The following is a 144,179-nucleotide window of genomic DNA, read 5'->3' as shown; positions in this document are numbered from 1 at the left end:
ACAAAAGTTTGTGCTGCATGTATGCCAAAATGTACTTGACCTACAGTCATAAAACATTAGATTTGTTTGTTTTAGCCAGTGCTGTAGCAACTGGCTATAGCTCTAAATCAACTACCAAGTTTCGTTTGAATTTTCCTTCTATTTCTGCATCACACAAATATTCTGGACGTGTATTCCCATATTTATTTTTACGAAAGTTGTTCAAATCATGACCCCTGGATGAAAATTGGCTCCACCCTGGGGCAAACTTAGTTTTACTTAGAGTTGTATAAGGAAAACCTTTAAAAATCTTCTTGTCTTGTTGAACCATAATGCACAGAGGTTAGATATTTGGCATGTAGCATTGTCTGGTAGACCTCTACCAACATTGTTCAAATCATGACCGGTCTATGCACAATGAAATGTTGATTTTGCAGGTGTGTCGGTTGAAATATCACTCAATAAGCACTGGCTATCAGTCCTTTCAGGGGAGTTGGGATTTTTCTAAGCTAGGTCACAGCTATGGTTATTTACTAAGTGAAAAATACACATAAAATTCTTAACAGTTTGTGTTGCAAACGTCTTAAAAATGTTTATCCTGTCTAAATGCGGTTGTATGTAAGCTTTGTAAAACAAAATTCTATTTGTATCTAGAAATCTCTTGATTCTCGATAGCAACCAAATATACGACGACAACGTTTTGTAGATAGGTTTTATATGTGAATCCCATATTAAATCATGTTGAATATAAACACCTAGTTTTACATTATTATATGAAAATGCAATATCATTAGTTTCCAAAAAGCGGCGTTTTTGTTGTGTTGTTATAAAAATTACTTTAGTTTTATCAGTATTTAACTGCATACCTTTTTGTAGGCACCATTTGTTCAAAACAGATAAGGCTTTGTTTAAATTTGTTTTCAAGACAAATTTATCTTTTTGAACATCATAATATATCTAAAGAGGATAACCTATTTGGCTATAGCCAGTCTAACATATGGTCTTCTAGTATATTCTTTAAAAATGTTAAGATGACTCCATAGTATTATTTTCACGTTAAATCTAGAAATTATAAAATTTTCACCACTTTTCAATATTTAAATGTTTTTATTTCAACAGTTTAAAATGTGTATGTAAATGCAGGAGGACACTAGACCCCGACGTATTCCGCGTTGGCATGGCTAGGACTCCGTTAATGTATCAGTCTGGATCTGAAAAAAAACTTTATAGCAGAGATGCGTCAGATAGCTAACAAATATAAGTCCCAAAGGGAAAGGTGGGAAGGAATTTTTCTATCAATGTTGTTCGGAAGATTTCAGCTATCAAACAGGTGCGAGGGCGTGGCAAATATATGCGCGGACTTCTCTTGATTTTTGCGCCATTCATGTAGATTTATAAAATTACGACAGCGAACAAGTCGTCACGAAGACATTTATGATCAACAAAAAATAGTATAACTCATTTATACAAGAGAACATAAATGCATTTATTTATTATTTAATGCAAATTCGACTGTAAAGAAAGTTTGGAGTCTTTATGATTCACATTCTTTACATTTTCCGTAGAAAGTGTTTAATCTTTTAGATCATTCATGCTAGATAAACAGTCTCTTAGTTCAGCGATTGTCAGACAATGCCTATTAAATTTACAGAATGAGCAGACGACAAACTAACTAACGATATGGACATCACGCCAGTATAAAGAAAGAAGTAAGATGTCATCGGTATGTCATCGGTATGTTCAGTTTTCATTGACAGCTTTGTAATTAATACGTTATATACAACTTTATTAAAAGACAATTGTAATGTCTGTTGCGTATTCTACTATTTTGAAATCATTTGCGTAATGCTAAAAAAGATGATGCAACTGTCCCAATGAAAAAATGCATGAAGTACATGAACAGAAAAGCACTACTTCCTATATGTACTGCACAAAAACGCACTAGTATAAAGTTAAAACGAAAGAGTGAGGTAATCATGAACAATGGATTCAATGATTTTTCCAACTATTTTAGCTATCTCTCTATGTATTATTTCTGACACGGCTGGTAACTTGGGTAGAACCATCAGTATAACGGCACGGGTGGCAACCCGTGTCCTGTAGCTCGTGGAAGAATTTTCAACATCCTTTGCGGGAATTCGAACCCTGAGCGGTGGAGATAAGTAACTTGATGACAATTACATGAACATGATTTTGGCAATTTCTTACACCATTGCACATGTATCTTCCAAACATTTTAGGAGTAACCCGTACCAAGCCTAGTTATGAATATCATCAGCATATTCCAGTTCTGTGATATTCAGCGGAATTATGGTCCTGGAATTTTCGTATTTCAAAATATTCAAAGTACTAGCTTTATACCACTGCACTGAATTTCTCCAAAAAGTCACGAGTGATCAAGTTATATTGTTTGAATGTTATGAGTCAATGATTTTCGCTGGAGTTATGGTCCTTTATTTATAGCATTTTAAAATGTTTGTGCATGAAGTTGTGGGAAGCATACTTTTTTCGTGGAAAACAATGTCTAGTTTCTGAGCTGACTTTAATTTTGAATAGTTCACTTTTTGCAGAAAGGCGACGCTATAACTACGGGCCACGAGCATTATCTGAGACATTTATTGCTGCTTGGCCAAGCTGCACCTGTCGCTTTGAAAGCATTATGTAGGAGACAAGAATTAAAATCAGGGACAACTCTGGGTTCTCTTATTCTTGAAAAGAAAGAAACTTTCAAGGAGTCGTACAGTGAACATTTTGTTCAGTTGTTCCTTGATGATTCAGTTAATACGAATATAGAGTCCTGGGACACACGTCTGTTATGTGTAGTTTTATCTGTATTATTTGAACAAAGTTTATCAAGTCCCGAACACAATGGAATAGATTGCATTCGGGACCAAAGGAATGATTCAGAGAATTTCGCGTCATCCGCTTCTCTCAGCTACAACACTTTTAAAAGCAAGTGGGACCCACTACATAAAGCATTACTGGAGCTAAGTAAATATATTGATGATCATGCCAAACATGAATGTAAGGTGATGATTCTTTCATTCTACTTGGAGCCAATCACTGTGAACCGGGAATTGATTGAAAAGTTAAAAAAGGCCAGAGATGTTGATATGCACGTTAAGCTTGCCATAGAAGACAAAATTGTTCCAAAAATACATGGCGAGAAAGAATTGAACGGAGGAAATGGAGATACAACATTATCAGTGGAGAAGGGTATGTAAATATATATTCGTTTGTCAATATTATCATCCGCATTTTAAAACTGATCGTCGTCAGAAGTGAACATACCATATTTCGTAATTAGTTTATAAATATATAGAGAGATATGTATTTTGTATATGAAAACAGTATATAAGTATTAGGAGACAACATAAGGGAAGGGCGAAATGTGTCTCTTAGTACAAATTATATCATATTACAACATATTTGTTTTCCTAACAACATAAAAAGGAACTAAAAAGTGTTCTCTAAATGCAATTTGTGTCTTAATAGACGTGGTCTTTGGAACAATTTTGTTGTTGGATGTTGGACTGCTTTATAATCGCATGCCGACACAGAATTACCTAACTTGTAACCTGAAAGTTACAGATCTCACAGCTATATAAGAAAGTTGGTAATAGATGAACTGGAACGTCTTTATAATATGATATACATGAATTGGGCGTTTGGTAATTACTATCAATTAAATAAAACGTATTAAGAACACAAATATATTAATTGAATTACTAACATTTAAGGTACTTTTGCATATTCTGCATATTCTGTTCTTAATTTCATCATGTTTTTCGACTTTTCAAAACACGTACATGTACTAAGAAATCATTGCAAATGATAAAGATAGTGTCGTGAGCTTGATTGCTATATAGGTATGTTTGTAAATATTTTACTTCACAATTTAATTGATATTTTCCCGAGCAGACAAATGCTACAAGGACTTTTTTTACATTTGTTAAGAAACATATTGACAATTTCACGGCGAAATAAAATTCATGTCCACGAAATAGATTTTGAAATATTTGCCCAGGTTCCAAATATCTCAATACATTACTTGGAATTGTTTCGCATGTTAACATTTTTATTATCATATCATTTTTAGAAAAGAGTAATGGTGCCGTTTTTAGGTTGAAACCGCGAAGCGGTGAGACCTATAATTACCGTATTCCAAAGCTTGCAAAAATATCAGACTAACAGTTTTCACTGAAAGACAGATTAATCCGCCGTAAGGTTTTTGCCCGTTTTTTTTTCAGGCTAATCGACAGATATTCTTATTGATATAAACTGTTTTCTGGACATTGTTCTACAATCCGTTGATATTTTCATACATACGTAAATACAATAAGGTTAAAGAATGCGTCATTTCGCATTAAAATTATGTTTTTAGGTCTGTTGATCCACCGAGCTAGCTAAGTTGAAAAGTGAAGGTGTATTCCTTTAAAACACTTCAGAAAAACCCCAAAGTGCTGTATGTGCGTGTCTGAGATTAAATATTTGTCTCAATATTTAATGTAAAATAGATCTATTTTACTTCTTACAAGATAATTATTTAATCCTGAATATGTCTAGATATAAGCGGTACTTGACTATGACTTTTAACAGCATTACATCCGTTCTGGATTTGTATTTTAATTGTTGTTGAATTGGAAAATTTACACGAAGTTGTCATTTTGATAAAGGCCATAAGGCCGAAACTTTAATAAAACAGAGTAAAATCTACAGAGTCTTTAAAATAGATTGTTAAGCAAAATAGAATCAAAGCAGTACATAATGAAAATGTATAGTCGGTTAAAAAGCTCATCAGAGCTTATGTTACTTGTAATTGTCTTTCCGACTCAAAGTTTTTTATCTTATCTTAGAAAATCAAATGTGGGTGTTTGCATGATGTGAAGTTTCTCGACGTTGGCCTACATATGTGTCCCCGATTAATGAAACTGTTTGATTTTATTTAAACAAAATTGAATCAAAGCAACGCAAGGGGGCATTTGCGTCTTCTCCCGACGATTTTCATGTGTATAGTTCTTTCTCTTATCTCAAAACTTCACGGAAGTCGAAACAGCTGGATCTTGGGGTAGATAGATCTAGTTTCTAGCTTAGTGGACCCCACTGACTTCTACTGTTGTTTTAGCAGGGTCGGTCGTTTGTAGAAACTTTTTTAACAAGGTAGCGGAGTTTAAAGACAACAGCCCATGAATTAAATAAGTGGGGTTGCAACATTTTTAATGTTTTGGTGTCACGATTGAGTCGTGACATCAATACATTTTACTTCTCGGGTCGGCTAAACAAGAAGTTGATTTCGCAGAAATGTGTAGAATTATACAACCCGTGCTCCAAGAATTGTGAAAGTTGGTGTTTTATGTGATATCGTGTTAAATTTTGAAAAATAATAAGATTGCTCTATTCTGCTCGATACTTTGAACCTAGCTACATAGAAATACTTTTAAAAGTATATCTTCTAGTTTAAAGACTAAGTTAGGAATAAGACAATGGACCCATGATCTTTATTTGTCAAAACATTATTCTTTATATCTGAAAATTGTGTTTTTGATTTGTGGAAGTCGACACAATGGCTCTACTTAATAAGTAGCCTTATTTTTTAATACATAACGATTTGTCAAAAAACATTCACTCAAACATTATATGTACAATAGACTGGTGAACATAGAAAGTAGTATTGATTAGGTCAAGAATGTATATTATTTGTTGTTGCCCGCTGCCAACTGTAGATTTGTTCGAAACGCTATAACATACTGTAATCGAAAGACCGACACGCAGAGGTACATCCAAGATGGTATACATATGTAGCTTTTGAATTCTGAACCTTTCTAGAACAGTTCTCACTTATATGCCAATCCTGCTAGAACAAATCATAATTCTCGTTTAATTTATCTATTAAGCCTCACAATTTAGCAATTGTACAAAAAACTTGAAACCTAGCAAATAATGATAGTCATGGGAGGTGAGTAAATTTAAAATCTTGGTGATCTGATTACTTGGAGAATGATCTTGGAGTTTAACTTTTGAGGTGTTGAATTTTTAGAGTTGAACTTTTCTGGGTGTTGTGCCTGCAGTAAGAGCATTCTGGTACTGTAGGATGTGCACTGCCTGTAGTCGTCTGACTTAACGATATTACTTTCATATCATTCTAATTTACGCTTGATAATTCTTTTTATTTACTAATTTATCACCACAATTTAACAATTCTTGGAAATATGCTTCAACTTACAACTATAGAAAAAAAACTAAACTTGACACATAGCAAACATAAATAACATTGGAGTTGAACTATTGGAGATCTGATTACTTGGAGAATAGCCTTTGATACCCTGGTGATCAGTAGGACCACAATGACACTTTGTTTTATCTTTCTTGAATGATAAGCGCAGTTTGGAAACAAGGGGAGTGCATTTATGTACACAATGAGTTTGTAGTTATTGTTGAATAAACATGGTTTGGAAACGCTAATATGGTATAGGTAGACATCAGGAAATACAGACTTTATTTTCACTTTACCAAACAGTTTCGACTAGCTTTTTGAAGCATATAACGTAGCTCAAAACATCAGCAGACATTCTTCCTTACAGTCAAGCATAAATAAAGCTGATATTTGACATGAAAATAGCCTTTACTAGTCGGGAAAAAACTATTAAATTAAATATGGACTAAATTCGAGTAGACCAAGGTGGCATATCCGGCGAATAACTACCTTCATGCCTTAAATACCAGCTCCTGTGAAAGTGAAGGTTACATACACACTTCTTACTAGTTCTATAAATAAATGTCGGATTTCAATATTTTACGATTTTGACATTTCATATAGTCCGACGTTTTATTTAAGTTATAAATTTCCCGGTAGAGCCTTCCGCAAAATATCTTGCAGAAGGTTTTACAAGTTCACGGTGGAAGTGACTAAAAAGTGATAGGTAAATACCAACAACGGACAAAGAAACCTGTTTTAAACGTCCATTGAACACACTGTCTTACTGAAATTAGCGAAGACCTGTCCTCAATTTGAAAGAGAAATTCACACCCATTTACTTTTGCAACACAACACGAAACTGTCAAATTTTCTTTATTATAAAGAATGATTTTAGACGAAAAATATTCTCATGGTCGGATTTTGATAAAAAAATGCGGCCCTTTACTAAGGTATTGTCTTTGTAGTGTGCATATGATTATAATCGATGGGTGTAACAAGCATTTATCGGTTGTGTTAAGTTAAAATTTATTTCATTTAGTTATAAATTCATATAAAAGCAGTTTAAAAGGCTAGTCTTCATGCATTCGGTGGTACAAGTGCGTTAAATAATGACCGCAGATTATTTTACTAGTGCCGTAGGTAAAACGTATTTGTTTACGTCTAAGCATGTATAATTGATTCTAAATGTTTTTTCAGTGTTGTATGTTCATGATATTTAATTAAATTACGCTAGAATAGTCTGTGTAATGTGCCGGGGAAGTAATTTGTGGTGCAGGTTAAATTACCGTAAACCAATATATCACGTGTTTGAGAGTTTTCCTACATTACACTTCAATAAAATAACGTTGAATTTTTGCTATGTAAATGGCTGTCATTCGATTAAACTTGACACAGGGACATGTTGAATGTCCAAATATTAAAAGGCGCCCTGTACAAGTTTAATGTTATTGAACTAAGTTCTTATCAGAACAACATGTTTTTCTTCCGATTATAAATCGAAGGGTTTCAACCTTTCTGTGCTTTCAGCGCTTTGATTATAAATTTACTCACTAATTGTATTGATTCGTGAAATAGATTTTGTTTTCATACGCGGTTTTATAAATTTACTCACTGGTTGTATTGATTCGTGAAATAGATTTTGTTTTCAAACGCCGGTTCAGCTTTTCAACCTGATCTGTATACGTTACGCCATTATGTCGTTTAATTATTATTATTATTATATTATAATTTACCAGATTTATATAGCGCCCTTTTCATGATAAACACGTTCAAAGGCGCTTTACAGTTAGCAAACGCAGCCAAACAGGGCGCGAAATTCATCCTCTACTAGTACAGACTGACCAGAGGGACAGAGTGAGATAAAGTCCCCAAAATAGACAGAGAGAACAGATTTAGATACAGGCCTGTCCGGCTAACTTAGCCTAGCTCTTTGCGAATAGGCAGTCTGGTTCTTTAACGTGCCCGGTGTATAGCACCGATACACGCGAAGCCGTCTTTCCTGGGAAGAACCAGTACAGGCCTCTTAGTTAGGTGGGAGACACTCAAGAGCATCTCAGAACATTCCAGTGCCTGGACCGGGATTCGAACCCCGGACTTCTGGATTGACAGTCAAGCATGTTACCACCAGACCACCAGACAACCGGCGCACCGGCCCACCTTTAGTAAACGTAAACTTGTAGAACTACGCTTGGTGTTCATGTGCAACATTTAAAGGGCCGTGTTATATGAACTTTTAAATACAAATGAATTAAATATTCTATTGATTAGGCGAAAATAAAGAACGTGAAGAAGAGACAGACGATGTCGATAGTACAGATTCTCCGCAGGATGGTAACTACCTCTAGATCATTTTCTGATCTGAAATGACATTTAGTTTATTCATAAAGGGATAAAAACCTTTATAAGAAGATCATTTGGAAGCCTAGAACACAACCAAGTAAATAGCAGACTCGGTCCGATTGTTAACGAGAGGTAAGGAAATGTGCAACAACCCTCACTCCCCTTAAACCATGTTTTTTCTTGTTAATTGTGATTCACTGGGAACCGCAATAGCTCAGTGGTAGAGTGTTCACTTTGAGTGTCGAAGGTGGGGAGGTCGCTCCCTGGACATGCCACCCCAAAGACTGGTAACTTCATTTTGAATTTGCACCTTGAGTATACACTTAATAGAAGTATAAAGGACGGTCACAAATGTCCAGTAAAGGTAAATATGTAGAAAAGGGGACCGGCCAAATTATTTTCATTCTCTCTAATTATATGATAATAGTGATAGTTATTTCCATATTCATTACTTCAAATTTAAATATCCAATTACAACATTAACCATGACAAGAAATAAATTAACAGTCATCCTAATTATATTGATGATTTCCTTACAGTATACGTGAAATACTAAGATTGATTCACGTTCCTGTCTGTTCCCAGTAGTAACACTTTATATACCGATTAATGTATCAGTCTTTTTTTCTGCAGTAATACAATATATACTTACTAGTTATACAATATATACTTAGAGTAATTCATGTCTCTGTCTGTTCCCAATAGTAATACTACATATACTTGGACTGATTAACGTTTCTGTATGTTTCCAGTAGTAATAATTTATATAGTTATATTGACAAACGATTCAGCCTATTTCAAGTAGTTATACTGTATAATATTTTATACTAAGAAATGTTAATGTTTCAGTCTCTTTCCACTTGTAATACTATATATACAATACTCAATATACTTAGGCTGCTTCACATTTCAGTCTATTTCCAGTAGTAAAACTGTATATGCATAAACTGATTCATACTTTATGAAGTTAGACTGATTCATGTTTCAGTCTGTTTCAAGTAGTTATATTATGCACTTAGACTTATTCGCGTTTCTTTTTGTTTCCAGTAGTGATACTATATATACTAAGATTGAGCTACGTGTCCGTTTGCTTCCAATAGTAACACTATATATGCGTAGACTGATTCCTTTTTCAGTCTGTAGCTTATAGTGATTCACGTTTCAGTCTGTTTCCTGTAGTGATTCACTTTTCAGTCTGTTTCCAATATTAAAACTATATAAACTTAGACTGTTTCACTTTTCAATTTGTTTCCGGTAGTAATACAATATATACGTTTATAGGCATTTACCTAGAGCATATTATTTTCAAGGGAAATAATTGTGGTCTGACTGTATTATTTTGAAAATCACATTTGAGATTTTTTTATGTGCGCACCGGTACAGTTTTTGTGGGGAAGCGAAAGTTGCTGGAATTTTGTCTTCTTCTAAAAACAAGGTAAGTTGACAGTTTTTGTTGAAATATATATCTGATGGCTGACACATAGGAGAATGTTTTGGTTTATATTCATCGTACAGATTTTTTTGGAAATGAAGAGAAACAGGGGGAATTCTGTAAATTTCTTCTTATATGCAAATGAGCTGAAAATGTATTGAAATGACTATATCAAGAGTGTATGCCTTTCCAGTAAGTTTTTCCCTACCTTTGACGATAGGTATTAAAAAGTTTAGATATCAACCTCTTTGCTGAAATCAGTACCTAAAATCTTCAGCCTGTGAATAGCTGTGGAAATTTAGGACTTCCTTTTTTTGAAGATATAAATAGATCTAAGCTATATTTAGACTAAAGTTTGTTTCAGTATAGCAGCATCTACGGAACCCTTACATACAGTCAAATATTCTTGAAACTGCATGGAAATATAATGCATTTTCAAGTGTTTGCTGTTTCTTATGTTGTGCATACTTAATATAGGTCATTGTCAATGTCAACTATCATTATCTGACATTTGACGTTTTTTTTTCTAAATTACCTCCCTTATATATACACACATTTTTCTTCATTCATTTTATTAATAATTACTTCCCTTTACTTTTTGGCAATAATTTCTCAGATTGCATTTAATTAACTCCCTTTATCTAACATGAAAAAATCTCTTGTATAATGATTATTTGTATATTTTACTTTCAGCGTCTAATACATGTAGTTGCAGCCTGTCTTTGGAAGCTGTTGAAATAACAAGAAAGAGGCTACATTGGCATAGTGGTATATTTTGTTATATATGAAGTTTATGATGGCATTCATGATATCATTAATGTATACAATACCTTGATTTTCTGTCAGTCATGTGTTATTACATTTGAACCGGGACTGTTTTATAATCAGGTTCATGATACTATTTTTAATATATATAACAGTTGCAGGTTTTTTTTGTTTTTGTTTCTTCAATATTAATTGGAACTTTATAAATTAAAACATTTCAGGTTCATGTTTATTAAAGATTATAATTTTAAACATAAAATAGGTTATGATATATTTTTTTATTCTATTATATTTAGATTAATAAATGTAAAAAGTCTATATTAAATTTACTGGTCATCTTTTGTACAAAATTAAAGGAAACAAAAATTGTTTGTATGATTTTCATTTTCAGTTTTGGTAGAGAGAAGTTTGAATATGTACAGTTGTTTGACCTGTCTTACCCTGTGGCAGTCCCAGAAGATGTTACCATTATGAATAAATGCAGGGGGTATCATCCTTTTGTATGTTAAACAAAGGTCCCAAATCATTTATAATTATGCTGTATGACTACATACTTGCTTCTGAAATAATTGTACAAGTCAGCTATAAGACATTCCTGACAAGATGTGAACCTTTTGGACTTTATGTCAGCCTGGCATAAACATTTCTTTTCTGTAGCTTTGTGTATCCCTCAATTTACTAAGTACATATCTCCATTAAAGATAATGCTGATAGATATGTTTTAGTAATAAATGTGTGATAGCTTTGTAATGTAAACACTATAAAAATAGAATGAAAATGTACTTTGATAACAAACATTGAAATACAAATTTATCAGTATAAGAATACGGCTCAGTTGAAAGAGATGGAGTTTTAAGCAATTTTTGACGCTCACTCTGAAGCAAAAACCTCTCTATAACAACATCATGAGAATTTCCCTAAGCTGAAATATAACTATCAAATTTACCTCTCCAGAAAAACAACCTCAACATAACTAAAATTTGTATATCCCACAGGGTGTTGCTTTACAGAGGTTGCACTGTACTTATAATTTCTAATGTTTTCAAATGCTTTAAGAAAAACAACACAACTATTTCTCATAAGGTGAAATTTTGGCAGTTCTCAAGTTCATTGCTTTTGCATGTTATATAAAAACACTTTAGGTAGTTTATCATTATTACATCATATACTAATAAGAGGATGTAGGTTGTTGTTGGAGCTTTTAGGTGATATTATAGGTAAACATCATCAGATTTATCTGTTTATTGTTTTCACTATTTTACTGAATATGTACATTGAATGTTATAAAATATGCAGACAATCCTATTATATAACTTGTCATTTAGTGAATCTAAGTATTTGTAAAATTTAAATAAAGCAACAAGCTAAGTAGCAACACAATCTTGCTGCTTTAGACAAGTGATTCCTTAGACAAGTTGAAATTAGACAAAATGTCAATTTGTAGAGTAACCTGACTTGCTGCTTGATAATATATTTCTAAAAATATCTGCAAATGTCAAAATGATGTTATGATTGTTTTACAAACTGCTATGTTTTATTCTCTTTAAGTAATAAAGTTTTACTTTTGTATTTCCAGAAGTGCTAACAGTGTGTTGTCATGTGAAATGGACTTTACCCCAACTGTGCTGCATGATGTATATTCAAGTGTGAGACAGCCATGCACCAGCTGTAAACTGAGATGGACCCACACATGAAATATGTTGACTTTTCTATGTATTATCATCTGTACAGAATGTGTTTATGACAAGACTGTATACATGTATTGTTTAATCATTTTTCATTTCCATTATGGCATGCATGTAAGAAGCAAGTATTAATTTAACAATTGCATTCAAAGAAATGTTAAAACGTGACCAATCTAATTTAAAGAATAACCTTCAGTTGGTCTTTTGAAGTTTTATATTATTTGTGGTGGAGATTGACCCAGTCATTTAGCAACTTATACTGTCTGTGAGTCATTTCTTGTATGTAATAGTTTTCTTAATAATGCATAAAATATCAAAATTATGGTTGAATGAACTCATTCATCACTTGTAGATTAATGTTAATGCAGTTCAACATTTAACCATAACTTAATTAATATTCTATTTAACCAGATTTGTCACATATTTTCATATGAACGTTTATATGTTACAGTCTAATCTAATCTAGAACCCTTACCAAAATGAAAAGTTTGCGGCAAATTTGCCGCAAACATTTTAGTTCACCAGAACAGAGTAATAAATGTTTGCAGGAGTTCGCCGGTAGCGGCGACCTTTCGGCAAACGTTTCGGTGACTTTACTGCAAACTCACCACAGACTTTACTGAATTAAGAGTTTGCCATAACATCGCCAGAAACTTTATCACATGATCTTGTTCACCAAAACGTCACCAGAATCTTTTATCTATATTTTCTTCTCCAAAACATTCGCCTTATGATCTTTTAATTATCTGACCAGATGTGAAAGTTCGCCAGAGGATTGCCAGAACAATATCACATGACTTCTTCTTTGTTTTTATTGGCTGCATAGAGTTTGGCTCCATTTTCAAACTGCCAAACAGTAGTTGAACATCGATACATTAACATGAATTATTTATGATTCTTTACTAAACAAAAACTTCCACAAAAAGATGGATAAATCACCGAAGTATACTGTGTTTAATTCCGTGGATAAATGTTGCGATGTAAGGTTAGTTTTCACACTATTACGCATGCAAAACCAGAATGATTTTTATACGGTTAGCCTTTGTTTATTTCAGACATGTGTCACCTAAATACCATTAGATACAATAGATTGTAATAAATAAATTAGTGAATCTGCAAATTTATTAAGACATTTGCACACAGAGGAAATTTTTGCAAATTAGTCATCAGCTTTCACAACGGTTCCTTTAAAAGTTTCAAACCCATGTAAGCATAAAATATATTTACTAACGATATACTTTATCATAATGATCTCGTGCATTTGTATTTTTTCTTTATAATTATTTAGAAAAGATAAATCGTTATTATCAGATGATATATTGCTAATTTAATAATCCTTTCTTACTTTTCTTGAAAATGTATCCTTTGTTCTTCACAAACCAAAGGTGTGTTACTTTAGCGCCAAAAGTTTGCAGCAAATTTGCGGCAAAACAAATTTGCATAATTGTTTGTTGCAAAGTCGCCGCAAACTTATTTGCATAAATAGTTTGCCAAGAGCTCGCCAGAACATTGCCAGAAGTTCGCCAGAAAGGTTTTGGCGAATTTGCGGCAAACTTATACCATGTAAATTAGGTTTGCCGCAAATTTGCTGCAAACTTCATTTGCATATTCATTTGCATAAATTGTTTGCGGCAAATTTGCCCCAAACTAATTTGCATGGTAAAAGTTTGCCAAAAGAAAGTTTGCGGCAAATTCACCAAAACGTTTGCGGCAAATTTGCTGCAACGTTCGCCGGAAACCTGATATTTTGGTAAGGGAAATGATGTTCCACAATTTTTCAGTAATATTTTATGTTGTTTTGATGTCTCAACATATAATTACTAACATCAACAAAACTAAAGTATTTTACAATTTGGTTGGTATAATTGGTTGTTTTGTTTATATGTTTTATTTATTTCCATCCAGGGGAATAAAGAAATATATATTTTAAGATACCTCATCATTCCAGATAAGTACACTACATAATCAAGATAAAAGAAATAAGAAAAATTATGTTGGTGGAATTTTATTTTTAAAAAAATGATATTCAGTCTTTGAAGTATTTACTTCTTCAGATATGTTGGATTGAAATGGGAATAACAACATACTTTAAATTTTTGTAGTCATAAGTTAACATGGGAATTATTAACTTGAAATAGATTTATCTCCCTATTATGCCATCTGGGCTTTAATATTTTTCAACATTGTCATTGGCAACAAGGCTCAACATTATTTTTTGTGTATATCTTGCATTCATGTGTGATAAATGTTTTTATGGTATTCTTTAATATAATATATGCTTTTCATTTTACCATGGATTTAAAAAATATATATTGATATGTCTGAAAATCAAGGTAAAAATACTGACTGATTAAATTGCAATATAAGAAAGCTTATATGAGATAAAGGGGGGTAATTCCATAAAAATATGTAGAATGTAGATTATAAATATAATGAAGGGAGGTAATGAAATATTGTCGAGTTAATAGTCTTCATTTCTTTGATGAGCTAATTAATTGTTTTACATGTTGTTTTATTAACTACAAGTATGACCTTACATGTGTACCTGTCCTGAAGGAAAATAAAAAAGGTTCTTTGTTGTCCTTATACTTTTAAGTAGTTCCTGGATTTGTTTACATTCCATGTCTGAATGAAGTAAAGAAACAGACTTTAATGAGGGTATCCCGGGAAAATACCTAAGTTTCTTTTTATATCAGCAAATTTGATGAGATAGTCATTCAGGAGTTGTTTATCCTATTTCCAAAAATGTAATGGGGACTAAATTTTTTGGAGTAAATATCTCTTTTAAAAATAACACACAACATTTTAATATTGTGTTTATATTATCTGATGCACTTAGCAATATATATTTGGGGTGTAAATGTTGAAAAACCCGGTTTTAATGTTTTAGTTACAGTGTCTAACTTATATATACTTAGATTGATTCACGTTTCAGTTTGTTTCCATTAGTAATACTGTATTCTTACACTGAGTTTCGTTACTGTTTCGACTCTGTCTGTTTCCAGTAGTAATACACTATATACAATGACTGATTCAGCTCTTAGTATGTTTTGCGGCTTATATTGGAAACGAAATATTTTTAACATTGTTGATTCTCGAATAAAATTTTATCAAACTAATGAACACCTACTTCCACCAAAATCCAAGTTTACTTTAAGACATTTGAAAAAGGAAATCCAAAAAGTATGTCTTAGTTCCAGCAGACAAGGCGGCCAACAATATATTCATCATTTGACGCCTATATTATATTAATGTTTTACAAAACGAACTAAATAGCACTAAAAATTATACATTGAGTCCTTCTGTTGAAAATAATTTGGTCACTGATCACATCACTGTAGTTTCTAATTTAAAAGTTCGTATAGACGATCAACAAATTAAACTACCAACCATGTACTGGATTCCTAAATTGCATAAACAACCGTATAAAGCTCGCTTCATCGCTAATTCAAGCTCTTGTACAATTACAAATATTTCAAAGCTATTAACATCATGTCTAACTGCTGTGAAAGCCCACGTGGAAAGATACTGCGATAAAGTATATGAAAACTCTGGTAAACACATATTTTGGTCGATTAAAAATTCTGGCGAAATCCTGGATAAGTTTAAAATTAATAATTACAAGGTATCTACAGTCAGTACATACGATGTTTCTACTTTGTATACCACTTTACCACATAACTTAATAAATGACAAACTAACTAACTAACTGCCCTAATTCAAAAGACTTTTGCCAGAGAGAATGCTACATTTCTCGCTTGCAAATTTGTTAAAGCTTTTTTTACTAGCAATATTATTAAACATTATACAATGTGGACCTGTGACGAAGTTTGTAAAGCCCTTTCCTTTTTATTGAACAACATTTACATCAGGTTTGGGATTGCAGTTTTTAGACAAGTAGTTGGTATTCCCGTGGGAACAAATTGTGCACCCCTTGTCGCAGATTTGTTTTTATATTGTTATGAAAGAGACTTTATGTTGAGCCTTCCTCCAGATACGCAGGCAGATATTGTAACTGCATTTAATAATACATCACGTTATCTGGATGATATTCTTAATATGGATAATCCGTTTTTTGGTCAGTTGTTGGGTACTATTTATCCTAGGGAGTTTTAGTTAATTAAAACTAACAATTCGGACACTGATGCTTCATTTTTAGATTTACATCTCTCTATTTATGACAATATTATACATACCAAAATTTATGACAAGAGGGATGATTTTAATTTTAGTATTGTAAATTTTCCCCATTTGGATGGGGATGTACCTTAGGCTACATCTTATGGAGTAATATTTCTCAATTAATTCGGTTTGCCAGAGCGTGTAGTCATGTCAAGCATTTCAATGAACGTAATCAATATATTACAAGTAAACTTCTTCAGCAAGGCTACCGTTATTACAAATTGCGTAAATATTTTGCTAAATTTTACTATCGTAATTCTAATTTAGTTTTAAAATTCAATAGTAATTTAAAGACACTTCTGCGAGAAGGTATTTCTAAACCCGTTTTTTATGGGGATGTGGTTTGCAAACTTCGTAAGATCTTGGGTCATGGTAATTTTCCAAATGTATTTGGTAAAATTATAAAACGTTTTATCAAAAGAGGTTACGACCCAATTGTTTTGAGACATACCGCATGTTTAGTGTTCAACCCGTTTACAGTTGGACACTACTCTTCCCTCTTTGATTGTGTCTGACGGAAGAGGGGGAGGACTCTATGATAAGCAGTTTTTAAATCCTACCAGGACTGAACTGTTTTGATATCTGTCTTCTGGCCTGTTTCGTCGGGCCCTTAAGGGTGTTTCTCTTGTTGCTCTGTCTTCTGAAAAGGCATAGAGTACATACGTTTTTGGTTCTAAAGGTTTGCTTTTTATATATTTATACACGAGCATTTTTGTGTTTTACATGCCATTTTTGTTTCCATTACGTGTGTTAGAGATTCACCTGGAGGGGATTACTTTTATTTACACTGTCTTTGGAACATGGTGGGGGTAAGAGTGAGGTTGGGTGCGCACCATAAACCAGTTTAAGCTCCCCAGTGGTGTTTTTGCCATTGACCGTTCCAAGGCGGTGCCCCACTGTGTTCCTTTGTTTGTTCGTTTTGTCCTAATGTGTTGGCTTTGTGTGTGTGCGCGTGTATGTGTGTGTGTGTTTGTGGTGTGCGCGTCTGCGTGCTGTGGGTTTCGTTTTAGGGAGGCTGCGTTTTTGGTACGTGGCATTCCCTGTTTGATATCTGTCTTTGTTTTTTATGATTATATACTTGGACTGATTCGTGTTTCTGTCTGTTTAAAGGAGTAGTACTATATATACTTAGTATAATTCACGTTTCTATCTGTCCAGGTAGTAATACTTTATATACGTAGGACTGATTCACTTTTTCTGTCTGCTTTTAGAAATGATACTATATATATTTAAGGTCCATAATGCTTTAATTTTTATACGCCCGAAGGGACGTATTATGTTATACCCCCGTCCGTCCGTTAGCAATTTCGTGTCCGCTCTGTAACTCTTTATAACCCCTTGAAAAATTGCAAAGAAACTTGACACAAATGTTCAACACACCGAGACGACGTGCAGAGCCTATGTTTTGGATTTCTTGCTTCAAGGTCAAGGTCACACTTAGGGGTCAAATGTCATATGAGTGTGTTTCATGTCCGCTTTGTAACGCTTGAACCGCTTTAAGGATTTCAAAGAAACTTAGCAAAAATTTTAACCACACTGAGACGACGTGCAGAGCGCTTGTTTTGGATGAATAGCTTCAAGGTCAAGGTCACACGTAGGAGTGAAAGGTCATATATGACTTTGCTGTGTCCGCTCTGTAACTCTGGAACTGCTTGTATGATTTCAGAGAAATTTGGCACAAATGTTCATCACACTGAGGCGACGTGCAGAGTGCATGTTTTAGATGACTCGCTTCAAGGCCAATGTCACACTTAGTGGTCAAAGGTCATATATGTCTTTGCTTTGTGTATATTGCTCTGCATTGCAGTGCTCTTCTTTTTATTTGGCAGATCCCTTTTTTAATCTCTTACAATAAATTTTTAGTAAATTACTTCCCTTTTTTGTTACTATAAATAGCCTATTTTGAAACTTTTTTATTTTTGGCCATAGGGAAAAACCGAGACCACTTTTCTGTGGTACAACATGGATGGTACATCCAAATTTAAGATATATTTTGACATAATTTTACCTGGTAAGAATTGTTTTGTGGACTTTTTTTTTGAATTCCTTCTTTTTGTTGTTCCTGTTCTTTGGGCTTCAACAGTCAAGTTCTTTAAATTTTGCTCTCATCCTCTAATGTAACCCTTCGGGCGTATATTGCCCCGCTTGGCGCCGCTCTTGTTTTTTCTTTAAAACAGATGAAACAGCGTTCCTAGTTATGTGACTTACATGGTTAGAAAAACACTAGTTTTAATATTGCACATGACCTGTTATAGATAGAGCCGTATAAAGGGAGATAATAAAACAATATATTCAGTAAAACATTCTAGTATATTCAGCAATATTGAAACCTTTGACAAATGTTAAAGACATTAATTATAAGAAATAGGATTTAACAAACAATTTTTTTTATGTTCGTAACGGAAAATGTGGCAGCCACATTTTAAACTAAGGCATTATGAGCTTTAAATGAATTCACATTTCGTGTGTTCCAGGCAGCTACACTTCATATGCAGATTGGTTAATGTTTCTGTATTTTCCCTGAAATTATACTATGCATACTTAGATTTATTTACGTTTTTGTATGTTTCCAGTAGTAATATTACAAATATATATTTACGTAGTAAACTTATATATGCGAAGACTTAATCATGTGTCAGTCAGTTTCCTGTAGTGCTGCACATTTCAGTCTGTTTCCAGCAGTAATAAACTTATCAACATTTTATCAATTATCACAATATTTAGCAGTCTTAAAGTGCCGTCTGGTGGCTATAAAAGGTCTCCCATACATTACTCAGTGTTGTTGCTGTTAGTTTGGGATCATGGAGTGCATTCATTTTACTATAATAGAACTCCACTTAAGCAGGTGTGAGGGTATTGCACATTTCATAACCTCTCATGAAAAGACTCAGTCAAACCGAGTATGCTATTGTGTTGCTTGTTTTCGTTTAATGCTTCCAAAGGATTATTAGCTACCATAACAGCAATCTTTAAGTACCGTGTTGCGACATAGACTCAATGTTGTTATATTTTGCAGTCCTTTATTAGTATCATGGAATACGAGTAATTCAATTTTGTCCTTTATAGAATTCCTCTTTAATCGATGCTAGATGATGTGAGGGTGTTTCACATTTCATTACCAATCAGGAACAGACTCAGTCAAACCGAATCTGTTATTATTTTGCTTGGTTTCATTTTATGCTTCCAAATGATCTTTTCACAGATTTGTTTCTTAGATTGATTGATGTTTCAGTCTGTTTCCAGTAGTAATGCTACACATACCAATTATCTTAACTCAAAATACACCCATTACTGGGAGATTTGTTATAAATATTTCTATGTGTTACCATATATGTTTTTTCTTTATACAGATCAAACATGAAAAATGTTAATCTAGTTTGTGGGAAATATTGAAAAGCAATATGCCTATCTATGTCAGATATAATTCAAACTATTAGAATGGTGGATTCGAATTTTTGAACAGCGTTTATTTTCATATTTCAGAGGAAGTTGCAGTTTACACCGAAAAACTTCAGGACACGTTCGTCTATGAGGGTGACTCAGCTATTCTCACATGCAAACTCAATGTTGCTGAAAAAAGTGTGACGTGGCGGAAGGATTTCCACATAGTTGAGGAAACAGACACGTTGAAGTTTCTTGATTTCAGATGTTCGCACTGGCTTGCTGTTTTGAACACAACACAGAAAGACACAGGGCATTATTCTTGTGTTTGTGGTTCTGTTTCAACTACAGCCGTGCTTAAAGTAACAGGTGAGAATTGAAATGTAGAATATTGATTGCCGAAAAACATAGCAAGTACATAAAAGTGATACCCTTTCAAAATAATACTACAGATGTAACCTGTTCAATTTTTGTTTATTTTTTCTCGTTATACCAATGTGTGGGTTTCTAGTAATAATATTAGGAAGAAGACCCGTATTCCCCCTTTTGATATTATTAAGGTTAACTGGCCGGTTAAATTTTACTGACCGTCCGTTAGTCAGCTTTATTATTCATCCTAATAAAGACTCGTGCCCTTAAAATGCTGAAAACTTTTGAAGGTTTCTTCGCTAAATATATTTGTGATAAAATTTGGTGTAGAGATTTATTGCAATTTCTAGACTGTATTACATTGTCAGAAGTTTCTATAGCTGACCGCAGTTGCTGCTTCTTCTTCACAACTTGAAACAGAGTTTCAGAGGAATCATCAATTTCATCCTTATTATTTTTATTTTTATTTATGAGTTTTTATTTTGACGATACATAGTAAATGTATATCGCTTTAGCCCTCTAAATAAGAGAAAAAGCCCACAATGTTTAGCTTTCGACATAAGGCTAATATTTAATATACTACCACTGTTAATTAACAGAGAAACCTTTGAAGATTGTTTATAAATTACAAGTAGAGTTAGACGGAACAGACGGAAAGGAGTGCAGAGAGAATATGGATATCGTTCTTGTTTGTAAGGTCAACTTTCTTACCAAGAAACCGATCTGGCGTCATAACAACAATCCAGTTAACAGTAACAGGATCTCTGCCTCTACTACAGAACTGGAACACAAGTTGACAATTCTGAAAGCAAGATTCGAAGACGAGGGCGAATACACAGTTGATTTTGGTGACATCACATCGAGCACTTTCCTAGTCATTAAAGGTTAGTTTTTCCCAGTTTATTAGGCAAGTTTTCATAATGCTAATGTTAGAGCCTTTCTCAGCGGAGTTTTTATTTACATTGTGTTGTCTAACTTGTTAAAAAGAGGTAAGTGCGAGGTTGGCATGCCCTAAACGCGTTTAAACCCCCAATTACCTATATATAGGTTTCTGACCGTTCCAAGCCGGTGCCCCTTTTTATCCCCCGACGAAAGTCGGAGGGATATAGTTTTGGCGTTGTCCGTCCGTCCGTCTGTCCGTGCCCGCGAAATGATGGTTAAGTGACTGCATAACGGTACTTTCTCTTTGATGTCATTCATTCCGTTCTGTTTATGTGACCTTTTTCTTTTTATGTGACTGTTAGAACAATAGAGAGAACAATGGGGGTGTCACATAAATACCGTTTCGTTAGAACGTACGTCCGTCCTTCCGTCCGTCTTTCCGTCCATCCGTCCGTCCGTCCGGAGCCATATCTAGGAAATGGTTGGGAATATTTATTTAAAACTTCATATACATGTTCACCACTATGAGTTCTTGCGGCCCGTCAAGTTTCAGTCAGATTGCCCAAGTAACACCATGAGTTATGGCCCTTAGAAGTTCTAGTGTTAACTATATAGGGTACTATAAATATGACAATTTCTGCATCATAACTTTTGATATATTTAACCTAGAACTGTGAAACTTAAACAGAATTTAGATCACCATAATGTGGTTGTGTACACACAATTTTTTTCGGATTTATTTGTAAATTAAGAGTTATTGCCCTTTAATTGTATAAAAATCCACATATTTGTACATAACAAACTTACCATTTGGTAGAATTTCATTAAATTTCTTTCATTCTTTTCCATGAACATTTATTGTAAACATGTGAAGTTGTGTACCCACACCTGGTCACCCCTTTACCTTGATCACACCCCTCCCCCTCCCGACACCCCCCTCAAAAAAAAAATCCTTATTTTAGATTTTTTTCAAACAAACTTCATATACATGTTCACCACTATGAGGTTATGGGGCCCATCAAGTTTCAGACAGATTGCCCAAGTAACACCAGAGTTATGGCCCTTAGAAGTTTCTAGTGTTAACTATATAGGGTGCTGTAGATATGGCAATTTCTGCATCATAACTTTTGATATATTTGACCTTGAACTATGAAACTTTAACAGAATTTAGAGCTCTATAATTTGGCAGAATTTCATTAAATTTCTTTCATTCTTTTCTGTGAACATTTATTATAAACATGTGAAGTTGTGCACCCACACCTGGTCACCCACTTGCCTTGGTCACACACTCCCCCCTCCTCCCTCCCCTCCCCCCAAACAAAAATTTTTTTTTTTTTCATTTCTTATTTTAGATTTTTTTCAAACCTTCCATGATTATTTATTAACATGCAAGTTGTACCATTCCCCCACCTCACTCCTCCACCCAGTCATGCCCACCACTGATCATGCATCCTCTGCACCCCCCTCCCCTCCCCCATGTTCAAGATATCTTACCTGTGTTCTCTTAAGGACATCTATTCTTTTAAGTTCAAATGTACATGTTAAACAGCAACACCTGGTGCAAAACCACTCAAAGACAATATTTCGTTCCAGTTAAACTTCAAGCTCACATTTCAGTTAACTGCATTTAATTTTAAAAGCTAATACATTTATTATGTACTCTTTAATTAAACATTTGTTTTCTGTTTAAATTGATTTTGACTAATGAAATTATTTGCTTCTTATTAACATCCTTAACTTTTTGCCGGATATATTTTTTTGCCATTCCTCACCACAAACCCTTTCGGCGGGGGATACCAATTCATCGAATTTGCTTGTTTCAACTTGTTTTCTCTCCGTCTCGTATTTTGTGTTGCTTATGTTGTCTTGTTTGATGTTGGTATTTATTAACTGTTCGTCTTGTATTTTGTGTTACGTATGTAGTATTGTTTATTGTTGGCATTTTACTAACATTGTTGGGCCTCCGTGGCCGAGTGGTTAAGGTCGCTGACTTCAAATCACTTACCCCTCATCGATGTGGGTTCGAGTCTCACTCGGGGCGTTGTATTTTTCATGTGAGGAAGCCATCCAGCTGGCTTACGGAAAGTCGGTGGTTCTACCCAGGTGCCCGCTCATGATGAAATAATGCACGGAGGGGCACCTGGGGTCTTCCTCCACCATTAAAGCTGGAAAGTCGCAATATGACCTATCATGTGTCGGTGCGACGTTAAATCAAAAAAAAAAAATACTGCCTTGTCTTGTCTAACTTGCTGAAAGTAGGGTAAGTGCGAGGTTGCCATGCCTTAAACGCGTTTAAACCCAGTTTCCTTTATATAGGTTACCGACCGTTCCAAGGCGGTGCCCCTATTTTCAACTGGTTTTCTGTCTGTCTTGTATTTTGTGTTGCGTATGTTGTCTTGTTTGTTGTTAGCGGTTTTCCTCCTTCTCCTCACTCCCCATATCGCCCCCTCCCTTTTCCCCTTAAAATTGCGCTCCCTTGTCCTTTGGCATCCCCTCCCCCTTTACTATATATTAGTTTTCGTACCCCCCTTTACTTTGGCTGTAGGAATCCTAAGGCGGTATTGTTTTTTTCATGCTTATATGTGTGAGTGTGTGTGCTTGTGTGTCTAAAGCGGTACCCTACAGTGTTGTTGTATCTTACTTGTCTGTTTATCTATGTTAGTTAGTTGGGTGTGGTTGTGAATGTTGATCTTTGGTACTTAAACGTCTGCGCTGTTGTTGTTTACGTTGTAGTGTAACTGTAATTAAGGAACGTAGTATTCCCTTTGTATATTCATCCTTGTTCTACTTTCTCATTCAAACTCCTCCCGTATCCCCCTTTCTACCCCTCCCCCCTCTATCTATACTTTGCATAAAATTTAAATGTACTCATTGGAGTTTTGAAGCAACCCGTCTGTAATATTTTTCCGTAACAGCTTCCTTTTGTTGTTGGCCTACTTTGCAAATGCGTGGCTCTGAGGCTGTGTTTTTAGTGCTCTGTGCTTCCGAGAAATATGCTCTTACCTATTATCTTTCATATATTCAGCTATATACTTTAAATATCATAGAATAGTCCATGAAAGGAAAATGAGATTCAGATGGAGTCGATTACGAATTGAAAAATATCTGACCAAGTATTTTTGACAGTGGAAATTGAAAGTACTTGAACCCAATTAAAATATGATTTTGCTCAGAAATTCCATACTGTTTGTCTTGCGTTATATTAGTCTAAATAAAACTGTCTAAAGGTTTCATTTCAAAATAAAACATTTTCAATTTAACCTTTGAATTAAGACTACCAGGGTCAGCATTAGTCAATGTCTGAAGTCTGAAATTAAGCTACAAATAAGCTCTATATGCAAATGGAAAAAGTCCAATATTGCTACCTAAATCCAAACTGATCACTATAAAATTATTTTTAAAATAAAATTTAGGCATTAGCAAAGAAATTTGTTTAAGCAAGCAATTAAACTCAGGTGAGCGATATAGGACCATCATGGCCCTCTTGTCTTACATCTTGAGAATTCTGTGAAGAACCTTTACATTATGGTTGGAGTACCTATGCTGACTACTCAATGTAAGGTTCAAAACTGCAGCCCAGTCCAATAATACTAAATTAATCTTGGTTGCTTCAGTTGATGTTGCACTTGCAGTCAGATTCTCAAGTGTTGACAGTAGATCCGACTTTGTTTATTACTGCAAATTATCTAACGTGGAGAGAACTGGAAATTAATTTTGATTGGGAGAATCACGAACTTCACTGGTGAAAATTCACGAAATATGTCAGGATTCTATTCTGAAAGGCTGCCGGGTAACCTTATTGAATAATTGAGTATAGCACAAAAGAAACATGTAAAGAATCATAATATCTACTGATTCAGCGCCAGACCGTATAATGTGATTTATCCCTCTCTAACTGATTTAACAAATATCAAAATTGTCCAATATCAGTTCAAATTCTAAGATATGTTCCAACATTGTATTTGTGAACAATCAATTGTTTCGATTTTGGTTAGAACTTGAAATATTACACAATTTACTCATATGAAGATGACATGAGAGATACTACGTATTCCATGTATGCTCTCCGTTGTACATTATACTAACAACTTACAGGAGTCTCATGGACAAGCATTGTTAAGGACATACAACTAGAGGTTTTCTTGGGGAAACTGCCTTTCCTATCGAAGCAATATTTGAGTAGACCAAAGCAGCTCTCTATCAACTATTGTCTAGTAGGTCTCAAATAGGCTTCCATACGGACAACTTTACATGCATATATGCAATTCACTCAGTGTGAACAAAACCCCAGTCTCGTTATATGTCATTGGCCACTTCCATATCATCATTTGTTTAGCAATTGCATATAGAAGCTGTTGTCGCAAGCCGCTACTGGAGTGTAGTAAGGATAAAGATTCACACTGTAGTGGATGTTTGGTAATTTCTGTAAAGCTTAACTTATCTGATGGTGAGCTTACATCTGACATGTTGATTTGTTTGTTGAAGTTAAAGAAAAATATATTGATGTTATTTTTTCCATAGTAAATGTTATATTGCAAGATCATATTTCATAATAAAGCAAACACATTTGTTACTGCTGAATATAAAATATATGCAGGTCAATGACAAAGTAATTTCAGTACTGTAACAATGCAAAACAGCAGATCGGTATTGTGTTTACAAATTAATAGGTATATGTAAATAGCACAAATTAATAACTTATTATACATAGAACTAGAAATGGTCACAAAATTAGATACGTAAAAGTTTATTCAAATTTGTACTTTAACAAGCTGTATGTTTAATGTATTAATTATGTGGTTTTGTGTATTGAAATGTGTATTTAATTAGCTGATATATAGTTCGACTGCGTGTTTTGAGCCGTGACGGAATGATACACTTTTTCAATGGGGTTATATCGATATTCGGCCCATACCTGGCTAAAAATTCTCTATAGAGTAACTTGATATGTATATTTTATTTACCATGAACTTGATTATATAGCAGGCGCAATTGTAAGAGCGTTATGATTACAAACCGTGAATTGCGAGTTGAAGCCTAGGTCACGGCCGTATTTTTCCTCTAGTATACATTATTTTTATTTTTAATCACGAATGTTTGAAGACTCTTTTTAAAGACTATTTTATATATTCTTATAATAATGTATTACTTATTTTTTCATTGTTTCTATATTTTACATATATGTATTTTCTACTTTAATTTCAAACTAATTCATGTCACATAATTTTAACTTCAAATTGAAGCCATTAAACTGTAACCAGTAACTTCGACTAACAGGCAAGTATTTTTGACTAGCTAACACATCATTAAATTATCGATTCAATGAGCTGCACATTTTTCTCGTGCAATGTTTATTGAAACAAGCGATTAAAAAATTTGAACTTACCAAGGTTCGAACCTCAGAAAGCAAGTTTGATAAGCCAACGCAAAATCCTTTGGGCCATGCAGTCGTTTACGTTTATTGATAACTTATACCGTTTTACTATGTATTACATATAATGTTCCTACCCTTTTTTGGCTAATCAACTGTCCTGCATAAATTAGTCACGGCTCAAAAAGCGTGGTCGACCTATACCTTTGATACACGCATTTGGAATGGATATTTTATTTTACTGTATACTATTTTTGTCAGTAATTAATCTTCAATATATATCTGCGTCTGTGTTGCAAAATTATTATACAGTTTTTATCTTTATGCAATGTACACTAACATATGTATTATTGACCTGCCAAGTCCCTGCTATATACCTATTTGAGGCAATTTGAGACTTTTTTGCAATCAAAGGTATTACAATTATCTCTAAAATTATTTATCATTTATTAATTTTAACAAAATTTTCACATAAAATAAGTTTGAAAGATTTAAAAATCAATGTCTGAGCTTTATGTTTTGCTTTAATCTTCAATGGCATTTTAGATATTGTTTTCAAATTAAAGGGGAACATCTTTCATTCACAATCTTTGTATGTAAACAAAGGTAAACAACTTTTATACATAAAAGAAGATAAGATAACGTGTATTTTCAGTCGAGACAATATAAACAATATAGTTTGTATACTTCACAAACAAAAACAATCGAGTGTCAGTAGTGAATCCTTAAATTGATTCATGGTGCTGACCATCTTGGAAAATGGTGACCATAATGGATTCTGTGGAGACATTTTAAAAAAATATGGCTTGTATACGTTAGAAAAAAAAAACAATCAAGTGTCAGTAGCGAATCCTTAAATCAATTCATGGTGCTGGTCATCTTGGAAAATGATTACCATAATGGATTTGTCTGAATATGGTTGTCTGCATTATGTAAGAATACATATTATATATATTACTGTTTCAGTTTACGTCCCTTTTCCGTTATGTTAACAATTATTTCGCCATTTTCAAATAATAGATGATTTTTGGCGGCCATCGCGGGTTTTTGAAGCCATATCGACTTTTTTTCTAATTCGAGACGTAGCTTAATATTACACTACAATTCCAATATTAAAAACATTTTAGTATGATATGCACACTTGTTTTACCATTTTCTTATATAACTGTGAATTATGGCGGCCATCTTGGATTTTGGCGGCCATCTTATATTTCCACAAACCGTTTCCTATGCTTAAATGAAGAGTATTATATTCATCTACTACCGTGCCAGGTTTGATGCTTTTCACAGATGATGCACAATCTTCATTTTATGCACGTATGTCTGGCAATTTACCTAACAACTTATGCAGTTTGTTTGATTTTTAAGGCAACATCGATTTAATACACAAGAAACAGCTTACTGAAGAGCTTTACAAGAACTGGATACGAGGTGCACTCGGCTTAAAGTTCTTGAAGCTTGGGTTAGAAAATGTTTCCGATAGGCTTGTTAAGAATCAACATAGTGATTTCATGAATATGCTGGTAAATAAGTATGGCATAATGTGTACAATGTGTACACAATGTTCTGTCGAGAGTCTTCTTCCCTCGCACAATGAAGAGAAGAAGAAAAAGAATTGTAGAAACAAGAAATGTTTATGTGCACACCATTTGCAGAACCGCGTGTTTTGCCCCAGCGGAGGGTTTTGTAGCCAGTTTTATGATCTTGTGGTTCAGGGCCACCGGTTTGTCGATCCACTGCTGGCAAATACGGACATTCAGAATTGGAGCAGTGAACCTTGGAGCGTAGCAACCTGCTATATTAGTACTACAGGCTACAAGGGCAAGACATCAGCGAAGGAAATAGATTGTACTGGATTATTATCTTTGTTCATAAATGATCTTTTCTTCCATAGAAGTCTCGGAGATGTGTATATAGACGGAGAAAAAGATCTTTTTAAACAGGTATTGTGGTAAATTAATTTATTAAGGTATTATGTTAATAGTTGTCTTGAAATGTTAAGAAAACTATTAAATGCTGGCTTTATTATCTCAGACCAATTACTTAATTTTTTGTTTTAATCAAATTCATAAACAGATTCTACCTACTTGCGACATCCTTGATTATTAGCTTCATTATTGTCAATTACCATTGCTTTTCAGCAACACTAAGTTTATTCAGCTTTTCATGTATGTTTAACTGAATTACTGAAGAATTACTATTACAGGCGAGGGATGCACGTAATGACATACTCCACAACCCCAATTATGAGATTTCCGAGGGTCAACTTGATGAATACATAGACTTATTCAAGAACATTTTGGGGATTAAAGACACGAAAGGCATAGCGCCACTGCTTAATGAGTCTGGTGTCAAAACAGCCATTCACGGTCTAAACGAGGTGGTCTTATTTTATCCATATTAAAAGACTTTAATAAGGGATAAAATGAAAATTCTGTAATGTCTGTCAGTTTGTCTATCCAGGTACTATGTTTTAAAGAATAGTAAAAATGTAACGTTTCTAATTCAGACTCAATGAGAATCACATACTTAGGGCTATGCGTGTGTTACATGAATCGTTCGGCCTTTAATTTGCCTTCAGTGGCAGCGCAAATGACTGTGTTTTAAATATATTTTATGCCCGCCATATTAATGTGGGGGCATATAGTGTTGCTGCTGTCCATACTTCCGTACGTCCATAAGTCGTCCGTACGTCCCGAAATCTTGTGTATCCAACTCTTCCCACATTATCAGCCTGATGGCTTCAAACTTTAACCGATGGACAACTGAAGCTTGATGTGCAGATGACCATGGAGGGGATTATTTCTGTGACTATTTTTACCGAAGTTATTGGACTTTTGATAGTTTTGCTATATAGAATATAAGAAAAATCTTGTGTCCAACACCTTAAACGCTAACAAAAGGATATGCTTGAAAGTTTCACAGATGAAGGACCTTGATGTGAAGATGACCATAAATAATGGATTGTTTTCTGTGGCTATTTCTTTTAGAATTTTGGCCCATTCTTAATTTCACAAAATAGGCCATAGTGAAGACATCTGATGTGTTCTTTTTCTCATACACATTTTGAAGAAATGGATTTAATGTTGCTCGGATGAACAACCTAATCTGAATACAATTTTCTTCAAACTTTTAGTCGAACATCCTTCATGTGAAGATGGTCTGTACAAACAATTTGGCGCCGTATGTGGGTGGGAGCATCTGTGTCCTACGGACACAATCCTAGTTACCAAATATTTCCACTCCATTGCTCAATGAAGCGATCTAACATTGCAAAATGATAAAAGACTAGACTTTATAAAAAAAAGCTTGAAATATTGATAGGCATCGAGATAGAATTACAATGTAAATATTACATTAAATATATATAAGTTTAGAAAATGATCTTTGCGGTTTGTATGATCTCCGCTTTATCAAATTATTAAAAAAGATATTCATCTTTCGATACATTTCTTTGAGAGTCCAGATTCAGAGGTGCTTTATTTAGAAGAAGACCAATAAGAGATCAACAACATACAGGTTTTCAAAATCACGTTTTTAAGATCAAATGTTTTGGTTTCTAGTTGAAGAATAAAAAGATAGATATACACATTTACGAAGATCTTCAGCAACACATTAAGAACCTGCGAGAACATGCTATGAATAAAGTGGCAGAAGAGTTTGAACAAGCCGAGAAGGAGGTATGTATCAATTAATATAATCTACTTCAAAGAACAGTTCTTCTTTATGCTACTTTTATCAGAACTGAAGTGCAGAAATTAAAGAGCATGGCAGAATAAAGAGGAAAGTAATTAATCTAATACGAAATTGCGCTTGAAAATGTCATTGTCCGTGCGAAAGTCAAACTAACAAAGACTTGCAGTTTACAAATGTAAATTTGAGATGTGCTGATGCCTATCTCGTTTAAAAATCCTATCCCGTTTAAGTATCCTATCCCGTTTAACTGTCCTATCCCGTTGAAAATAGGGCTTATGATGGTCCAGCAAAAGGTCCAGAGATCGTTTTCCACAGTAGACATTGTACCCAGTTACACAATACGTATGAATCCAGGAATTCTAGTTGAGTTAAACATATGAAATATTTAAAAAGTTTATACATCTCTACTTTCAAACTTGAAACTCAGTTTAGATAGACGCAGTAAGGCCGTTTTCAAAGACACGGATTCTGGTATGCAATGTATGTGGCCTATTGGGATGATACAGTTTGGGTATTGGCGGTAAGGGCCAATATACAAGACTGTACCACTGATATACTGTATAGCTACTGTGCATTACATAGATTGCATGTGATATTTCTCACCTTTATAGCAAATCAGTTCTCACCTTTGTAACGAGTTTAGAAAGCCTGATTAAATTAAGGCTAAACAAACAAAGTGATAAGACACAGCAGTATTTTTATTTTTTAAATAAATCAAGTTTTATTACACTAATATCTCATTATTGCTGGATATTTATTAAAAATAAAAGAAAATGCATTCAGGCACCTTTTATAAATAATAAATTATGTTTAGTTTGAACAATGATATTAGTCCCCGGGCTACTATAGACACCCCTGCACCCCCTAGGGAATTTTGTTCATTATTATAATATCACACACAGGGAAGTACATGTATATATTTCCAAATCACAGTTCTTATAATATAATCAGAATTTTCTGCAATTAATTATATTTCTGTTTTATTTATTAAAAATGCAACTGAACGCTTCTTTAATTTCTAATAAATCCAGCAATGATCAATTCTTCTGGTTTTATTTTGTCACTTAGATAAAAAGATCATAATAATTGAAAAGAAAAAAACTTGTCATTTCTCTTATTCAATTTTAGATAATTATTATATTTTTAATTGTGTAATAAAGGTGAGAGTTTCTAAAAGGGTGAGAATTGCTTTGCTGTAAGAGTTATAACTTAATTGGTCAGGACATTACTCAACATGACAATTAGTATATTATCAAGTAAAATAAATTTGTGTATATTCTGAAAAAAAGCTGCATTTCAATCAATAAAATGCAAAACACAGGAAATAACCAATTACCTGTAGATATCAATAAAATTTATGATCCTCTGATATGTCAAGTCTACAGGGGTTTTACGGACCCTTATCAATCTTGGCCAGACAGGATCCTGTTTACTGGGGATTAAGATGTCTGGCATTTAGGGGGTGGGGGTGGGTGGGGCCACTTATATAGGAGATTTTCTTTGCCTTTAACTTCAGTTATATATGTGTACTAAAATGAACATTTATTTCTAATTTCAGAAAGACATTAAAATACAACACCTGGAAAAAAAACTTCAACGTAACTATATTTTAATTTTCATAACATTTTAAGATTTCCATACCTTAGCCATGTTAATTTCATAGATGACGTGGCATATTTGGACCCAAGCAATATTTTAGATCAATTCATAAAAGCTTCATACTGATGTCCGTAATCAGAAGGAACAATGTACTAATGGACGAAGAATTTCTATCATAGATATATTATTTTACACTGATGATACATGCAGTTCCAGATGTTTGGTTTACAACTGTGATTTCTTTGAAACTATTTCAACTGATTATTTGAAAAAGCACTCGATACAAGTTAGGTACAAAAGAAGATATATTTATGTCCCACTAGAGAGGAAGAGATAATTTTATTGTTTTGCCTATTGTTTGGTCTTTCTGTCTGTCATTTGGCCAGTAGATCATTTGGTGCCGGGCAAATACCTAGAAAATGACTGGTTTTATAATAGTCAAACTTCATCGTGTGAGTGTCTGTGGTCAGTACATTATCTCTTCTGTCTTGGGGGTCTGTAGGTCAAAGGTCAAGATCACAATTACAGTGAGACTAAAAACGGTTTCTGCTCAATAACTAAAGAACTTTTGGTCAACTAACGTCACACTTCATACATGATTATGTATGCTTAGCAGATATCCTGTATTGCGGCAAGCACGATAAAGGTGAAGGTCACGTTCAATATGTAAAGCACGTTTTGACAAACATTCCTTAAAATACAAAAGATGTTTGCCTGATGTAAGGAGATAGCACTTATTGTTTTCAGCGAGTAGGTCAAAGGTCATGGTCACAATTATTTCGACATAGCGAACGGTTTTACTCAATGAATAAAGAACGCTTTGACTATTGCGCGTTCATTTTTGTGCTTTCAGACTTCGACTTCCAAAACACTTTTTCTTATTTTGAGAGGATGACAACTATAGATTTGGGGTCAGTACCTCGAAGGTAAAATAAGTGAGATTAGTCAGTCTTCATATGTCTGTGACCCTGTTTTGTTTTTGAGGTCATTTGACCAATGTCCAAGTTCACATCATCACACCAAGCTAAAGGAAAATAACTGCAGATTGGTTAAAATGGCTAAAATCATGTTGAAATCCAACAAAACACATAGCTCCTTGAAACATATTTTACCATTAATGCGGGTGAACATAAAATGTATAACTATATTGACTAAAGCTGCCTCGCGGTATATCGTCATTTCAGAGACTGAAAAGCAACTACGCTTAATGAATGACATGCAGTCAGTCCTTGAAACAAGAAAGCAGTCGGAAGAGCAAGAAGATGGTATTATATTTTGTCAGTTACATGTATACGAGGGTTGTTTGATAATTACGTAGACTGGCTCTACAACTTTGTCACCTTTATGCGCTATTCAGTATAACTGGTACAGTTTCAACTAGTAATAATGTCTGTTTGCTGTAATTATTAAGTAGAAAGACTGATATCACACAGCTCAAAACTAGAGGTAATTTAATAACTATAGCAACATGTTACCGGCTCTAGTGACTTTTAACGTTTTACATTTAAATACTTCATTATTAATGCAAATGAAATTACATAACTTTTTACAAAAGAAAAGTACGTCAGCGTCATGAATATATTTTAGGATATTTAAGGGACGTTTCCATAAAATTTAAAGTCAGTCGTTTATTCAAAATTAAAATAAACAACATTTTGTAAAGTTACAAAAACATTCATAAATCCTTGAAATGTTTGAACTTGTAGAAATCTGGAAATGTAATTTACATATCTGAATAGATAGCCAAATCATCAAAGCGCATTTATCACAGGTGTTTAGTATATTTTCAATAAATATAAAAACATAATTAAATAAAATACGAAATATTATGTAAACAGAGTCGACGATATGAAGACGCCGCTATCGTGGGCCGCACAGCATACCGCTTACTGAAACAAATGATCTTTGCACAAAAATTCTGCACGGTAACAATGTAAAATTTAGTACATGGGTAGCAGAGGCAATATGTTTTAGAATGATACAAACTTGAGACATCTTTGACGGCTAGTTTTGAAGTTATGATATCAGTCTACGTATTGATTGAACAACCCTCGTATATGATGCAATTCATACCTTTATCTAATTACATTTGTTTCGATTTTTAAATGCATTAAAATCTAAACAAAATTGTGTCATAGCTCACAGTAAAAAACAGTTACCGACTGTTTTTCGTTCAACCCTCGATATGTATACTGTGGATATTTGTATCAAAATGACCCACTCAAAGTAAATAATCAAATATAACACATCTAACACAACATGTGTTTACAGACCATTCATTAATTTCAACTTATTGTAAGCGCAGGTGTTTAAAACATACTATTTTAATGTTCAATATGGGCTATATACTACATAAAAACTAAAGGCAATCAATAACAGCTGCGGATGTCCATATATTTGTGTAGAAAAACGCTTGTAATTAAGGTTTTGTCGAGCCCACTTGCGATAGGCTCGACTTAGTCGCCACTTTTGGCGGTTTGGCGCATGTGCGTGCGTCCGTGCGTCCGTGCGTCCGTCCGATTTTGTCCGGGCCGTAACTTTAACACGCGTCGACCAGTCTTGTTTATATTTAACCCCAATGAGAAGGAGTGTCATGCGCAAATCCCATGTTCCAATTTAAATTTCAAGGTCACTGTCAGAGGTCAAAGGTCAAATTGAAGTTTGTTCGAAGCATTTCTTCTTAATACATGGTGGGATTTTGATGTAACTTGGAATTAATATTCACCATTATAAGACTGAGTGTCGTGCGCAAGAACCAGGTCCCTATGTCTAAGGTCAAGGTCACACTTAGAGGTCAAAAGGTCAGATATAAGAATGACTTTGTCCGGATAATTTCTTTTTCATGCAAAGAGGGATTTTATTGTAACTTATCACAATTGTTCACCATCATGAGACGGAGTGTCATGCGCAAGAACCTAGAATTACTTCCCTTTGTTGTTACTATAAATAGCTTATATTGTAACCTTTTTATTACTGGTCGTAGGGAAAATCAAGACCGCTTTTCTGTAGTACAACATGTATGTTACATCCAATTTTGATGTGTATTATGATCTATCTCTACTGGTAAGGATTTTCGTGTGGACTTAGAGTGTCGTGTGCAACTCATAGTCCTTCCTTATGACAGCTGGCGGGCTCGATATGTTGCCTGTGGGCATCTTGTTTATGATATGTGTTTGTCTGGTTGGATTCTTCAGAAATAGTTTGGGGCAAAGTAAATATGGAACGAAAAAGCCAGTGCAATATGTGTTTATTTAAGTAGAAAATACTCGTTGTGAACAATTTTCATAGGCAGAACACTGGACGTCGCTTTTGATATGTAGAAAGTGTTTGGATTATATTTTTGTCGATAGATCTCTGCTCTGCGAGAATGATTTTGATGATACTTTGATTGTAAATGAATTTGTTTCTTCAAAAAAAAAAAACAAAAAAAAACTACAATCAATGAAGTACTCTGATCTAACACCTTACAATGCTAAAAATATTTCCCTGTAGAGAAAGGAGGTTACTAGGTCAAAATATTTATCAATATTACACAGATTTGAATTTTGAAAGGAGAATTAACATATTCTTAAATAATGCTGATGGAATTGTCTGCATGCTTTCAAAATTAATGTTAACTGAACACGAGATATTTTACTTTTACCTATCTTATAGTTCCTTTCGAGCTTGAATTACACATACGAGTACTTCGCACAATGAGAGAATCATCAGTTCAAGGAAACAGTCTTGTATATCGCCTGTTGACAGCGGATGTAAACAGCGTTAGCAACAGGAAGATTGTACCTCCTGATTTTTCAACTCCGCACACGTACCAGAAAACTATCGAGTCGGTAAAGAGACTTCTTGGTCACATATATGCCATCGAGCAGACTCAGGTTGGCAGTGTTTTGCAAAGCCAGACATCTGTTGAGCTTAAAATACAGTGTTTTACATGTAAAGCAGTCAGTCAACTTCTTGCATACTTCAACGGAACGACATTTCAGGAAGAACGGATTGAGTTGAGAAAAAGTCTAGGGATAGAAGTGAACGGGGAAAATACTTAATATGTCTTGGCAAGTTGCTCATCCCAAAGCATAGATAACACAAGGAGGCAACTTCGTAAGTTATAACTTTCTAATCAGCCACGTCTTTTTTCAGATTTCAGATTGTTACTTTTAACGAATGTTTCCATCATAATAGCTAAACTAAAAAGTTTTTAACTGAATCATTCTTTTCATATTAAAGGTCGTTAAATTTCTTGAAATATTATGAAGCGTAAAAACATTTGGGTCTTTGGAATGTATTATGATACCGATGTAATTTTCAAATGTTTTTAACGTTATAGGAAATAGACGATAACTCCTTTTACGGAATTGATGACTCAAGTTAGGTCCAAAGGCTATTCATTTTCTAAATATTTGAAGTACTTGATTCGCAATAAATCTTCTTCAGGTGAAAGAGGTGTACTCAATGAGATTACCAGTAGCTTTACTTGTAGAAAGCATCAAAACCGGAAGATAGTATGGTATTGCTCTGATCACGAACACCTATGTTGCATTATTTGTAGGGAAACAGATCATAGGTAACGAGATATTTCAAAATACACGACATGAAAATACCGTTACTGCTCCGGTCGTTTAGAAAGTCAGTTTTTCAGACAGCATGATTAACATTAGCTAAAACTTAAAGTAAAAGTATAATTTTGGTCTAAAATATATTTCAAAAATTCATAGAATAAGTATTCAGTCTTGCAGAGCTTAAACCACAAGGTTTGAGATTAAAACCAAACTTAAGACCGTATAAGACAGATTTCATTGTAAATACGAAATTCAAAAAAATATATATATTATCGTCTGTCATTGAACAGCAGCTCTCTTAAATTATAATTTATCTGAAGCAGTCAGCATGTTTCCAATGATAACATCAATTAGAACTATAAACATGTATGCACATTTCATGTAAAAACACTTGAAATCACACAATTTTGCCTATGTTTGAGGTATGACAAATACAAATAGATTATTTAATGAGTGTCTTTTCATAACTGAATCTATTTGACAAGTTGAATTAAGTGATAAACGAGCATTTCATATATTTTATTCAACATGTTTAATGAATTCAAGGTAGAGAAACAGAAATGTAATATTTTCCTCTTATCACATGTAAGTTCCTTTACCTATTATAGATCAATTCGAACATCGTTTCTTATACTTAAAACAACGTCAACGTCAAAGTTTTATTACACTAATGTAATACCGAATTTATATCATAGGTTTATTTTACTCGCACGACGTGAAACATGTAATAAACATATATATGATACAAGATTTATATATCTATGCTAACCTACCTTAGACCTGCTGGTAATCTTAACTTTTGGGGTTGAATTAATTCCAACATAAACCTTTAGCTGTAACCTTAGTAGTATAATAGGAAAACAAACATAGGAGATGTCCTCAAAAATGTGAAAGCACATTTTTGAGATATTGCATCTGGAATTCTGAAATAACGTCTACATCTAATACTTATTGTGGCTGTTACTGTGTACCATATGCTAAATTGTTCTTCTACAGCATAATGTGTAATTTGAATACCAGTAAAAACATATTTTAATGTATCTAGCTCTTACTGGTACCCTAACTTTATTATTTTTATTTTAAAGCATTTAGATTACAAAATTCAGAACACAAGTGTCAAAATTTAGAATAGAATTTCTAACACAGTTAAAGCATACATATGTCTAAAACAGACTTGTCGGCATTGGACTTAAAAGGTTTAAACGCCAAATACATGTATCTCAAAGTCAGAAACAAGAAAAAAATCATAGGGGATTTTCATGAAACGAAAATGTATCGCAATGTAACTGCAGATGGGTGGGGTACTTGATAATATCAGTATTTGCCCGAAATTTATTAACAATAAATTATACTTCTTGAACTGCTTTATTATTTAAAGATCACCTTATTTTAAGAGTTTGGTTTGGATTTCTTCTGAGGACTTTTTTCCTGTATTGTATAGATTATAAATCAGCATTAAAACGTCTTGTTGGAATTAGTTTGAGGTTCTAACATTTTGTCTTGTAATATAACCGGCCTAATTACAATTTTGAATGTACTATATAGAATATTGTAGTTTAGGGATCTAACCAATTATACTTATTTATCATCTGTGAATCATGTGAAATGTAAGCTGTGAGTTCGTTGTTTTGCTATTGCCTGGTAACTGTCTGTAATAGTTACTTTTCATGTATTTTTGAGTCGGCTAAAGGCTGAAAGCCTTTTGACGAGTCCTTGCTATCCAACAATTCTCTAAATGGACCAAATAACACAGTGAAGGGATGTAGTTCCATTAGATTTCTCAAACTTCAAACAGTTCACTGCATGAATGAAGTTAAGTTGTGTCAATTCCCTTTGCTATGACCAATATACGATGTAATCTGTCATATTTATGACTTGTAATTGTGCAATTCTCGAATGTAACTCATTAAGCATAAATGTGCATTTTAAGAATTGCGCAGGCTTACAATGCTTGGGTAACATCCAGCGAAAGACAAAAAATAGTTCCAGCAGGGCTCCAGATAAGATGCGTATTAGCGTAAATTACGTATAGAAATAATGCAAATACGCATGTCTAATAATTTCTAAGCGTATAAAAACGTATATAAAATTACAGAAACGCACACAATGCTTTTTTAAAAACAAAATCTGAATCGTCTGGAGGCGTTAGGTAACGTAGCCGATCAGCCTTAATTCTCCCACATTGAACGTAAACACGCATCGTATGATTTCTATAAACTTTGCGTGGGTTGAATTTTGCAGTCAGTAAACGGATAAATTATCGGAAGAAGAAGCTCTTACTGGTTTGTTTAGTTACTACTGATATTAAAAATGATTTTAATTCTTATTTTTCGAGAAATAAACAAATCGGCGAAACATTAAATTGTATTTTCTTGTAGTTTTTGAAATCGAAAGTAGATCGTCTATGTTTGGCGGAACGAAACAACTTTTTTATGAAAAGATTTAAATAAGAGGTAATTTAACCGTAAACTTCAATGTCAGATACTGCCAATTGCTGCTAAATGTCTTCGTATCATCACAATTTGTAAAATATATTGTTCAAACTGGAGAAAAGTGTAATCGTATCCGGATATAATATTTTGGGTAAATATCGAGCTGTGTTATGAAATTTTAAGAAAAAAAACTAAAAACAAACTGAAACTGGTAGACTATACTGTCAGTACATCAATCATTAGCCGACTCAGGCCATTCAGGCCTTTGATTTTTTAAGTGACGATAACTGAATGAAATGAACCATTTCTAATGTTTAGAAGTTATATAATTTATCTGTTTATCTGTTTAAGCTACATGAGATGCTATTTAAAAAAAAGCTAAAACAGCTATCCAAGTGCAGTGTTAAATATAATTTCACGAAAGGAAATACACAAATTTCTGTGCTGCACATAAATAATACAATTAGAGTAATAAAGAGAGGTAATCAATACTAATGGATCCATTAATAGTTCCTCAATAGATTCATCCATATGAATTAATATTCAAACCTTTTCAAGGCTTTTTGAAGTCTTGTTATAATGTATGTAACAATTTCTTATATTTTGGAGCAAACAGTTTGCATTGTAGGGTGCCAATTTCGAAAGATGTAGACAGACTGGACAAAAGTACCAGATTTTATGCAACGATAGCTTGGGACTATATAAGACTTGGCTGTAAGACCAAGGTCAAAGCTATTTTGAATTCTATTTGAGAGCGTTCAAAATGACCACAATTCAAAGAATAGCTATTATAGCAAAATTTATTTCATTTTTGTTTCATTTTTGATACATGCTTATTTGTAAATTGATAACCATTTAAATAGACTAAGAGAAATGTAAATGCTTTTAGAAAAAATGCATAAGTATATAATTAATATAATTAATAAAAACACCTTCACAGACTGCATTTGATCATTTATGGCAAATAAAAATTCTGATAACAAAATTTAAGCACGTTGTCATTAACTCTGTTTTTAGATCATGTGTTTGGCCTAACCAAGCCATATCAGCTAAAAGAGACGAGAAGGAGATACAAAAGGTCCTATCCGTTAAATCTAAGAAGGTGTATCCTGTGGAATTTAAGCCAGAAAATCATAACTGCTATATACTCAAATTTTGTTTACTACCCAATGGTAAAATTCTACTTGCCGATCGCAACAATCGCAGACTAAAGAAACTTGACAAATCCTACAAGTTAATCAGTCTATGTGATCTTCCCGCGGCAACCTTAGACGTGTGTTATGTGGGTAATCAGACAGCTGCTGCGTGTCTTGGAGATGCTGGTATACAGTTAGTTGATATATCAGGTGAAATGAAGTTGAAGGAATTAGTGAAACTGGACCATCCCTGTTTAGGTATTGATTTCCATAGGAATAACCTCTATGTCACAAGCAGGGACACGGTGTTCAGTTATACGAAGGACGTTTCTCAGCAGCGTGTTCTTTACCATAAACAAGAAGTATTACCAGATGAAGCGCTAGGTCATATTACTGCTAGTAAGGACGGGAAATTGCTCTATTTGTCTGATGTTAATGGTGGTCTTGTTACCATAGACAGTAATGGCAGTCATCTGAATACTTTGAAAAATGATGTGCTACAGGGTGCCTCTAGTGTATGTTTAGCCAGTGAGGATACGATACTTGTCACTGATGAAAACACAAATAGTGTGCATCAGGTTGACTATAAAGGTGAAAAGGTCTTGGGGACAGTTTTGACAAGGGAGCCGGACGAACAAAAACCATGGTCGGTCTATTATGAAAGACATCTGGCTAGAATGCTTGTCGGACATTTAAATCAGAACTATATTACAGTTTATGAAGTACAATAGACAATTTGCATGGCAGTTTTGCACTGTAATACAAGCAGCTCCCGTTGAGGCTTTGACACACTACACTGCGTGAAATTTTGGATTTAATACAAAATTAAATATAAATATAATTTAAGTAACATGTAAATTTTGAATGCAATTGCATTAAAACGAATTTACTGTAAATTAAATTTCAAATTTTACTTTGAATTTACTTTGCGTTTTTATTAAATTTTATCATGAAATTCCTAAATGACCCTTGCATTTAAGTTACTCTTCAATATTATGAAATTTATAGGGAACTAAATCTGATGATTAATTTGAATTTAAATTTGTACAAAATTTCATACAATCCTTAATTTAATGAAATCTTAAAACAATAAATCTGACGACTTATATGATTTGAGTGGAATTTCATGCAAATAAATTTTGAATGTCAATTACCAAAGTTAACAAAATTTCTGTATAAAAGAAATTTAATTGACCAAAATTTCATAATTTAATTCCAAAATTTAATGAAATGATTGGGAAATAAATCTGATGATTTGTATGAATTTAGAGAATCTTCATACAAATAAACGTATCGTAAAATTAAAATGCCATTAAGTTAAGGCAGCGGGGGTGGGATGCGGCTTGTTCAGAATGCTCCACAAGGGCTCATGCCCAGTTTGAGATTACGCCATGGGTTAATCTCATCAAAGTCTCTTATGTGTGTTTTAAGGATAAATATTATAATATATATATTATATTTATGTAAACCTCTCACACGAGGTAGGTTCTCGTAAATTTTGCATAGTGAACAAAAGTAACAGGAAAACTGGCTTCTGTACTGTGTTATAAAAGATACTACTAATAAAAGTATTTTTATCAAAGTAATGGTTTATTTTTTTTAGAAATAAATAACCAGTCAATCCGGATAGTGCATAGTCTAAATGAATGTATAAAACTGGGTGTGATATCTTCAGGCTTGGAAATAATATAACAGTACCCAATGGTAAATTAGCACTAGGTCATATGATAATTAGACATGGTGAGAAAATTTCAAGATCATTAGTTCAATATGCAGACTAATTTATCCAATCAACCAAAACCCTTGTCTAGCAGACACAGAGGTGACCGCAGTTAATTGATAAATTCTGTATTTTAACGGAATGGTTTTAATATTTAACTGCATTTTTTAAATTATCGTTAAAAGTAATCGATAATCTTTAACAACTTAAGCTTTTTTATTTAACTTTAAAAAAGATAGTACTTTGCTTAATGTATATGAAAATTACATTCAGTTTTTCCCTACTTTATTCAATTGATAATTATAAATATTTATTTACATTTTATTAATTATGAGTTATTCATTTCTCATATTTCCTAGTCAACAAGAATGCATACATTATTTTTACAATCAATCTATCGATCGCTCGAACAATCAATCAATCAATCTCTCTCTCTTTTTAATCTCCTTAATAAGATTTAGTATGGAATTATTAGTTTAAAGTATTACTTATTTTCAGTTGATCAATCAATCAATTAGCCAGTCTTACATTCAATCGGTTCATCACATATTCAGTCAAAAGATTCAGAGTATTCAGAATAATTCGGACAGTCTTATATATTTTGATTTCTTATCATTTACTGATTTCAGTCAGTCAGTTAATCAGCCATTATTATATTCATTTAATTAATTTCCGAAATTTTCAGATAATGAGTCAATTATTCAGTCAATTCATCATGTAATTAACTAAATTGACAATCCATCTTTTATTTCATCATGTCACATTTTAAGGGTTATGACGTTCTATGTGTGTGTTTTTCGCAAGACTTGAGTTTCACTTGAAATGTGTGGTATTTCTATCTAAAACAGTACATGATGGCACCATTTGCCGGGAGGTTGAACCACTATATGCAGCCCGTCTGGGCGTACCAGATGTTTAAAGCACTGGTATTGGCAATAGGGGTAAAACGACCTCAGGGGTGGGGGTGCGGTCATGGCTGTTTGTTACAATAAGGCTGTAAATATTATCATTGTTCATTTATGATATTGTTGTTATTTTTTATTATTATGTACAACGCCATTGAAAATATCATTTATAAAAAAGGCGTTTAATCAAATTGTTCAGTTTCAGTTTTGTGATTGCATATGTCATGTTTTGTTGTTTTCCTACATATCTGCGATGTGTCACATGTTTAATTGTAAATCGCCTTTGGACGTATATTACATATGAAAAGGGCGCTCAACAAATCTGGTATAATAATAATAATTTAAACAATCAGCCATTTATTTTATATGTCATATAATATTTATCTGGGTCAAAATTTGAAGAAATCATAGTCATCACGCCTGACATGTCCGATACACGGTTGGAGTTTTGTTCTTTCGTGTTTTTTTGTTTTTTTTTAACAAATTTAGTTTCAAGTAAATGCACATGTGAAATATATAGTTTACTGGAATTTACGTTGAATGAAATTTACATTCATTAAAAATATACTTAAAACAAGTTTACTTCAAATTTACTTGCAGTAAATTCGAATAATATTTTACACACGAAGAAAATTTAGTTTAGAAGTAAATTCCACTTTTCATGCAGTAAATTATCCGAGACATTACACGTGCTATGGTTTCAAGTTACGCCATACCTACTCAGCATTCATTTCTCTAATAAACGATAAACAGTGTTACCGTTTTGTAGACCTGCTGTTCCAATATCAGAAAACCTTTGTGAAATAATGTTTATATTCCAATGAAACAGCAAAGTCGATGGCTGTGATTAAGAGATTTAATTTATCATTTTTGTTTCTAAACGACACTTGTTGTATTATTTTTCTGTAATGAACATCCTAACTGAGTTTATTTTAAATAATTCTGAAGGGGTATTGAACGAGAATAAGAATGAGAATAAAATATTTCATTTATGAAACAAACACGTTTTTGCAACTAAAACCGATCAATTCAGTTATTACCAGTTTACTGTATTGCCAGAGCCAATTATTCTCCTTATATATGTCAAGTTTGTGGAGTGCAAGAAATAACCTGCATGGTTTGTTTTTATGTAATTACTTATGATTACTTATGGCACTTCTTTCACTTTTTGATCAAACACAAACAAGATTTTTTGCATATAAACTACACATGGAGAATTGTTTAAATGTAGTATGCTTTATTCTAGTCTTATTATTTGGAACTGTTTACATGTACATCTCAACTAGATGGAAATTACACTAATATTTCCTTTTTATTTTCTGATATGTATCTGTTTTAATTTTATATTTACTTGCCTTTGCATTTTCAATGTACACATGTTTATTATGCACTTTGCTCTGTATATACATGTGGGCCTCATGAAAGATTAGCATCAGCTAAATGAGCTACCCTCTATAAAGAATTTGCTTGCTTGCTTACTTACTTTCTTACTTACTATAAATGTAATATAACTATAATTTTAGTTGTGTACGCTATTATTTGTTTAGAGCTATATGAACTCGTTTAATTTACTTTCTATTGGTTTTTCTTTCATTAATTTATCCGAAAGCTTTAAGCATTTTAGAATATAAACAATATTCCATTCAACCAGCATCTTGGAAGAAAATTATCGAATCTCAATTATTTACCACTGATTAGAATATGGCTTTTATTTCCCAAGTTAACACGAGCAGACAGATATCAAATCCCGTCATGATGATATCCTATCCCGTATTATAGCTATAGCCTAAAATAGAAAGAAAACTTTTACACGACTTCTTCTCATTACCCATAAGGAAGGTCTTCAGCAAAGTTAGTCTGTAGCATAATTATAAGTTTCTCTCCCATGTTTGTACAAATGGGGGCATTTGACCCTTTTAGGGGCTACTAGAACTAAAAATAGAAATGCCTTTGAAAGACTTCGTCTCGTGCACCGCTTGAAGGATTTTCATCAAACTTGATATGAAGCATCATTACAAGATTTAGCTTACCAAAAGGTTCCTTCTAGCGCATTAGTTATTCTTTTTTAAGGGATCTTTAATAAAACAATTATGAAAAATGTGTTTTGTTAGTTTACTTGCTTTCTTATCTATTTAGGAATATTTAAAGTAATTTCACATAAACATTTATTTAACTTATAATAATAATCAAACACCTTAAAGATGAGCGATTCTGCCTAAATATTACCAGCGGACAATAAATTATAAAGACTATCATTCTGTCAAAATTTCGGAACCAGTGTCGATAGCTTTTCTAGTGGCACAGATCAGAATTTGGTCGTATGTTTGCCTCTTTCTAAATTTAAAGTTTCACATAGCAATACAATGACGGAAAAGTGCTGCTAACGTATGATACGTTTAGATCCAGAACGACTGAGCCAGAAGGAAAAGGGCTCAGGCTATAAATAAGTCGGCATCAACAAACTAATGGGTTCGAAAAAAAATGCGTACAAAATGTTCACAATTTGAATTTCACAAAACAATTAATCAAAAGGCAAGAAATTACAAAGTTCGAAATATTTTATAGCTCACTAAAGTGAAAAAATGCATTATACAGTTCTGGATAAAAACAAGGGAAGGTATTAGAATGTTGTAATCCGGCGACGGTGCGTATCATGGAAACAGCATTAACAGGCATGCGAAAAATCTCGAATTACTTATTTAGTACAGTATGTTTTGATGGTAATACTTAAAATGTCAAAATAATAAAGTTTGTATGAAATAAAATCTGTAAAAAGAACCTTTTGAATCAAAGAATGCAACCGAGGAGAAAAATAGCAAACGATATTTTTGGGCGGGAGTTTATTATTAGATGATGAATATTCATTTATTTAATCTTGATTCTACATTATGACATGTTAGATTTAGGAATTAGATAGTTTAAACTATACTATTGCTTTTTGTAGGTCTGTTATTACGTAGTTGTATTTCACTAAAGATTGACTGAAAGATACGTAAAAACACATTGGCAAAGAGGCTACCGGTATTTGTAATGAATATGCATGAGTACAAAATGGCGGCGCCCTACTGGAATTCGGATGCCTTTGATGATGCCCTTGTATCAATTACCTGCTCAGTAAAGAGTGACATGTAGACAATAAGTGTTCCTTCACTTGAGAAGGAACAATAAGAGTATCTCCAAATTTTGTTCAGAAAGTGGCCTTTGGCCTTTGGCCACTTTTAGGGGCCGCTATAGCCAAAATTAAAAATACTTTTAAAGGACTTATCATAAACCGTAAGAAGGTTCTTCATCAAAGTTAGTATGTAGCATCATTATAAGGTCATCTCCCAAGTTTGTTCAAATGGGGGCACTTGACCATTTTATGGGCTATCATAACTAAAAATAAAAATGCCTTTAGAATACTTCTCCTAATATAATATTTGAAGGATCTTCATCAAATTTAGTCTGTAACACCAGTACCATGTTCTCTTCCAAGTCAGTTCAAAAGGCGCACTCGAACCCTTTTAGGGGCTGCTAGAGCCAAAATTAGAAATATCTATACTTCTTCTATTCCGTAGGAAATATCTTCATCAAAGTTGGTCTGTAGCATCATTATAAGGTTCTCTTCCTGTTATTTTTTTTTTAATGTGGGCACTTGGTCCCTTTTAGGAGCCTAAAGAACTAAAAAAAAAAAAAATTCCCGAAAAAGATTTCTTTTCGCGAACAACTTACGGATCTTCATCAATTTGGTCTACGGTCCTCTTCCAAATTTGTTCAAATAGCAACACTTTGCCCCTTTTATTGGCCAGTAGAACTGAAAATAGAAATACCTTTAATACTTCTCATGATGGATCTTCATCAAACTTGATTTCTATCATTATCATAAGGTCTCCTCCCTATTTTGTTTAAATGTTGGCCTTTGGGGCCTAAAGAACCAGAGATATAAGTCCCTTTAAAAGACTTATTCTCATTCTTACGAAACACTTAATGGAGCTGCATCAAATTTGATGTAAAGCATCATTATATGGTCCTTTCCAAAATTTATTGGCTCCTTTAAGGCTTTGCTAGAGCCAAAAGTAAAAATTCCTTTTAATGACTACACATCATGAACCACTCAATGAATCTTCATAAAACATTGTCTGTAGCATCAATTTAACGTCATCTCGTCAATTTGTTCAGTCTGGGTTGTTTGGCCTATTTAAAGGTCAGATGGTTAGGGTCATCTTCAGGTGAGCGACTAGGGCAAATTTTGACTGAAAATTAAGCTTCTCACTTAACTAATGAAACAAGCTTTAGAATATAACCGGTATTAAGCTGATTTTCACGCTAGCCGAAATCAGTTGTAAATTGCAAATCTAATTCAGATTTATATACCGATCTTTAGATCGATTTGTTTTACCTAACTAAGAATAGAGATCAAGTCAATGAGCACATTTATAAGGTTCGCTAGTTGCTAAGATTGAATAGCTCAAGTGTATTGAATTTGAATCCTTAATATGTACATATTAAATTCGACTACTAAATATGTTCTTATTGCAATTATATCCTAAATATATACTTGTTGAACTTGTATCCTAACTGTGTATCGTAAATAGATACATTGAATTTGTATCCTAGATAAGTATAATGAATTTGTATCGTAAATTAAATAAACTGAATTTGTATCGTAAAGAAGTACTTTGAATTTGTATCCAAAATAAGTTCAGATGAGCGTAATGGTTTACTGCAGTTGTTCTTTCAGAACAAAATGAAAAGACCTAAGAGAGTATAGAACGACAGGCCAGAAATGATGATGATAAAAATGTATTTCATGATTCTAGCTTAATTTCAAATTTACTGTGTGACTTACGTTACGCAGTTTTAACTAATTTTGAAGACTACAAAAGAGTGTTTTATACCTAAATATAATCTATCTTCTGCTCAAATCAGAGGTCACATAATTGGTGAAATTTTAGATCCGGTACATAATTTGAAAAAAAGCAACTTCATGGATAGTAGTGAGAACTTAATTATTTCGTTAGTTTAAAATCTATCATAAAAATCTATTTTGATTTGGCAGACAGGTACTGTTAAATACTGGGCTTATTAGTGACTTTCCACAGAAATGGGGGATGGAGGGGTGGAAGGGTGGAGGAAGGCGTTAGCAGATACCCCATATTTATGATAGAAGGTCAATGACCTAACAAACCCAATAATTGATATGTGTTATCGCTCATTCATTCATAGCCTAAATCGACATATATATGGACAGACTATGGACCCTCCACGGAGATATAGAGGGTCACCGCATACGCATTTTAACATATGAAAATAGAGATAAAACAATGACCCAGTTTTGAAAATACACTGCTGCGAGTGTTTAAAAAAATTTAGCAGCAATATCTACAAGTCATATCTTATATACATGTATATATGAACATATGTATTTGTTTCCTAAGAAAGGTAAAATTTCAAGATTATGTTTTCAAAATTTCAGTGAGTCAGTATTTTACACTTCAAGTTTCAGTGAAAGAGACATTAATAGGAAACGTCACAATTTGTTATGTACAGATTCATGTATAGTATATATTTAGTTTTTGAAATGTAATTGTTGAAGAAAATTTCAAAGTATACCCCTGTGAAAGAAATGGTTCGACAAACAGAAGATGAAACAAACGAGACACCGGTATCACCTATCTTCAATTAAAATCTTCAGCATAGCAGATTTCCGGGTTGGAAAAGTGCAGTCGTCACTCTCATATTGAATAAAGGTCCAAACTCCAAGGTCATCAACTAAAGCGCTATATATTTTCCAATAGTGTGACATTTTACGATAACTAGGTTTAATCATAGCTGCGAACGAAACTTGTTATACTCACAAAAAAGATCTTTGACAAGCTTAAAAGTTGTACTCAAACAGATGTAACTGTTACAGCCTTGAGCTAAGAATTTGACATATTTGGATTTTGGTCACAATCATCTTATAAGCAACGTTGAACAGCTGTTAGTTCACATTTCTTCAATCACGGTTAAATTAATCATTATTAAGTAATTGCAACAGAGTTCCCCAAAAGATCCATTCTCGATCCTTATCACTTACTCTCCTTCTGTTTCCATAAAATGCAAGGGGCCTCCGCGGCCGAGTGGTTAAGGTCGCTGATTTCAAATTACCTACTCCTCATCGATGTGAGTTCGAGCGACACTGGGGTGTTGATTTCTTTATGTGAGGAAGCTATCCAACTCGTGATGAAATAATGCACGGAGGGGCACCACCATCAAAGCTGGAAAATCACCATATGACCTGCAATTTGTCGGTGAGATATTTAACCCAACAAAATAAAAAGCAAAGCCTGACTGATGGTAGATGCTGCTATCATATATCTGACAATGAAATCTTCACAAGAGTCCAAAACTTTACAAAATGTTCTGTGTGCACATCTGGGTCAGGTCTGTTTTTGCGATCAACTGGGGAAAAGAACCTTATACTTTTCCATTCATTCTATATTGCACTGAAATAAGAAGCACTGACGCCACTAAACATTTTGAGTTACATTTTGTAAAGATCAAAATAGATCTGTCCATATTAACAATATTATTTCTAAAGCAAAAACATATCCACCTTTCATCGGGGGAAATGTTTCATCGGGATAAATGTCGAGACAAACAATAGGCGAAGTAAAAAGTATGAATTTTGTCTGTCCCAAACAAGCGTATTGTTCAGTTGTTTAGCACCCCTCGCTAAAGTATCTGCCTGGAAGATTGAAATGATGTCTGTTACAACTTTGACTTCTTCCCCAGCGGGGAGTGATTTTATTTACATTTTGTTGTCTTACTTGTTGATAAAATGGTAAGTTCGAGGTCAGCATGTCCTCGGCGCATTTAAACACCAAGTTTTCTTTACATAGGTTACTGATCGTTCCAAGGCGGTGCCCCTGTTTTGAATTTGTTTCCTGTCCGTGTCGAATTTTTGTTGCGTATGTTGTTGTTCTTTTTTTTGTTGGCGTTTCTTTTCTCTTTCTCCTCGCTATCCCCATCGCCCTCTCCTTTAAATATGAACAGGTTGTCGTGTCAACTATACTTTTGGTTGCCGTAGATCCTTTGGCGTTGCCATTTCTTTTGTTTTTCCTGCTTGTGTTTGTGCGTGAGTGTACGCGTCTGTCTGTGCGCGCGCGTGCGTGCATAAGTTTTATCATCTTACTTTGTTTATCAGTTTATGTTAGTTATGTGAGTGTGTGCGTGTGCATGTGCATGCGTGTGAGTGCATGTGCGTGTGTATGTGCGTGTGGTTTGTTTATATCGTACTTGTCTGTTTGTTTATCTGTTTATGTTAGTTATATTTTTCCGTTACAGCTTCTTTCTGTTTGGGCCTAATTTGCGAAACATGGTTCTATGACTTTGTTTTTGAACTCTGTGATAAGTATAATGACCTAAAATGCATAACAGAATGCAACCATCCCGTATTGTTGATCTAATTCCGTATAAATGGTCCGGAGAACATCTGTGCTACATCTCACAGACAAAATACTTTATGTATAATCAGAACAGCATAAAAGAGATAAAAGAGATTAGCATGCATAAGAATTTCTCAATAAGAATAACAATATTTACAATAATAATGATTAGATATAGAATATGAATGACACGACATTGAAAAACAATATCAAAATGTCTAGAGTAACAAATAAGAATATCGGACGTACAATAAGAATAACGACATATACAATAACAATAGCAAATTTCAGAATATGAATGGCACGACCTGAATAACAATTACAAATATACAATAATAATGAACATACATTTATAATCCAGCAACATTTGACATGCCATAAAATTAAATAATTTAAAGGGAAATCTGATTAAAAAAGCATGTGAATGTTCATAGAATTATCCATGTTTGTTTCAGAAAAATCGGCCAAAAACCTAACGCAACGCAGTTTCGAGATACCATACTTGTCGGGCCTTATCTCTCGTATAAAATGTCGTCCACGATCTACGTTAACATCATATTTACCATTAATGCACACTTCATTTCCTGTAAATGTACATATAGTTTTTCTTTCTAAAATCAAGCTTTCCGACCAACTAGCATTAAGTATGGTATTATCTGGAACATTGGCATGTGCCCAAAAAGCTTGTGCTATAAATGACAGAACGGGTTTTCATTTTTCCTTAGTATGATTCTTCTCCTTGATGTCATATCATAAGACTATTTCACTGATCGTAAGATCCTGCTCGTGGGTACCTGGTTAGATGGTATTGATGTTCTGCAGAGTTAACGCAAAACAATTACTGAGTGTCGAATGTTGCAATCAGGACCTACAACCAGTGATTATTTTTTTGTATTCCCTATTCTTCAGATAACCTAAAGGAAAACATTAAATGAACGTGTTTCTTTTAGGTAATACTTTACTAAAGTAGCATATTTTCTTTCATGAGTCATCTTACATGTCGGCTATTAGACGAGTTTTTCCAGCATTTGCAAAACGCTGGAAGATTCTGTACAGATTTTATTTAAGCAATTCAGAAAATGAAACATATTTAGTCAGTTATCTATTACATCAGATATACCAGGTAAAAAGTGAGCTTTTACCTACTTGTAAATCATCAAAACAAAGATGTTAGTCCACTGTCTTTCCCGAAAGTAATTATCTTTACCCCTGGGCACCCCGTAGATTGTCCGATCATTCCTTATTGAGCTGAACTATCAATGAAAATCAAACGTACTCTATGGGCATCTGCAAAAACGATTTAGGTATTTTGCACTTTAACGTGTGTAACTTTTACATTTGCATTTTTTGTTGTTTAACTTAGGGAATTATTAATTAAACAATGACATACCATTTTAAGATAAATGTAATAATTGTTGAATTATATGTGCAGTATATATTTTACTGAAGATAATAATAAAATGGGCTGTTTGATTAATAGAATAGAGCAAGTCTTTACCGACTAAATAATGGTCAGCATTAGATCTCCCGCATTCAGTATACGCACGCATTGAATGTTCACAATTAAACCTATGTTAAACCTAGTCCGTTTGTTTTCATTTTTGAATGGCAAACATACAAGCTTTTATCGACGTTTTTTTTTCATGGACTTTTCTTTTTCAACATTCTTGTTTCTCTTCTCTGTGATTCATCTATCTGAAAATAGATAAAAGCTACATTAGGCATATGGATGAATACATATACAGACAACTGATCAATACTTTTTACAATGGATCAGATCTGATTTATTTAGTACGAACAGCTTAAATGCACAATATATCAGTAATGAAATAGAAATGCGTTGTTTTAAGGGAGTAAAAATGAACGATATGCAACTACACTGTTCTAAAGAGTTAACTCACTTGTGATTGTTTTAGAAGGCTATGTGGTGGAGTTGTATCCGTTAACTGATTCTTTTTTACTTACTAATATTAAGTTGATGATATTTTCCGATACTCATTTTTGCTTAAAGCTGGTTGTTCTGACAAAGTCTGCAAAAATATTTGTTTAATATTGAGAGAGAGGGAGAGAGAGTAATATTAAAAAGTGTAATATATCTGACGGGATCAGTATATTGATAGACACATTTTCTGAGAAACGGGGACATTTGCGCTCCAAGTGCAACCTTCGTTTTTATTCAGTTTGTTAAACAAACAACGGGTAGAAGTTTCTTTAAATCACACTTACAAAGCCGGAAATTTATACAATTGGGCCAAATTTCACCATCTGTTCTGCGTAAAAACAACGTTGGAACCACTTTATCTGATAAAGTTATGGCCACTGTGATTATGTCGCTAAAGTTCACTTTAAACCCAGTGTTAAATGGCTACTTTTCCCGTCGCTTATTTATTAATTTCTAGAATTCATTATTGTCTTATTGTGCAGCAGTATTTCCTGTTCCTGTTCCTGGGTCTGCAGATAGTGGATTACGGTCAAACTGTGAAACGTTTAAAGGATCATTTATCTGTTTTATAGATACTAAAAGAGAACGTCTCTTTCGACATCATATCTGCCTCTTTTCCTTTATATCATTATGGAGTAAGTGTATTATTGCAATACGATTAATATAATGCTTAAAGCGTATTTGATTATAAATAAGTCTGATACTAGATTAATGATAAGAACAATAGCTGAGTAAAGGCCGTCTGTTTCTTGAGTATCACTTATGTCTACTGTCTAAGAATGGTCTATAAGCATCTAAATTTCCCTGCTTAACATTTTGCCAATTTATCACATTATGGATATCCATGTGCCCGTTTTCTACATATATAATAAGAACAAACAATTGGTCTATGCGTAAAACATTAAGCACATCTTTATTGAAAATTTGATAATCAACTACATTTTGTAAAAATCTCTCTTCAGAATCTATCTACAAAAATATTATCTATGTACATGTAATAGAAAGAGTAGGGCTTCACGAGAATGATTAGGAATTTCGAGAAGTCGTAGCCTTCGAGAAATAATCTCATTATTCGAGTGATCCCTACGCTTTCTGTTTCGTATTATGGTCTGCCAATATGCTACTAATTTTGATTGACAAGGTAATTTAAAGCGTTAGTACTATCACGTGACGTCTTGTTCTAACTCCGTTGCTGAATTTGATTGACAAGTTGACCTCTGCACTCTAACTAAAATAGGGAACGGTTTCAGAAAATTTAATCATTTCTCTACCGTATTCTATGTGTAGGCGGGACCTAAGACATGTTCTCTAACTTAGAAAGAACACAGTCTCTTCCTCAGTTGAAGAATATTACAGATAGAAGTTAACAGTTAAAATGACACTGCAGGTAAATCGTAATACAAATGAACTTTGACCCGGGGCACGAATCTAATGTGTTTAATGATTTGAATTCAAATGCTGCCACAAGATTTGATAGTTTTTTGCTTCTAGAATTTATATAGATCGTGACCGGAATTCGATTTGATTCGAGTTCAGCATTGTAATTACCCATGATAAATTCAATATGTACATATGATATTTTCTTACTCTTCAAATTGTTGCTTTAACAAGGCGTATGGAGTGGTTTTTACAAGAAAAGTGTACTTGAATTACATAACAGCCTTGTGATGTCATTATTTGAATGCCGATGAAAGTGTAAGTTTACTTCTAGAGTGGTTACTGCTGAATTTAAGGTTTAGCAGTATATCACAAAACAACAGATTTTTTTAGCGAATGAACAGCATCTTGACACACAACTTATCTGTCCAATACATGTTTTACTGTTCTGTCCCACGGAGTTGGATACTTAAAATATTCTAAATGAGTTGTCCCCCTTTAAATTAGAATGCCATATGTAAAGAAATAAATGTAAACAATTGTCAAAACGATGTTTTACCTAGTTATGTAAAGTTTAACACTCGCACGATGTTGCAAATGCATCAAAACGAAGACATGTAACAGTTTTTTAAAAATGGTGAGTTTTTAAAGGCGCTGGACTGTCCAGATGTGTGGCCCCTTCAAGTAGTCCCTTTCCGGAATTCAATACATATATGAATAAATTGACAATGGTTTTATACAATAATATAAATGTTTTATATGCTGTTATATTTTCATGTAAAACAATGCTTTCTTTCTATGATTTGATGACGTTTGAACTTTTTTTCTCCGAAGCATGGACCTATACCTTAAGTGTCTGTGCCAAGGAAGAGCAAGTCCTCATTTGCCTACTTTTCTGGAGGATTGGACATCAAAGTCAGAGTCAGATATTGTATATTCAGAGTATGTACCATCTGCAGATTTTGTCTAAACAACGTTAGCTAAGCAGCTTGCGCTTGGCATGATGCCAGTTTCGTTCCATGTTGCTATTTTGGGACTACTTTCATTTTGATAAATGGCCTTTGGTTGATGCTCAGATTCTATTCTATGTCATCTCCAACAACGCTATATAGGGATTGTAATCAGCAGGATCATACCGATCATCTCCGTAACGATTATAATGCCACGCATCAGACGGCTAGCAGGACATTTCATTGTTGGCCTTTCGTTCTCTTTGGTCAAGAAGTATATCACAATTACGGTTCTAATAGCTGTAATGTGATAACCAAGGTCTACGCTGAATGCCTGATCCTCTATGTGAAATTGTGAAGACTACAAGATAAATGGTATATGTATTGTTAGTAAAATGATATGCGATTTATGTGCCAAAGTTCATCCACTTAGTAAGTTAACGAGGTGTCAATAAAACGCTATATATTTGGGGTTGGGAAGTTACTGTTGACTCTGCAATTAGATCTCTGATGATGGTGGACTAAAAAGAAGAAGAAGAAGAAGAAGAAGAACGACGATCATTTTTCAAGCAACGTTTTAATTAAACCTAATTTCGAAAATTGTTTAACAAAATCTTTAGTGTTAAAATTGTAGATATTTAGATTTTTAAATATGAAATAATTAATTAACTTAAGGTGTTTATGGTGGTCGTATTTTAAACTAACTAGGTCATTTATACAGTTGCAAACAAAGTTATATCGTGTGTGTGCATTATAATGCATAAGCCAGTGTGTAACCTACTTATCATATTTCTCGAGAAATAACGGAAATAGAGTGTTATCAGTAACAAACTATTCTGCACAGCATATACGCCAAGTCGTTTATGTTTAAAGGATGTAATATTGTGTATATGCACGCGTTCATTCAAGTTTTTGTATTTAGAGGACTATTAGGCGTGGAAAGGACCAGTGAACATGTGATGTACATTCTGTGGGAGCCTGCACACTGCGATAATATACAGGCCGAATATTATGATGATTATTTTAGGTGATACATGTATTTAATAGATCTATTATTTATTGTTGTAGCTTAGATGTACAGTAAATACAAAATGCTTATGCTTCACGCGTTGCTATTTCTTGTTAAAATCTATTTATGCTATAAGTTTAGTTCAGTGCATGAGCATTGTGGCTTAACGCCATACCGACACAATTAGTCATATGGCGTCTTTCCAACTTTGTATAGTGGAGGAAGACTCCATGTGTCCCTCCGTGCGTTATATTATCACAAGCGGGTACATAGGTAGAACAATCGACCTTCCGCAAGCCAGCTGGATGACTTCCTTATATGAAGTATTCAACGCCCCGAGTGAGTCTCAAACCTACATCGGTGAGGGGCAAGTGATCTGAAGCCAGAGGCCCTATTGTCCGTTATGGCTTCAAGTTTATGTCCCCTGCCTCCATCAACACCACCCACTAGTAGCTAAATAGTAAGCATTCTAGTACAGAAAGCGTTGGACTACATTTAAAAAGCAAACATATTGTTACATGAAATTAAATAAATGTAATAGCAGAAATAGACTAAAAAAACATAACAACACATCAAATAAAAACGTGAAGATGATTCTATAATATTATTTTCACGTTAAATCTATTACAAAGTTAAGTAGGAATATTTAAAAGTTCACCTCGCTAATTTCATTTAACCAATATTTATTGCAACATGTAAATGGTGGTGGACGCTGTCTAGAAATGACCAGCCCTTGAGGAATTCCGCATGGCTAGGACCAAATGTATCAGTCTGGATCAGAAAAACAAACATGACAGCAGAAATGCGTCAAATTGCTAAGATATCTAAGTCCTAAAGGGAAAGGCGGGAGGGATTTTTTCTATCGATGTTGTTCGGACGATTCAGTTAGTAAAGTGATTAAAGGGCATGGCAAATATATACATTTACTTCTTGTAATTTTGCCGCCAAGCGTGTAGATTTATAAAACTACAAATTAAACCAGCGGATGAATCATCTCAACAAAACAATAACATAATTCATTTCTACAAGAGACAAAAAATGCATTTTTTTTTTATTTCTTAATGCAAATTCGACTGCAAAGAAAGCGTTTGGGCCGACATGACACATACTTAGAAAATATGTTTAATCCTTTCTACCACATATGACTGATAATTCAGTTCTCTTATTTCAGCATTTCTATGACCATGCCAATTGAATTTACTGACGACAAACTAACAACTGGTATGGACATCACGCCATTTTAAAGAGAGAAAAAAGTAAGATGGCATCGGTATGTTCAGTTTTCATTGACAGCTTTGTAAACAATACTTTATATACAACTTTATTAAAAGACTTAACTATAATCTATTGCGTATTCTACTATTTCAAATAATTTGTGTAATGCTAAAACAGATCATGCTTCTGTCCCAATGAAAACATGCATTAAGTAAATGAACAGAAAAGCACTACTTTCAATGCAGCTTGCATATGTACTTGTACTGTGTAACAGTAAAAGCGAAAGAGTGAGGTGATCAAGAACAGTAGATTCAATAATATTTCAAATTATGTTAACATATGGCAAAATTTTGTGTCAATATAGGCATCCAGTATCAGCTTTCTAGCTTAAGTTTAAATAGTGAAAGTAGATCAAAGCTGCCTCTCTATGCATTATCTCAGAAACGGCTGGCAGCTTGGATAGAACCACCAACCTTAAGGCACGAGTGGCAACTAGGGTAGAACATCGACCTTTCGTTAGCTGGTGTAAGAATTTTTTACATCCTGTGCGGGGTTTCGAACTCTTAGCCATGAGAGTAAGTGATTTGATGACAGTGACATTAACCACGCGACCTCAGGCATACTCGTCTAATTATGTCTCCCGCATGTAGTCTCAGTCTGTGTGTATGTCACAAGGTTTGTCCACGCAACTCCTCCGACACCGCCAGACATATTTATACTAAACTTCACAAAAGAGATTATTGCCAAGCCTAGTTGTGCATATAGTCGGTATGTTCCAGTTCGGTGATTTTCAATGGAGTTATGGCCTTTGATTCGTCAAATCTTAATATGATGCTTTTGACGCTTTGTATTATTTAGCAAATATCAACAACACCAATGACAAGCCTAGTTGTGCATTTTGTCAGCTTGTTCCAGTTCAGTGACTGTCAGTGTAGTTATGGCTCTGGATTCGTCGTAGTTACTTTGTCTGCGCAGCTGCTCTGACATCACCAGGAAGAATTTCATGTAACTCCATAATAGTGATCATTACCAAGCATAGTTGTGCACGTCCTCGGCATATTCCGGTTCGTCAATTTTCAGTCTAGTGATGGGCATTGATTTGTCAAATGTTATGGTGCTTTGGCCACTTCTCTTATGATATATTATTTGGCAGATTTTCACCAAACTTTACAGGAGTGATCAGTGCCAAGCTTTATTGTGCATATTATCGGTATGTTCCGGTTCAGTGATTTTCAGCGGCGGAGTTATGGCCGTGGAAGTTTCTTATTTTAAAATGCTTACAATACTATCTTATGATCTTTGATTTGTAGTACTTTACTTTGTCCGTGCAGCTGTTCAAGCACCACCAGGAAGAATTACATTTAACGCCTTGCAAAGATTACTTGTGTATATCACGGGCACATGTCGATTGTTATGATATTTTGGCAACTTCTCTTAGACCATTGGGCAGGTTTCCATCAAACCTTTAGGGAGTTACCAGTGCCAAGTCTAGTTATGCATATCTTTAACATGCCCAGGTTCACTTATTTGCAGCAGAGTTATAGCCCTGGATGTGGCGTATTTTAAGACGTTTACACTACTTGCTTTCTATATATATATCACCAAACCTCACGAGTGATTACTTATATTGTTGAAATATTATAGGTCAGTGATTTTCACTGGAGTTACGGCTCTTTATTTGTTGCATTTTACAATGTCTGTGTGTTAAGTGGTGGGGGCATACTTTTATCGTGGAAAACAATCTCTAGTTTCTGAGTTGACTTTAATATTGAATGTTTCATGTTTTTCAGAATGAAGATATCATTACAAGAGGCCACGAGCATTATCTGAGGTATTTATTGCTGCTTGGCCAAGCTGCACCTGTCGCTTTGAAAGCATTATGTAGGAGACAAGAATTAAATTCAGGGACAACTCTGAATTCTCTTATTCTTGAAAAGAAGGAAACGTTCAAGCAGTCGCAAAGTGAACATTTTGTTCAGTTGTTTCATGATGATTCAGTTAATACGAATATAGAGTCATGGGACACACATCTATTATGTGTAGTTTTATCTGTATTATTTGAACAACGTTTATCAAGTCCCGAACACGAGGGAATAGATTGCATTAGGGACCAAAGGAAAGACTTGGATAATTTCGCGTCATCGGCTTCTCTGAGCTTCAACACTTTCAAAAGCAAATGGGACCCACTACATAAAGCATTACTGGAACTAAGTAAAGATATTGATGACCAAGCCAAACTCGAATGTAAATTGATGATTCATTCATTCTATTCGGAACCAATCACTGTAAACTGGAAATTGATAAATAAGTTCATGAAGATCAGAGATGTTGATATGCACGTTAAGCTTGCCATAGAAGACAAAGTTGTTCCAAAAATACATGGCGAGAAAGAGGAGTTGAACGGTGGAAATGGAGAAACAACAGTATCAGTGGACAATGGTATGTTGATTTACTCGTAAATAGTCTACGGAGGTACGTTCATTGTACCTAAATACAGTATAAGTATTATTAGACCACCTAAGAAAAAGGCAAAATGTTTCAACACAAATTGTCTCTTAATACAACATGTTTGTGTTCTTTAACTAAGGAAGAAACGGAACGAAAAAGTAGTCTGTTAATGCAAGTGGTCTCTAGTGCAATTTTGACTGCATTGTAATGGCATGCCGAAACAGTCTAGCTTGTAGCGAAACAGGTAAATGAAAAGTTTGGCACAATAGTTTTACAGATGTCACAGGTATATAAATAAGCTAGAAAAAAATGACTGAAGCGTTTTTTTATAATAATATACTTGAATTGAGCGTTCGGTAACTGCTGTCAGTAAAATGTATTTAGAAAATAAATGTATTACTAATTTATTAACATTTAAGGTACTTCTCCATATTCTGCATGTTATGTTAATTTTTTTCTGCAATGTAGGATTTAGGATATACTAAGATATTATTGCAAATGAAAACGACAGGGTCGTGTGTTTGATGTTTTGCTAGGCCTGTTTGTAAAATGTTGACCTCACGTCAAATAAGTTTTCGTGATAGGAGTCTGTGAGGAAAATCACAATTTTATTGGTATTTTCAGGTGTAGAAAAATACTATAATGACTTTTTACATTTGTTAAGAGACATATTGTCTATTTTATGGCGAAATAAAATTTATAGGTCCGTGTACTTGTTTTTGAGATTGTTTAATGATTTGTCCACGTTCCACCAATCTCAAGGCATTGCTTGGAATCATTTCGCATTTCAACATTTTATCATCATTTTAATAGATTTAGTCACTAGTTGTTATGAATTCGTGAAATGATTGCTGTTTCCGTACAGCGGGTTCAGCTTTTCAACGTTATCTAGATACGTTACATTAATTTCAAAAATTCTGAATTTGTCAACTGAATCCAGAAATTCATGTTAGATATTAAATGTTTCTATTGATTAGGCGAAAATGAAGAACATGAAGAAGAGACAGACGATGTTGACAGTACAGATTTACGGCAAGATGGTAACAACCTCTGGATCATTTTCTAAAACAAATAGCATTTCGTTTAGTTCGAACATTGATAATAAAATGTATACGCAGATCCTTTTGAAGCATAGAACGCAACTAAGTAAAATAATAGCAGACTTGTTGTGACTGAAGCTGTTTAATGGGAGGCAATTAAACACCCCTCAGGCCCACTAAACCGTTCTTATTCCTGATAATTGTGATTCATTTAGAGCCTCAATGCTCATAGGTAGCATGTCCGCTTAATGGGTCGGAGCTTTGGAGTTCGCTCCCTGGCTGTGTCTATCCGAATACGTAAAAATGGTACTGGTTGCTCCCTGGCTTAGCACTCAATATTTCAGGGCGTAACTGGAGGTAAAATAGACCCAGTTAAGTATCTCTTCCCAAATACCTTGTTGGTCGCACAATAATTGTGTATTTCTTGTTGTCGAGGTTAAATAAAATTTACCTTTGCCTTAAGTTTGCCTAATGGCAACCAAAACTTAGTTAGTAAAGTTGTTAATCAACAAAATATGTTTTACATTATGTATAAAAACTTCGGTCAATACTTATTTTATTATTATTTATTTGCGCCTTGGGTATACACTGTAAAAACTATTTCTCGCATTGTCTCAAAATTCGCCTAAATTGACAGTATTTTAAACGGTAATCACACATTTCCAGTAAAGTTAGATATGTAGAAAAGAGGACCGACCAGATGTTTTTCTTGAATTATTTTTATTTATTTATTTTTTATTTTTTATTTTTGGTTTAACGCCGTTTTTCAACAGTATTTCAGATTTTTGAATTATATAATATTATGGTTTGTCATATTAATATTCATTAGTTCAAATCAAAATATCAGTCGTTCTAATTATATTGATATACGTTATACTAACATTGATTGACGCTCCTGTCTGTTCCCAGTAGTAACACTTTTCATTACATGACTACATTCTATTGTTTCTCTGATTGGATGAAAACGGTTTGAAAAGTAATGAGTACATATCATATCAAATTATCTTGGGTTATAAATAGTACGAAAATAAAAATAGATCAAAGAAGGTGCTTGGAAAACCAATATCAACCTGATTTGGTCTAAATTTATTCCTTATTTCTTTATTAAAGGTACAATTGTAATAATAAGACTGACTATACATTTATTCATGTAATAAAACAATTATTGACTTTTTCATAGGTTGATATCAGGATTTATCAACCCGAAAAGAGTTATATTCACCTCGCTACGGCGAGGTGAATATAACTCTTTTCGGGTTGTCAAATCCTGATATCAACCTATGAAAAAGTCGATAATTGTATAATATGCCTAGATTTATTTACGTTTCAGTATGTTAAATACTATCTATACTTAGACTGATTCACGCTCCTAACTGTTCCAAATAGTTATGAACTGATTAATGTTCCTGTCAGTTTACAGTAGTTATAGAAGATACACTTAATTCACGTTTCTGTATGTTTCTTATAGTAATACTGCATATACTTAAACTGATTAACGTTTCTGTCAGTTTTCAGTAGTAATACAATTTAGACTTATTAACGTTTCTGTCAGTTTCCAGTAGTAATACAATTTAGACTTATTAACGTTTCTGTCAGTTTCCAGTAGTAATACAATTTAGACTTATTAACGTTTCTGTCAGTTTCCAGTAGTAATATAATTTAGACTTATTAACGTTTCTGTCAGTTTCCAGTAGTAATACAATTTAGGCTGACTTACGTTTCTGTCAGTTTCCAGTAGTAATACAGTATATACTTAGATTAATTCACGTTTCAGTCTGTTTCCTATAGTGATATTAAAATGGTGGATTTAGAATTTTTTAGCAGTTTTTATTTCTTATTTCAGAGGAAGTTGCATTTTTCATCGAAAACCTTCAGGACACGTTTGTCTATGTTGGTGATCCAGCTATTCTCACTTGCAAACTCAATGTGGCTGAGAAAATAGTGACGTGGCGGAAGGATTTCAACATAGTTGAGGAAACAGAAGCGTTGAAATTTCTAAATGATAGATCTTCTCACTGGCTTGCTATTTCGAGTACAATGCAGAAAGACACAGGAAACTTTTCTTGTGTTTGTGGTTCTGCTTCAACTGCAGCTATGCTGAAAGTAACAGGCGGGTATCGAAATGCAGAAGTCCTATTGATTATCGAAACACAGTCAGTGCATAAAAGTCATACCCTTTCGAAAAAAAACAATATACATGTATATACTTGGTTTCTTGTGTTTTAGTTGTCTCGCTATACTTACGGTCAATTTAGTTTTATTTTAAGGAAGAAGAGCCAAGTGTCCCTTTAGTTATTATGAAGGTTAAGTTGCTGGATAAAGTAACCAACTATTCGCAAGCCAGCTGGGCGATTCATCCTAATAGCGACCTATGTCCTTAAAATGCTGGGCCAGCAGTTTTGAGGGTATCCTAGCTAAATGTTTGATGCAGCTGCATATGGTTGTTCTAGACTGTATTATATTGTAAAAGGTGTCTTTTGTTGGCTGCAGTTGTTTCTTGTTCTTCACAACTTGAAACAGATTTTCAGAAGGCTTGATCTAAACTATATTTTGTCAATATGCGTTAAACTGTTTGTTTGTTAGAAAATACTCCACAGTGTTTCGCTTTCGACATAGGGCTGATGTTTATTATACTTTCACTGTCAATTAACAGAGAAACCTTTGAAGATTATCAAAGAGATACAAGTAGAGTTAGACGGAATGGAGTGCAGAGAGAATATGGATATCGATCTTGTTTGTAAGGTCAACTTACCCACGAAGAAACCTATCTGGCGTCATAACAACATTCCCATTAACAGTAACAGAATCTCTGCATCAGCTACCGAACTAGAACACAAATTGACAATTCTGAATGTAAGGTTTGAAGACGAAGGCGAATACACTGTTGATTTTGGTGACGTCACATCGAGTACTATCCTAGTAATTAAAGGTAACTATTTTTCACAGTTTATGATACAAGTGTTTTAATATATTCAGATGTATACTTTGTAGTAAGACAGTCTCTAAATGAACAATGGTAAATGGAGTCAACATTAGGATTGAAAAATATGTGACCGAGCCTTATTTGACAATGGAAAATACAGTACTCAATCAAAATGGGATTTTGCTCAAAAATTTCACATTGTTCGTCTTGCCTTATATTACTTTAATTAAAATCTTCTGTATGTTCGCTATCATCTGTAAACTAACATATTCTGCCTCTAAAGGTAAACATTTTCACATTTACCTGTGCCCAGGAGTGTCCGTATTCATCAACGTTTGAGGTTTGAAAGTTAGACTTAAAAAAAAAACAAATATTCAAGTTGCCATAATTTTGTTTTCAGCAAATTTACTGGGAAGAAATTTTTCAGAGCTGTCGGTAACTTTAAAATGCACATTTCCATATTCGTGAAAACATTTATTACGATCTGTGATAATTCAACATTGACAGAGCAAGCAGAAAATTAATCCTTTTAATGTTTTAAGCTTCTTTTAAGTTTTAGAGGAGTGGGGTTGCTTCATGGCCGAGTGGTTAAGGTCGCTGACTTTAAATCACTTGCCTCAGAGAGTTCTGGGTTCGAGCCTCACTCAGGACATTGAATTCTTCATCTGAGCTGGCTTACGGAAGGCGGATGATTGCCTGTACCACGGAGGGACACCAGGGGTATTTCGCCACCATCAAAGCTGGAAAGTCGCCATATAACCTAATATTGTGTCGGTGCGACCTTAATCCCAACAGAAAAAGGTTTAAGGTTTAACCAGTTGATGAATACGGGCCTATCTGGTTTTGTCTTTTACGAGTATAACCTTTGTTGACAAGTTTGATATTTTTATTTTCTTATAAAATTACGCGTTATCTAATTGGTAACAGCTTTAACAAACTTTTGTTTCAAAATATGTGAATAACTTTATGCATTATCTTTTTAAGGTAACGTCGATTTGATACACAAGAAACAGCTTACTGAAGAACTTTACAAGAACTGGATACGATGTGCCCTAGGCTTAAAGTACTTAAAGTTTGCTTTAGAGGGTGTTTCCGATAGGCTTGTTAGGAACCAACATAGTGAATTCATGAAAAGTCTGGAAAATTATGGCACAGAGTGTACACAATGTTCTGTCGAGAGTCTTCTTCCCTCGCACAATGAAGAGAAGAAGAAAAAGAATTGTAGAAACAAGAAATGTTTATGTGCACAACATTTGCAGAACCGCGTGTTTTGCCCCAGCGGAGGGTTTTGTAGCCAGTTTTATGATCTTGTGGTTCAGGGCCACCGGTTTGTCGATCCACTGCTAGCAAATACGGACATTCAGAATTGGAGCAGTGAACCTTGGAGCGTAGCAACCTGCTATATAAGTACTACAGGCTATAAGGGCAAGACATCAGCGAAGGAAATAGATTGTGCTGGATTATTATCTTTGTTCATGAATGATCTTTTCGTCCATACAAGTCTCGGGGATGTGTATATAGACGGAGAAAAAGACCTGTTTAAACAGGTAATGTGATAAAGTATTTTTTAAAGCGTAGTCTTAATAGTTTGTCCTGAAAAGTTTGGAGAATTATCAGATGCTGCCTTCAATGTCTCATACCAATCATTTAATTCTTTGTCAAGTTTTAATCAAATTCATAAATAGATTCTCACAGTTATATACCTACTGGCTGCATCGTTAATTATTTCCTTCATTTTATTCAATTATCATTGCTTTTCAGCAACATGCGGTCTAATCACCATAGCTTTTCATGTACATTTAACTTAATTACTGAAGAATTACTTATTACAGGCGAGAGATGCTCGTAATGACATACTTCACAACCCCAATTATGAGATTTCCGAGGGTCAGCTTGATGAGTACATAGACTTGTTCAAGAACGTTTTGGAGATTAAAGACATGAAAGGCGTGACGCCATTGCTTAGCGAGTCTGGTGTCAAAGCAGCCATTCACGGTCTAAATGAGGTGGTCTTATTTTATTCGTATTAAAAGATCTTTATAAGGGATTAACTGAAAATTCAGTCGTGTCTGCCAATTTGTCCATCCAGATAAGTACAAGTGTTGCATTTCTAATTCAAACTCAATATGTATTACATTCTTAGGGCTATGCGTATGTTTAATGAACATCACCTCATAAATCGTTCGATCATTTAATTTGCTTTCAGTGCAAGCGCCCATGACTGTGCTTTATATAACTTTTTATGCCCCCACATTTATGTAGGGGCATATATTGTTGCTGCTGTCCGTACTTCTGTACTTCCGTAAGCCATCCGTACGTCGCGAAAGCTTGTTTGTCCAACTCCTCCCACATTTAGCCTGATTTGCTTCAGAATTTCACAGATGAACAAGCTTGATGTTTAGATGACCATAAAGAAAGGAACTTTGCTGTGACAATTTTACTTGGACTTTTGATAGTTTTGCTATATAGAGTATAGAGAAAAATCTAATGTGTCCAACTCCTCAACCACTTATCAAAGGATATGCTTGAAAGTTTCATAGGTGAAGGACATTGATGTGAATATATCCGTAAATAAAGGACTGTTTTCTGTGGCTATTTTTTCTAGAATTATGGCCCTTTCTTAATTTCACACAATAGGCCATAGTGAAGAAATGGTGTGTTCAACTCCTCATACATTTTTGAATGAATGGATTCAAAGTTGCTCAGATGCACAACCTTATCTGAATATAATTTCCTTCAAACGTTTAGTCAAACATCCTTCGTGTGAAGATGGTGTGTACTAGACAGTGCGCTATTTAGCGGATGGTGCTGTACGTGTGTGGGCGGGGTGTGGGGGGCATCCTTGTCCTATGGACACAATTCTAGTTACCAAATATTTCCACTCCATCGCTGATTGGAGTGCCAGATCGGACACTGCAAAATAATACAAGACTATGCTTGATAAAACATAGCTCGAAACCTTGGCATGCATCGGGATAGAAATACACTATAAATCTAACATTAAATAAATATAATATAATGTTTCAAAGTTAAGAAATTGATTTTTCAGTTTATTAGATCTCTGTTTTATTAAAAATATTCATATTTCGACACATTTCTTTGATAGTCCAGTTTCAGAGGTGCTTTATTTAAGGTCAAATGTTTTGTTTTCTAGTTGAAGAATAAACAGATAGATATACATATTTTCGAAGATCTTCAACAACACATTAAGAACCTGCGAGAACATGCTATGAATGAAGTGGCAGAAAAGTTCGAACAAGCCGAGAAGGAGGTATGTATCAAGTAACATAAACTTCTTCAAAGAAACAGTTCTTATTCAATGCTATTATAATCAGAATTGAAGTGCAGAAATTAAAGAGCATGCAGAATGAAGGGGAAAGTAATTAATCTAAAATGAAATTGCGCCTGAAAATTCCATTGGCCTTAAAAAAGTCAACCTAACACAGACTTGCAGTTTACAAGTGTAAATTTGAGATGTGCTGATACTAATTCAGTTAAACAAATGAAATAGTTTACAGGTTCATCCATCTCTTCTTTCAATTTGGTACCTCAGTACAAGTATTCACAGTAAACACTTTTTCAATTAACTTCATTTATATATTTGTGCTAAAATGAATGTTTATTTCTCATTTCAGAAAGACATTAGAATACAACATCTTGAAGAAAAACTTCAACGTAACTATTTTTTAATGTCATACCATTTTAAGATTCCCATACCTTAACCATGTTAACTTCACATATAAAGTGACATATTTGGACCAAATCAAGGTTTCAGATCAACGCTTAAACGCTTCATACTGACGTCCGTTATCAGAAGGAACAATGTACTAATGGAAGTAGAATTTCTATCATGAAGATATTTTTACTCTTCAAACCAGTATTATAGTATACTGTTGGACAATTAAAGGATACATGCAGTTCCAGATATTTTGAGACTTTTTTAACTGATTAATTTAAAAGCATTCGATACAGGTTAGATACAAAGGGGTATATTTATGCTCCACTTGAGAAGAGGGAATATATTGTTTTGCTTATTGTTGGTCTTTCTGTCTGTCAGTTGGTCGGTAGATCATTTGGTGCCGGGCTAATACCTAGAAAATGACTGGCTCCAGAATGGTCATCTGGTGAGTGTCTGTAGTCAATAAAATATTTCTACTGTTTTAGGGCCTGTAGGTCAAAGGTCAAACATAGTTACCGTGAGACTGAAAACGCTTTCTGCTTAATGACTGAAGAACTTTTTGGCCTACTTACGTCAGACTTAATACACTGAGTATGTATGGTCAACATATATCTTGTATTGTTATGGGGCCAGTGCGTTAATCTAGTCATTCAATATATAAAGAGGGTTTTGGCGGACAACCTTAATTAAAATACATAAGATGGTAGATTACCCCAATTGTACCCGATGTGTAGGTCAAATGTCATGGTCACATTTATTCTTGAGACAGAGAAAGGTTTCTACTCAATGAGTAAAGAACGCGTTAGGCGAAAGTAGTCGAACTTCATGGGATGACTGCCCGTCATTTTTGTGCTTTCAGACTTCAAATTTCAAAAAAAAAAAATATTGCTTGTTGTTAGAGGATGACATCTATAGTTTTGCGGTCAGCACCTCAAATGTTAATTAACTGAGACGGCCTGAAAACAGATTATGACAAATTCCTGAAGAGAGATTAAGCCAATTGGCTGTCAGTCTTCTTAGGATGATAATATGTCTGTGGCGAGTATGTGACCCCCTTTTGCTTTCTGAGGTCATTTGGCCAAGGGTCAAGTTTATATCACACAAAACTATAGGAACATAGATGCAGGTTTAATTTGGTGGTTGGTTCAAATTGCTGAAAGCAGACAATAGTGTGAAATCCAACGAAATACACAGTTTCTTGAAATAAATATTGCCATTAATGAAGATGATTGACTTACAGCAATATTGACTAAAACTGACTCACGATATATCGTAATTTCAGAGACTGAGAAGGAACTACGTTTAATGAATGACCTGCGATCAGTTCTTGAAACAAGAAAGCAGTCGAAAGAGCAGAAAGGTTGTATTTTATTTTGTCAGCTGCATGTATACGATGGTTGTTCAATAGATAAGTAGACTGGCTTTACAACTGTCACCTTTTAGCGCAATTTAGTATAACTGGTACCGTTTTAACCAGTAATGTGTCCGCTTGCAGCTGTAATTATTAAAACAGAATTACATCACACAGTACAAAACTAGAAGTAAGTTAATGTCTATTCTAGCATAAAACTGCTGTTCTTGTCACTTTTCGGGGGTGTTTAAACAGGAGAGGCAACGTGTGTTAACAGAGAGATTCTCGCGCTCGCGTGCTGTTATAACACCTTTTTATATATGCGCGTTCCGTGGCAAAGCGTAAACGTCATTCGGCCCCAAAACGGATAATTCAAAACGAAATGACGTCAACGAAAAAAAAAAAAACAACTCGGGCATTCCCGCGCATTTCGTGGAAATTTAATGACGTTGAGTGACATTGTATTCATTTATCAGTTTTTACGCGTTTTATGCTAGAATAGCGTTAGCGCATGTTTATTTCGTTTTATAACATCTGCAGAATCCCTCGGGACATGTTGGTACCCTCGCCCTAACGGGCTCGGGCACCAACCAATCCCTTGGGATTCTGCTGATGTTATAACACGAAAAATCATGCGTTATCCCTACATAACAACGCGTTAGCGGCCCAGTGGACGTATAAACGTTTTAAATTTAAAAACGTCAATAAATGCAAATAAAATTACATAACTGTTTGCAAATGAAAAGTGCATCAGCATCATGAATATGAAAATGAATGAACGTGTTTATTATGAAAAGGGCGCTATATAAATCTGGTATAATATAACAAATGATATATTTTATGATATTTCAGGGATGTCTCCATAAAATTTGGAGTCAGTCAGTCATTTGGGATTAAAATGAACAGCATTTTGTCTAGGATAGTCATACGTGGCTTTACATAAGAATGACGATACAAAAACATCTTTAAATCTTAGCAAAATATTAAATAGTATACGAACTTGGGGAAACACCCAAAGAAAATTTTTAATTACTGTAGAAATTAAGAGATTAACTGGCATATCTTAAAAGCCAGCTAAATTATCCATCAGCATTTATTTTAATTGGAAATATATTTTTAACATTTACAGTGAAATAAATGACAAGACAAATCCAGTTTATACATTTTTCTATTAAATGTATGTTTTATATTAATTAAGAATGAATCTTGTTAAAAATGAATATTCTTATTCTTCGTATGATTTACTGAGTTTTAATCGCAACATCAAAGTTGTTTACTGTATTTTCAATAGCTTTAAAAAGATATTTAAATCAATCAGCATACCCTTTACTTAAACAAATGCTCGTAGCACAGACATACTGCAGCATAACGGTAAAAGAGTAAATTTTGGTGCATAAGCAACAGAGGCACTATATTGCAGAATGATAAAACTTAAGACATTTTAATTGGCTAGTTTTGAAGTTATGACATCAGTCTATGTATTCGTTGAACAGCCCTCATATATGACGCAATTTATACTTTTATCCAATAACATTTGTTCCGACTTTTTTTTTTGTCTTTTGCATTTAAGAACTACTACTGACAGTTTTCCGTTCAAATCTCGATATGTATACTGAGGAGATTTGTATCAAATTTATCATAGAATATTGACCTAGACAAATGTCATTACAAAGTCTGATATATCTAACACAACAACATGTTTTGTAGATAATTTATTAAATTTAATTATTGCAAGTAAAACTATTCACTTAGAATCAAAGAACAGTATCTTCTGAGCTAACATCTTACTATACTAAACATATTTCTCCGCAGAACAAAAAAAAAAGAATCCTGTTGAAAGGTCAAAATATTTATTAATAATTAAACAATTTGAATTTTGAAAATTGTTAAATATGTTGTACTGTTAGGATGGACTGAATGCTTGCAAACTTGCCAACAAAGCATGGGATATTTTACTTATATACTTATATATCTTATAGTTCCTTTCGAGCTTGAATTACACATACGAGTACTTCGTACAACGAGAGAATCATCAGTTCAAGGAAACAGTCTTGTATATCGCCTGTTGACAGCGGATGTAAACAACCATAGCAACAGGACGATTGTACCTCTTGATTATTCAACTACGCACACGTACCAGAAAACTATCCAGTCGGTAAGGAGCCTACTTGGTCACATATATGCCCTCGAACAGACTCAGGTTGGCAGTGTTTTGCAAAGCCAGACATCTGTTGAGCTTAGAATCCGGTGTTTTACATGTAAAGCAGTCAATCAACTTCTTGCATACTTCAACGGAATGACATTTCAGGAAGAACGGATTGAGTTGAGAAAAAGTCTAGGGATAGAAGTGAACGGGGAAAATACCTATGATGTATTGGCAAGTTGCTCATCCCAAAGCATAGATAACACAAGGAGGCAACTTCGTAAGTTATAACTTTCTAATCAACCACGTCGTTTTTAGCTCACATGTCACAAAGTGACGAGGTGAGCGCAGTGACCGTCGTCCGTCCGTCCGTCCGTGCGTAAACTTTTGCTTGTGACCACTCTAGAGGTCACATTTTTCATGGGATCTTTAAGGAAGCTGGTCAGAATGTTCATCTTGATGATATCTAGGTCAAGTCCGAAACTGAGTCACGTGCGGTCCAAAACTAGATCAGTAGGTCTAAAAAAAGAAAAACCTTGTGACCTCTCTAGAGGCCATATTTTTCAATAGATCTTCAAGAAAATTAGTCAGAATGTTCATCTTGATGATATCTAGATCTAGTTTGAAACTGGGTCACGTGCCTCAAAAACTAAGTCAGTAGGTCAAATAATAATAAAAACCTTGTGACCTCTCTAGAGGCCACATTTTTCATGGGATCTGTATGAAATGTGGTCAGGATATTTATCTTGATGATATCTAATCAAGTTCAAAACTGGGTCAACTACGGTCAAAAACTAGGTCAGTAAGTCTAAAAATAGAAAAACCTTGTGACCTCTCTAGAGGCCATACTTTTGAATGGATCTTCATGAAAATTGGTCAGAATGTTCAACTTGATAATATCTAGGTAAGTTTCGAAACTGGGTCACGTGCAATCAAAAACTAGGTCATTAGGTCAAATAATAAGAAAACCTTGTGACCTCTCTAGAGGCCATATTTTTCATGAGATCTTCATGAAAATTGGTGAGAATGTTCATCTTGATGATATCTTTGACCCAGTTCAAAACTGGGTCACGTGTCATCAAAAACTAGGTCATTAGGTCAAATAATAGAAAAACCTTGTGACCATTTTTCAATGGATCTACATGAAAATTGGTCAGAATTTTTATCTTGATGATATCTAGGTCAAGTTCAAAACTGGGTCACATGAGCTCAAAAACTAGGTCACTATATCAAATAATAGAAAAAACGACGTCATACTCAGTTCAAAACTGGGTCACGTGGGGACAGGTGAGCGATTCAGGACCATCATGGTCCTCTTGTTTTTGTTTTGTTTTTTTTTAGATTTCAGTATTTTTTGATATAATAAACATGTTCATCATAATGGCTAAAATACTAAGTTTTTTACTGAATTATGCTTTTCATGTTGAAAAATCGTTTTTACTGAAATAAAGCGAAGCGTAAACATGTTCCTGCCCCGCCAGATCTACTTGCTTTTTGAATCTTTAAAATGAATTATAATACCAATGTTATCATTTACAATTTAGTGTTTTAACTTATTTGGTAGTTGACGACAACCCATTTACGGGATTGGTGACTCAACGTTAGGTTTAAAGGCTACTCAGACTGACAGTACTTATCATTCATTAAATCTTTTTCAGGTGAAAGTGGTGTAATCAAAGAGATTACCAGTAGTTTTACTTGTAGCAAGCATCAAAACCGGAAGATAGTATGGTATTGCTCTGATCACGAACACCTGTGTTGCATTATTTGCAGAGAAACAGATCATAGGTAACGAGAAATTTAAAAATACACGACATGAAAATATCGGTACTGCTCAGGTTGTTTAGAAAAAATATTAGTTGTGCAGATTACATTGTTAGCTTCAGTTGAAACATGAAGTAAAAGTATAATTCTAGTCTGATTTATATTTCGAAAATTCATTGAATTAGTATTCAGTGGTGTAGAACGCGAGGTATATGTGACAAGGTTTGACACATTAAAAACAAACTTAAGATTTTTTATAAACTCGTATAAAACAGATTTCAGTGAGAATTTAAAATTTCAAAAACTTATTTAATCATCCGATATTGAACAGCAGATATGTCCCTTAAGTTATAATTTATTTGGAGCAGTCGGCATGCTTCAAATGACAATATCATTTAGAACTATAAACATGTATGCACAATTCATGTAAAAAACACTTTTGTTTCCTTAGCCACACAATTTTCCATGTCTGAGGACTGGTTTTGACAAATACAGAATATATTAGATGAGTGTCTTTTCATATTGAATTTATTAATCGATTTAAGTAAAACAATAAAGGCAATGTTTTTCCTCATTGAATTTATCAATTTATTCAACGAGTTTAATAACACACATGGGAACGTTCCTGCTGAAACATCAAAATTTCGCCTTTCTTTATCTATTATAGACCAATTCAATTCGACCAATGTCTCCTATACTTAAAACGACGTCTACGTCAAAGATTTATAACACTAAAGTTAGTGTAAATACCAAATTTATACACGACGTCAAACATGCGATAAAGATATTTATTTTAACCAATCTTAGACCTTCTGAAATCATTATAGTGTCTGTATGTTCACTGAAAGACACAGCTATTATGAATATACCATAGAATAGTGTAGTTATGGCATTGCAGTTAAATGATCTAACCAATGATACATGAGCCGTGCCATGGGAAAACCAACATAGTGGGTGTGCGACCAGCATGGATCCAGACCAGCCTGCGCATCCGCGCAGTCTGGTCAGGATCCATGCTGTTCGCTAACAGTTTCTCCAATTCCAATAGGCTTTAAAAGCGAACAGCATGGAGCCTGACCAGACTGCGCGGATGCGCAGGCTGGTCTGGATCCATGCTGGTCGCACACCCACTATGTTGGTTTTCCCATGGCACGGCTAACATGTTTATCATCTGTGAAACCATATGAAATGCAAGCATTGCAAAGAGAATTTCGTTGTATTGCTATTGCCTGATAAATATCTGTAATTGTTACTTTTATGTATTTTAAGTTGACGAAAATTAAAAGAAATGAGCCGTTTCTAATGTTTTAGTAGATATATAATTCATTTATGTTTGTTGTCTTTTGAGACCCTAATATAGTGTTTGTAACAATTTTCTTTTATTTTTGAGCAACAATTTACAGATATTCTCATCTATATAGATCAAGAGGATGGCAAAGGCTTTGTTTAAAAAAATGCACAAGTACATAATTAATGAAACGTACCTGCTAACACTGTATTTGATTATTTATGGCAAGTAACAATTTTGATAACAAAATGTAGGTACCTTTGGCATTAACTCTTCGGTATGTTTTCAGATCATGTGTTGGACCTAACCGAGCCATATCAGATAAAAGAGATGAGAAGGTGATACAAAAATCCCTATCCGTTAAAACCAAGATGGGGTCATACAATGTGAAACTATATGATCAGAAAGTTGCAAAACCAGATGGACCTTCATGCAGTATACTTAAAATCTGTGTATTACCCAAGGGTAAAATTCTTCTTGCCGATCGTGACAATAGCAGACTTAAGAAACTTGACAAATCTTACAAGTTAATCAGTTACTGTGAACTTCCCGATTACCCCTTTGACGCGTGTTATGTGGGCAATCAGACAGCTGCCGTAAGTGTTGGAGATGCTGGTATACAGTTTGTGAATATATCAGGTAAAATGAAGTTGAGGAAATTAGTGAAACTGGATCATTTCTGTTTAGGTCTTGATTCCCATGAGGATAACCTGTATGTCACGAGCAGGGATACGGTGTTCAGTTACAAGAAGGACGCTTCTGGGCAGCGTGTTCTTTACCATAAACAAGAAGTGAATGATGATGAATCGCTCGGTCACATAGTTGCCAGTGAGGACGGGAAATTGCTCTATTTGTCGGATGTTAACGGTGGTCTTGTTACCATAGACAGCACTGGCACTCATCTGAATACTTTGAAAAATGATGTGCTTCAGGGTGCCTCTGGTTTGTGTTTAGTCAGTGACGGTACTATTCTTGTCACTGATGAAAATACACATAGTGTGCATCAGGTTGACTATAATGGTGAACTAGTCTTAGGAAAGGTTGTTACAAGGGAGCACAGCACACCAAAACCGTGGTCGGTCTGTTATGATAAAAATCTGGCTAGACTGATTGTCGGGTATTTTTATGAAAACCATATTACAGTTTATGAACTACAATAAAGAAATTCACAAGACACTCTAGCACGGTAAAACAAGCCGTGCATGCTGCAGTTCTGACACAATACCAAACACACTCCGACGCGAAAAATGCGCGATAGCATCAGATTCTGCAACTACAATTCCGCAATATTAGGTCAGCATCCAATTCAATAACAATATACAGTGTCATCAATTTGTAAACATGCTATTCCAATATAGTGAAATAATGGTTATATTTCATTGATACTAAAATTCAGCAAGCTCGATGGCTATAGATTAAGAGAGTTTCTCTATTTTAGTTTAAAAAATAATATATTTCATTTATTGATTGGTCGATGAATAAAATCATTGTTTGGAGTTCAGATGCGAAGGAATTATATCAGATCACGAGGGCGCATCTGAACAACAAACAATGATTTTATTCAAGAGCAAATCACAGTTTTATATCTTATTTAGATTCTAACACGATATTGAGAGTTATTATCTACATATTTACCATATATTTGCCAGTTTTTGTGTGGTTCTCATTTCCAGCACGCCCCTGTGATGTTTAATGCTATGACGTAATAATTGTGATATACAGAATGTCTGTGTTGCAAAATAACACACTGTGTCTGTTTCAAGTCTTGTTGTTTAATAAGTAACATTTGTTTCTTTTATACTGTTTCTGTAATAAATGTTGTTAAAACGATGTTGATTAAAGTTTATTTTACAATTCTGAACACATATCGTACCAAACTCTAACACAGTGTTACTTCCCCTTATCGGTACATTTACCAGTAGATGACTGTTGCGCTTATGATTGTATGGAACGGTATATAAATATAATTTATCTCATTTACAGAAAAAAACAGATTCTTTACTTTCTACTTTATCCAGTCAATCTAATTAATGACAATTTACTTCCATGCCAGAGCCGTCTATTTCCTACGATTTGTTGTTATAAGTCATTACTGTAAATGAAATATATATACTATTTGTTTTGGGTTTAACGCCGTTTTTCAACAGTATTTCAGACATGTAACGGCGGGAAGTTAACCTAACCAGTGTTCCTGGATTCTGTACCAGTACAAACCTGTTCTCCGCAAGTAACTGCCAACTTCCCCACATGAATTACCAAAGGTGGAGGACGAATGATGTCAGACACAATGTCTTTTATCAAATCGTCACAGAGAACATACGCACCGCCCGGGGATCGAACTCGCTACCCCGTGATCCGTAGACCAACGCTCTCCCTACTGAGCAAAGCGGGCGGACAAATATGGCTGTCATTTTAGTTATGAATGTCGTACAGTTCTGTTACTTCAATTACGCTAATCCTTAACCTAAGCCTTATGCATTTTAGAAGATAAACATTCATTACCGTTCTAGCGTCTCTGGAGAAAATGATTGAATCTCATTCATATACCATTGCTTGTAATTTAGAGATCAGACAAGGCGAATGCATTTTTCTTTTCCTTTTTAATATGTTTTAAACGACATAGATGACACGTTCATAAACAAGGGTATAAAGGTATTGATATTGGTACTATGAATATATAAGCAGACAGAAAACAAAGTCCGTATTATGCTATGTTAAAATCCAGTCCATCTCGACTTCTTTCGTGAATATTGACCTAGATCTATTAGTAGCTCAAATAAAAAAAGAACTTATAAAAGTGAAAACCGAGCCTTATAGTATCTCAGTCAAACATTTTAACATAAAATTCAAGCGTGTGTTAACAATAATGATTACATGACGTTCCAAAGCCGTACTAATTGAAAGAGTTCAAGTTTGAAATATCGCCCGTAACGTTAAGGCGTGTATTCATTTGTAAAATAGATTTTAGTGCATAAGTTATGTAGTAAAAAAGGAGCCTTTTGATCTGCAATGTGGTACTTAGTTCTCTCAGATTGTTAAAAACTGAATCACACTCAGCACTTATACTTGCCTCTGTATTAGTACTTCAGCTGATCCAGGTCTGCAAAATTCGCTATAGTCGTCTTTTTTAATACAATATCCCAGACCAAGCCCTGTTATATTGTATTGTGTTTCGTTCTGTCCTTAACTGTTATCAACAGGTTGCAAGAAAAACATATCGTCAAATTAAGCCAATCTTGTCAAATTCTTACACATATTAATTGCAAGTTAAGCGCCTACTTATAATAATGAGACTAGTTTTATGTAGCTGATTTTCACGAATAAGTGTTGCGAACGCTATAGCGCTCACTGGCATCAATTGTAGATCAGCCTGCATTTACTGATCTGTAGGTCAAATCATTTCGTTTTGTTGCCTAACTGAAAATAGAAACCAAGTCACTGACTACATTTATTATGGTTCGCCTTGGGTTTTCGTTTATATATATAAAGCTTTGGTTTCATTTGAGGGTGCTAGCTTCTCGGAACTTTGCTATTCGCATTTAAGTATGTATAGAAGGGAATACTAGATACGATGATCTCGTCATTGCTAATATTGTATAGTTACCCTATATAAGTACTGTATCGAATTGTATCCTAAATAAATATATTAAATTTGTATCGTAGATAAGTACATAGAACTTATATCCTAAATAAAATTTTGCAGACAACAAACAAGTGATTTATATATAAATATAAACTTTTGTTCAAATCAGGGATCGAATATTTGATTAAAATATTGGTCGTATACATTATTTTAAGAGAACTCGAGGAATGGTAGTTAAATTATTATCAAAACAATCATTTTAATGGTGCAGCCAGCTCAATTTTTAAAGTTCTCAGTTGGTTGTACTTAAGCATTAAAGCACTAATATTTACAAAATTAAATCTTTGATAAATAATAATAATTACAGGCTCTGTGTCTCTGTAAGAAAGTATAACCACTAGCTCTAGAAGATTTTTTATATGAATTTTCAGTTAGTCGGAATTTCACACATTGGGTTCCAACGAAAGATGAAATTTTGCCGTGACATTTGAATGTCACAATTCAATGCGTATATGTATAATTCATATATAGTTCTTGTGGGAGAAATTTTCGAATTATGTCACTGTTGTAGAAATCGTAATCCTAACAGAATAAGAAAAACGAGATGTCACTAATCCTCAGTAGTTTCTTTAACCTGACAGGCCTAGTTCACTCACACTTGAAAAGTGCAATCTCCTTCACCTGTATTGCTTCCAAACTCATTGAGCACATTTTATTTTCAAATATTGCGACACATTACGATAATATCGACCTGCTAAGCTTTGTAAGTACTAACATAGGTTTCAGCCATAACACAGATGAGAAACTCAACTAATTATCTTTACATAAGAGGTCTTTGACGTTATTGTTACGGACTTTAGTGAAGCATTTGACAAAGTTGGTCAAAATAACCTTAAACTCAAACTTGAACAGCTGGCAGTCCAGTTTCTTGCATCACGGTGAATTAAATAATTCTTAAAGAACTTCGCTCAAAGAGAAAGTTGTAATAGACAACTGCACTTCAGATACACTACCTGTAGTTTCTGGTGTTCTCTAAATATCTGTTCTCGACCCTTGTAATTTTCTCTCCTACATAAATGAATCCATACAAAGCAAATCCTGACTGTTAGCAGGTAAAACTATTTTATATCTGACAGTTAAATCTAGTTAAAATTTCGGGAAAATGTCTCGCATTCCCATGAAATTTAAAGGTATTGCAAATATCTTGGGAAAAGACCCAAACATTTCCCCATAGGCTCTTTATAGCACTGAATTAAAAAAAAAACAACTAAAAAATGCTACTAAATACCTTAGGCCAAAGAAGTATAAAATAAATTATTTTTATAGCTCTTTGCTTAGGCTGACAATTTCTAAAGATCTAAATTTGTCCGCTGAGCAAAACACCTCCCTCCGAGTCTCGAAAGGAGAAATATCTGGACAAACAATATAATGGAATTAAATAAAGGCTTAAAACACCAGTGTCCAGCAATAGTATTGGTTGACTGTTTTGCACCCCTGGCAAAAGTCTCTATCTAAAAATTGAAATAATAAACAGGTCAGCAGCATACTGTTTGTAACAAGTCCTCTGACTACACAATCAGTGTTTCCCACGTGATAAATACCCTAAACTGGCAAACCTGAAAACTACGCCGTCATCAAACTTTTCCAGTCTTATTTTACAAAATCATACATAACCTTGTCAATGCAAACCATCATTATCCCATCCATACCAGGAGACTAAACAGCCTGATTCTACTTTAACACACAACATATTACTCGAATTGCCTCTTTGAAATTCCTCACTTGTAAGCAACTTAAAGTCCAGTCCAGTCCAGTCCCACTCTTGGTCTATTTAGCTGAACAAATAGTTTCTGTACCCATTAATAAAGGTATTTCTTTTGGTTTGAACCATAGCACTGTGCTTCCATTCAGGACTATAAGATAAGATAAGTTTTATTTTAAGTCGGCAAGACATATAACAATATACAACATAAGCTCTGACTGAGCTTTTTAACCGACTACTGAAAACAAGTGCAAACAACTAGCAACAAATATATAAGAGCTGTAAATAAAATAATTTCATTAGTGCATGGTTTAAAACAAATTACAACATAATATCAGCATAAATTCATAAATTCTAAGGTTTTAATACCTGGACTTTAAACAAATAAAAATAAAAAATACTTAGTTAAGATTACATACTATCTTTAACTACATTACTTACATAAACGAAAAGCTAAGAGGCAAGGCAAAATAAAAGATGGTTTTAAAACCTAGTATCATGTGAGAGCATATTAAATATTAACTTCTTATCAACTCTACTACTGGGTATAGATAGCAGTACCGCCACAAGAACTTAGCCAATTTTTTAACAAAAATGCACAATACATATATTTTAATGCAAGGTGGTAACAGTATATATTACTTTTAAGTACATGAATGTGTCTTAAGCCAGATGCTAAATTAGTGATCAAGCAATCATATAAATCATGCCACAGGGCTCTTACTGACATTTGTATGTCTAATCTGTCCAACCAGTGTACTCGTCCAGTTGACAACAGATAGGCTTTCCTATGGTAAATAGAGAAAGCACAAAGGGCACCAGTGACAGAAGGAGATGAGCAATAACGTAAAAGCAACATGAAAAACATTACAGGAAACACAAAAAAACAAATGTAACTAAATGTTGAAGGAAACACGAAAAAGCAAGTGTAACAAAACGTTGAACTGAATCAGACAGGCAGCAACAGGGGGTACAATACATACTGGAAAGGACAAACATATACCAGACATTCAAACGTAATTATGACAGTAGAATTGTTTTTATCATAACAAGAATCTATTATGCTAACATATAAGAAACACAAAATGAAACAAATCACTATATTACATATAAGCACATACAGGCTAGCATTAAAAGCACAGAACATACAGCACATGTATCAGAATAGTAACAACACGGAACAATCATTTTAAGCATGCAGTCTATGACTCTGTAGGTTTGAATTTGTTTATTTGTGACAGGCTGAGCATTTGCAGTCTTTACCATTCCAATTTGACATCATTGATTTAAATTGGCCAAAATTACAGGATTGACGAAAGGATTCAGGGAGAGAGTTCCAGAGAGCAGGGGCTGCATACATGCAAGAGTTCTTACCAGCTTTAGTAGATTTCACTTGAGGGATCTGTAACAAATTAGAATAACGGAAATTATATCGACTGTATTGTTTTTGAATAAGATCATTCAAGACTGCCATGTGGAGATATTCCATGAAAATTTTAATAAATTTCCAGTGCCATTGTTCTCATACGCCTTATATGTAGAGAAGGTAATTTGGCTTTCATGAAGAGTTTTGTATAGGATGATGAATAATCGTCATAAACAAATCTAAGCGCTCTTTCCTGAATTTTCTCAATTTTTTTTTGTATTACCTTTTGAGCAAAAAATGCCATGATAATGGACAAAAATTGAAATTAGATAGAACAAAAAAGTGAAAAATAGTAAGCCTATTTAATTTACCTAAATTTTTTCCAATACGTTTTAAAATGTTCAATTGTTTTGCAGCTTTCTTACATAAGTTACCAATATGATAGTTAAAAGAGAGTTTAAAATCAATGTCAACACCAAGTAACTTAACTACTTCATCATATGTATGATACTTGTATTCCCAAGCTGAAAAACTGGTGATTTATTTCTAGTTTTGGTACCAACAGCAATAGCCTGGAACTTATCAGGATTATATATGATGTTTTCCTAACGGTTAAAAAACTGTAATAGTGCTCGAATGTACGGTACGATACGTATAGTCGGTACAGAATAGTACGGTACCAGAATGCAAGCGTTTGCCGACACGTTTTTTTGATGCAGATCACCACCACGTAAACATTTCTTTAATTTGTCATTCCTGCAAAGTTTAACGAAGCATATTCTTTAGAAATTTAAAAGTCGTTTTATTTGCTGCATGTCAACCATATGCACTGCTGAAAATGTTTTGTATTGTTACTTTAAACTTGAAATATAATACATTTTCGCGATCCCACCACTCTTTCCAAAACAAAATATATCCGAGTACAACCAGTTTCTGGCCGCTTAACACGTTTTCTGTCCAGTATTGTTCACGTGCAAGTAGTCAAACAGAACACTTGCAGTTTAGGGGTTCCCGAAAATAATAGTAATATGCGCGCGTAACACGCCGTTGCTACGGTCATGTGCGCTTTATATAAGGAAGCTTGCTACAGCAAGCCGAACTTTAAAAATACGCAATAAAATGCAAAAATAACCCAAAAACCGTGTATGTCACGCTTTTTTACATTAATATTTGTTAAATATTAGCTAGAATTTAAAGGAAATGCAAAAGTATCCATTAATTTTTCCAAGCGCCGCCATTTTGGATTCGTTAAGTATTTATTTCAGATGACCTGTAGTGTAGAAACCACGTGAATTCATTCAGGCGTGTTGAAAATGTAAACAAACTGCTGTCAAACATAAAATAATGAAAATAAAGCTGAAATTTTTGTATTCAGTTTTGTGTAAGTATTGAAGAAATTAATATCCTGAAGATAGCAGTAAAAATATATATGATCTTTTGCCCTGAGTGGGTTTAAAATGCAATTACTGTTACAGGATACCAATTGTTGATTCCAGATTGCATTTATACACTAAAATAATGGCTGGAATAAGTCACAAAAACATACTTTTTGGTTCTTTTAACTATTCAATATATTGACTCGATATGATATATCCGTGAGTGAATCAAACCTATATTTCAAAACAATTTGCACTTATTGTTGATGCAAATGCTCAACATTTTACAGAATTTGGGAAACTCTTTGCTTTATATTGGGAAATTTCACCTGTTTTTTGAATTGGGAAGAGGCGGCCTCTAGCTGTTATATAAGGTAAAAAAGCCCTGCTGCCAGTAAATTACAAAATATTGATAAACAAAATTAATATGCACAAACAATGAAAATCTAAGACATGTACATAGGTACCCGAATTTTGTGCTTTTTAGTCTCCTACAAGTGGAACACTGCAGGAGACTACAGTAATGCCCTCTGTCCACCAGTCAGTCTGAGCTTACATTTGCATACTTAGGAATGCAATAGAGAGAACAGAAGAGTAGCCTTATAAATATCAGTATGTAGGAACGTCCATCCATCTGTCCGACCGTTCGCAAATCTTGATTCTGCAATTACTCAAAAAGTTTTCAAGCTAGGTTCATAAAGTGTGGTATGTAAATAGAGGGCAATATGCAGATTATGCACGTACATGACTTATGCTTGTAGGCTAAAGGTCAAGGTCTCTATTGAAGGTCAAATAAAAGTTGTTTTCTGCTCCATAACTTTTATATGCATTGATGGATTATTTTCGTGCTACACAGAAATGTTTCCCATGATGTGTCAACACATGACCTATGCTTGGCGGTCAAAGGTCAAGGTCACTATTGAAAGTGTTCCACTGGTAGGAGACTTCTGTATTGCCACTGTAATACTCGGTCACTTGTTAATTAAATTAATGTTTCTGTATATTCTTTTTTCTTTTCTAGAAACAGTATATCCAGTATGAACACTGTTAGGGAGTTGTTGTTTGCCTGTTGTGTTTCGCTGTTGGTGCTTGAGGTTTCAACCACTTTGTCCAAGAGTGATAGAGGAAAGAAAAAGAAAGTAGAGAAAGAAGTAAGATGTAGAAATATTCTAATATCTGTAGAAAAGTTAGATAAATAATTCTCATATTTTTATGTTATCAATACTATCATCATTTCAGAGGCCTCTGTGGCTGAGTGGTTAAGGACTTTGAATCACCTGCCCCATACCAATGTGGGTTTGAAATCTCATTGGTGCATAGAATTCTTAATGTGAGGAAGCCGTCCAGCTGGCTTATGGATGGTGAATGGTTCTGCCAAATTGCCTCCCCTTACATGAATTAATGACTGGAGGGGCACCTTGTGTCTTGATCTACCATCAAAAGCTTGAAAAGTCACCATTATTTCCTAAAATGACCCTAAACCCAACAAAAACAGAACTATTATCATTTCATTTTAGTTACCTTACAGGTAGTGCTTGCATATTTGATATAAATTGGTCATGTCTTAATATATGAGAGTTTTACCTATATGTAAGATTCACAGTTATTTAAAGATTTTAACCCTGAAATTGAGATTCAGAATAAATTTTTACCAAAAAATCAGACTGATTCACACAATAAAAGGGTTTGTAGTGTAGATCTTGCCTACCAGAAAGCTTTTGCGTAAGTTCCTGTGTTTTACAGCAGACAGTCTTTGTAATCTAAAATTTCCAATTCTTCGACTTTGAATGGAAAGAATTAAGGATGACTACCCGTAATAGGCCTCAATTTCACCAAAAGCATACATACAACTTGATAATGTAAGCTTTGAAAATGTCATACGATAGAAATAAGGTGCATATTGACAAGTTATATAGTGACAGAGGTTCTCAAAAAATTCCTTTAGATTATCTCCCCCAATAATTTTGGTTTTTCATGAGTTATCTCCCCTGAAAACTAGAAAAAAATATTTTTCTCCTTTTCCCTATGGGGAATATTAGATTTCTTTTTTATATTTCTATCAGAATCATATAATGCAGCTTTCTACCACAAAATTTTCTCGAAACTCAAGCTCAGATTCTCATTATCAAAGAAATTATATATTTCCCATAGGCATCAATGTTAATTTCAATACCGATTACCTCCCCAAAAATTGACAAAATTCAAAAATTCTCTCGGTGAAATGTTTTTAATTCGGAATGTCCAAATTTCATTTAAATATTACCATCCAGTTACAAGATATGAAATATGGCTATTACACCATGTTATCCTTAAATGTGCTGAAGAAAAGTCATGTTACAATGCTGACAGTCTGAAAATTTTATATTTTTAGCTCACCTGTCACATAGTGACAGGGTGAGCTTTTGTGATCGCCCTTCGTCCGTCGTCCGTCGTCTGTGCGTCCGTGCGTCCGTGCGTCCGTCAACAATTTCTTGTCTGCACGATAGTGGTTTCATTTATGATCTTATTTTAACCAAACTTGCACACAACTTGTATCACCATAAGATCTCGGTTCCTTTCTTGAACTGGCCAGATCCCATTATGGGTTCCAGAGTTATGGCCCCTGAAAGGGCCAAAATTAGCTATTTTGACCTTGTCTGCACAATAGCAGCTTTATTTATGATTTGATTTTTACCAAACTGGCACACAACTTGTATCACCATAAGATCTTGGTTCCTTTCTTGAACTGGCCAGATTCCATTATGCGTTCCAGAGTTATGGCCCCTGAAAGGGCCAAAATTAGCTATTTTGACCTTGTCTGCACAATAGCAGCTTCATTTATGATTTGAATTTAATAAAACTTGCACAGAACTTGTGTCACCATAAGATCTCGGTTCCTTTCTTGAACTGGCCAGATCCTGTAATGGGTTTCAGAGTTATGGCCCCTGAAAGGGCCAGAATTAGCTATTTTGACCTTGTCTGCACAATAGCAACTTCATTTATGATTTGATTTTTACCAAACTTGCACATAACTTGTATTACCACAAGATCTTGGATTCTTTCTTGAACTGGCCAGATTCCCTCATGGGTTCCAGAGTTATGGCCCCTTAAAGGTCCAAAATTGGCTATTTTGGCTTTTGCAGCCATATAGAGACTTCATTTATGGTTTTATTTGATACAAACTTCCAAAATATCTTCAACAACAATAAAGCTTGGATTCCATGACAAATCAGATCCAATCGTAGATTCCAGAGTTATTTTATATCTTGATTACCTCCCCTGATTGTAATCAAAATGGATTTATACCAGTAAGTACTTATAGGACTTATTTGAAATTTCATTATTGTCATTAGTTGGACTGAGCCAATCAGGGTAGATAACTATGGACTGATTTTATGTCAAATTACCTCCCTTTATTTCAAATTAAAATGGGAATATCTCCATAACTAATGAAGATACTGATCTGAAATTTCATTTATGTCAACAGATTTATTTGGCAGATCCTTCTTTTGTTCACTTACAATATTTTTTTTATAATTACTTCCCTTTTACGTTACTATAAATAGCTTATTTTTAGTAACTTTTTTATTATTGGCCGTAGGGAAAAACCGAGACCACTTTTCTGTGGTACAACATGGATGGTACCTCCAATTTTTAGGTGTATTTTGACATATCTGTACCTTGTAAGAATTTTTTTTTCTTTTTGGTTAAATTTCTTCCCTTTGTTGTTCCTGTCCTTTGGACTTAGATATTTTTTCTGAGGACCTTCTTGTCCTCAAGTGCAATGATAACAGGTGAGCGATATAGGGCCATCATGGCCCTCTTGTTCTTCTTTTTTTTTTATAGATACCAAAGACGTCAGATAAAAATGTTTTGGACAGAGGTTTGGTGAAAACTGATGTAAAATGGAAAGATATAGCTAGTGAACATGCTGCATTTAGTGAATTAGAGAAACAGGTCAAAAGATTCCAGGGAGAGACACTTGGATATGTCACACCTGTAAGTAAGATGCTATGACTGAGCCTGTTAAGTGTAGCACACCTGTTTGTAATATGCCAGGTAAAGACACTTTATAAGTAATTTTTCAAGCAGAGATGCTGATATGTCATACCTGTAAGTAAGATTCCATGATTGAGACACTGTTAAGTGTAGCACACCTGTTTTTAATATGCCAGGTAAAGACACTTTGTAAGTAATTTTGAAATGTTGGATAGATTGACAATACAGTTGATGCCATTTAATTTGGTTCAGTTGATATGAGAATTTAAGATTGATATCACTTTTCCCAGGTTACATATCCTCGTATAGATATCAAGAAAAGACAATATTTGTATATTATACTAGGCAGTCATTGCTGATACTGTGCCCTTAATTTTATTGAATTTCAGTGGAATGGACATGGTTATGATGTAGCTAAGATATTCAATAAAAAACTAACATATGTAAGCCCAGTCTGGCTGCAGGTGAAGAGGAAACCTGGGGGAGCTTTCATGATCACTGGAGGACATGATGTTGATAAAGGTAAATAATATACTGATTTTAACTTAAATGATCACAGGAAGATACTTCAGGACTGTATATTTTTTATTATTATTATTCAGTATTTTTACCAAAATGACACGGCCTCTGTGGCTCGATGGTTAAGGTCAAATCACTTGCCGGTTCTCACTGCGGGTTTAAAACTTGCTTTGGATATAGAGTTCTTTCATGTGAGGAAGTCATCCACCTGGTTTATGGAAGGTCAGTGGTTCTACCCTACCCATGTGCCTGCCCATGCTGAAACTGACGCAGAGTGGCACCTGGGGTCTTCTTCCACTATGAAAAGCTGGAAAGTTGCCATCTGACCTGTACTTGTGTCAAAGTGATGTTAAACCTAATCAAATTATTTTGACTGGTATGGAGATGTTCATTACAATGTATTAATCAAACTGTTAATACTGGTATTAAATTTAATTGATCACTCATACCCACTCTTAGTAATCCTGTGTTTACCGTGGATTAATGAGAAATTTCTTAATGCATTTCCTTTTGCTGTAAATATATATGAAGTAAAATGTGAAGTCTATATGATTAATCCTTGATATTACTTGCTGATGTTCAAGTGAAACTTTCTGATAAAGATATATGCAAATAACTTTGTTGTAGTAAGTCTTCTAAGACTTTCACTTTGGTAATGCAGAGCAACATTTAGTATCTTGTGATGAAATGAAAGAATGCATTTTGTTTTCTAAATTGAAGGATGGGTCTCTGAGGTCACAAAAGGGAAGTCCACAAAAATGGGTAAGTTTATAGAAGTGACAGGTAAAGTGCTTCTTTTACTTCTGCTCTCTGTAGTTTCTATGAAAACTCCATTTAAAATTGTATGTACATGTATGTCTCAATGCATGCATGTGTATATTTGTATGTGTACAAAATCTAGTTATGCTGATTGCATTTTGAAATAACTTTGCACATGTAAATACCATAACGAAATGCTGTGTTGCATGCAAGAACCTGACCCCTACCTGAAAGGTCGAGGTAATACTTACAGCTTAAAGATTGAACAGTTAGATAGTAGATAGTAGATAACCACAATTGTTTTGGGGTCAGCAGGTCAGAGATTAAGGTCACATTGATCTAGAGACTGAAAATGGCTCAACACTTTTAGAACATTTTTGCATTCAGTTGTCAAACTTCATAAGGTCATTGCCTATTTTCAGTAGATGCTATTAAGTTTGGTGTTAGTAGGTCAAAGGTCAAGCTCATAAAGACTTTGAAACTGAAAGCAGCTTCTGTACAATAATCAAAAAGGCATTTACTTGCAGTGGTCAAATTTCATAGGATGGTGGCCTTTGGTCAGTAAAAGACCCCTATTATTTTGGATGGATTAGGTCAAAGGTCAAGTTTACAGTGACTTTGAGACTGAAAGCGGTTTCTGCTCAAGAAAGTAAAAGAACATATTGTCTTACGGTCATCAAACTTCATAGACTGGTTGCAAATTGTCATAATGGGTCAGTAGGTCAAAGGTCAGGGTCACATTGACTTAAAGAATGAAACAGCGTCAAAACCGTATGACTTAAAAAGATTTATCCCTTGTTCCCAAGACTTTATCACAATGTTTATGGGCATAATATCTTGGCCACATTTGATAACCATTACATTTGATTTACTATGTTTTAAGTTACAGCCCTTGAATTACTTAAACGTGTAAAGCCTACTAAAGGTTGACAATTTGTGCTTTCTAACTTGAGCAGTTTTCATCCTATGTTAACCAAACTGTGTCACAATGTTTATGGGCATCATATATTAGCCATGTATGATAAACTTCCAGATTGTCTCTGTGGATGTGGAGTTGATATGACCCTTGAATTACTAAAAAAAGAGACAGGCCTTTTTTTCCCTATGAAGTTACCTCCAGTAAACGGAGGCATTCCCAATTAAAAAAAGTATGTTTTTTTCCCAATTGAAACGTAAGAAATTCCCGAATGGAAGCTAGAGCTCTACTTTACTCTTAAATATTTATTTTCAATACTGTTTATAAATTTTATATCCAGGATTCCGTGTGTTATTATTTTTAACTCACTGACGTCATATCCGATTATCGCATAGAGCAAGCCACCCTCCGCGCAGAGTTGTCGTTCCTTACACTCAACTTAATGTAATGTTAATGACCGACCATTATGACCAAATATATCTGTACATAAACACATGGTTCCGGTTCAAGGTCAAGTAAACAATCGTCATACCGCATAAGTCAAAACATGCCTTCGCACAATTTCAAATACTATTCAAAGAAAATAAATAAAAGAACAGCATATGTAAGTAAAAAGATAGACATTTTATTAAAGTAAGCAAAGCTAGGTCAGAATACCCCACCCTCAAACACCAAAAGTGAGACAACCCCATCCCAAAATCAAAGCCTTGAGATGTCTGATGGTTGCGGGTTTTGCTAGAATTATTTTCATTTAAAATGCAAATCCATAAATATACATGTACAAGAAACAAATACTAATGTGCCTCATATCTAAGATAAACTCTGCCTGACCTTACCATGGGCTGGAATACCTAATCATTGACAGATCTTATATAATCTAAATGGCCAGTGTGAATGGATAGAGGATGAATAAGAACTACTTGATTATTGATAATTCATCCGCATTGTTCTTGAATGGGACTACTTTGTGTAGCACATGAACATCCTTCCTTTGGATGTGATTTGGAATCAAATAAAGATACTACATGATTGTCAGAAATACACTTAACTTTGGTAGCGGGATAAACCCGCAACCAAAAATGAAAGTGAAAGTGAAGTTTCAGTTGATTTCTCTGTTACACCTGAAAACGCCCCTCTTATTTCTAAGGATGCTGAAGGAGACTCTCCTATTTCTCAGTCTATGGATGCTGCAAGCACTTCTGACAGAAGGCCACCAAACAAAATATCCGTCAAGTATGAGCTAATGTACAACTGGTTATATTATGGTGCTAATAAAGGGGGCTACTGCTGTAAAGTATGTGAACTGTTCTGCTCTTTCAGTCCTGGGGTGACTAATAAAGCATTTTTAAGTGACCACCCTGAGCAGAAATTTTCAACCCACGACAAGTCTAACTAAATTAAAAATAAACCAGTAGCTGCATACAAATGTTTTTTTTTTTATTATATATAGAGTATTCAATCTTGTGAAAAATTCCCAATTTAAGCAATTCACGACGTATTTTTCCCAATTCCACCAGTGTTGGTGGCAATCCCAAAATGATGAAAAAAAGGCCTGAGAGAAAATTGACATTGGTCGCTCTTTAGTAGTTCTTTTCCATTGTTCACCAATCTTGGTCACAATGTAACTGGGCATAATGTCTTGGTTAATTTTGATAACCAGCCAGATAGTTCCAGTAATTATTAAGTTACAGCCATTGATTTACTTAAAATTGCAAAATTTGGCCAATTAATAACTTAAGAAGTTCTTATCCAGTGTTCATTAAAATTAGGCAGAATGTTATATGGACATATTTTCTTGGCCAAGTTTAGTTACAAACTGGATAATCTAAGATGCTCTGAATAAAAATTGAGAAAATTGACAAATGCTATGCATTAAGTAGGGTATTTTGAAAGTCAAAAGAAATTTTCTGTGATGGGCATATACTGTAATAGCTTTACACTTTGGTTAAATTCATAGAATTACTGTTGTTGTCAACAGACTACCACTGAAGTTTGGATCAGTAGGTCAGTAGTCGGGGTCACTCTGACATTGAAACTGAAAATAGTTTATGATTTTCGGGCTTTCAGATTCATTAGAATGGTTGCTCATGGTCAGGAGATGACTGTTTCATATGTGCTTCTTGAATTTTATTAGCTTGACTATTTAAAGAAATAGGAGAGCTATCCTGCTTACCGTACCATGGCATTGGTGTCACACCTTGGTTAAGTTTTTTCCTACCACCAGTCTGCATTTTGACAAAATCTTTTGACATATAGCTTGGAAACTTTCAACACTTGTGAAACATCACCATGTCTAGTTTTAGGCAAGAGTACATAACTCCATCAAGGATTTTTTCCCGAATTATGGCCCCTTTTAATATAAAAATCTTGGTTAAGTTTTTTGTACCAGTTCATATTTTGTGTTTAACTGTTTGGCATATGGCTTTGAAACTTTTATCACTTGTTATTATAACAGTCTTTATCTGTAGGCAGGAGAACATAACTCTGTCAAGTATTTTGGCTGAATAATGGCACTTTTGTGGACTTGGAAATTGGTTCAGTTTTCGTACAAATCCATATTTTGTCTAAACTGTTTGACATATGGCTTTGAAACTTTGACCACTTGTTTACCATCATAGTCTCCATATGAAGGCAAGATTACCTACCTGAGATAAGGATTTTGGCTCAGTTATGGCCCTTTTTGACATAAAAATTAATTATTTTTCGCATACCATTCCATATTTTGTCTTAACTGTTTGATATATGGCTTTGAAACTTTGACCCCATACTTTCAGTTCTTCGAATAGTTGAGCCCGCTGTCAATGTACAGCTTTTGTTGCTTCTTCCAGTAAAAGATATTTTAAAGCTGTTTTACAGTGGCTGTTTATTTCAGTACCTCGTATACTGTTTGATGGTTGGACTGGGGCCGATTATCAAGCTCTGTTCAGCAGTGAAGACACTATGGAGGACTGTATAGATGCTATTATTAAATTCATTAAGGTAAATTTAAGAATTTAATTGGAAAACTTATTCTTGCCTTCCTAAAGTGGAGGAAGTGTAGAACTCACAGGTAGGGATTGATTTGCCTGACTTTTCCAAAATAAACACTTTGTTTAAAATACCATGTATTTAAGTGACCTTATTAGTTAACCTGGCAGTTATATTAGTCCACACACTAAGTACATAATGTCAGGAAATACTGATGGAACACTGGCAGGGACTATAGGACTATGCCATCTGTCTGTCCATCTGTCCTTGCGCAAATTTTGATCTTGCAATTACTTGAAAAGTATTCAAGCTAGGTTTATAAAACTTGGTATGTATATAGAGGGCAATATGTAGACAATTCAGATGCATGACTTATGCTTGTAGGCCAAAGGTCGTGGTCACTGTTGGCAATATGTAGATAATTCAGGTGCATGACTTATGCTTGTAGGCCAAAGGTCGTGGTCACTGTTGAGGTCAAGTAAAAATTGTTTCCACTCTGTAACTTTTATACATGTATGCATTAGTGGATTATCTGAGTGGTATACACAAAAGTTCCCCATGATGAGACAATGTGTCAACTCATGATCTATGCTTGTCAGTTAAAGGTCAAGGTCATTATTTAAGTTTGTTTCCGCCCCTAACTATTATTCACATTAAAGTATTTTTTATTACTACACAGGAATGTTTCTCATGATTAGACTATTTGCTGTGCACATGACTTATCCTTGTAGGCCAAAGATCAAGGTCACTATTGAAGGTCAATTAAAAATTTGTTTCCACTCCATAACTTTTATGTGCATTGATGGATTATCTTAATACTATACACAAATGCTCCCCATGATGAGACAATGTCAAGTACATGATCTATTCTTGTAGGTCAAAGTTACTATGGAAATTTAAGTAAAAATAATTCTTGTTTCTTAGCTCCTAAATGCTTCAAAATATTTTTAGCTCACCTGTCACAAAGTGACAAGGTGAGCTTTTGTGATCGCGCGGTGTCCGTCGTCCGTCGTCCGTCCGTGCGTCCGTGCGTCCGTGCGTCCGTAAACTTTTGCTTGTGACCACTCTAGAGGTCACATTTTTCATGGGATCTTTATGAAAATTGATCAGAATGTTCATCTTGATGATATCTAGGTCAAGTTCGAAACTGGGTCACGTGCCATCAAAAACTAGGTCAGTAGGTCTAAAAATAGAAAAACCTTGTGACCTCTCTAGAGGCCATATATTTCACAAGATCTTCATGAAAATTGCTCAGAATGTTCACCTTGATGATATCTAGGTCAAGTTTGAAACTGGGTCACGTGGGGTCAAAAACTAGGTCAGTAGGTCTAAAAATAGAAAAACCTTGTGACCTCTCTAGAGGCCATATTTTTCATGAGATCTTCATGAGTATTGGTCAGAATGTTTATCTTGATGATATCTAGGTCAAGTTCGAAACTGGGTCACGTAGGGTCAAAAACTAGGTCATTAGGTCTAAAAATAGAAAAACCTTGTGACCTCTCTAGAGGCCATATTTCTCAATGCATCTTCATGAAAATTGGTCAGAATGTTCATCTTGATGATATCTAGGTCAAGTTCGAAACTGGGTCACGTGGGGTTAAAAACTAGGTCAGTAGGTCTAAAAATAGAAAAACCTTGTGACCTCTCTAGAGGCCATATTTTTCATGAGATCTTCATGAATATTGGTCAGAATGTTTATCTTGATGATATCTAGGTCAAGTTCGAAACTGGGTCACGTAGGGTCAAAAACTAGGTCATTAGGTCTAAAAATAGAAAAACCTTGTGACCTCTCTAGAGGCCATATTTCTCAATGCATCTTCATGAAAATTGGTGAGAATGTTCAGCTTGATGATATCTAGGTCAAGTTCGAAACTGGGTCACGTGGGGTTAAAAACTAGGTCAGTAGATCTAAAAATAGAAAAACCTTGTGACCTCTCTAGAGGCCATATTTTTCATGAGATCTTCATGAATATTGGTCAGAATGTTCACCTTGATGATATCTAGGTCAAGTTCGAAACCGGGTCATGTGGGATCAAAAACTAGGTCAGTAGATCTAAAAATAGAAAAACCTTGTGACCTCTCTAGTGGCCATATTTCTCAATGGATCTTCATGAAAATTGGTCAGAATGGTCATCTTGATGATATCTAGGTCAAGTTCGAAACTGGGTCATGTGCGGTCAAAAACTAGGTCAGTAGGTCTAAAAATAGGAAAACCTTGTGACCTCTCTAGAGGCGATATTTTTCAATGGATCTTCATGAAAATTGGTCAGAATGTTTACCTTGAATATATCTAGGTCAAGTTCGAAACTGGGTCACGTGGGTTAAAACTAGGTCAGTAGATCTAAAAATAGAAAAACCTTGTGACCTCTCTAGAGGCCATATTTTTCATGAGATCTTCATGAATATTGGTCAGAATGTTCATCTTGATGATATCTAGGTCAGATTCGAAACTGGGTCACGTGGGGTCAAAAACTAGGTCAGTAGGTCTAAAAATAGAAAAAACCTTGTGACCTCTCTAGAGGCCATATTTCTCAATGGATCTTCATGAAAATTGGTGAGAATGTTCAGCTTGATGATATCTAGGTCAGGTTCATAACTGGGTCATGTGCGGTCAAAAACTAGGTCAGTAGGTCGAAAAATAGAAAAACCTTGTGACCTCTCTAGAGGCCATATTTTTCACGAGATCTTCATGAAAATTGGTGAGAATGTTCACCTTGATGATATCTAGGTCAAGTTTAAAAGTGGGTCACGTGCCTTCAAAAACTAGGTCATTAGGTCAAATAATAGAAGAACCTTGTGACCTCTCTAGAGGCCATATTTTTCAATGGATCTTCATGAAAATTGGTCAGAATTTTTTATCTTGATGATATCTAGGTCACATGTGCTCAAAAGCTAGGTCAGTATGTCAAATAATAGAAATAACGATGTCATACTCAGTTGAACACTGGGTCATGTGGAGATAGGTGAGCGATTCAGGACCATCATGGTCCTCTTGTTAGTCTTAACACCATGGCCAACAGTGACAAGGGACGAACACTAACAAAAATTTATATATGTACCAGTATACTAAGGTGACTTCTGTTTTGCTACTGCAATACTCAGTCACTTGTTGTAATAGTGATAAAAAGTTTACAGTATGTTTTTCAAAATGGACAAGGAAAATGATGCCTGTTTTCCCAACCCTTTGGACAGCGTGCATGAGCGTTGAATTCATCATGTGCGGAAGTCATCCAGCTGGCTTACGGAAGGTCGATGGTTCTACTCAGGTACCTGCCTGTGATGAAATAATGTACAGAGGGACAACTGGGGTCTTCATCCACCATCAAAGCTGGAAAGTTGCCAAATGACCTATTATTGTGTTGGTGCAACTTTAAACCAATCAAAACAAAAAAAACAACAAACCTCTTTGTATTCTCCACTGTCACTTTGGTAAGGAAACCCCTATATTACACAGATCCTTATATTCCTGCTATGCCTTGGTTTGGGAAACCTTTTCTTACACAGCTGTCTTACTTTTTTACACAACTGGCATGTAAAATTCTTATATTATTTACTTTGCCTAGGTTGGGGAAACCCTGTATTACACAACTGGTATGCAATATTCTTACATTATTTACTTTCCCTGTGGTGGGGAAACCCTGTATTACACAACTGGCATGTAAGACTTTTATATTAATTACTTCTCCTAGGGTGGGGAACCTTGTACAGCGAACATATAAGATTCTTATACTATTTGCTTTCCTTAGGGTGGGGAAACCTTGTGACTGTCTTACACAGATGGTAGGCAAGATTCTCAATTAATTATTAATTGCTTTTTTTTAGGGTGGGGAAACCAAGTCTTACACAGACCAAAATGTAAGATCCTGGTATTCCCTACTGTCCCTTTTGTGAGGAATCCCAGTCCTATACAGGCGGCATTTAAGATCCTTATATTCCTACTGAAAGATAAATTTTGGAAAAATATTGTAAAAGTTAACATTCATATGGAAAAAAATAAGTGCTGGAAATAATGATGTCAATTTGATAAATTTACTAAGTATGATATTCACTCTAATAAGTATGATAACGCTAAATTTTAACCTTGTTTAAGCGAATAATTTCTTGTGAATTCTCATTTTGTTTAGTGTACTTAAAATTGTTTTGGTGTATCAAAATATAAAAAAACTAAAATCTGATTACTTGAGGTCTTTATGAGGCTTTGCCTTACTTCACCTTACTGTATGAGAAATGCACATTTTGTGGAAGCCATATAGTAATCTCTCATTTCATTTTTCTGTATGTGTGTCCATGTCAAGACATGTTCTTTCTTGGCCATAAGTTTTAAATAATATTCCAACGGAAGGTAAACTTGCCACAAATACTTGAAAAAAAAACAACACTGCAGTTTGCCATGCATGGAATTTGCTGTTCTTCTTTCAAAGTTTAGCTTAAGTGGTTTTAACACTTTCTTGTTCAAGCCATAACTTTGTTAATCTAATGCTCATTTTGTTTTTGTTGAATTTATTTATTTAAATGTTGCAATGTCTGGCACAGTCAGGGTCACATGAGATCAAAAAAGTTTCTTGGTATTAACTGTCCTTATGTTTGTGTTACTTTTTGTCACCTGTATTCATTTTGTTTTGACATGGTCCACATAATTATTTATCATCACATACTTGGTTTCTTGTCTTTGTAAAGTTTTAATTGATGTAAAGTTCTTCCAGCAGATTTTGAGGTGCTTCCATGGCCTAGTGGTTAAGGTCGCTGACTTCAAATCACTTTCCCCTCATCAGTTTTGGTTCAAGCCTCACTTGGCGCATTGAATTCTTCATGTGAGGAAGCCATCAAGCTGGAATACGGAAGGTTGGTGGTTCTACCCAGGTGCCTGCTCGTGATGAAATAATGCATGGAGGGGCACCTGGGATGTTCCTCCACCATCAAAGCTGGAAAAGTCACCATAATAAATTATGACCTATAATTTTGTCAATATGACATTAAACCCAACAAAACAGTATATATTCAGCTGTTTTTGATACCTAGATTTATAACAAATTTATAACAAATATTTTACTTTTCAGGATTATAAGTTTGATGGTGTTGTTGTAGAGATTTGGTCCCAGCTTGGAGGGAGTGCAAAAACGTAAGAAACAATTATCACTGAAATAATATTGTAATGATCACTGGAAAAGACACTTGTTAACTATTACAATTTGACCACATGTATGTAGATTCCATATGGTTTCATCTATAGATGCACTCTCATTGTATTTACTGGTATTTTAGTAATGTTCAAAGTGTTTCTTGATTGACTATTAGGCATATAAATTCATTGGGCCACAAAGTGACAAGGTGAGCTTTTGTGATCGCGCAGCGTCCGTCGTGCGTCCGTGTGTGCGTAAACTTGCTTGTGACCACTCTAGAGGTCACATTTTTCATGGGATCTTTATGAAAGTTGGTCAGAATGTTCATCTTGATGATATCTAGGTCAAGTTCGAAACTGGGTCATGTGCGTTCCAAAACTAGGTCAGTAGGTCTAAAAATAGAAAAACCTTGTGACCTCTCTAGAGGCCATAATTTTCAATGGATCTTCATGAAAACTGGTCAGAATGTTCACCTTGATGATATCTAGGGAAGTTTGAAACTTGGTCACGTGCAGTCCAAAACTAGGTCAGTAGGTCTAAAAATAGAAAAACCTTGTGACCTCCCTAAAGGCCATATTTTTCAATGGATCTTCATGAAAATTGGTCAGAATGTTCACTTTGATGATATCTAGGTCAAGTTCGAAACTGGGTCATGTGCAGTAAAGACTAGGTCAGTAGGTCTAAAAATAGAGAAAACTTGTGACCTCTCTAGAGGCCATACTTTTCAGTGGATCTTCCTGAAAATTGGTCAGAATGTTCACCTTGATGATATCTAGTACAAGTTCGAAACAGGGTCACGTGCCATCAAAAACAGTTCGAAACTGGGTCACGTGCCATCAAACTCTAGGTCATTAGGTCAAATAATAGAAAAACCTTGTGACCTCCCTAGAGGCGATATTTATCATGGGATCTGTATGAAAATTGGTCTGAATATTCATCTTGATGATATCTAGTTCAGATTTGAAACTGGGTCAACTGCGGTCAAAAACTAGGTCAGTAGGTCTAAAAATAGAAAAACATTGTGACCTCCCTAGAGGCCATATTTTTCAATGGATCTTCATGAAAATTGGTCAGAATGTTCACCTTGATAATATCTAGGTCAAGTTTGAAACTGGGTCAGCTGCGGTCAAAAACTAGGTCAGTAGGTCTAGAAATAGAAAAACCTTGTGACCTCCCTAGAGGCCATATTTTTCAGTGGATCTTCATGAAAATTGGTCAGAATGTTCAACTTGATGATATCTAGGTGAGATTCGAAACTGGGTCACATGCGATCAAAAACTAGGTCAGTAGGTCTAAAAATAGAAAAACCTTGTGACCTCTCCAGAGGCGATATTTTTCATGGGATCTGTATGAAAGTTGGTCTGAATATTCATCTTGATGATATATAGGTCAGGTTCGAAACTGGGTCAACTGTGGGCAAAAACTAGGTTAGTAGGTCTTAGTCGTCCGTGTGTCATGCTTAAACTTTTGCTTGTGACCACTCTAGTTTAAGATCCAGCCTTGAAATTTGGATGACATGTACAGTTTGCACACCAATCTTTAAACTGTCTTTCAATGACCATAAATGTGACCTACTGATCTACTTTCTAATATTTTAGCATTAGTTTGCCATTTGAAACATATGGTTCAGTATACTCAGGTGAGCGATTCAGGGTCATGACCCTCTTGTTAAATTTTATGTTTATATGAAAATTTAATACTGGTGTCCTTATAGTTCTACTATAGAGATCTATAGATCTCTATACCTATCATACCCTGCTAAATTTCTATAATGAACTCATCCATCTTCCAATTTGGACATTACCATTAGCTGTTACGGATGTGCAGGCTGATCATGATCTACACTGGTCGCAAAGGCAGAATCAAACGTGTCCAGCATGATAAGGGTTAACTTGTAACTGAATCTTACAAAATAAAGAATGAATTAATATGAATATTCATATTGTTACAGCATGTACTGATGAAACAGTAGGATTTAGCCTATTTTTTTGTTGACAGAATCTGTTTATGGCCTAGCTCTGCTCTCCCTTACAAAAGAAGAAAACATTAATACCTACCTAGTTTCAAAGAAAGATGGGGTAAATATTTAAATTAACTAATCTATTGTCTTCATAAATTTCAGGGAGCTGGTACATTTCTTGATTCACATGGCAGAGAACTTCCACAACAACAACAAAGAATTAATACTTGTTATACCTCCACCTGTATATGACAGGTTTGTTCTTTTTCCTTGTTATTGAAGTCATTTGTTTGAGGATGGACGGGTTCACATTTCAGACTCTTGTACCCAGCTACCAGCAAGTACCAGTTGTCTGAAAGCAATAGTGAATTTTCATTGCTTTTATAGCATACAACAACACAAGTTTAATTAAGGCAGTGGCTAGGTGTCAGGCCACATATGTTATTGCTGTGCAGGTAGTAACTTTCTAAGAAATATTTCCTTTGTAGATAGGTGTTTTGTTCCATAGAGGCTTGGCTAAACTAAGTTATACTGTGTATTCATTTGAAAGCATTCATCAGTCGTGGATACCAATATTCCCTCAAATGGTGCATTTTTCATCGCCATAGTATTGCAAATATGAAAATCACTTGACACACACCTGTTGTTCTCAAGTTGCATCATTTCACGAGAGAAAGTCCTTGTTTGGTGGCAGAAGATTTGATGGTGTCCATGGTCTTCTACATTAAAACTGAGAATAGTTACATCCAACATGAGCAAACCAAACAGAAATAGAACAGTTTATGATTTGCAATCCTCAAGTTATTTACAGTCAAATACCATTACCCCAATATTCAAGGGACTGCAAAAATTGCATCGACATATTAGATGTTCGACGTAATGATATCATCTATATAGGACTACACTTTGTATCTGTGTAGGATGTCTTTATTGTCATTACATCCCATGCTTCTTTTAGAGGGTTTGAAAGGGGAAAGAAATAATATAAAACATAAAATTAATACGATCTTAATTTTATTGACAAATAAAACATCTTAATTCAATAGTACATACATACAACCTTTTAAATTTTTACCGGATCCTTCCTTTTGAATGTGTTTCAATTACGAAAATAGGCCAGTTAACTATGCATGTTGTAACTCAATCAAAAATGGCAAATTTTTACTCTGTCAAAAAGAAAAATATTTTGTCCAAATCAGTTGTTATATTGGAAAACTGCTTTCCCGCTTACATGCTGTTTTAGACTAATTATTGGGAATTAAATGCAAACTTTCTAACATTTAAAATGGAATAAAGACTAAATAACAAACAAAACAAACACACAAACTAACCTGATTATAATTCACATCGCCGGACAACAATAGGTTGATTTTCACACCTTACAAATAACATGGATTGGGTATTTTTGACAAGCTGTGATATCTATGAAACCAGGTGTAAAAACAGTGTAGAGACTGAAAAATTCCATTGGGCTAAACAAAATATCGTACTTATAATAATGATAGATAAAACCATTAAAATATTACAGAGAAAAGTTGAGACCGACCAAAATACATCATGCTAACCGGAGTATCGAGCTAACCGATATCGAAGTAAAGATATTTGACTGTATATATGTATAGAGTAGAGCTTTAATACAGTGGATTAAATGTTAAGCTATGAAGATCAGTAGGTTGATCACAATACTATGAATAGAAATATTGCTTCAGTGCCAAGCTTATGTACCAATGACATTTTAAGAGAAGATAGTGTAACTGAAGTCAGTTGTCACCCACCTGTTTTTGTGGAAAAGTTGTCTTTTACTTGTAGAGACTGAATTTGTTCTGCTATATGCTCAAGGAATATTTGTTGCTGTTCTCCAGCTTTTGCTGCAGGTACAGAATCCAGGAACACTTGGTCCAGATTTTCAGCTCTTTGTCAATTTATAACATGCAGTCAGTTATTTTTGTGGGACAACTTTGTCTAGTCCATGTATAGAATTCGTCTATAGTCTCTATCATATGTTTAATGTATGTTTTTTAACACTTTTTCTTTCAGAAATTCACCAGGAATGTTTGGTAAAGAAGAATTTGATCAACTGGCGCCAAAAGTTGATAAATTTTCCTTAATGACTTACGACTTTTCAAATCCATCAAGGTGAGTACATGGCCTAGTTCTCCCTACTGTAACTCTTAAATATTAAGTCTAATTGTCTACTTTGGACAGGTGGTTTCAGATTTAAGTTTATGGGGATTCAGTTATGTCTCATTGAAAAGCTATATATTTATGATATCTTTGATTTATATATCTGTTTAGTGTTTCTTGATTTGTTGCTTGACTATTTGGAGAATAGGAAGAGCTATTGGACTTATCCATGGTTCGGCATCAATGCCCCGATTTCGTTAAGTTTTTGTATATAAGCTGGTATCACAATAACCACATGTGGTATCAGATTGAAACCTCACACACTTATTCACAGTGATAAATTGACCTACATTGCACAATTCCATAACTCTATTTTGCTTTTTCACAAAATTATGCCCTTTTTTTTGACTTAGCAGTTTTTAGTTAAATTTTCGTATGTAAGCTGGTATCTCGATACCCACTAATTGGAATGGATTAAAACTTCACACACTTGTTAACTGTGATAGTCTGACATGCATTGCATATGGTACTTAACTCTGCTTTGCATTTCTACAAAATTATGCCCCTTTTTCCACTTATATGCATTCAATTGACAAGGCTGTTAAATAATCGTGTTGTTGGTAAGCTGATAGCTCAGTACCCACAAATTAGAATGGATTGAAACTTGACACACTTGCTCACTATAATGAGCTGACATGCTTTGTATAGGTTCCATAACTCTGTTTTGCATTTTTCAAAGTTGTTCCCTTTTTTTAGCTCACCTGTCACAAAGTGACAAGGTGAGCTTTTGTGATGGCGTGGCGTCCGTCGTCCGTCGTCCGTCCGTCCGTGCGTGCGTGCGTAAACTTTTGCTTGTGACCACTCTAGAGGTCACATTTTTCATGGGATCTTTATGAAAGTTGGTCAGAATGTTCATCTTGATGATATCTAAGTCAAGTTCGAAACTGGGTCATATGCAGTCAAAAACTAGGTCAGTAGGTCTAAAAATAGAAAAACCTTGTGACCTCTCTAGAGGCCATATTTTACATGAGATCTTAATGAAAATTGGTCAGAATGTTTACCTTGATGATATCTAGGTCAAGTTCGAAACTGGGTCACGTGGGGTCAAAAACTAGGTCAGTAGATCTAAAAATAGAAAAACCTTGTGACCTCTCTAGAGGGCATATTTCTCAATGGATCTTCATGAAAATTGTTGAGAATGTTCACCTTGATGATATCTAGGTCAAGTTCAAAAATGGGTCACATGGGGTCAAAAACTAGGTCAGTAGGTCTAAAAATAGAAAAACCTTGTGACCTCTCTAGAGGCCATATTTCTCAATGGATCTTCATGAAAATTGGTCAGAATGTTCACCTTGATGATATCTAGGTTAATTTTGAAACTGGGTCACGTGCGGTCAAAAACTAGGTCAGTAGGTCTGAAAATAGAAAAACTTTGTGACCTGTCTAGAGGCCATATTTTTCATGGGATCTTTATAAAAATTGGTGAGAATGTTCACCTTGATGACATCTAGGTCTAGATCGAAACTGGGTCACGTGCGGTCAATAACTAGGTCAGTAGATCTAAAAATAGAAAAACCTTGTGACCTCTCTAGTGGCCATATTTTTCAAGAGATCTTCATGAAAATTGATCAGAATGTTCATCTTGATGATATCTAGGTCAGGTTCGAAACTGGATCAGGTGCGGTTAAAAACTAGGTCAGTAGGTCTAAAAATAGAAAAACCTTGTGACGTCTCTAGAGGCCATATTTCTCAATGGATCTTCATGAACATTGGTGAGAGTGTTCAGCTTGATGATATCTAGGTCAAGTTCGTAACTGGGTCATGTGCGGTCAAAAACTAGGTCAGTAGGTCGAAAAATAGAAAAACCTTGTGACCTCTCTAGAGGCCATATTTTTCATGAGATATTTCATGAAAATTGGTGAGAATGTTCATCTTGATGATAACTAGGTCAAGTTCAAAAGTAGGTCACGTGCCTTCAAAAACTAGGTCATTAGGTCAAATAATAGAAAAACCTTGTGACCTCTTTAGAGGTCATATTTTTCAATGGATCTTCATGAAAATTGGTCAGAATTTTTTATCTTGATGGTATCTAGGTCACTTGTGCTCAAAACTAGGTCACTATGTCAAATAATAGAAATAACGATGTCATACTAAGTTCAACACTGGGTCATGTGGGGATAGGTGAGCGATTCAGGACCATCATGGTCCTCTTGTTTACTTCTATATTCATTCATTTATCAATGACAAGGCTGTTGTCGAGCCTTGTTGTCAACAAACCTTTTCAGTGTGCATCCAAAAGCATATTGGCTCTCTAAGACAAACAGTTTCATCTGATCTTCACCAAACTTGCTTACAATGTTTGTGAGCATAATATCTTGGCCAAGTTTGATAACAGGGGCCTCCGTGGCCGAGTGGTTAGAGTCGTTGACTTCAAACCATTTGCCCCTCATCGATGTGGGTTCGAAACCTCATTTGGGGCGTAGAATTCTTCACGTGAGGAAGCCATCCAGCTGGCTTACGGAAGGTCGGTGGTTCTACCCAGGTGCCCGCTCGTGATGAAATAGTGCACGGATGGGCACCTGGGGTCTTCCTCCACCATTAAAGCTGGAAAGTCGCCATATGACCTAAAATTGTGTCGGTGCGACGTTAAACCCAACAAAATAAAAATAAAACAAGTTTGATAACCTTCCAAATCACCCCTGGCACCCTTGGATTATGGCTCTTGAATTATTTAAAATCTGCAAATTTAGCCTTGTCCGCTCTGTAAGTCAAACAATTTTAATCCGATCTTCACCAAACTTGCTGATAATGTTGATGGGCATAATATCTCTGCCAATTTCGATAACCAGCCAAATCGCCCCAGGCACTCATGGATTATGGCCCTTGAATTACTCGAAAAACTGCAAATTTAGCCTTGTCTGCTCTCTGAGTCAGTTTTCACCGGACCTTCACCAAACTTGCTGACAGTGTATGTTGGCGTAATATCTCGGCCAAGTTCAATAACCAGCCAAAGCGCCCCAGGCACTCATGGATTATGGCCCTTGAATTACTCGAAATCTGCGAATTTAGCCTTGTCTGCCCTCTAAGTCGAACAGTTTTCATCCAATCTTCACCAGACTTGGTGTTAATATTAGAGGGCATAATATCTCGGCCAGATTCAATAACAACCCAGATCGCCTCGGGCACTCTTGGATTATGGCCCTTGAATTACTCGAAATCTTTTTATGATACGTAACTGAATATTTAGATGGGCATGTTTTATAACAGTCTGGCACTCTTGTTTTAATATAAGATACCCAGAAATTGACTGAAAAAATTAGGCTAGGTACATTTCTGTTTGTTTTAATACATGTATAGACATTCATGTACATGTGCATATAAACATCACTTATTCAATGAATGTTTTTAAATAAGGGCAATTACATTTAATTTGATTGTTTAATTAAATTGACAACTTTATCAAGTTTAGAAGATGTATTTGTTGACATGTTTTAACAAAAAATTATCACATTATAACATGATCATGTCTAAATGCTGCCAGCACTTTTGTCAGGTGAAGTTTTTTTTACATTGACACACTAAGAGGTAAATACATTCATTATGACACAGAGTTGTAGTGTTTCAAATTTGTCAGTGTTTTTTATGGAAGACTTGATTCTTTTTCAGGCCAGGTCCAAATAGTCCTTTACCATGGGTAAGACAGTGTGTATCCGTGTTAGATCCTGAAGGGACTTCACCATACAGATCGAAAATACTTCTTGGACTTAATTTCTATGGCAACGATTATTGGTCAGGCACTGGGGAAGCTATTTTAGGAAATAAGTATGAACATACTTGTGTTTCTGAATGAGGCTTATCTAAAAGAATGTTTCCAAAAGGCATGTGAGAGATCAGTGCTAGTTGAATTTGATAACACACTTGTAAAACATACGTTTATGCCTTAAAAGAGAGGGGTATATTGTTTTGCTTCTGTCTTTTGGTCAGTCTATTTGTAGACCATTTGATTTCTGATCAAACTAGAGAATGCGAGGTTGTACAATGGTCAAACATAATAGGGTGATTGCCTGTGGTCAGTAAATGACCCCTGTTGTTTTAGGGGTCAGTAGAGCAAAGGTCAAGGTCAATGTAACAGGAGACTGCAAATGGTTTCTGCTCAATAACCAAAGAATGTTTTAGTCTACAGTCAGCAAACTTTCATAGGATGATGACCTTTGGTCTGTAGATGAAACCTGTTGCTTTTGGGTCACAAGTCAATGTCGCACTGACTTTAAGCATGGAAATGGTTTCTGCTCAATAAGTATCTTCTCAAACTTCATAGAGTGATTGCCGGTGGTCAGTAGACCCTGTTGTCTTGGGGCCAGTAGGTCACAGGTCAAGACAACAATTACCTGGAGACTGAAAATGGTTTCTGCTCAGTTTCTTAAAAACTCGTGGTCTTCTGCCTTCAAACTTCGTAGGATGATTGCATATGGTCAGTAGATGGACTCTACTGCTTTTTAGGGTCAGTAGGTCAAAGGTAAAGGTCACATTTTGTATGAACAACGAAGTTGTAAGTGGGGGTATACTGGTTTCAAGTTGTCTGTCCGTCCATCTGTCTCTGTCTGTAGACACAATCTTGTGCGCACCATCTCTCCTCATCCCCTTGACACAATTTAGTGAAACTTCATACAAGTGATCAGTAACAACAGTAGTTGTACATGGTGCATGTTAGGTTCTTTCAGAAAAATGTTTTTGCAGAGTTACGGGACTTTGTTTTTGTTACTTTACTATATACATTGAGTCTGCATATGCAATTTTGTGCGTGCTAAGTCTCCTGAACCCATGCACACAATTTAATGAAACTTCACATAAGTGATCAGTAGTAACCCTAGTTGTGCATGGTGCATGTTAGCTTCTTTCAGAAAAAAAATCTGCTCTTTGTTTTTTGTTAATATACTATATACATACGGTCTGCATATGCAAACTTGTGCGTGCCAGATCTCCTGAACCCTTGCACACAATTTAATGAAACTTCACACAAGTGATCAGTACCAACCCTAGTTCTGCATGGTGCATGTTACTTTCTTGTAGAGACATATTCTGCAGTTATGGGTCTTTGTTTTTGTTACTATACTATATACATAGAGTCTGCTTATGCAATCTTGTGCGCGCCTAATCTCCCGAACCATTGCACACAATTTAATGAAACTTCACACAAATGATCAGTACTAACCTTACTTGTGCATGGTGTATGTTAGGTTCTTTCAGAAAATACTCTGCAGAGTTATGGGACTTTGAGTTTTGTTTCTGTACTATATACATAGAGTCTAAATACATATAGTCCACATAATTATGTAATCTTGTGTGCGTCAAATTGCGATGTACAGTGTCAGTGCATGCAGGGGTACATTCATCACCTTCAGTGATAGCTCTAGTTTTTATATATTTCTTTGTATTTTGTATACAGTCTAACATGCATTAAGAGTCACCTGTATATAGTATGACCCTGCTTAGAAAGGTCACCTTCTGTTCAGAGCATATGAATTCGCAATATAATGACTCCTCACATGTGACCCGGACAAAGTGGTCAGCAACCAGTAGAAAAGTCACTAGAATGCACTATAACGGTTCTTATTTGGTAAAATTACAAGGGTGCTGTTTGTCCTACTGTACTGCTTTTACCTTTACCATGCTGGACATGAATGGTTCTGCCATTGCAACCAGTGTAGATCATGATCAGCCTGCACATCTGTGCTATTCAGCCAGTACCTTTTTGGTAAGCACCCTTTAAACAGTTAATGGTACTGTCCAAATTGGAAGATAGACAAGTTCATTATAGAAATTCAGCAAGGTAAGTGTTAAAAAAGAGATCATTATGATTCAGTTTGTTTGTCTGAGTAAACATTTTGTTAACAACTTGATTTATTTGCACAAAATTGCCATGAATCCGAGATCTTTTGCATTGATGGCTGTAGATTCAAACCATTGTTAAATCACAGATATATTAATATATTATATTTGTAAAATAACAATGTGTCAGTTGTTTAACAATGCTTTTATGTGTAAAATAATACAAGTTATTTATTATTATGAACAATACATCTTATGTACATACAGCTAGTAAGCATAATTAAGTTATATCCTGCATTGACAATCTGGATATAGTGGGTACCTGTCTATTGAGGTCACGTTCATTCAGTCCCTTTGGTAGCCACTTTCAACAGGTTAGACCTTAATATATTGTTGGCAGTTTATTTGTATATCTATTTTATTTCACAGATTTGTTGAATTACTACAGAAATACAAGCCAAAAATAACTTGGGATGAAAAAATTGCTGAACATTATTTTAAGTATACGTAAGTATAGATTGCATTTTCAAGCAAAACTTTCACAGATATTTTATGCCCCAAAAGGTGGGCATAATAAAATTGCACTGTCCATCCGTCCGTTTGTCATCCATAAAGGGATTTTGAAATAACTTGGCATAAATGTTCACCATAATGAGATTATGTGTCTTGCGCAAGACTCAGACCCCTAGCTCCAAGGTCAAGGTCACACATAGAGGTCAAAGGTTAACAGGCTCAGTTTCATGTCTGGTCCATAACCCTGTCATCCATGAAGGGATTCTGAAATTACTTGGCATAAATATGTGTCATGTGCAAGATCCAGACCCCTAGCTCTAAGGTCAAGGTCACACATAGAGGATAAAGATTGCCATTGATGAAGCGATTTTGAAATTACTTTGCATAAATATTCCCTATACTGAGATGACCCAAATCCCTAGCTCCAAGGTTAAGGTCACACTTAAAAGTCAAAGGTGTTTCTTGTTTGGTCCACAATTTTGCCATTTATCAAGGGATTTGAAAATAATTTGACACAAATGTTAACCGTACTGAGCAGGTTTGTCATGTTTATGACCCAGGTCTCTCAGGTCAAGGACAAGGTCTGAAATGATGTGTGATTTTTTTGCACAGACAACTGTAGCATTATTGGGCACGCTTCGGGGGCATTTGTCACCAATAGTGGCAGCTCTTGTTTATCTTAAATTTGTTGCAAAAGTTATCAATATTTTGTTAAAATTGTCCTTTGGTCAACTGATTTCAAACATGTTCCTAAGTAACCATTTTTCTGAATGGTTCAGATGCATCCGGTTAGTTCAGTTGGTAAAGTACATGACAATGATAGTAAAACAAAAACTAAAATGTCAGAAGTGTCAGTTCACTACTTAATGTGCCAGTTACTGAGTGGTATGGAGAGACGTGTGCTTTGCAAGAGAGCAATTAAATTTTGTTGAAATTTTGCCTCTTTTGTATTGAAACATTTTGAGCACATCTAAACCGTTATTCTAGTTTCAAGAGCATAAGGTAAGGCACTCGCTATCAGTTGTAAGTGTGCTTCAACTTCTTTTATAGTAACAGCATCTCTTCTGAAACTATTTAGTTGAAGTTTGTGAAATGTTCCAATAGTGGTCCTGTCCCAAAGTTGTTCCGAGAAATCAATTTCATGCAGAACTCTTAAAAAAATCTTCATCTCAGAAATTATTGGCAGGATTTCAAAATAATTGTATAGAAATTTCAGATTGGTAACTCTCTACCAAGATTGTTCAAATTATTCCAATCCGTCACCTACCTTTATTCCAAACCAAGATGTAAAAAAAATTTAATTGCCCATTCCAACATTCATTACACAGATCTCTAACCCACTTCTAGGCATGTAAAATTACATTGACAGCTCTTGTTTTGAAGCATATTTTACTTATTTCTTTTCTTCTCTTTCTAGGATTTCTATTGTATGTCTTTGAGTGTCATTAAAATTTCAGAATTAAACTCAATTTATGAAAAAATGGCTTAAGAAATAATATATCTCATCCAGTGATTTGTCGTTGAATAAATCATTGTTTGGAGTTCAGATGCGAAGGAATTATATCACGAGGGCGCAGCCCGAGTGATATAATAATATGCATCTGAACGACAAGCAATGATTTATTCAAGAGCAAATCACTAAATGAGATATATTATTTTGATTCTAACACGTTACCAAGGATTTTTACTTGACGACATTCATTAAATATATGTCCGTTTTCATTCGGTTTCTTTTCCAGCGCGCCGCTATGCCGTTTGATGCCATGACGTAATAATTGTGACGTCAGAACAGTGATTTGTTGTTTAATAATTCACTGTTTTCTGCCTTCTTTGTATAATAGGAAAATGAATTTGATCGTGTTAGAATCTGATATGAAGCTGTGGATTATAAACCTTAGCATGGTCTACAAATGTACAGATTGATCAAGTGTAAATTTAATGGCAATTAAAAAAAATATTTCAGAATGCAGTGTTGCTCGGTTTACCTAGTTATTGTTCCAGCAGTTTGTATCAGAACCAGCTTGTTATCCTCCAGTAACAGACAACTTCCCTGCATAACTTAGACAAGGAGGATCACTTCCCCACATAACTTAGACAAGGAGGATCAATGACTTTAGAGAAATTACTTTGGAGAAAGTGCATTGGTAATTGCCTGCCTTGCCTGGGATGGTACTTTAGACAAAACTAGATTTTTTGGAGCTGTCCCTTCTAAGATATTTGATAAATTTAGATTAAATCAGACTTTATTTAGACCATTCTTATAATTTATTTTATTGCATCTGTTTCAGAGCTGGGAAAACAAAACATGCTGTATTTTATCCAACACTAAAGTCCATTCAGGACAGATTGGATCTGGCAACAGAACTTGGTGTAGGAATATCAATATGGGAAATAGGACAGGGCCTGGACTACTTTTATGATTTGTTGTGACACCATTTTCACTGTGATTTTTACATTTTCATGAAATTAAATATTTATTTTTATATAAATATATGTTTTTATATATATGCCTATGTTTATCTTTCAAAGTTATGTTGTGATATGCTTACCATACATGTGATCTCCCGCGCGGGAGGGTCAAAATCCCGATTTTTTCACCTTGCCTCCAGTCTCCCGACCAAAACCATTTTTCTCCCGCTTTTCAAAAAATAAAAATCAGTATTATGACTGGGTTGTTAATTACCGAGGAGTGCCAAACATGTTTACACAGTAAATCAAAGGGTCACCGACTGTTGTGTATTATACATGTTTGACACACATGTAGCTGGAGGAAAGAGTTGTTTTTCACAGGTGAATTATTAATTGTTTGTTTTGATAAGGGATTAGACAAGCAGGGCCTTTTTCCACCTGCCTCATGGGGCCGAATATCTGCCCATTCTCAATGCCAGTTCAGCTCCATTTTTTACCCATTTGAAGCAAAAAACTCCCCGTCATAAGAAATAATTCCCAGCTGAAATGAATTTTGATTATTCAAAGAAAAATTTTGCTCGGTAATAAAATCACATAAATAATTGTTGGAGAAACCAACCCATTACTATTTTTAGAACAGGAGTGTTATTTCCCCTTACGGAGTTACGCCATTTTCTTCCAATGTTTACCAAATTAATTTGCTACTAAATTGGACTTATTTCATTGAAAATTGGATGAAAACACACACTCATTTATTTGATAACATCAATCTACATTATTTTGGTAAGGGTAAATACATGTTGCTGCATTTCTGTTTTCTATTTTTCATGTCAAAATCATATCAGTATTTTTATACGAAAGTGGGTGGGGTAAGGAATTTACATAATTTAGGAGTTGTGTTCAGACCAATTTAGAGCTTCGTTTTTTTTAAGTCCTCGAGTAGAATAATGTTAATGCATGTTCACCTTCATTTCAGACCTAAGTTGAGACTTTTTTTCTACAAATTTAATCTGTTATGAAAGTTTAAAGTTAGAACAAGATCGAGGGAGCTTCTGTAAGATAGCATGCTCAACTTTTCTCAGTGATTGTCTCTGAATTAAAGCTTTGCCAGTAAAAGGGACATAATAGGCAATAGCTTTGTATATAACAGAGATATTAGACATTATATAAAACTTTAACAAAAAAAATGAAGTTAAGAAGTGGCATAAGTCTGGCAAAATTCAAATCAAGAGTTATGAGGATTGTTTCTTTTGGTGTAGACTTATAATTATACATTATTGTGTGGCCAAAAATGTTGGATTTTGCCTCTAAGTTATGTGTCCGCGTGCTTAATTTATATCGATAAAAAACCTCCAGTTTTGAGACCCCAACTCCAGCTGAAAAATGGCAAACCTCCAGTTTTGGGATTCTGAACTTATCACATGTATGATGCTTACTCTATTTTAAGAAGAGACAAAATCAGTCACTTTTGTAAACTGCTCAAGGTATATGTCCCATAGTCGACAATTTCTGTGTCACTGCATATTTTTGTTTGCTATTTCCACATTTTTCAAATGAATAGCTGAGAGATAACATGAATTTCGAATGCTTTTGCTCCATGTTGTTGAATACTCGAAAGATATTGCTGTACATCAATGTGTCATGTGTAAATTCTTTGTTAATACTTCTCAGCCGGCTCTTAACTGTAGTTGTTACTCATCTGAACTAGTTGAAGCTTTACACATTCCTTTTCCAAGAAAACACCAAGTCAATGACCTAGGTCCAATAAATTGCCTTCATTTTGATGAATTCATTCTTCCTTTTTGTTCTGAAACATTTCCAGCTCAGTTGAACCAAAGGTTCACAGTGAGCTGTTAGTATTTATGAATGGATGGTCTATGGTCCATTGTAAACATATTAATTAAATATATTTTCTCTCTCTCAAGTTACACAAAACTTGGAATGTAGTATTTGGCATAGACCTATTGCAAGCTTGTTCTGCCTGACCCAATAATTCATTTCAGGTCACAAGGGATGAAAATAGAAAAGTAAGCTAAAAGATACTTTTTCTCATGAGTCATACAATGCTTTATCACAAAATTTGATATAGAGTGTCCTTGATTTCACTTCAGTTAATTTAAATAGTTCTACTTGAAGATTTCTGTTGTAGTATATAGTAACCAAAACAGGCATTTAAGGTGCTTGAAGTTAGCTATCAGTATAGATCTAGAACACTTATCACTTTTATTTTTTAGTAGGGAATTATGTTTTTTTCATTGACACCATTTGTTTTTGTTTGTAAAAATATTTTATGTTTAGAATATTACCATGTGAGCCCACTCTCTTAAATAAAATTGGTAGGACACAATACTCCCAGTCAAGGTGTTGTGAGTTTGATCTCTGTTTTAATTAAGTGTAGTTTATACAAATTTATTTTAGCTCAATTGTGACGAGTTTCAAGCTTACTTGAACCACTCTCGAGTCTGCTTCCTGAAAAAGCCAATACTGGTGTCATATGAGAAGGTGTGGTCGTGACCCCATTGGGGTTCAGACACACAACCTGCCAGATGGAGCATCCGACACCTTAAATACAGTTATAATTTGACTAAAGGGAAAGCACCTAAGATTAGTTCTAAACATGTTTATTGTGATGAAGTTGCCGGTCAAGTAATAATGGTTAAAGTCACTGAACCACAATTGTGCTAAAAATGGCATTATTAATATATTAAATAATAAGCAAATAATAAGTGTTCTAAGCCAGTTATGTGTAACAAAAACAGCATATTATTCTAGATATTAGTGGTATTTTCATAATCTTTATAAATTCAGAATATTTATATCCTTCTATCAATGTAAAACTATAATCTTAAAAATAAAAGTCTTGTCTGTTTGATACTAAAATATTATAATGATACAAAAATAAAATATCTAGCAACATACGTGCAACTACATGTATATGAAGTTGCCTGCAATGATAAGAAGCCAGGACAAAAATACTAGCTTACATATATTAATTTTTTCTCTCATATTTTTGTGTTCATAACTGCTCCTCTTTTTCAGTACATGTGCATGCTGTTCTTTCTTAATAAAAAGATATTGCAAAAACAAAGGCTTCACATTTCCCCAAAGTATAATTATATGTTACAGTTATAAATCTATCATACGCTAAAATTTTAACAAGAGTACCACAATGGGGAGCAGTATACGCCTGAAGGTATGACCTTTGACCCCTAAGTGTGACCTTGACCTTGTTGCTAGCCATCCAGAACATGTGCTGTGCACATCGTCTCGATGTGATGAACATTTTTGCTAAGTTTCTTCAAATCCTTCATGGGGTTCAAAAGTTACAGAGCGAAGAGCTTTGACCCCTAAGTGTGACCTTGACCTTGAAGTGAGCCATCCAGAACATGTGCTCTGCACGTCGTCTCGATGTGAACATTTGTGTCAAGTTTCTTCGAAATCCTTCAAGGGGGTCAGGCGTTACAGAGCAGACATGCAACACACTCAAATGACTTTTGACCTGTAAGTATGACTTTGACCATCAAGCAAGCCATCCAGAACATGAACTCTGCATGTCGTCCTGATGTGGTGAACATTTGTGTCAAGTTTCTTTGAAATCCTTAAGGGGTTCAAGAGTTACAGAGCAGAAACAAAATTGCTAACGAACAGGCGGACGGACAATGGGCGGGGGGTGTATAACATAATACGTCCCTTCCGGCATATAATAACTGAATATTATGCTAGAAAGTGGTGAAATGATATTCAAAATGTATCTAAATTAAGGACTATTCAAAATGGATATCAGTTTTGAAAATTATTTGACATTTTATCTAAGAAAAGATGACTGGTCATTATTTTGTAATTTAGGTGTGGTATTTTACTTCCAAGGGTGAACCAGTCATTTCAAGACTTTGTATTTTCTGTTTTAAATCCAGCGGTAGATGTGAGACACTTTCTGTTTGAGTGTGAATTATATGATATAATTCGGTCAAGTGTGTGTGAAGATATTTTAGAAAATGTCGACTTATGCGTTTAGCAACAAAAAATAAAATCGCATTCATTCCATGTAATTATCCTAGAAAAACAGCAAAATTTATTATTAATGTTTACTTATATAGGAGAAGCATTATGCATAATTCTTAGTTATTCAAGGCAACATATTATATATAAGTTGTAGGGTATTTAAGTGTCGCATCCAACTATGCACATTATAATCTTAGGTGGCTAATCATGTAAAAGCTGCCGGTATAAAACTTGTTTATATTGATTTGCATTGTTATAATTGATCGACGCTTTTTTTTTTGCATACTTGTTTGTCTCTCATATCAGTTTTGTTGGTTAAAGCAAACTTTATAAATTAGGTTTAACCTTAAAATTTTAAAGCATTTAGTTTTATGTATTGTTGTCATTTGATCGTCGGCTTTGGTTAAATTTTTGGTTTAGGTCCACCTTTTCTCAAAAACTGTAGGAGCTACAGCTTTGAAACTTTGCACACCTGTTCATCATCATTAGATGACTGTGTAGGCCAAGAACCATAACTGTAATATGCATTTTGTCAAAATTATGGCCCTTTGAACTTAGATAATTTGAGTTTCTTGGTTAAATTTTTTGTTTAGGTCCACCTTTTCTCGAAACGTGTTAAGAGCTACAGCTTTGAAACTTTGCACACTTATTTATCATCATTAGATGACTATGTAGGCCAATAACCATAACTCTAACCTGCATTTTGTCAGAATTATGGCTCTTTGTACTTAGAAATTCTGAACTGTAACTCATTTCTTACATACTGTCCAGCACTTACAGAGGAGCGATGGCGCCCGTAGGCGGTGCTCTTGTTGTACTGTAGTGTTGGTCTTTACATTAAGATTATTGAAAATGTTGATTTTGGATCAGTTACAAGTTTCAGTTTGCTAGTCAAATATAATGCACAATTATGTCATGATTCTTATCAGCTCATTATAACTGTAAATCTCATACACTTCACATCATGCTGGATATGATTGATTCTGCCTTTGCGACCAGGGTAGATCTTGATCAGTCTGCACATCCTTGCAGTCTGATCAAGATCTGCACTGTTCACCATTCAGTCATTATCTTTTTGGTAAGCACCCCTTTTAACAGTTACTGTCCAAATTGAAAAATGGACAAGTTCATTATAGAAATTTAGCTGGCTAAGGGTTAAAGTGACTTACAATTCATTTAAGGTTTAGTCCCATGTTAATGTCTTCTGTGCTGTTTTGATCATATACAAATGTCGTAGTTTTTCTGTTAGAGAGATGTATCATAGATTTTCAGGACTGTTAAATGGGGATTAACTTCAGTCATCCATGACGGTTTGCATTCTGTGATGCATTTCAGGGTGGTCATACTCAATAATTTGTGAGCTCAAAATATAGCATATTTTTCTTCAAGTCTGTTCTAAACTGTAACTCTGATAGTTCAGTTACTGTTATACAGGTTATTGTATTACTGTTAATACTACTGTAACATTTAGTGATTTGTTGTTTATTAAACATTCATTGCATGTCTGCCATAGCTTTTTATATCTGTTTTAATAAAATACATTCCATTTATTGTTGTAGCAAGGTTACGTATAGTCCCATAGGGTCAGGTAGTTTTTAGCTCCACTATTCAGATCACATTATTGTTCAGCATGCAAACAAAGTATGTGCAGGGGCTGGGCCCATTATACCCAAGGTCAAGGTTATCCATTACTTAGGTTATTTTTAAGGTTAAAGTTTTTCCGCAACCTTTGTTTTTCTGTCATATCTTTGTTTCTATTGCTTATATCTTACTGTAAGTTCACATAAACATTTTTCAGCATACAAACAAAGTATGTGCAGGGGCTGGGCCCATTATACCATAGGTCATGGTCACCAAGGTGTTATACTTGGAATTATTTTCACGTTAAATTTTTTCGAAGGCTTTGTTTATAGACATATCTTTGGTATTCTAAAAGATAATGACTTGAAATTAAAACTATTTCTTTATAATCATCATCTGCATGTGTGGTTACAATCCCCATAACTCTAATTGTATTTTTGACAGAATTATGCCCCTTTCATACTTTTTTGGCATTCTTCGTTCCTGGATATCACTTAAGTACAATATAAGATAATGACTTGAAACTTAAAATGTATCTTTATCATCATCATCTGCTATAATAATAAATAAATAAAAAATAAATATAATTTGAGTTTAGCAGTCATTTTACTTTATGTGTGCATGTAGTTTCTTGGACTGTTTTTTCTGATATAATTTAATTCCATCAAAATAAAGAATGTCAGTACCCCTTCCATACTTGACCTTTAACCCCTCTGAGTAGTAGGGTCTTTTTAGCTTGACTATTCATAGAAAAGTAGAGCTATTGGACTCGCCCATGCGTCAGCGTCCACGTCCCATCGGAGTCGGCGTCTGCGTCCCGATTTGGTTACGGTTTTATATGTAAGCTGATATCTCAGTAACCACTTGTGGGAATGGATGGAAACTTCACACACTTATTCACTGTGATAAGCAGACTTACACTGCACAGGTTCCATAACTCTATTTTGCTTTTTTATAAAATTATGCCCCTTTTTCGACTTAGAAGTTTTTGGTAAGGTTTTGTATGTAAGCTGGTATCTCAGTACCCACTAATGGGAATGGATTGAAACTTCACACACTTGTTCATTGTCATTATCTGACATACACTGAGCAGGTCCCATAACTCTACTTTGCATTTTTTAAAATTATGCCCCTTTTTTCACTTAGAAGTTTTTGGTAAGGTTTTTGTATGTAAGCTGATATTTCAGTATCCCCTTATGAGAATGGATTGAAACTTCACACACTTGTTCACTGTCATCATCTGATATGCACTAAGCAGGTCCCATAACTCTACTTTGCATTTTTTTAATTATGCCCCTTTTTTCACTTAGAAGTTTTTGGTTAAGGTTTTGTATGTAAGCTGGTATCTGAGTATCCACTTAATGGGAATGGATTGAAACTTCACACACTTGTCCACTGTCATGAGCTGATATAAAACACTATGCAGGTTCCATAACCCAGTTCCTATTTGTACAAAATTATGCCCCTTTTTCGACTTTGGTATTCATTCAATTGACAAGGCTGTTGAATAGTCAAGCATTGCTGTCCTCCGACAGCTCTTGTTATATCTTGGTGTATTTTCCTTTTGAAGAAGAGGTCTCTTATTAGAGACATAAATTCTTACTGTCAAATCTCTAAATAGCGGAGCTCACAGTCTTATGTTTGTTTTGATGTTTATTGTTGTAATTTAATTTGAATGCACATGTCACTATAATAAACAATTTCTTATCTCACCTTTTCTCATCTTAACTTACCCTAGACCTATATGACACAAGATATCAATAGAATGCATCAAACCATTCAGCCATCTTGTAAATGCATTTTTAAAAGTTCCTTATAATTGAGCTGTAGAAACAAGAGGGCCAAGATGGCCCTAGGTCGCTCACCTGAGAAACACACCATAACAGTGTAAACATGTCTGACGTAGTGATTTCATGGAAAAAAATATTCTGACCAATTATCATTAAAATTGGAGCAAAAATCTTGAGTATAAATATTTTCTTTGATTTGACCTAGTGACCTAGTTTTTGACCCCAGATGACCCATATTCGAATTTGACCTAAATTTCATCAAGGCTATCACTCTGACCAAATTTCATGAAGATCAATTGAACAAGAGCTGTCCATAAGACAGCCAAGCTCGACTATTCGAAATATTGTCACAGAAGCTGGAAATTATTACCCAAAATGTTAAATATCAAAAGAGTTTTAAGTTCAAAAGGGGACATATCAGAGTTATGGGACTTGATGCTATCAACTAGTTTTATAACCCCGAAGAAACATGTTAAGTTTCAATTCAATATCTGCATTAGTTTTGGGGATAGTAACTTGCATGTAAAACTTTAACCAGAATTTTCTAAGTCCAAAAGGGGGCATAATTTGCTCAAAATACATGTTAAGAGTTATGGAACTTGACCCAGTGAGGTAGGTAATTGATCTAGAAAAAGAATAAATAAGTTCCAAATCTATATGCCTTTTAGTAATAGCTGTATGTACTTGCACGCAAAACTTTAACCAGAATTTTCTAAGTCCAAAAGGGGGCATAATTTGGCCAAAATACATGCCAGAGTTATGGGACTTGACCCAGTGAGGTAGGTAATTGATCTAGAAAAAGAAAAAATAAGTTTCAAATCTATATGCCTTTTAGTAATAGCTGTATGTACTTGCACGCAAAACTTTAACCAGAATTTTCTAAGTCCAAAAGGGGGCATAATTTGGCCAAAATACATGCCAGAGTTATGGGACTTGACCCAGTGAGGTAGGTAATTGATCTAGAAAAAGAAAAAATAAGTTTCAAATCTATATGCCTTTTAGTAATAGCTGTATGTACTTGCACGCAAAACTTTAACCAGAATTTTCTAAGTCCAAAAGGGGGCATAATTTGGCCAAAATGAAGGTCAGAGTTATGGGACTTGGTGCTATCAACTAGTTTTATAACCCCGAAGACACATGTGAAGTTTCAATTCAATATCTGCATTAGTTTTGGAGATAGTAACTTGCATGTAAAACTTTAACCAGAATTTTCTAAGTCCAAAAGGGGGCATAATTTGCTCAAAATACATGTTAGAGTTATGGAACTTGACCCAGTGAGGTTGGTAATTGACCTAGAAAAAGAATAAATAAGTTTCAAAGCTATATGCCTTTAAATGATAGCTGTATGTACTTGCATGCAAAAACTTAACCAAGGTGTGACGCCGACGCCGACGCCAGGGTGAGTAGAATAGCTAGACTATTCTTCGAATAGTCGAGCTAAAAATACAGCCTCTATTGCATACACAAGGTTTTTCTTTGATTTGACCTAGTGACCTAGTTTTGATCCCAGACTACCCATATTCGAACTTGACCTAGACTTCATCAGGGCAACCATTCTGACAAAATTTCATGAAAATCAGTTGAAAAAATTTAGCCTCTATCGCATACACAAGGTTTTTCTTTGATTTGACCTAGTGACGTAGTTTTTGACCCCAGATAACCCATATTCGAACTTGACCTAGATTTCATCAAGGCAATCATTCTGACCAAATTTCATGAAGATCAACTGAAAAATACAGCCTCTATCGCATACACAAGGGTTTTCTTTGATTTGACCTAGTGACCTACTTTTTGACCCTAGATGACCTATATTCAAATTTGACCTAGATTTCATCAAGGCAATCATTCTGACTTAATTTCAGGAAGATCAATTAGAAAGTTTAGCCTCTATTGCATACACAATGTTTTTCTTTGATTTGACCTAGTTGACCCCAGATGACCCATTTTCAAACTCGGCCTAGATTTCATTAAGGTTATCGTTTTGACTTAATTTCAGGAAGATCAATTGAAAAATACAGCCTTTATCGCATATACAAGCTTTTCCTTTGATTTGACCTAGTGACCTACTTTCTGAACCCAGATGACCCATATGCGAACTTGACCTAGATCTTATCAAGGCAATCATTCTGACCAAAACTCATGAAGATTAATCGAAAAATACAGCCTCTATCGCATACACAAGGTTTTTCTTTGATTTGACCTAGTGACCTAGTTTTTTGACCCCAGGTAACCCATTTTCGAACTCTTCCTAGATTTCATCAAGATAATCATTCTGACCAAAATTCATGAAGATTAATTGAAAAATACAGCCTCTATCGCATACACAAGGTTTTTCTTTGATTTGACCTAGTGACCTAGTTTTTGACTCCAGATGACCCATTTTCGAACTCGGCCTAGATTTCATCAAGATAATTATTCTGACCAAAATTCATGATGATCAATTGAAAAATACAGCCTCTATCGCATACACAAGGTTTTTCTTTGATTTGACCTAGTGACCTAGTTTTTGACCCCAGATGACCAATTTTCGAACTCGGCCTAGACTTCATCAAGCAAATTTCATGAAGATCAGTTGAAAAATACAGCCTCTATCGCATACACAAGCTAAATGTTGACAGACGACAGACATACTGACGACAGACGCCGGACATCGAGTGATCAGAAAAACTCACCTGAGCATTCAAGTGAGACAACACCTTAAAATGCATGATCATTAACTATATTTCATTTTAAACTGCACTTGTAAACATCATGCTCAATATAGTGTTTCAAATATACCCTGATGGTTGTATTCTTTGCTTCATCTAGTGTCAGTCAGATAACTTTATAATCCTTCAGATTTGCAGTGTGTGGTTAGGTCAGTCAGTCAATGCTGCACTCTTTTCATTCATTACTATTACTTTAATATTTACAGTTACACATCTGTGAGGATTGTACAAAATACATTATAACCACATTCTTAATTGGAATATATAATTAATGAAAATAAGACAGTGGAAGATGAGAGATTCAAACACACACAAAAGATTGACATTAAAGAACATCTTATTTAAAACTAGAAATGTGTCACAGACACGGATGCCTCCGCAACATGAGAAAGGTCACAGGCATAAGTTATTTATAGTAACAACTAAGGGAAGTTAATCTTAAAAAAATCCTAAGTCATCATAAAAATCCTTACCAGGTAGAGATAGGTTAAAAAACTTCTCAAAATTGGATGTAACATGCATGTTGTACTACAGAAAAGGTCTTGTTTTTTTCGCTACGACCAGTAATAAAAAAGTTACAATATAAGCTATTTATAGTAACAACAAAGGGAATGCATGAAGAGGAAATGCTCAAGACAAAGTCATTCTTGTATGTGACCTTTGGCCTCTAAGTGTGACCTTGACTTTAGACTTAGGGACCTGGTTTTGCGCCTGACACATCGTCTATCCATGCTTATTATTTGTGTCAAATTATTTTGAAATCGGACCATGCATGTCAAAGTTATGGACCGGACACGAAGACCACATTATATTTATGTAGTGAAAATCGGCTAAGTTCAACCAAGGACTGTGACCTTGACCTTTGAGCTAGGGACCTGGTTTTTGCGCATGACACATCGTCTATCCATGCTTATTATTTGTAACAAATTATTTTGAAATTGGACCATGCATGTCAAAGTTATTGACCGGACACGAGCATCACCCTTTCCCGAACACACAAACGGACAAACACACACGGACAGGGGTAACACTATATACACCCCCCCCCCCCACCCCACCATTTTATGGCGGGGGCATAATAATTAAACCGGCATGTTATGCAAATGTCACTTCAACTTTTGAGTCCTTGGTAATACATAGCCGAATTAATATCATGAACACAATCACAATAGTCTTTTAGTGCATCCAGTTTTGATCTTGTCTCTAGATGCTAATGCAATTTGTTTAATCTTGCTACTATCTAAAAGTGACATTTAACATTCAATATATGCACTGAAGTGTATGTTTTGATGTTCAGCAATTGCAATTAATACTACAACATTTGTGTTGCAAAGCTAAGGCAACAAAGGCCCCCTATACATGTATACGCCATTGTAGAACTCAAAATCTCATTACTCCAAACGTGGCATGAGGAGTCTGGTGAGTAACACTTTTCACAACCTCTTACAAAACTAGAAAAAGTGCAGCTGCTACTATGAACAATTCATAAGAATTTGTTTACAATGTGGGGTTCATTTTCTTTTAGATGACCCAAAAATTGCTTCTGAAATGTTTAACAAAAATATTTTGCAGTTCTAGGGCCACTGCAACATAGAAGAAACTCAGCCTTGAAAAACATAGGTAAACAAATTTTAGTACTCAACCATTGGTATTTCTCACACTGAACAACCAAATCAAATGCTAAGGAAAGTGAAAGAAGTTGCACATTTCAATATCTCTCCTGGGCAACTTGAACCACATTACTTCTGAACATGAATTTGTTCCATTCAAGGCATCCGCAGATTTAATTATAAAGCAAGAACACGTAATTATGTCAATGCTGTATCCAATACTACAAATAAACAAGTCCTTTGTTATATGCCTGGGCAAGGTGGTGTTCTATGTAGCAATCTGACACAAGACAGTTTGATCCTCCATCTCGGGGGGGGGGGGGGGGGGTTCAATTAATAATTCTAAGGTTGAACGCAATACTGTTATAACTCCTATTAAATAAGAAGGACTTACGACAGTATTGCCTTCAACCCTCAATATAGAAGCGGCCAATCACAAATTAATAATAAGAATGTTAAGTGACCACCTTAACATGACCACAACAGTGGTGAACAATAGCATTTAACCAAAAAAACAAATAAACACAAAGAACAATTTCTATAACTTTTATTTAAACAAAATAAAATTACTGCATTTCTATAATAAACAATAACATTTGTAAACAACTATCAAAGACATAATTAATGATCACTGTCAAACTCAAATCTCATTCATTATAATACTTGTACAACATATAAATGGATAAACAAGAGTACCAAACAATCACAATATACATTGGTCACTTACTTTTATAATTATACTCTACATATTCAGTGAGCAGACTTTTTTCTCAATTTCAACTAATTCAAGGGCTGTAACTTCTGAACAACAAAAACTATCTGACTGATCAAGACAGTGCAGCCAAGATAACATGCCAATTAACATTCTGACTAAGTTAAAAGAATTGCTTAGTTATTAAGTTGACACTGACAATTTTCTCAATTTTAAGAAACTCACTTTAATACAGTGGCTGCAAGTATTCGGCTGATTATATACTTTATCTTAGAAAACATGCCTATAAACAATGTGACCAAGTTGGGGAGCACTTCATATTAACAGGCACTGTAACCTTGACCTTTAACCCACCAACCTAAAAAGCATTAAGCGTCCTCTGTTACCCACTGGCGATGTGCAGATATGTGCCTGCTAAATGTGTGGGTCTTTGATAAAGTCCTCAAAATACTGAGAGGAATCTTATTTAGTACTAACAGTCAAGTTGGCCTTGACCTTGAACTCAAAATCATTAGGGGTTATCAACAGCAGATGAGCAAGGTATCTGCCAAAGTTGGGAATCTGTAGTCCATATACCACCTTGACCTTTGGTCTACTGATCTCAAAATCAGCAGGTGTCATGCACTGTCCATGAGCTATGTACTAAATAGAAACATAAGGATGATAGATCAGAGTGTTATCAAGTTATTCAGCAGAAACGGCTTTTGTTCTGTCATTTCCAGTGACCATGACGTGTAACCCACTGATTTTAGAATTAATACTGCAAAATGTGTCTGCCAAGTTTGAGGATAGTAGGTCAGGTGACTCTCAAGATAGGAAGCTGAACTGTCCCTTGTATTTAGTGTCTCTGTGACCTTGACCTTTAATCCACTGCAATAAGCAAATCAAGTTTGTGGATCATAGATCAAAAGTGTTCCTGTCATGAGTGGAAACAAAATTTCTCAGGTAGGGAGACAGACGGAACTCAAAAAGCTAATGCCTGCCTGAACAAATGTATAAATCAATTCAATTACAAGTAAATTAAACAACAGCAGCTGTTCATTGATAGCACGCTCTTGTGAGAGGCCTCACACTCTTGCCAGAGGCCTCACTTCTGACTGGTTGAATGTTCTCATAAAATGACATTCTGTCAAGTTGATTTTAATCATTACGCCTTCTGACTTTGAAGAGAACTCTTTGACAATTTGGAAATATTGTGTAAGCATGAGAATTTACCTACCAATATGAATTATTTCCAGATCAACGGAAATACATCTGATAACTTAACCCTTATATTATAAAGTAGTGTAACATTATACCATTATACATTCTTGTTAGTAAATTTATTTGTATAGAGAAATATACTATAAAGTATGACTGCATGACTACAATTTCAACCACTGTTTTGTACAAACAAGAGGCCAAAATAAGCTGCTCACCTTAACAAGCTTTTTATAGACTTAGACCTAGTGACCTAGTTTAAGATAACAGATAACACAGTTTTGAATTCGACTTTTTTTGGGCAAACATTCTGATGAAGTTTTATGAAGATCAAGATAAAAATGTCACCTCTAAAGTATTAACAAGGTTTTTCAATGATTTTAACTAGTGTCCTAGTTTTTGACCTCGGGTAAAACCAGTTTTGAACTTATTCTATTTCATAAACACAAACATTCTGACAAAGATTCATGATATTCAAGTAGCAAATGTGGCTTCTAGTGTCCCAGTTTACAACCTCAGGTAACCCAGTTTTAAACTTGACTTAGATTTGGTAAAGACAAACATTCTCTTAAAAGTTTTATTAAGGTGAGCTAGAAAATATGGCATCAAGTACTAACAATATTTGATATTAATTGACCTAGTGACCTAGTTTGTTACACCAGATAGTAACATAAAGTAATTAACTCCTTCGAGATTTTATAAAGAGTAACATTCTGACCAAGTTTCATTAAGATATAGCAAAAATTGTGACCTCTAGAGTGTTAACAGTCAAATTGTTAATGGACAACTGCCTCGGACACAGGGTGATCACAATACCTCATCTTAAGCTTGAGCATTTTGTGCTCAGCTAAGTGAGCTTAGAATAAGAAATTAATAAACAATATACAAGAACATCAGCAAACCTATACAACTCAGTGTGAGTGATATGCAGTAAATCCTAGTTTTCATTCCACTGCTTAAAACAACACCTATGTTCAAATCATATATTTATATATAAATCAAAGTCGCCATATGACCTATCATGTGTTGGTGCGACGTTAAATCCAACCAGAAAAAAAAATAAATATATATAAATCAAAACAATTTGCTAAGACATTTATAATCACCAAATAAACTCGAGTATACCAAAACAAGGCTATCAAATTACTATAATAAAGAACTTAATAATTCATTCATCATATGAAATAGTTATGACTTTTTCAGTAATGCAGACTAATGAATGCAAGGCAGTAAGCACGACCAAACAGGGTTCATTCTACATTTTATATGCACCACACATGCTCTTCACCTGCAGCTAGAATGGTGTGAGTTTATGTCCCAGCATGCTGAAAACAACAACTGAACATAAGCTCTTTGTTGATGTTTGTAGGTAAAATAAAACTGTATGATGCCCACTTGCACTTCTCTGTACAAGTTCTTGCAATTTATCATGCCTCAATAAAAGCCCAAAGGGGGCTGGTACGGCAGGCCAAAATATATCAATTATTAAGTAATAGTTATTAATACAGCACTTCAGGCCAGATAAAACCCATTTTTTCTAGCTTTCCCCTTACTTTCAAAAGGTTCTGGAAAACATATGTCTGTTCTGTTTTGAAAAGAAATGTTTTAGTATAATTAAGCTACGAAAACCAATTTGATTCTCTTAGATTCATATACTGTAGTCACAACCTAACTTTATCAAACATACTTTAAAATTTTAAAAAAATTGGCTTATTTCTCGACTGTCTATCTGGTATCTCTTGAAAGGTAAGTTAACTGTCGAGTTGTTTTCTTATAAAAAAAAAATAGGGGAAATGATCTTGGGCTGTTTTATAGTACAAATTTACCTAAAATTTACTTAAGTCAAATACAGTCTAATACAACAGACGGTCTTTGATTTAGGAACTTGTTCAAAAGTTCAATCAAGCACAGCCTCACCTTACATATTCCCAGATCCACCATTTGCCCTGCCCCTCATAAACTGATATGCAACACCTGATACTGACGCTAAAGAATACCTACCAAGCTACAGATTACTTATCAACACTTCAACAACGTATTTTACAGCATATACTGATTGAAGTTGTACAAAAGATGCAACTCGTGCCCGTTTAAAATTGGATGCACCTTAATGTTATAGGTGGTGCTTAATATATAGGAGGACTGGTGATGTTATGATTTAAAATCATTTGTTCAATACACATTTACTGAACTGCATGTTTAAGGTTAGAAATGCACGATTGAAATGGATAAGTATTATTGAGTTCCCCGTTCATGGTCATGGTTCTTATAATATACCTATAGGTAGGGTATAACAAGTACAGTGGCTTTTCCTTTCTGGTCTTGAGCAAGAGGCAAAGTTAATCTTTAGCCTGTAGCAAGTGATTCTGCCTTTGCGACCAGTGCAAACCTTGACTGGTCTGTTCGCTATTAAGTCAGTAAATTTTCAGCAAACACCTCTCTGATTGATAAGTGGTGCTGCCTCAATTGAATGATGGACCACTCCATTCTAGAAATTTAGCAGGTTAAGGGTTAAACCCCTTCAAATCGTACAAAGACTGTTACACCAGCCACACAGTTTCACAAATGTTTTGCATGATAGATGCCCCAATTGTTGTCAGATAACTAATCAGATACAGTCATTAGAGGCACAAAACAGAATGTTACAGAAAGAGTTCCACCACATCAAGCAAAAGTATCAAGAGGACGTAAAAGGTTGATCATATAAGCATGTTGCATATGACAATGCATTCAAAATTTGTGTTAGAATTTGCAGAAACTTCTAACAATTGTGCCGCTTAACGAGAGTTTGGTGTCAGTGACAAACTTATACGAGAATAGCAAAAATCCAAAGACAGAATTCTTGATGGTCATAAGGGACAGAAACATCGTGTGGTGCATGGTTTGAGCACGTACGAAGGGCTAGAGAAACACTTGTTAAAGTGTCTAAAAGAATTTAGGCAAAGTGGTTTTATTGTGACAAGAAATTCTATCAGGAGAAAGGCTCTGCACTTGGCAAAGGATGCTATGTATTCTATAGAGAAAGACATATTCAAATCACCGAGAGGATAGAGTTCAGGATTTATGAACAGGCATGGACTTTACTGTACGTCAGAGGACACATATCAAACAGAAATTATCTTTTGACGTAGAGAATCATGTAACATCATTTCATCAGTTTGTAATCTGTGAACAGAAAGAATCTGACTTTGATTTTCACAGATTAGAAATATGGAAGAAACACCCATGTTTTTTGATCTCCCACTATAGGGAACACAAACGTTCACACGATAGGTGACAAGACTCTGTCTGTGAGAACTATTATGATCATGAAAAAATCATAGTTCACAGTAATTTTGTCAGGCATGACAGATGGAACTAGATCCAGCTGCAAGTGTTTAAATGAAAAACTATGCCAAAGGAGAAATTTCCAGCCGTAATATGTGTTTATGTGCATCCTCAGGGCTGGGTTGACGAAAATGTTTTAGATATTAAGTGGTTGAATGACATATGCTTTACTTAGCCAGGAGGCTTAATTAATAGGAATTCATTACTAGTGAGGGACATGTTTCGTGTCCATCAACAGACAAAGTGAAGGAAAGGCACGGGACAAGCAGTTATTCCAGGAGGCTGCACACCCATCTTGCAGCCCTTAGATGCCTTTGCGACCAGTGCAGACGGAGATCAGCCTGCATGGATACCTGCACATCTGTGCAGGCAGATCATTGTCTGCACTGTTCGCTATTCAGTCAGTTAATTTTTAGTCAACACCCCTTTGATTGATAAGTGGTGCTGCACAAATTTAATGTTGGACCGCTCCATTTTAGAAATTTAGCAGGCTAAAGGTTAAACCCCTCCTGGAATTCGTACAAGGACTAACACCAGCCATTTCCAGACCATACTCTTACAGTTTCACAAATGTTTTGCATAACAGATGTCCCAATTGTTGTCAGTTAACTAATCAGATACAGTTGTTAGAGTCACAAAACAGAATGTTACAGAAAGATTTCCACCATATCAAGCAGAACTTAGTATGGAGGCCATACAAAAGTTCATATAAAGTTAACATATCTTTATTATGCTGTTAATTTAAACATGACTCAAAAACAAAGTTTAATTTTAAATATCACAGGCATCACTAAGTCTTGACTTTGGTGATGCCTCCAATTGTCCACCTGCAAGTGACCTGGTAAAAAGACGGAGAAAGGCAAGGGCCAAGTCGAAAAAAGTGCAAGTTACAAAACCTGTCCTTGACCCTCACCATATTATAAAGCAAGTCCCCCAAGCTTCTATCTCTAGCAAGGTATGTAAATTATTTATAGTGTTGTAAAGCTGAAAGGCAAGTTAGATCACCAGCGTTATTGAAAAACAACATTATAATTGCTTTATATTTGTTATGATGGCAGGCATTGTTGAGCTATTCATGCTCTGGTGCACACTATACACGACCGTATTTATCCGCTTGTAAGACATGGTTACTTATCCCAGCCCCGCCCACAAGGATCCCGCTTTTATCATGCCCATCATCTTATACGAGGGTCAAGGTCATTGACCAAAAACTTTCCTAAAGATTCTATACGACCTGAGGAGAAGTACAGATCAGCCCTGTGATTGCTGGGTTGCTTTTTTGTTCCTTTGGAGCTCCTTTTAAATGATATTTTTATGACAATAGGAATGCTTAAGAACTGTAATTAATAACTACAAACTTTCGTGTTTTTTAATAAAAATTTTTATTATTGCATTTGCTTTTTATTAATTCCTTATATTATTCTATATAAATCACAATTTTGCATGCCTTAAAGTACGTAAAATATGTGCTCCTTATTAATGGAAATATGGTTTATGGTCTTCGGGCACTAATCAGCTGGCTGACCAACGAATTTGGCAATACAACATTCAAGGCATCAAACGGATGGTACACTCGTTTTTTCAACTGGCATGGGGTTATGTTGAGGCAGCACACTCACACAGCACAGAATCTTCCAAAGGACGTTGATCAAAAGGTTACATTATTTCAGAAAATTATCACTGATTTGCGCAAGAGGCGCAAGAGGCACAAGTTTGTATTGAAAAAATGGACAATACCCCCATGTTTTTTGATATGCCAGGAAACCATATTGTTGATTTTAAGGGGAGTATAGCACAGTGTCGGTAAAAACAACTTGAAAGTCTCATTTTACCATTGTACTTTCGTGTCTTGCCGATGGCACAAAACTTAAACCAGCTATCGTCTTCAAGAGAAAGACAGTTTAAAAGGAAAGCAATGAAGTATTGCCATGCAATACAAAGTCCCCTACTGGAAGGCACCTAATTTTCTCTACTGCAGTATAACATAATGAACTGATTCTGTCAATGATGTATAAACAATATTGTACTATATATACAATATGTTATAACAACACACTTGGATTAAAATGTGCATATATAAAAAACCACAGTTGTTTTCATATTGAAATGTTTTTGCCGATTATAAAAAAGTTATCATATAAGTTATTTATAGTACCAACAAAGGGAAATTAATCTTAAAAAAAAAAAATATATATAATATAAATCCACAAGAAACTCTTTACCTGGTAGAGATAGGTCAAAACACCTAAAAAAATTGGATGTAACATGCATGTTGTACCACAGATAAGTGGTCTCGATTTTTCTCTACGGCCAGTAATAAAAAAGTTACAATAAAATCTATTTATAATAAAACAAAGGGACGTAATTCTAAAAACAAGGGTGCCTCATGGTGGTGAACATTCGGTCAAAGTAACATCAAAATCCCTCAATGCATGAAGAAGAAATGCTCCGGACAAAGTCATTCTTAAATCTGACCTTTGACCTCTAAATATGACCTTGACCTTAGACCTAGGGACATGGTTCTTGCGCACGACAATCCGTCTTATGTTGGTGAACATTTGTGCCAAGTTACATCAAAATCCCTCCATGCATGAAGAAGAAATGCTCCAGACAAAGTCATTCTTGTGTCTGACCTTTGGTCTCTAAGTGTGACCTTGACATTAGACCATGGGCCTGGGTTTTGCGCAAAACATGTTGTCTCATCCAGGGGAATATTTGTGCCAACTGATATCTAAATCCTGTTTTGTATGACAAAGTTATAGACTGGACAGGGAAAAAATCCTACTGACCTTTGATCTCAAAGTGTGACCTTGACCTTTAAGCTAGGGTACTGGGTGTTGCGCATGACATGTCATCTCATCATGGGGAACATTTATGCTAAGTAATATTGTTATCCCTTGATGGATGACAGAGTTCTGGACCTCAGACACGAAACAGACCCTGTTCATGCTATGTTAACATTTGATTGCTATAAAGTGTGACCTTGACCTCTGAAGTAGGGGTCTGAAAGTTGTGCACGGCACATCGTCTTATTATGAGGTACATTTGTGCCAAGTAATATTAAAATCCCTTCATGGATGGCAGAGTTATGGACCGGACAGGAAAAAAGCCCTGTTGACCTTTGACCTCCGATTGTGACCTTGACCTTTAAGCTAGGGGTCTAGGTTTTGCGCATGACACGTCGACTCATCATGGGGAACATTTCTGCCAAGTAATATTAAAATCCCTTCATGGTTGGGAGAGTTATGGACCGGACAGGAAAAAAGCCCTTTGACTTCCAATTGTGACCTTGACCTTTGAGCTAGGGGTCCGGGTTTTGCGCAAGACACGTCGTCTCGTCATGGGGAACATTTCTGCCAAGTAATATTAAAATCCCTTCATGGATGGGAGAGTTATGGACCGGACAGGAAAAAAGCCCTGTTGACCTTTGACCTTTGAGTTAGGGGTCCGGGTTTTGGGCATGACACGTCGTCTCATCATTGGGAACATTTGTGCCAAGTAATATTAAAATCCCTTCATGGATGACAGAGTTATGGACCGGACACGAAACTGTGGACGGACGGAATGACGGAAAAGCGCACTCCTATAGTCCCCGAAACAGGTTTTCAACCAGTTAGGGACTAATTAAAAATCTTAGGTGGTTGTGACCCTTACGAGATAGTTTCATGGTCTACGGATGTGTCTCTTTTGCCGCCTGTCACGTACACTGACATTGTAAATTACTTACTATGGACCCCGAGTGTGTATACAAAAGATGAATTAAAAAGTTACAAAGGCTTGGAAGCTTATAACCAGTTTGTGAATGGATGGGTTAGATTTTGTTTGGTTGTTTTGGGTTTAACGCCGTTTTTCAATAGTATTTCAGTTATGTAACGGCGGGCAGTTAACCTAACCAGTGTTCCTGGATTCTGTACCAGTACAAACCTGTTCTCCGCAAGTAACTGCCAACTTCCCCACATGAATCAGAGGTGGAGGACTAATGATTTCAGACACAATGTCGTTTATCAAATAGTCACGGAGAACACACGCCCCGCCCGAGGATCGAACTCGCGACCCCGCGATCCGTAGACCGACGCTCTACCTACTGAGCTAAGCGGGCGGGTGGATGGGTTAGAGACAGCTCGTTGTGTGTAATGGTTACACTGTTGTCACTGCAAAGGTTTGTACTTTTAAAGTAGTGTTTTACATCTGTAGAGACAAGTAATAATTTAGATACAAAAAAGCAATTTTCAGAAAATGATATAATAATAAGAATGTCATTCAATGACAGCAAATGGTATCCCCACAAGGGCATAATGCACAATCCTGGTTGACAGCAAGTTTATCACATACTAAAAATTATTGACACTGGTTTCCTAAGTTGTAAATGTCAACGGTTGTTAACAATTAATATTGTTTGAATTCATATGTTAATTTCGACTTACTATGCGAATAATTTGCTAAAATTTTGTAAACCGGAAATATTTCAGGTGCAGTGAGTCGTATGTATGGAACGCAACAGCGCCAGCTACCATAATCATTATTTTTTATTCGGTTATATCTAAATTAAATACTTTCTCCATTTCATTCCAGGTTCTCCATTCCCAACGGCTAAGAGAAAAACCACTCAGACCTTGGATCATAGATGACAAGTCCAGACAGGTATTAGGTGCTCACTGCACATGTATGGCTGGACTAGGCGAGGCATGTACCCACATAGCCGCTCTGCTGTTTGCAATTGATGCTACGGTTAGAATAAGAGACTCGAAAACTGTGACTGACGAAAAAGCGTATTGGTTGTTACCGTCCGCAATGAAATCAGTGGAATATAAGAATGTACAGGAAATTGACTTCACATCTGCAGAAACTGCAAAAAGAAAATTCAATGCAACGCTTGATTCCGTCACATCCCCATGTGTGAGTAAGCCACCAGCAGATACTCCCGTACCATCAACCCCTATTACACGCATTACAAGAACTCCTGGTTCAAACCCTAGGGAAGATAGAGTGCCCGAAGCCTCTGATGAGGATATGGATATACTGTATAAGAAATTGTTTGAATCTGGCGCGAAGTCTGCAATTTTGTCTATTGCTGAGCCGTATTGTGACAGCTTCGTACCAACGGCTACCACTAGTGACTTTTCAAAGGTCCTGTCAGAGTTAAGGGATGACAAATGCTATCAAATGAACTATAAGGAAGTTGTTGATCACTGTGAAAAAATTGAAATTTCATGTTCAAAGGACCAAAGTGCTGCTGTAGAATTCGCCACTAGGGACCAAAGTAGATTTGTTTGTTTTGTTTTGTTGGGTTTAACGTCGCACCGACACAAATTTAGGTCATATGGCGACTTTCCAGCTTTAATGGTGGAGGAAGATCCCAGGTGCCCCTCCGTGCACAATTTCATCACGAGCGGGCACCTGGGTAGAACCACCGACCTTCTGTAAGCCAGCTGGATGGCTTCCTCACGTGAAGAATTCTACGCCCCAAATGAGGTTTCGAACCTACATCGATGAGGGGCAAATGGTTTGAAGTCAACGACTCTAACCACTCGGCCACGGAGGCCCCTGACCAAAGTAGAAGCAAGCTTTGGAACTCCTTCCGAGCAGGTCGCATTACAGCTTCCAGGATGAAGTCGGTGTGTAGCACTGATGAAGCAAGCCCAGTCCCAAACCTGATTAAAGCTATCTGCTATCCAGATTTAGTTAAATTCAAAAACAATGCAACAAAGTGGGGATGTGAGCATGAGAGAATGGCTCGTGACCAGTTCCTACAGGCGATGTCGACTGTGCATGAAAACAGTCTTGTGGAAGATGTTGGATTCACCATATCTACATCACAGCCATTCATTGGTGCCTCTCCGGATTGAGTATTTACATGTGACTGCTGTGGAACAGCCACAGTTGAAATAAAGTGTCCCTTTTGTATTCGCGATCAGAAGTTTAATGATTGTAAATATCTAGATAGTAACAATGGAATATTAACTTTAAATAAGAGACACGAATATTATTATCAAGTAAAAACACAATCAGGATGTTGTGAAGTAGAAAGGGGATACTTTGTGGTATGGACGGAAAAGGACTTGCACACTGAAGAAATTATATTTGACAGTGAGTTTGCACAACTGCCAGTTTAAAACATCCTGGGGAACTTGTTAACATTTATTGTGGAAACCATGATGCTGCACACTTAATGCAAAAAACATTCTGTCATGGTGCTTCATACTTAATCAAGTACAACAGCTAAAGTGCATAATGTGTTTCAACAATTTTTTATGTGTAGCCAAAGTCAAACTTTAGTGAAAGAAAGAAAAGAATAAGAAGTCATAAATTTTGATGATATGATTAATGATTGTATTAAAAGAAAGGAAAAAAATGGAACAAGAAAAGCAAAGAAAGTTAATTTGAAAATAAGGAAGGACGTGATGAACTACATACTAAGACAGTTTTACAGCTGGAAATACTGCTGAAGAAGAATTTATCAAGAATAGTGGAAAGAAATCAAACCCACTAAATTGGAGCCTAGTTGGACTAACTTATTGTCAGAAAAGTTAAATGAATCAATCCAATCTTGTATCCATGCTTTCAAGTATCACAACATCAACAAGAACCCCACAGAAAATCGACCTGGGATCCCAGTGGATGACTTAATCCTGGTGGGATGTTATCATTTCAGTCGGATGGAAATTAATCCCGGTGGGAATCTGGTGATAACCTACCGGGATTGGGAAGTAGATTTCCCACAGGGATCCCACTGAATAGTGTTTTTGACTGCATTATTTTTTGTTGCCTGTTTTTTCCTTTCGTCGCACCTCTGATTTTTGTAAATTTATTAATTACAAAAATCAGCGTTGGAAAAAAAACAATTTTTTTAAAACTAATTAACTGACTATAGATACTCGTGTTGATTAGAACTGAAAACTCTTAGTTCACATAAAACACTTATGTTGGTTTCCCACTTCAAGGTAAAAATAAATCATAATTTTGAACTACATGTATGTATAAAATATGGGTAAAAGATACCTTCATAAAATTTGCTTTAAACAGTGGAATTTAGGGTTGGGTACTGGTATTTGGTGCATAGTATTCACTTCAGAAAGTACCGGAATATACCGTTTCCAGAAAGTATTGGTACTGTTATCAGTACCTGAATTAAACTGAATGTCAGATTGCATTAAAATTACAACAAAAGCATTAAAAGGTTTAAACTGGTTTCTACAGTCCAAATCAGCGGTTAAATTTTAAAGCTGTATGAATATTCGTATTATAATTAATTAATACCTACAAAATGATGATCAATCGGGAAGACTAGGCCATCTCCATGAGAGTAACATCGGGCGTATTATAAGGCCTAAGTCAAGTCAAGTTATATTTTTTTCATTTTATGTAGATTCATGAAATCTTGTACGAGTCTTTAATATGATGTTATGATGTGACCTTGCACACTTGGCAATTGTCTTTAAACTTATTGCTAATTACAGCGTTACAAACGGCCCTTTAAATAGCCAAAGCAGCAGAGTTCTTGTTTGTTTGTGATGCCCTACTGTCAGAGCTTAAACAGTATATGGCCTAGAAATAATGATAGTTTATAAATTATGAAATGTTTGTTGAGGCTATACCCCATTAAGACTGCAAGCATTTGAATTATTGCCCCTTATTTGTGAAAAATATACCAAGTGGGGGCTCATCCTGTGTCCTACAGACACATTATAGTTATGAATACTTCTCAGTAGGACCATATTGACCCACATGTTGTGCAACTATTAATTAATTCTGCAGAAATGAGAGTACAAGTGCTGTTGTTGGGAGGTATAAAGTATCCCCGGGAAGTGAAGAAGAGTACCCTTCTTGTAGCTGCGAAGATTGGTGGAGAAACCATCTTCCATGCAAACACGTGTTTGCAGCCATTTTCTAAGATGGAGACTTTGTATGGGACATGCTGTCCCCAAAGCTGCGAAATTCAGCATTCATAAATCTGGACAATGAAGTCATGCATGTTAAATGTGTGTATTTGTATCTGTTGCTTTCTTTTCTTATCATGCTAGTGTGTACTAGTGTAGCCTCAGTTAGTGTTTTAAGGTTCAAGACTGAAGCCCATAGGAAATTAATAAACATAAAACAAAAAGTAATATAGTTATTCCACATTTATCATTTGATGAAATACAATCAAATGCTACAAGAACAATGTTAAGATTAGGTGTAAATGTGCAAATTCAAAAATGATGGGAGCCATAGCTTTTTGTAGAAAAATGAAACAGCAGCTCTTTAAGGCATTGTCTGAACCTGTTAGTCACTAGCTTTAATAAATATTCTTCGATACAGGTACCACTGATAATTCAGCTTTGTAATTCCAGATGATAAATTTTTTGTAGATGTTTTCATGCATGAATATGACACGTCTTCATGAATAAGTATTCTGAGAACCTAGGTTCTCACCTCACCATTTTCACAAGTATTCTAAGAACCTAGGTTTTAAAATGAAAACACGGGTTCTCTATGGTACGCCGTTTGAACAAGTAATATGAGAGCCTGGGTTCTCTCCATGACGTTTACACAAGTATTGTGAGAACACAGGTTCTTAAATGAAAACCTTGATTCTCAGTCAAGAGATGTACCAAAATGTACATATCACAAACAAAAAACCTATGATCACAAACAAGAGCACAGTTTTTCACCATTTGTACATTTATTTGGTGAACCTTCAATAGAAACTTATTCTCAAGACTGAGAACCAATGTTTTCATTTGATAACCTAGGTCCAAACAATACTTGTGTAAACATCGTGCCATAGAGCACAGTTTTTTTTTGCCATTTATACATTCATCTGTGAAAACCTACGTTTTCACTAGAAACTGATTCTCCTGACTGAGAACCAATGTTTTCATTTGAGAGCCTAGCTTCTCAAAATACTTGTGTAAATGGCAAGGTGAGAATCTAGGTTCTCAGAATACTTGTCGAAACAAGGTGCCGTATGTTGGTTTTAATAAAACTTGTGATCTGGAGTGACAACCTAGGTTTTCATTTGAGAACCTACATGTATGTTCAAACTGCCATAGTTACATACTAGATTCTATTCAATTTCTATTCACTAGTTGATGAAGAAATGTCAACCAAAGAAAAATTGACATTGCAGGATTCTGACGTAGAAAATGGTATGCTTTTTTTTTTATTTATTCATGACTTAAATTTAAGCAGAAGATTTATGGAAGAAATGACCATTTAAAAGCAAAAGGGGATATAATATATAAGAAGTTCAGTCATACATCTTTAGGTCACTTTCAATGTCAAATGCTAAAATTTGCCATATTTTTCACATTACTTGACAGATCTCATTCATATTTGGACACAACAACCTTTAAGACAAGACCTTCAGGCTGGCGTAATTTTATGTGACCTTAACCTTGAATTATCAAAAAATGTTAAAATTTGCCATAACTTTTGCCTAATTAACAGATCTCAATCATTATGAAACTATAGCTATGGAACTTAAGTGAGCGATTTAGGGCCATCATGGCCCTCTTGTAGAAACATAATGGCCCTTTTATCCGTATTTATTTGTCCTTGTAATTGTAACTGTTACAGTGATTTTTCAGCTACACAAGCGATGAGAGATATCAATAAGCCATTGAAGTCTTACCAAGTAGCAGCAGAGTCTCTGAAGATGATAACCGAAATGACTTTCCGCATACAAGACAGTGAATCCCTTAAGGCATTAAAATCCTTGGATGAAAAAGTTTTGTGTGGAACTAATGACTAAGACTTCACACAGACATCTTTCTCATCAAACAAACTTACATACTTAAGACAGAGGTTGGTTGAATTTTATTCAAATTATAGCTTTTATTTGACTTTGACAATTTTGTCCAAGTTTTGCATGCAAGTTGTTATCATTGCCATAATAAAAATATTGATTTGTAATAAATTGTAATGAAATGACTGGGTTATGTAAGTCTTGCCAGTTTTTATGGCCCTTGTTGTTTGACTTGGAAGTTGTGGAATGATTTCTTATTGACACATTGTTATTAGATATTTTTCTCATTTCCAACAGCATACATGATGTCTCGGTACTTTTAGCATTACATCAAAGCAGACTATAGTTTTAGTGACTGCTACTTCTTAGATGCATTGTGTGCTTCAAAGGGTTCTTTTAAGTTTTATCCTATTTATTTTAAATTACTAAGTTATACAAAGATAAAATGGTAAAGCATTCTTTTTTTCTCAAACAGAAATGGGAACATACACTACAGGGGAGCATTCAGATAGTTATCCGTAATATATTAAAGCCAACGAGTGCACAGAAACCAACTTGATACATCATTAAGTCATAACTGGAGCTCTTGAAAAACATTTAATTAAAGTTATCCAATGCCTATCTGTACTGTTTATAAATTATAAAAACAATTTGTCAAGTATATTATAGCTCCACATTCATTGTTAAACCTCTCAAATAGATATTCCGTCTGTAGATATTCTTGATATACTAGTACAGTCTAGTTAATAAATATACAAATACAACAAAACTGATAAGAAGTATTATACTATCTTTCACTAAAATATTATATATTGAGATATATACTTCAAATGTTGAAAATCCTCATCAGATGTATTTGATTTTACCAAGTAATATAAATCAGTTGTGTATAAAGAGCTACATAATCATAACAAAATATCATGCTGTAACAATCAGTACGGCAAGATCTGTGAAGGTATCACAGGTTAAACAGGCATCAAAGACCCCATCGGGAAACAGTCAGAAAGATAATGAAATGCAAGTTGAGTGCAATATTCTTAGACAGTTTATGAAACACAATCCTCCATTTGAGTCATCTCGAGCATCTGCCCCTCTGGTACAGCTTCAGTCTGCAGAAGCATCCGAAGTAACTGTACTTCTGGTACATCTAAAGTCTGCAGAAACAAGTAACTATACCTCTGGTACAGCTTCAGTCTGCTGAAGCATCTAAAGTAACTATACTTCTGCTACAGCTACAGCTACAGTCTGCAGAAGCATCCAAGTAACTATACCTCTGGTACATCTACAGTCTGCAGAAGCATCCGAAGTACCAGTAACTACTGTATAAGTGGATTTTCCGCGAGTCGAAAAGTTAGCGAATTCGAAAATTCAGACATTTGGCGTGCGATGGTCCAAAATGGAAGAGAACTGTTTGATAAGCGCTTTCAAGGAAAAGATTGTGGCAAAAAATGTGACCACAGAAGAAATAAGAAAGGCTAAGGAGAAATACATTGAACTGAAAGACATATCAGAAGCAGTCATACCTTCTAAAGTTAATAACATTATTTTAGGAAAGAGTAAACATTAAAGGATAAAACAGTAAATCTTTTCAGTGATGCAAAGATTTGCCCTACTAGAAAAATAGAAACTACGTTAAATTGCTTTTTCTCACAATCACCTTGTTTATTCTTTTTATCTAAAATGAATAACTTTGAAAAATAAGCTTTCTGTAGTTTTTCTTAAGACGACTTGATTACTTTATATAAAGAAATTTATTAGCAGTGTAAACCAGTGTTTGCGTTTACGCCGTAAAAGTATCTAAATACGCAGTAAAATTGGTTTGTACGCAGAATTTTCAAGGCCATTGCGTACATGGGACGCAAAGTAAAAACGGAATTGAATACATTACGAGTATAAAGTCAACAAAACTGATCACGATGTCGGAATCCCAATTTCATTTTCAGCAGCACTTTTTTCTAAAAACAGTACAGAATGACGTAGCCTATTTTCATTCAGTGACGTATTCAGACTGGTCCAGCGTATTGATCAAAATCGCTACTTATCGATGTAAATTATATGGAAACAGTCCAGTTACTGCGGGATATTATTAAAAGCAGCTGACTCACACATTACAAACCGAATGTAAAATGGAGTCGCCAGCAAAAAAGAAAAAAACATACCCGTAATTTCCAGGAGGGCTGGCTTAAAGACCCTGAGTTTAAGGATTGGTTAATAAAAGACAACAAGAGGGCCATGATGGCCCTATATCGCTCACCCGTTATCATTGCACTTGAGGACAAGAAGGTCCTCAGAAAGAATATCTAAGTCCAAAGGACAGGAACAGCAAAGGAAAGAAATTCAACCAAAAAGAAAAAAAAATTCTTACAAGGTACAGATATGTCAAAATACACCTAAAAATTGGAGGTACCATCCATGTTGTATCATGCTGTGAAGCAAATGTTAAAAACGTTTTTACAACTGGTTGCACTGACTTCAAACGCAGTGCGCTTGTTCAGCATTTGTTCAATCATTATGAAACTATAGCTATGGGACTTAAGTGAGCGATTTAGGGCCATCATGGCCCTCTTGTAGAAACATAATGGCCCTTCTATCCGTATTTATTTGTCTTTGTAATTGTAACTGTTATAGTGATTTTTCAGCTACACAAGCGATGAGAAACATCAATAAGCCATTGAAGTCTTACCAAGTTGCATGCAGAGCGCCTCTGAAGATGATAACCGAAATGACTTTCAGCATACAGGACAGTGAATCCCTTAAGGCATTAAAAAAATCCTTGGATGAAAAACAGTTTTGTGTGGAACTAACGAGTAATGATTAAGACTTCACACAAACATCTTTCTCATCAAACAAACTTACATACTTAAAGGCTTAGATTCACTACTATATAAGTGTCCCCCCACCCCCAATCCAATATACAACTCCCATCTTATCTGCTGCTTATCAGCGATTATGTAACAGTAACTGATTAGAGGGCAATCAGCACAGCAGGGACCCCAACTAGACCATGAAGATGTGTGCAGTGGAGTTGAAAGAAATTAATTTTCTTCAGTGAATGTGGAATGATAATAATAATTATTATTATTTTGATATTATAAAGATGATAATAACTATTACTTTAATGTTATAATAATGATAATAATAATAATAATAAAAATAATCATAATAATTATAATTATATTACATATAGGATGGTTAAAGATACAGTAATAATATTGAAAATTATACTGATAATAAAACACAAGTATAGTGAAAACTTCATAAGTTCTTTCTGCTGACAAAACAGTTTTCGAATTGGAAATTGATATTCTTGTATTCATGTAATCACATTATCTGAATATAAAATTATTGTGTTCCATTTATACTCAATTTTCATTTTCAGAACGTTGCCAAATGTGGCTTTTTTCATGCTTTTCTTTGTAACTTTGAAATGCACGTTCTGTTTTCAATTTTAGACAAATGTTATTTACAGTATTCTGCAAGCTTTAGATGAGTGGAAGTCACATTTTTCTGAAATATCACAATTCTCCAGACAGAATTTGAAAAAATAAAAACTTGCATATTTCTTTAAGTAAGTTTCTCATTATTTCATTATTGTGAAAATAACTTTCTGATTATTTTATTATTGTGTTTGATCAACAAATATTTTTCTTTATATAGAAATGCCAAAAAAACTAGTATAACTTTAAAAGTTATCAATTATTCATTAATTTAAAAAAAAATACATTGTTTCCCCTTCTCACTAGTTGATACACTTGTAAGGTAGACTGACTCTTCAATAAACAATGACCCTTGTTTATTGGACCCATACTGTGATGGTCATAAGCCCCCAACTGTGCTGGTGAAGACAGAAATCCCTTGGCACACTGCCAAAATCTAGGCCTTTAACATAGAAGTTGGTTGAAATTTATTCAAATTATAACTTTTATTTGACTTTGACAATTTTGTCTAAGTTTTGCATCCAAGTTGTTATCATTGTCATAATAAAAATTTTGATTTGTAATAAATTGTAATGAAATGACTGGATTATGTAAGTCTTGCCAGTTTTTATGGCCCTTGTTGTTTGACTTGGAAGTTGTGGAATGATTTCTTATTGACACATTGTTATAAGATATTTTTTCTCATTCACAACAGCATACATGGTGTCTCGGTACTTTTAGCATTGCATCAAAGCAGACTATAGGTTTAGTGACTACTACTTCTTAGATGCATTGTGTGCTTCAAAAGGTTCTTTTAAGTTTTATCCTATTTATTTTAAATTACTAAGTTATACAAAGATAAAATGGTAAAGCATTCTTGATACATCATCAAATCATAACTGGAACTCTTGAAAAACATTTAATTAAAGCTATCCAATGCCTATCTGTACTGTTTATAAATTATAAAAACAATTTGTCAAGTATATTATAGCTCCACATTCATTGTTAAACCTCTCTAATAGATATTCTGTCTGTAGATAGTCTTGGTATACTAGTACAGTCTAGAAAATCCTCATCAGATGTATTTGATTTTACCAAGTAATATAAATCAATTGTGTATAAAGAGCTACATTCATAACTAAATATCATGCTGTAACAATCAGTACGGCAAGATCTATGAAGGTATCACAGGTTAAACAGGCATCAAAGACCCCATCGGGAAACAACAAGAAAGATAATGAAATGCAAGTTGAGTGCAATATTCTTAGACAGTTTATGAAACACAATTCTCCATTTTAGTTATCTCGAGCATCTGCCCCTCTGATACAGCTTCAGTCTGCAGAAGCATCCGAAGTAACTGTACTTCTGGTACATCTACAGTCTGCAGAAACAAGTAACTAAACCTCTGGTACAGCTTCAGTCTGCTGAAGCATCTAAAGTAACTATACTTCTGCTACAGCTACAGCTACAGTCTGCAGAAGCATCCAAGTAACTATACCTCTGGTACATCTACAGTCTGCAGAAGCATCCAAAGTACCGATATCTACTGTATAAGTGGATTTTCCGCGAGTCGAAAAGTTAGCGAAATGTGACCACAGAAGAAACAAGAGTGCCAGAATGTCACAATATACGCCCGTCACAGCAAATTTCTTTACATTAGCACCTGTATTTGCAAATGGAATTTTAATTTTGTGGTTGTTTTCTATGTTTTATTTAGTAATTATTGTAAATCTTTTGTTTTTCTAAGTCCACCAAAAAATCCTTACCAGGTAGAGATACCTTAAAATACACCTAAAATTTGGAAGTAACATCTATGTTGTACCACAGAAAAGTGGTCTTGGTTTTTCCCTACGGTCAATTATAAAAAAAAATACAATGTAAGTCATTTATAGTAACAACTAAGGGAAGTTAATCTTTAAAAAAAAAAAAAAAAAAAAAAAAAAATATTTTAAGTCCACACAAACATACTTACCAGGTAGTGATAGGTCAAAATACACCTCAGAATTGGATGTAACATGCATGTAGTACTACAGAAAAGCGGTCTCGAATTTTCCCTACGACTAGGAATGAAAAAGTTACAATATAAGTTACAGTAACAACAAGCAAATTCGATGAATTGGTATCCCCCGCCGAAAGGGTTTGTGGTGAGGAATGGCAAAAAAATATATCCGTCAAAAAGTTAAGGATGTTAATAAGAAGCAAATAATTTCATTAGTCAAAATCAATTTAACAGAAAACAAATGTTTAATTAAAGAGTACACAATAAATGTATGATACTTTGATCCTGACTAAAGAATTTATTTTGAATGGGATATGCTTATTGTAATAAGCTTAGCTTTTAATAATAAATGCAGTTAATTGAAATGTGAGCTTGAAGTTTAACTGGAACGAAATATTGTCTTTGAGTGGTTTGGCACCAGGTGTTGCTGATTAACATGTACATTTGAATTTAAAAGAACAGATGTCCTTAAGAGAACACAGGTAAGATATCTTGAACACGGCTGAGGGCAAGGTTTGTGCAGTCACAACTTAACATGTTGAAGGTTTTGAACATTTAAAAAAAAAAAAAAAAAAAAGGAATTGAAATAAAATTATATATGTATATATTTATTTTTTTAGGGGGTGCGGGGGAACGGGAGAGGAAACAAAATTTCACATGTTGATTATAAATATTGATGTAAAATTAAAAATAAAAAAAAAAAAAAAAAAAAGGGTAAAAGGGTGAAGTTGGGGGGGGGGGGGGGGGGGGGGCAGAGGATGCATGATTAGTGGTGGGCATGACTGTATGGAGGAGTGAGGTGGGAACTTGCATGTTGATAAATAATCATGGAAGGTTTGAAAAAAAATCTAAAATAAGAAATGAAAAAAAAAAAAATATTTGTGTTTTTTTTTTGGGGGGGGGGGGGGGAAGCGGGGTTGGGAGGGGGAGGGGGTGTGACCAAGGCAAGTGGATGACCAGGTGTAGGTGCGCAACTTCACATGTTTCTAATAAATGTTCACAGAAAAGAATGAAAGAAATTTAATGAAATTCTGCCAAATGGTAAGTTTGTTATGTACAAATATGTGGATTTTTAGACAATTAAAGGGCAATAACTCCGAAATCCGTACAAAATTGTGTGTGCACAACCACATTATAGTGCTCTAAATTCTGTTAATGTTTCATAGTTCAAGGTCAAATATATCAAAAGTTATGATGCAGAAATTGCCATATCTATAGAACCCTATATTATAGTTAACACTAGAAACTTCTAAGGGCCATAACTCTGGTGTTACTTGGGCAATCTGTCTGAAACTTGATGGGCCCCATAACCTCATAGTGGTGAACATGTTTATGAAGTTTGTCTGAAAAAAGTGTAAAATAATGAATTTTTTTTTTTTGGGGGGGGGGGGGGGGGGGGGGGGGGGGGGGGGGGGGGGGTGTGATCAAGGTAAGGGGATGACCAGGTGTGGGTACACAACTTCACATGTTTACAATAAATGTTAATGGAAAAGAATGAAAGAAATTTAATGAAATTCTACCAAATGGTAAGTTTGTTATGTACAAATATGTGGATTTTTATAAAATTAAAGGGCAATAACTCTAAATTTACAAATAAATCCAAACGAAATTGTGTGTACACAACCACATTATGGTGATCTAAATTCTGTTTAAGTTTCATAGTTCTAGGTGAAATATATCAACAGTTATGATGCAGAAATTGCCATATTTATAGTACCCTATATAGTTAACACTAGAAACTTCTAAGGGCCATAACTCTGGTGTTACTTGGGCAATCTGACTGAAACTTGACGGGCCGCAAGAACTCATAGTGGTGAACATGTATATGAAGTTTTAAATAAATATTCCCAACCATTTCCTAGATATGGCTCCGGACGGACGGACGGACGGACGGAAGGACGGAAAGACGGACGGAAAGACGGACGGAAGGACGGACGGACGGACAACGCCAAAACTATATCCCTCCGACTTTCGTCGGGGGATAACAAAGGGAAGTAATTCTAAAGAAGGGGCCTGCGCATGACACTCCACCTCATGATGGTGTACCATTGTGCCAAGTTACATCAAAATCCCTCCATGCATGAAGAAGAAATGCTCCGGACAAAGTCATTCTTGTATCTGACCTTTGGCCTCTGTGACCTTGACCTAGGGACCTGGTTCTTGCGCACGACACTCCGTCTCGTGGTGGTGAACATTTGTGCCAAGATACATCAAAATCCCTCCATGCATGAAGAAGATATGCTCCGGACAAAGTTTTCGTTCTTGTATCCTTTGAACTCTAAGTGTGACCTTGACCTTAGACCTAGGGATTTGGTTCTTGCGCATGACACTCCGTCTCATGATGGTATGGTGAACAATTATGCCAAGCTACATTTGTGCTAAATTTCATCAAAATCCCTCCATGCAAGAAGATATGCTCCGGACAAAGTCTGTGGACGCCGCCCGCCCGTCCGCCAGTGGCGTTCCCATAATACGTCCCGTTTTTCAAACGTGCGTATAATAAGAAAGGCTAAGGAGAAATACATTGAACTGAAAGACAGATCAGAAGCAGTCATACCTTCTAAAGTTAATAACATTATATTAGGAAAGAGTAAACATTACAGGATAAACAGTAAATCTTTTCAGTGATGCCCTACTAGAAAAATAGAAACTACTTTAAATTGCCTATTCTCACAATCACCTTGTTTGTTCTTTTTATCTAAAATGAATAACTTTGGAAAATAAGCTTGCTGTAGTTTTTCTTAGACACTTGATTATTTTATATAAAGAAAATTATTAGCAGTGTAAACTCTTAACCTGTAGTTTACCTCACAGTATGTAATCAAGATTACCTAGGTGTAAGTCAAGACATGGTTCTTTTACATCATAACACACCTCAGTTCACAGTTGAGATGTGCGCAAAGCATGACCATAAATCCTCAGTGCGCCTTTACATATCAAGCTGAACGGACGTGGTCTTGTTCAGTATTGATTTTACCTAAATCCTTGGTATAGCCTACATTTATATATGTAGGCCTATTCAGTTATGATACATGTTGGCCTATTGGGTTACGATGTAATCCATACTGTTTATTGGGCGTTGCTCAATATATTTGTACGTTATATTAAATTTCTATCGTAAAACATAACCTTGTAATTGAGTTTATGACGCTGTCGTAAACTTTTTATCGTGTAGATAATTATACACTTTGTACAGTTTTTGTTATGGTATCGTAACAGTTTCTAGATATTATCAAAAATCTCTAACGTAGTAAGCAGAAAATTGACAGTTCCTGCACATATTTTGTGTATGTAGTACGCAATTTATACATTCCTTGCGTAAACTGATGACATAGTGCACAATTTTACCACATTTTTTGCCCACTATTGTAAGATGGCGGATGCAATGTTGCAGAAACAAACTGTGCAAAAAGATGCGTCTACAGACGCTACTACGACTAGTAGACAACAAAAAAGCTCCTCAAAGGGGGCAGGTACTGTTAGAGCTCCTGAATCTGGTAAGCCTAGAGGGAAACAGCCCGCTCGCTAATCTGTCAAAAACTCCTCTTGTAAAGTCGACCACGGCGACTAATTCAGATGCATTTAATGCCGAGGCACTGTCCATTTTAAGACAAATGAATGCTAACATTAATAAAACAAATAAGACAGTGGAAGAATTAACTGGGAGAGTTGATGCCTTGTATAATGAATTTGATGAAGGTGACTATGACTTGTCACAGGGTAATGGAAATGGTGATTATGAATTTCAAGATTGGGAGCAAG

General features: G+C 34.9%; 4 protein-coding genes and 1 long non-coding RNA gene across 7 annotated transcripts; all 5 read left to right on the top strand.

Annotated features, from left to right (window-relative positions):
• Nucleotides 1–1,115: 1,115 nt before the first annotated feature.
• Nucleotides 1,116–40,919, top strand: LOC128549728 (uncharacterized). 3 transcript variants are annotated; one of them, XM_053527138.1, is made up of 14 exons: nucleotides 1,116–1,309; nucleotides 1,631–1,702; nucleotides 2,550–3,195; nucleotides 8,444–8,506; nucleotides 20,063–20,329; nucleotides 20,929–21,213; nucleotides 27,951–28,525; nucleotides 28,789–28,962; nucleotides 30,146–30,262; nucleotides 31,837–31,876; nucleotides 33,062–33,142; nucleotides 35,532–35,975; nucleotides 36,309–36,438; nucleotides 39,883–40,919. In XM_053527138.1, the coding sequence occupies exons 2-12, from the start codon at nucleotides 1,694–1,696 to the stop codon at nucleotides 35,918–35,920; spliced, it is 2,646 nt and encodes an 881-aa protein (XP_053383113.1). In that variant the 5' UTR covers nucleotides 1,116–1,309; nucleotides 1,631–1,693; the 3' UTR covers nucleotides 35,921–35,975; nucleotides 36,309–36,438; nucleotides 39,883–40,919. The 3 variants fall into 3 exon arrangements, with proteins under 3 accessions (XP_053383113.1, XP_053383114.1, XP_053383115.1); XM_053527139.1 differs by having other exon boundaries at nucleotides 1,631–1,713; XM_053527140.1 differs by lacking the exon at nucleotides 8,444–8,506.
• LOC128549729 (uncharacterized) lies at nucleotides 8,970–14,985 on the top strand. Its single transcript, XR_008367897.1, has 4 exons — nucleotides 8,970–9,950; nucleotides 10,641–10,715; nucleotides 11,104–11,199; nucleotides 12,289–14,985. It is a non-coding gene; the product is annotated as an uncharacterized LOC128549729 (long non-coding RNA).
• LOC128549344 (uncharacterized) lies at nucleotides 35,922–40,732 on the top strand. The gene is made up of 3 exons (XM_053525951.1): nucleotides 35,922–35,929; nucleotides 36,424–36,438; nucleotides 39,883–40,732. Exons 1-3 carry the CDS (start codon nucleotides 35,922–35,924, stop codon nucleotides 40,730–40,732), a joined length of 873 nt encoding a protein of 290 aa, XP_053381926.1.
• A 14,235-nt stretch (nucleotides 40,920–55,154) lies between the features above and the next one.
• LOC128549727 (uncharacterized) lies at nucleotides 55,155–75,114 on the top strand. The gene is made up of 14 exons (XM_053527137.1): nucleotides 55,155–55,331; nucleotides 56,485–56,583; nucleotides 58,319–58,967; nucleotides 59,954–60,016; nucleotides 61,860–62,126; nucleotides 62,670–62,945; nucleotides 63,924–64,486; nucleotides 64,772–64,945; nucleotides 66,094–66,210; nucleotides 66,575–66,614; nucleotides 67,901–67,978; nucleotides 69,949–70,392; nucleotides 71,771–71,900; nucleotides 73,454–75,114. The coding sequence occupies exons 2-14, from the start codon at nucleotides 56,575–56,577 to the stop codon at nucleotides 74,322–74,324; spliced, it is 3,681 nt and encodes a 1,226-aa protein (XP_053383112.1). The 5' UTR covers nucleotides 55,155–55,331; nucleotides 56,485–56,574; the 3' UTR covers nucleotides 74,325–75,114.
• Nucleotides 75,115–80,557: 5,443 nt separating this feature from the next.
• Nucleotides 80,558–115,640, top strand: LOC128549726 (chitinase domain-containing protein 1-like). Its single transcript, XM_053527136.1, has 12 exons — nucleotides 80,558–80,605; nucleotides 82,273–82,402; nucleotides 85,077–85,229; nucleotides 85,619–85,751; nucleotides 86,469–86,510; nucleotides 90,296–90,402; nucleotides 95,448–95,509; nucleotides 97,633–97,725; nucleotides 99,508–99,606; nucleotides 103,261–103,416; nucleotides 105,853–105,930; nucleotides 108,225–115,640. Exons 1-12 carry the CDS (start codon nucleotides 80,589–80,591, stop codon nucleotides 108,364–108,366), a joined length of 1,212 nt encoding a protein of 403 aa, XP_053383111.1. The 5' UTR covers nucleotides 80,558–80,588; the 3' UTR covers nucleotides 108,367–115,640.
• Nucleotides 115,641–144,179: the final 28,539 nt, after the last annotated feature.

Source organism: Mercenaria mercenaria, chromosome 16 (genome assembly GCF_021730395.1).
Source record: "Mercenaria mercenaria strain notata chromosome 16, MADL_Memer_1, whole genome shotgun sequence".
Taxonomy (NCBI): Eukaryota; Metazoa; Mollusca; class Bivalvia; order Venerida; family Veneridae; genus Mercenaria; species Mercenaria mercenaria.
Note: the sequence above shows the minus strand (reverse complement) of the source record. Positions and strands in the feature narration are given on the sequence as shown.

Coding starts and splice junctions, on each gene's coding strand:
- LOC128549728 (XM_053527138.1), top strand. Junction 28,526..28,788: donor AAAAAGATCTTTTTAAACAG/GTATTGTGGTAA, acceptor TTACTATTACAG/GCGAGGGATGCACGTAATGA. Junction 28,963..30,145: donor CCATTCACGGTCTAAACGAG/GTGGTCTTATTT, acceptor TTTGGTTTCTAG/TTGAAGAATAAAAAGATAGA.
- LOC128549727 (XM_053527137.1), top strand. Junction 62,127..62,669: donor AGCTATGCTGAAAGTAACAG/GCGGGTATCGAA, acceptor GTCAATTAACAG/AGAAACCTTTGAAGATTATC. Junction 66,615..67,900: donor TCTTGAAGAAAAACTTCAAC/GTAACTATTTTT, acceptor TCGTAATTTCAG/AGACTGAGAAGGAACTACGT.
- LOC128549726 (XM_053527136.1), top strand. Junction 85,230..85,618: donor CACTTGGATATGTCACACCT/GTAAGTAAGATG, acceptor ATTGAATTTCAG/TGGAATGGACATGGTTATGA. Junction 97,726..99,507: donor CCTCCACCTGTATATGACAG/GTTTGTTCTTTT, acceptor TTTTTCTTTCAG/AAATTCACCAGGAATGTTTG.